Genomic DNA, 133,851 nt, shown 5'->3' on the forward strand with positions numbered 1-133,851 from the left:
GTTACAAGGAGGTAAATACCCATACGGTAATGGTTACTTTTCATACTTGAAAGGGAACTTAAATCCTGTGGTGATCTGGCCTGTGTGGTCAAACAAACTATGCTATACACATATTCCAGCTTTGTATGTGTTGTTCCATCACTCCAGGGAGTATTATGCTATGGCCTGTGGTGCCATGTGCTGGCATGTAATGAGTCTTCGTATTCCTCTGAAGAGCAGGGAGTGCTAGGAACAGTCTGAACATTCGGAATAATCCAATGCTGTCTATAATGATGTATAATACTGGTTTGCAGAACATAATACAATGTTTAGTTTTAAAGAGATCAGCCAGCACAGTTTCAGCTCCACTGAAGTTTTATGGGACATCTAGATACCATGATCATAAGTATGCAAGCGGCTTGAGTCAAGTAAGAGAGACAACAAATGTCTCAAAGTACCTTAGCACCTTAATCCAGCACAGGTTTCAAGTGTTTGACTAGAGTTAGTACACAGTATGTACATACGGTGTGGAGCAGTGTGGAGTAGTGGTTAGGGCTCTGGACTCTTGACCGGAGGGTTGTGGGTTCAATCCCCAGTGGAGGACACTGCTGTTGTACCCTTAAGCAAGGTACTTTACCTAGATTGCTCCAGTAAAAACTCAACTGTATAAATGGGTAATTGTATGTAAAATAATGTGATATCTGTATAATGTGAAATAATGTATAATGTGATATCTTGTAACAATTGTAAGTCGCCCTGGATAAGGGCGTCTGCTAAGAAATAAACAATAATAATAATAATAATACGGACAAAACTGGTGCCTCCTTATACCCCAGATTCTGATGCTTTCACCTCCTTATACCCCAGATTCTGATGCTTTCACCTCCTTATACCCAGATTCTGTTGCTTTCACCTCCTTATACCCAGATTCTGATGCTTTCACCTCCTTATACCCAGATTCTGATGTTTTCACCTCCTTATACCCAGATTCTGATGCTTTCACCTCCTTATACCCAGATTCTGTTGCTTTCACCTCCTTATACCCAGATTCTGATGCTTTCAATAACTTGTGCTAAAGAATGTCCTTCCAATGTTTAATCACAATTGGTTAGTTGGTTCTCTGGATATATGAATGGGGTAGGTAAATATACACAACAACAGATGCATGTTCCAGTAGTAAAATCATCTTTATTGGTATAAATATACACATGAATAAAATTCCCTCAACCCGTAGAATTGTATAATGAAGCATGAAAAGCATACTGTTTTTTTTTTTTTAACAAACTAAACAAAAAGGTTTGTGTAAAATATAATTAAAAGTTTGAAAGAATGTAAACAGAATTGCCTGTTGTGTATCAGTAACAGAATAGTAATTGCCCTGTATCCCCATAAACCACAAATACCTCAATCCTTTAGTATTGCAACCCCAATCCCATTTATAAAATGTTACAGCTGTTATTTATTGTGCTTATGGCAGTGCTCCACAAGAACTGAGTAATTGATTCATCACTTTAATGAATAAAATATACATTTGAAGGAATAAAGGTTCCCTATGGGAGAATTAAAAAAAAACCATCACCAAGCACCTAATTTTACTTGAATACATTATATAAAACCATTTTATTTAGTGTGTTTAGCTAATACCATAGCATTGCTGAATTTACATCCATTACTATAAATACATATATATGTATATAGGTCGCAGACTAAAGTATTAGCACCCTACACTTAATATACGATAATTCAAGAAAACATGTTAAATACAAGCCTTTAGGGAACATTAGCCAGTAGTTATTTTATATATTATATATATATATATATATATATATATATATATATATATATATATATATATATATATATATATATATTGATAGAAAACCATTAGACAACTAAGCTGTGTTATAAAATCAATTTTTCCAACATCTGTTGAAGAAGAATGTTTTGGCAACATCACACATGATGTTCAAGACAAAGGAGTTCTCAAACGTGAATTCACGTTTGAGAAAAGCACCTGTAACAAACTACAACAAAGGAAATAGCTACAGAACAGTATCAAAGAAATATGGAATACCAAAATCAGCAATAATCAAGAAGTACCACAGAACAAATTCAACTGAAATGCTTGAAAGAACTGGACAGCCACCGCGCACCAGCGACCCCTGTAGACTGGCCGGGCACATGCAGGCTTGCCTGTAAGTTGCCCAGAGCTACACTGTCCTCCGACGCTGTAGCTCTGGGTTGACTGCATGACAGGCCTGCAGAGTGAAAAGAAGCGGTCAGCTGATGGCACACACTTCAGAGGACAGCGTGTGTTCATCTTCGCCACTCCCGAGTCAGTGCAGGGGTGGTAGCGATGAGCTGAGCCTAAAATACAATTGGACATGTCAAACTGGGAGAAAACCGGGGTAAAATCAATTGCCGATTACTAAAAAAAAAAAAAAAAAAAAAAAGATTAACAGCCAAGAACTTAAAGAAAGATTTACATGTATTAGGCATAACGGTTAAACATGGTAGTGGTTTGATCATGACATGGGTGTGTTTTAGCAGTTTAGGGACGAGACATTCATGGTCATGGCTCTCATTTGCCCCAGTTATAACACTAGTCGGGAGCTATTAATATTTGTGTTCCGCCTTAAAACGAGACTACAAGAGTTGGCATTATGGAGCAAATGGGAGTTATGACCGTACTGCCTTACAACCTATTCTGCAGTATAAAGGGCTGCCTTATGAAGGGGGAGCACTGTATGTATCAAAACATGATACCATCTGCTCATAGGCTGATTGGCAGACAGTTTATCTTCCAACATGACAACGACCAAAAGCATATGGCTAAGTCAACTGGAATTCTTAAAGAAAATTATTTCAATTAAATAAATTTGTTTGTTTTTTGATAAAGATTATTTGTCAAATTACTATAAATTGTGTATTTTGCATTACATTCAGGGGGCTCCCGAATGGCGCATCCAGTAAAAGCACTCGCGTAGAGTGCAGGATGTGTCCTATAGTCTGGACACCACGACTTTGAGTCCAGGATATTCCTTTGCCGACAAATTGGCCAACTGGTGCGCAATTGGCCGAGCGCCGCCCGGGGGGAGGGAGGGTTAGATCGGCCAAGGGGTCCTCGGCTCACTGCGCACCAGCGACCCCTGTAGTCTGGCCGGGCGCCTGCGGGCTTGCCTGTAAGCTGCCCGAGAGCTGCGTTGTCCTCCGACACTGTAGCTCTTGGGTGGCTGCATGGTGTCCGCAGTGTGAAAAAAATCGGTCGGCTGATGGCACACGCTTCGGAGGACAGCGTGTGTTCATCTTCGCCCCTCCCGAGTCAGCGCAGGGGTGGTAACGGTGAGCTGAGCATAAGAAAATAATTGGCCATTCCAAATTGGGAGAAAATAATAAAAATAATTGGCAACGACTACATTTATAAAAAAAAAAAAAAAAAAAAAAAGTGGCTACATTTGAATAAATACTTGTCCTTAATCTGTTACCTTGAATTACGGTATAATAAGCAGTAACATTTATTTACTGTTACAATATTTGTCAGTGACTGAATATCTCACATGAACATTTGACACTCATACACTCAGCAGTACATACATCACTTGCTGCACAAAAGAAGCGTCACGTTTTATTTCCTTTGTTTTGCCAGAACAGTGAAGAGTAGTCCTTATAGCTTGGGGGTGCGCAAAAGTGGCCATTCCAGTCCAGGTTTAGGTACCAACCATATTGTAAATGGTTTAATGGAAGAAATTAAGCCGCTGAAGTAGTTAATTACACCATTATACCTATTATCCTGGAGTGGAATGACCTTAAGGGACTGCAGTCACCCCCGCCTATTACATTTGCTTTACTGAGATGTGAGGCATTTCAAGGACAACAGGGAGGAAAGCTGGATTTCCCCAGACAAAGAAAACCAAAACCCCAAAACAAGAAAGAAAGGCATATAAATGGACTGTGCACGTCATGCAAGCTGAAAAACAAATTAAGTTTAAATTCAACTACTAATGGGACTGTGAGGATCAGCATTAAACCAACATAATTTGCGAAGCAAATCTGGTGAATAAGAATAATTTCTTGAAAATCTAAAAAAAAGACCCACATGGGTAGATTGCTGCAAAATTTATTTCTCTTATTCAAAAGTAAAGTCCTTGTCTCCTTCCTCTCCAGAGTCACACGACTTGTTCCCCTGCTGGCCTTTGTTAGGGGACTGCTCTTTTGGCTTTGACCCATTGTCCTCGGAGTGTTGCCCAGAGCTCTGTCTCTGAGCTGCTTCTGACATGGATGTTGGATGTACTGTGTAAATTCAGAAACAGAACAGATTGTCAGAACAAGTATATGCATTTAAATAGTAAGTAGCAGGGTTCCGAAAAATATAGCGTTACAAGTACCAGGTGTTGCTACAACTGTTCTTTTTCTTTTCATTGTTAACATCCTGACAACTTTTTACACATAACTTTAAAGTGTGTTTCAAAGCTCTTTTAAAAATGGCCGCTCTAGTGCACTGATAGTGTAAGGATTATTGCCGACATTGTCAAACAGGTAACACAGCAATTACAATCCATGATGTGGTATGGAACAAAAAAAGCCAGAGCACTTATGTTCATTTATTTATTTATTTATTTATTTTAAATTCACTCTTCCTGCAGTGATATAGAGCAGGGGTTCTCAAACCCGGTCCTGAGGACACCCTGTGTTTTCTGGTTTTCATTCCAACTGCGCTCTCAGTTACTTAACTATCCCTTTAATTGAACTGATAATTTGTTTAATTTGACTTTTTTACTAGTTTCAGCTCTTAAATAAACAGTTGTAGATTTCAAGTTAGCTATAACATTTTATAAGTAACTTGAACTATGCAACTGTTTAAGAGATGAAAACAAGTAAAAAGGTCTAATTAAGCAAATTATCAGTTCAATTAAGGGTAAAGTTAAGTAACTGTGAGCTCAGCTGGAATGAAAACCAGCAGACACAGGGGGTCCCCAGGACCGAGTTTGAGAAGCCCTGGTTTAGAGGACAGATCTCAAACCCCAGTGCATTAGAGCGACCATTTTGAAAAGAGCATTGAAACACACTTTAAAGTTATAAGTGTAAAAAGTTGTCAGGATGTTAACAATGGAAAGAGAAATTACAGGTACATTATTTAAACAGTTGTAGCAACACATGGGGGCGTATAATGCTATATTTTTCGGAATCCCACTAATTATTCTTTAAGATTAAGGATTCTTACATTCAGACTCCTAAGCATTTCCAAATGTAGAACATAACATTGAAGTAAGATTAGACACTAAGGGTTACAGAAATTGAGGTCTACTGGGTTCACATGCCTTTATAATTTTACAGTGTTCATTCTGACTTTTGCCTCTGCGCCAGGCGGCGGAACTTATTATAGCCTCCGCAGCAAACAGCCACATGCCAGTTCTGAATACCACCTCTGGCAGCAGGCGCAGCCAACTGTGTCGGTCCATGAGGCTGCTAGCACAGGGATAAAACCCAAGCATTATACAAATAGCAAGCAATGTACAGTAAGAATGTACAGTTGCTGCCTCAGCTGCTAAATACAGCAAAGGGGCTGTCAACAAGGCCTGCATGATACCAGACTAGGGATGTAAAAAATGGCTGGAAGCGACTCGGAACTGGGACGGTACCGGAACGGAGCAAGAACACCAGCTCCTTCATGGATTCCTGTGCGCAGTGAGAGCGCTGCAGCATCTCGTCCACTGTGGGACCAAAAATATGCCCTGGTTTTCCAACAGCGGCGCTTTGTCCCCGGGACAGTACGGGGTTGGTTCGGTGCCTGTAGCAACGTGCCGGTACAGTATGGAACCGGAACGGAACGGGTCGGTACAGGTCAGTGCGTGTAGCACCGGGACGGTACGGTACTGGTATGGTTCATAGCTGTAGAGGTGCGGTAACCTCGGTCCCTGTTCGGTACTGTACGGTGCGGTACCGGGTTGGGAACGGAGCGGGTCGGTGACCTACAGGTCTACTCGGTTTGCGTTACCGCAAGAAGCAGTATACAGGGATGCCCACCTGTAATAGCTTCTGGCAAAACCACACAGTCAGTAGGAGTATGAGATTGAGGTAAGCCTGCTTGTTAGAGCTCTAACAGCTTTCGTAATGGTGTTGCGAGCAATGGGATACTGTGGGAGAGACTGCAAGCAATCTCAGCCTAAGCGGGGTCAACACACAGGGATGTAACAAACAGACTGTGCAAAATTAAGTGTAATTAGTAAAACTAATACAACATCAATAATTATCACATTAATTAGTGTAATACACAATTAGCGAGTGATATATGTAGATAAAAGCAACAAGTACTCATCTGTCTATGGCTCACCTGTCAGGTTCAGTTCTCTGAAAGGAGAAATGATGCTGTGATATTATATGCCCTCGGAGGTGGGCATGACTGCATCACAGGTACTGCTTGCAGCTTTGATATATCTATTCAAGATTCAGGGTCTTTAGAAGGTAAACACCCATTATGTAATGGTGTGGCAAAGTGCCCCGCCCCTGTGTGCATTTGTGTGTTCTGTGTTGTATGTTGCGTGCGTGTGTGTGTTAATGTTGGTGTATAGTCATTGGTACACGGGATATAAACGGGTCTGTGTTTCACGTGTATTTAAAAAGTATAGATTTGTATTTAGGCACGAGGAGAGCACAAATCACTTCACATGCTGGTTAAATGTAATATGTGAGCACGGGGTTGCACAGAATTAATTCACGTGCTGGGATTCAAGTGAATAATTAATTAGTAATTGAATCCCAGCACAATAGTATATATAGACGCACATTTCTTGCACTCAGGGTTAGGTGTTCGGTGAGTGGAGAACGAGTGTGGCGAAGGAGGTAATAAGAAGAATAATAATAATAATAATAATAATAAGGAAAGAACTGTCTCACTCACTGTGTTTCGTTTGTCTGTCTGCCTGTTTACTGTCTAGTCCGTTTTGTTTGTCTTTTTATTTTGGCGTGTAGTGCCGTGTCCTGTGTTTTTGTTGTGTTCCAACCTTTTATTTTCTGTGCTGTTAATTATTAAATGCTGAGCGCGATCACGCGCTCAGCTTAAACAAACCACATCTCTCTGTTTATTTACTTCCTGCTTCTGGTCTGACACCACCCACTCCGGCCGTCTTTGTGACACGTGGTGTCATCGTGGGATAACCGCGCCTCCAAGCGTCAGACCAGGAGGGGTCTGGATTAAAAAAAAAATAAAAAAAAAATTACAAATATTGTTTTGGGGAAAAAAAAAATAAAAAAAAGTCAATGGCAGAAGATGCCATCAAACTACAGGGCTGGTTCCTTGAGAATGCTGGGCTGGAGGCCCAGGCTCTGCCCATAGTCGTTCGGGCCCTGTGGATGATGGACAGTGAGAGATGGGAGGCCTATCAGCAGGAACACACCCCAAACACCTTGGAGGAAGGTGTGGAGTTTCTCCTCAGCTACCTGGAGGCAACGATAAACGGAACAGCAGCCCAGGTAGCAGGACCACCAGCAGAGGAGTACCTGCTGTCCCCATCTCCACCAGCAGAGGGTGAATGCCTGCTGGTTTTGCCTCCACAGCCCAAGCGGGAGACAGATAAAGAGGTCAAGGACAGGGAGGAGGAGTGCCGCCTAAGGGCCAGGCATCCACGGCGATGTAACAAGCCATCGTCGGGGTGCCTCCTCTGCGACCAGGATCACCTGTTCGCCCACTGTCCCTTCCGCAGTTATGGGGAGGAGCCTGAGCGTCCACAGCCCAAGCGGGAGGAGCCTGAGCGTCCACAGCCCAAGCGGGAGGAGCCTGAGCGTCCACAGCCCAAGCGGGAGGAGCCTGAGCGTCCACAGCCCAAATGGGAGGAGCCTGAGCGTCCACAGCCCAAATGGGAGGAGCCTGAGCGTCCACAGCCCGAGCGGGAGGAGCCTGAGCGTCCACAGCCCAAATGGGAGGAGCCTGAGCGTCCACAGCCCAAGCGGGAGGAGCCCGAACGTCCTACGCCTGAGTGGGAGGAGCCCGAACGTCCTACGCCTGAGTGGGAGGAGCCTGAACGTCCTACGCCTGAGTGGGAGGAGCCCGAACGTCCTACGCCTGAGTGGGAGGAGCCCGAACGTCCTACGCCTGAGTGGGGGGAGCCCGAACGTCCACAGCCCAAGAGGGGGGAGTCGGTGCGTCCACAGCCCAAAAGGGAGGAGTCGGTGCGTCCACAGCCCAAAAGGGAGGAGTCGGTGCGTCCACAGCCCAAAAGGGAGGAGTCGGTGCGTCCACAGCCCAAAGGGAGGCAAGTCGGGGCTTCCACAGCCCTGGGACCCAAGCCACCAGCAGAGGGAAAATGCCTGCTGGTTCAGCCCCAAGAGCCGGAAGGGGAGGGGTTACAGGCTCAACCCCCTGAAAATTTTTGGGGGGGAGAAGGGCAGGATGCTGGTGTCCCCCAGCAGCCTCTCGCTATGCTGCTGAAGGCAGCACGGCGCGCACATGCCCAGCCGCCACAGCAGAGGGAGCCAGCACCGCCAGGAGCAGAGGAGCTGGAGCTGCCTCTGCCTCCACCACCTCCAGGAGCAGAGGAGCAGGAGCTGCCTCTGCCTCCACCACCTCCAGGAGCAGAGGAGCAGGAGCTGCCTCTGCCTCCGCCACCACCACCGCCGCAAGGAGCAGAGGAGCAGGAGCTGCCTCTGCCTCCGCCACCACCACCGCAAGGAGCAGAGGAGCAGGAGCTGCCTCTGCCTCCGCCACCACCACCGCAAGGAGCAGAGGAGCTGGAGCTGCCTCTGCCTCCACCACCGCCAGGAGCAGAGGAGCTGGAGCTGCCTCTGCCTCCGCCACCGCCCGGAGCAGAGGAGCAGGAGCTGCCTCTGCTGCCCGTACCTCCGCAGGGAGTACGGTGGCCGGAGCCCCAGAAAGGGGAGCTGCCGGCCACGAAGAAGGGGGAGGAGGTCTGGAGACCACTTTCCCCAGCAGCAGTTTCGCTGCAGGAGTTCTTGTGGCCGGAGCCCCACAGGAGGGAGCTGCCGGCTACGAAGAAGGGGGAGGTCGGGGGACCACCTGCCCCCGCAGCTTTTTCGCTGCAGGACGGGACCAACAGGCTGTCAGCCGTGCCACTACCGGCAGGGGTGCTGACAGCATGGCCAGCCATGGGCCCACTGAAGCCTCCCTTCCCAGCCCGAGACTTTGTCCTGGACTGCTGGGTTTTTAAGGGGGGAGGTGGCCGTTGAGGCCATGTGTGCTGCGCACAAGGGGGGGTATATGTGGCAAAGTGCCCCGCCCCTGTGTGCATTTGTGTGTTCTGTGTTGTATGTTGCGTGCGTGTGTGTGTTAATGTTGGTGTATAGTCATTGGTACACGGGATATAAACGGGTCTGTGTTTCACGTGTATTTAAAAAGTATAGATTTGTATTTAGGCACGAGGAGAGCACAAATCACTTCACGTGCTGGTTAAATGTAATATGTGAGCACGGGGTTGCACAGAATTAATTCACGTGCTGGGATTCAAGTGAATAATTAATTAGTAATTGAATCCCAGCACAATAGTATATATAGACGCACATTTCTTGCACTCAGGGTTAGGTGTTCGGTGAGTGGAGAACGAGTGTGGAGAAGGAGGTAATAAGAAGAATAATAATAATAATAATAATAAGGAAAGAACTGTCTCACTCACTGTGTTTCGTTTGTCTGTCTGCCTGTTTACTGTCTAGTCCGTTTTGTTTGTCTTTTTATTTTGGCGTGTAGTGCCGTGTCCTGTGTTTTTGTTGTGTTCCAACCTTTTATTTTCTGTGCTGTTAATTATTAAATGCTGAGCGCGATCACGCGCTCAGCTTAAACAAACCACATCTCTCTGTTTATTTACTTCCTGCTTCTGGTCTGACACCACCCACTCCGGCCGTCTTTGTGACAAATGGTTACATTTCATACTTGATAGGGAACTACAAGTCTTCTTTAAAAAAAAAACATCTCTTCGACAGAGCAGAGTTTCCCAATAATGAGATGAATTAATTCAAAGGTTATGGAATCTAATATTGCATGCAAACACAAACAAGATGATTATTATCAATGGGTTAAACTTAGGAAGGGTGGGGGTCACAATGAAATAATGGAACATTTTGTGCAGTACAGTTAACAATTGAATAAAATGCAGCCAACATACCAGCAGGAACAAATTACTTTACTGAATAAGATGGGTAAATCGGGCAAAAGAGAGAAAACCTTCTTTAAAAAGTCATTATCATCCCAGTTTGGTGTGTACGGATCAATGGAGTGTTATAAAGTTTACCACTTACAATAATGTAACAACAGTTTGGGTCTGCAATAGTTTGGGACAAATGGAATGGATTTGTTGAATCGTATTTTGTCATATACTTGTACTTGCTAGAACCAAAGTCATTGTATTTTTATCTTGCTCTTAATTGTATTATTACTTGTACTGTGATTCTTGAAATGTATTTTTGTTTATGACTGTAAGTCGCCCTGGATAAGGGCGTCTGCTAAGAAATAAATAATAATAATAATAATAATAATAATAATAATAATAATAATAATAATAATAATAATAATAATAATAATTTGTTGATCAGGATCGCAGCACCCTTGACCCTGCCACGAAAATGTGAATGGAACAGCTGCCCTACCCAGTCCCTGTGAATGCGGAAGTGGTCAGTGGTTCGTAAATGGGTCTCCTGCAGGAAACCAATCCCCACTCCCATCTGCTGGAGGTGGGATAAAACTTTTAACAGTTTCACAGGGTGGTTCAAGCCTTTCACATTCCAACTTATGAAATTTACTGGGCATCCACTAGATTTAGCTCCATTGCCAGACATCATATTTTAAAAGGAGTAAACAGAGAAGAGCCCAGATCCTCCACACAACTACAGAGGCAAAGTGAGACATAGCGAAGATAAAGAGAAGAACGAGGGAAGAAAAAAAATAATAAAAGAGAACATTCAACAAATCCCTGACCCACCCCCCCTCCAACCCCCCTCAATTACACTCCACTGCCTCCTTGCAAATGGCAGTTGTTCACTTTGGCCTGGTTGGCTGCTTTCTACCATAAGCAAACTTCTGTGCTTTCCTTAACATGGCTGTAACTATTTTATAAATCAGAAAAACAATAAACAAAGCATATTAGAACAGTTCACCTGAACATATTTAAACTGTTAGGTATTAGAATTATTCGGACAGAGAATGCTGTCCTAACACAGTAAATATCAAAATCGGCTTAGATATTGCAGAGGCTGTATTTAACAAACAAACAAATAAATAAATAAATAATAAAAATATATAGATTACACTAAAAAATGGAAGAAAGATAATAAGTAAGTAAATAAATAAATAAATACTACACAGATTTAGGTATATGTAGTCAATAAGCACACAGTTGTTTGATTATACTAACAAACAAGTACAGTACTACTATTTAGCTCCAGGTGGTGGCATAACTGAAAAGAAATAAAGAAAGAAAAAAGTGAGAGAGGAGAGGGGTGCAGATGGTACTGTATTTAAGAGCTGAGGGGTTGTTTAATTTATATGAATTAAATTAAAGCCTAGTCAAAGAGCACACTAACCACAGACAAAACTGTAAAATAGTAATCACTATTCTCATCAATAAGTCCACAAGAAATATATTCACACTTGTACCAGACAAACAGATCACATAACCTCATGTCAATAGGATTTCAGACCAAAAGTTTATTGCACTCTGTCCCAATCTGTCAGTCTGGCGATTCTCCCGCAAAAGATTTGAATGTATTAGAAAAATAAATTCAATACCTTCATGCAATGCAAAATGAATCTTCAGGCGGAGGTGTCTTGGTTCAGTTGCGGAAGGTTGATTTTAGTGTAGAATTCCTTAGCTTCATCAGACGAGTTAAACACTTTATCTGTGTCATTGAACGTGATCCTCAGCCGAGCTGGATGCAACAGGCCAAATTTAGCTCCAGCGTTGCAGAGAATGGATTTTACTTCTCCGTATGCAGCCCGTTTCCTGCTTAACTGGGCTAAAACCAAGAAATATGTAAACTCTTGCTCCCTGGAACTGAAGAGTGCTCCTCTCCCCGGACAAATGAAGGATATTTTCTTTCACTTGTTAATGGGGCCAGCAGAGTGATGCGCGTGATCGATGACTGGAGGGGAATCGAATTTATCCCGGCCGAGCCGACATGAACGAATCTGGTCGGGGACCCTCTTGGCCCTCCGGAATCCCCACGACTCCAAGGTTCTGCTGACGTGAGCGATTTTCGAGGTCCTCTACCCTTGCCCAAAGCTTCTTGTTCACATCAGACAGCTCTGCGCATGTGGATTCTAAGGACGTAACTGTTATCCACTTCGGTGAGAGAGGTCTCCACGTCGACCACCCTTTTTTTACCAGGAAATCAACGGTAGTTTGCAATGCGGCGATCGCTCCTCTGATCTCTGCAAAATCCTCCCGCAGCTTTTCTATCGCGTCCAGAATCACCGACTGCTCTACCTGCAGACCCAGGACGATAGGCCATGCCTGCGGGCCCAGCACAGGGACGTCATTCCCGGAACATAGTTCAGCAGATTGGTTACGTTTCGGCTTTGACATTGTCTTGATGTTAAGCACAGCTTAATAATATATATATGTAGTTTACTGCAGTATTAATGATAAATTCAGAAGAACCATGTCTCCATTCGTCTTCACAGCATAGCTGCCAACCGGAAGTTGTGCTGAACAGTTTTAAGTGCAACTTGGTACTGGTTTGCAATATCAAAATCTTAACAAACGTAATGTTCTTGTTTAGATTCACTTGGTAATAATTACATCCACTGGGGGCAGAATGTTGCAGGTTAAACAGGTTAATGGTTACAGTCAGGTGTACCAGCATTACTTGGAGAAAATATGTTTCCTAGAGATCAACCAACACCACAGGAATGTTTTAAACTATCATCATAATGTGGAGACTGAAACAGGAAATGGAAAAAGCGATTCTAAACAAAAGACGAATACATTTGACAAGATTACCCTGATATTCCATACTCATGCCGAGTTGCTCTATAAGCCACATACTCACAAGACTCTGTTAACTTGAGATGATAAGTACTTGCCCTGAAGGTTTTCTTTATTTTGTGATAGTGGGATTCTGAAAGTTAGCATTATGGCATTAGAATATTCATAGAACTGTCACATTCGTCTGTCACTGTCACCTAGTAGGGCAGTTTTTATAATCTTTAACCCAACTAACAGTATAACAGCATCTTTTTTTGTAATTTAGTGATCAATTAGTATTTTTATTTATTTTCCTCCAATTTGGAATGTCCAATTATGTTTTTTCTTCTCACCGCAGCGAATCCTCACACAGCACAGACGTTCTGAGGGCATGTGAACGTCCTCCGATCTCACAAGCCTAAAACCAGAATCGCTTTTACGCCGACCAATCCAGGGCAGAGGTGGGTGGGCTACCAATCCTGGAGCCCTGCTTTTTATCCAATCAATGTGCTCGGTATCTGGTCATTAGGGTTCGCTGTTGCGCGATGAGGAGGAGTCCCTGTCGGTTTCCCATCCCCCACCCCGGGAGCATTAGAGCCACAGTGACACCCCCTTCAGAGTCCCCAGCAAAGTTCGGCCTCTTTGCACAATCGGACGCAAACTGCTGCCGTCCAAGTTGTGTGACTCATCCTGCGCTCCTAACGGCAGCGCTTTAACTGGATGAGCCACTCTGGGACCCCACAGCATCGTATTCTTAACAAAAATTTTATCCAGCTGCAGTGAAGTTCTTTAACTTGACTTGAATTCACGAGAGGTTTCTGGGTAACTCTAGTCATGAGGGATTCATTGAAGGTTATAACAAACTCACAGTGAATGTACATGCTAAAATTAATAAAAAACACAGAACTTTTCAGTGACATCAGGATTTGTGTATTTGTTTGTTAGAATAACTAGGTAATTGCTATAACAGAAGACATTTAGGCTTCTGATGTATATCTGCAGAAGAAAACCATTAATTTTAGTTTTTACTTATTTTATGAATTATTATAAACCGTTAGGGGGAAATTTTACATATGGTGTATGAGAACCATATATTTTAATTGAGTCTACAGCTATGGCCAAAAGTGTTGCATCACCCTATAGAATTAACACATTTTGTTTCATAAAGTCGAATGAAACCTGCTGAATAATGTTACGTTAGCATACTGAATTATATATCGCTTTGTAGTTTTCCATATACGTAACAAAAAATTGACAAAAATCCAACATGAAATACTGTACAACTATTATGGCTTCCGGTAGACTTTTGTGATATAATTTTGTAGTTTCTTTGATTACATGATGTTAAATAAAAGATCTAAATTATGTTCATATTGTTATTTATAGTTTTAATTACGTCTCAATCCTAAAATTCTAATGATGCAAAACTTTTGGCCATAGCTGTATATAATGGAACACATGATGAATGTTTACAGAATACTGTATATAAATCATTAGGAAATGTATGATTCAAATAGAGTTACTCTATTTTAACCAAGCTGAACCTATATCTTCTTCAATTAAGGTTTTCTTAACGTGGAAAGAAAAAATAGAAGTGCGTTTCAGGGCAAATCCTGTCAATATGCACTCGCTAAATTGAGAGAGGGGCCCTTTTCAAAGGACTTGTCCCGGGCCCCAAAATTCCTGGCTGTGGCCCTCGTTGTCACAATCAAGTAGAAAAAAACAACTTATTGTCCAATCAATCCGGAATATCAAGTTATGCTTCTCCCTAGACGCTGGCACAGCATACTGTACTACAAACCCCCCTACCTTCTTGTGCTGGAAAGCAGCTGCCGGATCCACTGAACAGAGGGCTGCTCTGCCCGTCTCTCTCCTTCTCTGAAAGACCTCTCTTCAAAGAGTGTGGCAGCAGAGAGAGGCTTTCTGTTGAAGACTCTGGGCCTTCCTCTGGGATAGGGTTAAAAATAAACACAGTTCAGACTGTGCACATTAAACCTTTAAAAAACTAAAAAAACAAGTACACTTTCCTTAATAAGCACCTTGTATTCTGATATGTCAATACCAACCCAAGATGCCAGCAGGCAACCCTAAAATACTGAATAATAAAAGCAATATGCTGTTAAAATATTCAATACATTGTATAATGGACTGACAGCACACTAAAACAATGTACCTGTGCTCCTGCTACTCCAGGGTTTCTGCCATCCTATTAGACTGGGCTTGGTGGTCTGTGGGGGGGGTTTCGGGCTGGTGGGGGTTATGGAAGAACTGTGCAACCTCACTCCAGCTTCAGGCTTGGCTTCACTCTTCAGGTTGTTCTCTGTTGAATCGCCTTTTGCTCCAGGCAACCGGCTCTCAGACGGGGTATTGTGGCCCGTAGTTGCTATTATAACAAAAAAAGAAAGAAATACACAATTGATATGTGTTTGTACACAAACAAATGTACTCTGCTTTCACTAGATCACCCATACCGGTAATGTAGACAGGGTTCAGAGTGAGTTTACTTTAGATAACAGCAAAGCAGTATGATATCTACGGTATGTGCCATCATCTGTTAACAAATCAAGTTTAAATATGATTCTGCCACTGTCAATGTTTTTAACAGACATGCACTCGGCTCAAGCTAGCTGCTGAACTTCACATGTAGGTTAAGTTAAGTTTAACAGCCTATAGACTACACTGAAGTTAAGCAAACATACCTGAACCACTTCCGTCGTGTCGGGCTGTACTTGAAGTGCTGTCATGTGCCTGTAAAACAAAAAGATCAAAAAGAATGAAAGAATCAATCTTTATATTATACGTCTCTCGATATAGACATGAAGGTGGCTTTGTCTTATTGTAACCCTTTAACTTTGAAACAAAGCCTTTTATAGGATTCAAACTGAAATACTGCGTGTATATTACAGCTATGGTCAAAAGTTGCAGTAATTGAATCAATTAAATATGCGATTAAAACCAAGAATAACAGATTACAATTTTTAATCGCGATTATTTTTTTAAAATTGTGATTTTTCTTTTAAATTACTTGACAGCCCTAATATGCATATAATTTATTTTTTTAGCTAAAGCAGAACTGTCATAAAAGCTGCAAATTAACCATATGGCTACCTGCATATGTTTTCCTTATTAAACACGGACACACAATCTGTTGCAAAGTAGGTTGACCAGTTTAATGGCACTCACCTTATGCACCACAGCTGCTCTCTTCTCTTGCTTGGCTTTCATCTCGGCCAGCAGCCCACAGCCCATAACCTGGACCCCATAACGCCTCCCTCCCTGTGGGCTGCCCTTGCCCTCTGGCTTGCTGTCCCCCTTCAGCGAGTCTTCTGAGTGTTCGTCCATGGAGTCAGGGGTTTTTAGCTCCTCTGAGCGGTCTGAGCTGCTGCTCTGGTCTGTGAACACCGGCTTCACCTCTTTCACTTTGCTGGGCTCCACTGCAGGGCCCTTCACAGAACTCTTGGGGGAGGTGGGCTCCACTGCAGGGCTCTTCACAGAACTCTTGGGGGAGAGGGGCTCCTCACTCACAGCTACTGTCTGGGGACGCTCGGACTTGGAGGATCGGGACTTGATCAGGTTGAAAAAGCTGCTCTTCCTGGAGTCTCGTTTCTTCTTTTCTTCTGTTTCCCCTCCGTCTTGTGAGTTAGAGGACTTTAGAGAAGACCTCCTGGAAACAACAGGACAATACAAAGATAAGCAGTTGACCCACTGCTATAGAGTGGGACACTAATTACAATTTCAGGTATCAATTATTGGATACATATCATGAGGATCTTGAACCATTTTTCAACTACCATTAATAGTGAGTTGGTAGTTCTTTCTCTCTCACATGTGCTCACTCACACAATAAGGTGTGTGGGGGGGGGGGGGTATTCAAAGTAATTTTTCCTTGCCCAATTAAATATATTCTTACTTTTTGGTATTTATTCTAGTAACTTTCTTGGAGAAGAATTCATCCACTCCCTCATCGACTCTTCCCATGAGGCCATTTTGCTCTCCCTCTTGAGATGAAGCAGCACTGACCTGCTGAAGAGAAATTGAACATTCACACTTGCTTTAAAAAAACACTTTTCCAAGGTCACACAGGATCAAAAACACTTCAAAAACTACACAGCTACTTTTGATATTGCTGACTATTACCATCATAAATAATGACTCTAAAACCGTTTTAAAACTTTTTTTTTTGAGTATTTAGGTCAATTGAGACTAGGTAATCATTTTGCAATTATTTTTACCCTTGATTCTCTCCAATTTAGAATGTCCAATTGTGTTCTATGGCTGTGCATTGACAGTCTTCACGATACGATGCATATCACGATACATTGAATTAACCACTGCCATTGGACAAACCTGGTATGTCCTCAAAAATGCTTTTTTTTTTTTTTTAATTCCAGTTGCTGTAGCTTGAAACCTTGTACGAGACTGTGTTGTGTCTGGTTGAGTTGGTGTTAGGGTTAGGGTTGCTGTACTTGAAACCTTGTATCAGACTGTTGTGTCTGGTTGTTGGTGTTGGAGAAAAACTGTAAGCAGCAGTTTAGGTAGTTTTGAAGCATTTTTCATAGATTGATCTAAATAAAATATATTTTTTCCTCTTGTTTTATAATTTTATATAGATCTCATTTAATTTGTCCCCAATTTTTTTAAAAAAAACTATACAATAACTATTTGTATAATTGAGAAACTTTTATTCATAATTATATATTTTACCTGATTGTTCCCATTCTATATTTGAAAACATATTAGTACTTATTGATTTATTTTTCCCCCTCCTCCCACCCCCCTGAAATCTTTTCAGGATATATTTTGTCTCGCTATCTGTCATTTTTTATTGTAATGATTGATTTCACTTTTTTTGTCTCGTCCATTTAAAAGTTTCTATAATTATTTGATCTGATTGTTTACTGTTGTATTTAGTTAAAAAAAAACGCACACAAAATGAGACTGATTTATGCTATATTGATTTGATTTTTTTCTCCTTTCCCCATATCCCCCAAAACAATAGATTTCAGCCATTCTACCACTGGACCCCCCCTAACACCATCCAGCCTCAAAATACCCCTTTTTGTCTGTCACACCTTTAAACACTGTGAACCCAACTTGGTTTACCCCAATTCACTTTTTCCAGTTATTTATCACTAATGAACTTTTTGAACATTTGGTAACCCAAAGCAATTTGTATACTCAGCAATACCTGGCACAGTTGGGAACATGACAGCATTGGTAGCCAACAAACACAGGTGTGGTGAGACCAGTGCTCTGCGCTGTGAGGAACTGTTGGCAGTTAAATACACAGACAAAAAAGATGTGTACCACTGCTGGGGACTGGTACTGGTGCGGCACAGAAACTGTGCTTTGCTAATGCCTCTTTGGCATGCTCTGGCCCTGGGCAGGAAGAGCATCTGCCATGCTTGTCTTCAACAGGCAGACTGGTAATAGACAGTAACGGGGCGGGTCAAGACCCGAACATGGATTGGTTCTGGTATGGCACGGTACTGGTCGTGAACGAAGCGGGTCGGTGCCCATGGTACCAGTACAGTACAGGTCCTATCAGTTCACAGTTACCGCGTGAGGCACTATACAGGGATGCCCACCTGTATAAGCTACTGGCAAAACCACACAGTCAGTACCCACACGATACTGAGGGACTAACAGCCTTTGTAATGGTTATGCAAAGCAGTCACCAAAATGGCAGCGAGATACTGTGGAAAGAGACTGTACCAATCTCAACCGAAGAGTGTATCTCAGTCCAACGCAGCGTGCTGAACCCAGCAGCTGTGTGCATATTTCTGTAAAAGGAAACAGAAAATACACAAGAGAAAAATATCCTCTCACAGAAAACAGTAATAAAACAATTGCAGTTCAGAATATAATAGTGTTGTTACTTAAAGCACATTTTTTTTTATTTAACCAGCCGGAGCTACGCAGCCTGTAAGGAGAGCACAAGTCTGTCGACTGATGTTGCTGGCTTCATGCGGGACACAAGGCCGCTGCGGGAGGTAACAAACAACAGGCTGTGTGGACAATATATGCGTAATTAGTAAAAACTATTACAACGTTAATTCAATATTGCATTAATTAAGTGTAATACACCAACAATTGCAAATCTGTATACAGTAATAAGCAACAAGTATCTGATAGACTCTCTGGTCAAGTTCAGATCATTGAAAGGAAAAATGGCAATGAGATCTATACATGCAGTCCACTTATGTCCTCGGGGGCGGGCCATGACTGCATCACAGACTCGTCCGAGCAGCTTTGGTATAGAATATTCAGGTTTCGAGGTCTTTAGAAGGTAAACACCCATTCAGTAATGGTTACATTTCGTACATGGAAGAGAACCATTAATTCTATAAAAATGTATGTTTTTTAAATTTTGCGACATAGGGCCCTACTGTTGTCTTAAAATCGGGATGCAAACGCTTTACCTGGTTTATATAAATAAAACAATTACATCTCCAATGTCTCTTCTTTAAGTTTAAGAATAGTGCAGTTCATATCAACACACACCTACAGAGCAATTCCAGTATTACCATTTGTGTTTCATGCAATAGAAGATATTTTATAAAGGGGGTGGATTTGTTACAGGGACAAATTTATTTTGAGTTTGTTTCTGAGTTTCTTTCTCTTTTATACCTATAGGAACTCAATACCGCATGCCAGCGAGCTACCATTACTGTATATTTATGAATGAAAAAACACTAGGCATCAAAAGTCAGAGTTTGGCTGTCTACTGTAAGTCTTTAAACTCGCCTGTTAATGTTTTATGGAAAAAATCCATAAGCCACAAAGAACAAGTTACTAAAAACGAAACATCAAGAACTTCCTCACACACACACTGGAATGAGGATACCTGGATATATTCAAAGAAAATGCAGCCCAATCTTTAAGAACAAGATAACAAAACCTACAGACTGACATCAATCTCTGCATAGACGAGACACAGTAAGTGCTCAAGATATCACTAAAACTATTAATTCCACTAATGTTTTTAAATTACTTACTCTGGCAGTTTATTGACATCAACCGAAGCCCTGTGACAGAATTATTTCCTAAAACTATGTAACACTCATCAATTTTCTCCTCCTGCAGGAAAGGCATTCAAATCGCAAAGGCCTTGAAAAGCCAGAATGACCATGTTGCCAAAGGACAATTACGGAACTCTCACTCCATTATGTGCATAAAATAGTGGGTTTTTTTTGGTTTTTTTAAGTTGTACTTTTAAAAAAAAAAAAAATATACTCTTAGGGAGAACCATGAGTGCTGTAAACGCTACTGTACATTCTCCTCCTGCGATTCAGCACTCACAGTCATTTTGCTAGGCTGCTGTTTCTTGTTCCTCTTGGGCCTCAGTTTGGTGAAATGCTCCAGTTTCTTCCCCTCCTCTGAAGGCAGTTCTGGAATGGCACCGGAACACCTCTTCTCCAGCATGCTGTGAGCAACAGGAAGATCCTCAATGTAGATGGGAACTGCTTCCAGGGCTTTATCCAGGTCAAATTCCATTTCTGCAGGGAAGAGGAAATACTAAATGGCACACACAATCTACAAAACCCATCTCTAATACTGAAGGATATAGTTCAAAACACCTATATATTTCTCTAGTGGATTTTAACAAGCCATGACTATTAAACTATAATCATCACCTTCATAATAAAACATGAAAAGTGTGTATGTATGAACAAAACATTATCTCATTTATGAAATTGTGACACCTTTTTACTGAATTGTCATCAAATCACAAAAGTGTTACCATTGTTCCTATTATGTAGGATTACTAAAAGAAAGTAAGTAATACTACATATTCTTATTCTTCAATGTTTTATTAGTGGATGATAAACCAGTAAATGAGAGTTTTGCATTAACATTTTACAGTAAAAGCAGCCTAGCTTCAATAGTTAAAATCTTTAAAATCCTATTTATATGTAAATCATTTCACAGCACAGTAAATTAATTTTAAATAGCGACCATCTAGCAGATAAATATAAAAAGAAAACAAAGTTAGGTTTTGTTATTTTTTGTTTTAATTAAAAACTCTTATTTCTGTCGGCATCTATTTGAGGATATTCTTTAAATATTATGCACAAGTTCCATGCTTACCAAAAGCCCTTGATACAGGACGCAGCATTCTGCTGTGAATGCTTTTTCGCTTTGACTTGGGTGTCATCTGCCAAACGGAGAGGAAAAAACAGTTACTAGCAAGCAAAGATATACAAGTAAACCTTGTGAAGGAACATAATACAACTCAATTCTTCACCTGTATCCAGTAAAAGTGAGGTAAAAAATCAGGGCAATTTTTAATTCCAGTACTGACAGATCCTGATTAAGCAGAATTCAGTAATACACACTTCTTCTAGTCGCACAGTTTTGCCGTTTAGAGGTAGCCATGATACCTGTAATAATTTGATTGTATTGTGCTGCTGGTATTTTGTGGTCGTCAACACGCTTATACAGTGGTACCCCATTAAAATGCGGTTGTCGGGGTCCATAATTAGGGGGCCACGTTATTTGTGTTTCACCTTATAACAAATATTGGCATTTTTGCTTGCAAAATTACTTACAATGCCCACAAGCCAATTTAATATTGTACCATATGATGGAAAATGAAGGAAGGAGACACACGCAATGTGCAGGTACTCAAATCCACGGTTTATTGGGTCGATTATTCCTGGCCCCTGTTAGCCTGGTATCGCACAGCAGCTTGTCTCACTCGGCTCTTATTTAAATTGTATATTTATTATAATAATAAATGTTGTAAACTGTAAATAAATAACACAGAATTCAAGGACGTTTATACACATTTGTTTCTGTTCAGGGTAATCTGGAGGTAAGAAAGGTTTTTTTCAAAGGTAATTTTTTAATTTTAGAGGATTTTCTAAAAAAAAAATTCTGTCTGAAAACATTTTGTTCCCTAAGATTTCTTCATAATGTGCAAGTCCTTCCTTTATGAAGGTGGTGGATGCGCTGTGACATTATGCCAACTGGCAGCTGTGACCACTGATTTTTTATAGAATTTCTCCAGACGTTCGATTTACTTTGACTGCACAGTACAAGAGCAGCAGGTATTAGGGCCGCTAGGCACACATAGAGTCTGTGCTGCATAAAATTTGAGTGAAAGGCACAGGTGGGGGCCTAATGCTTGTTGCAGAGGAAATTAATTTAGTTGTAAGAGCAGTGTTTAAGTGTCGTGCCAGTCAGTGAATATATATATTCTGGAAAATGAAGAAAAAAAACTACATTTACATTTTTTTTTATTTATAATGTAGCCATGGCGTGCCAATATAATATTACTGGAGGTTTAAGAATTATACAAGTACAGTGCATTCCAATGAATTGCATACATGATAATTGCATATTCCTGTTAACTTTAAAAAAAGTGAAGCACATTTCCTATGAAAATGCCCATGCAGTAGATTCCTGTGAAATGCATATCCAGTCTCTCACAGTTTTATGCATTTAACCAGAACGAGGAACATACATTTTCAAAAGAAATGTACTTCACGGTTGTATGCAATTATATGGTACACAATTATATGTATTACACTGTATATGTTACTGATAATTGCAAATGCTGGTTAATTGCATAAAACTGTTAGGCAACTGGGCTATGCAATTAACAATAATCTACTGTAATAAGACTTAATATGATGTGCTTCTCGAATTATTTAAAGTTGGATTTCAGTGTCTCTTAATACATTCAGTATGTATTGAATATTTCACCAGCCTAATTGTTTGTGTTTACAAATAGAAAAAACAGGAACTTGAGCCCTCATACTAAATATTTTTTTTCCTAGAGGTATTAGGGGCAATTCTAAAGGTTTTCTTGCATTCATCTAGAGCAGTGGTTAGCACTTAAATTTGACGGAGGGCGAAATGACCTGCGGGCAGCCACAGAGCCTATCCCACCCACCCCCCACTGATCACGTAGGTTAAAAAGGAAAATTGTGATAGTATGTCCTTGTAACCTCCAAATAAATATTAATACAGTAATATAGCATCTGTGTTGTAGCTATTGAGACAAATTAGCTTAGTTTAACATTCCAGTATGTTGTAAGTGAAACGTAACTCAAAATAACTGATAACAGTTTCAGTGCTCGCTTTGACAACTTCAGTATTCCCAGGTATGTAATCGATTTTGTCTGTGATCCGTTTCAAATCAACCCCGATGGTGATTTCTCGTCCTATGCAAAGCAAGTGCTTCCAGCAATCGACGAAGCAGCAACTGGAACTAGTAGTATATTTACAGGCATCGTCATTGCTGATAACTGAATTCATTAACAAAGGAAACCTGGAATAATTCTGGTCCGCCTATATATGTCCAGACTGCTACCGCTGGCTCTGTTTGTGCTCTCCATGTTTGATCTACTTACACATGTGAAGTGTCTTATTCCGCAATGAATGCAATATTAAAAACAGATGCACGAAAAACAGGCTGACACAAGAATCTTTGGAGGACTGCCTACGTATCGCCGTCACGTCTATCACACCTGGTGTTCTAAAGCTGATCGCATGAACGAAAGTGCCATTTTTTTCATTAAATTTGTCATAACGCAATTAAGCATTAAAAAAAAAGAACGCTACAGTACTATGTCCCAGTTTCAACTTAAATGCGTTTAAATATGGTAATGTAAAATCAGGTAGGTTTTCTTTTCTTTTTGAGTTTCTATTACAATATATCCTAGCATAATCCACGATAACATCACCAGGATCACTTAAAAGTATGTGGAACGTTCACCCAACGTTTGTGAGTCAAATTGCATTATGGGGGATATGGGAGCCACGACCTTACTGTGTTATAACGGACTCTGCATTATAACAGAAATCTGTTTTTACATAAACAATACTATTATGCACGTATGTATACATTTATGTGTCTGTGTGCTCGTCTGTATGTCGGTGGTAAAGAAAGGATGCTTTGTGTATGCTGTTGTATTTCAAATCTGAAGGAATGCATCTTTACTTATTTTTTTCTTGCACTTGTATACTCTGTTGTCAAGTATAATGTATTATCTATGTTGGAAACTGGTTATTGTTAGTAAATGTGTATATTTCGCTAAACTGCTTGATTGATTGTATTATCAATAATTTGTGCAAAGGAATGTCTTAACCTAGATTTATCCAAAATTGATAAAGCAGTTCTCTAAATGTATATACTGTATGTATGTATGTATTATTATTATTATTATTATTATTATTATTATTATTATTATTAGTTTATTTAGCAGACGCCTTTATCCAAGGCGACTTACAGAGACTAGGGTGTGTGAACTATGCATCAGCTGCAGATTCACTTACAATTGCGTCTCACCCGAAAGACGGAGCACAAGGAGGTTAAGTGACTTGCATACAATGAGTCAGTGGCTAAGGTGGGATTTGAACCAGGGACCTCCTGGTTACAAGCTCTTGTCTTTAACCACTGGACCACACAGCCTCCTTAAATGCAAGTGTGACAGATATTACATACATTGGGTATATACACCCAAATTCTGATAAAGTGTAAAGTTTATTCACTGATAAGCAGATTTTCTATATATAAATCCCCTGTATTTGGAATTCACAATGGCTTTTCCAATATGCCTCAGGAGGCTTTGAGTCTGTACAGTAACTCAGCCATCCTCTATGCAATCCTATACCAATATAAATTGAGGCATGTTAGTTCATTAAATACTGATGGTGGACAATGCTGATTCCCAAAGGGGTTAATGGGCAACACAAATGGAAATGGACCACAGAGACATGTAAGCAAGCAGGGAGGCCAGAGAAGTGTGGTACTTACACTGGTGCAGCACAGAGTCTCCATGAAGCAAAGGAAAACAAAACAGAATACAGGAGGGAGAGAAGAGACACAGCAGTACAAATGAACTTCAGAAAAAAAGATCTGAAAATTAAAACTGCAGCAGAGATTATAGCAGAGATGTTGCAGTGAAGAGAGAAACAATTGCCAAAATAGAAATGTTATCCATTACCGAATGGGTATTTAGCTATTAACGACCCTAAACCTGAATATTTTATACCAAAGCTGCTCTTGGGAGCCTCCGTGACGCAGCTGCAGCCCCACTCCCTAGGGAACATAGGAGCTGCGCGCACCGACATCGACACCAATTTTTCTTCAAGCCTGCTGTGAAGGAATGGACGCAGCGACCTTGGAGGTTAATGGATAACATTTATATTTCAGGGAACCAGAATTCCCTTTCAAGTATGAAATGTTATCCATTACCGAAAGGAGATAATATACCCAAGCCATCGGAAGTACATGACTTGCACTTCAGAATGACTTAGAACTGAAGTCCTGATCATCTGACAAGGGGTTTTGGACACTTGTGGAGAAACAGAAGTACCCCCTTTTGAAAGAACTTTGTCTTCACATGTGTGCTTTTTTCAGATCTGCATACTTGTTTGAGACTGCGTTTTCTGCAATGAAGTACCTGAAGTCAAAGTATAGATCACGCTTGACTGATACTCATCTCAATGACTGCATGAAGCTGGCCATAACACAGTGCACACCAGACTTTGGAAAGCTAGCAGAGGATATGCAATGTCAGATATCGCACTAGAGGTGAGTATTCAACATAACTTTAATGTACAACACGTCTGTTTTACTAAAGTAGCGTCTTTTTCTCTTATATGGATTATTTATTTAAAGCGCTATTTTTTTTTTTTTATAAATACTTATTAGGAGATATTGCTTATCATTACCAACTAACAGTTTGAACGTCATGCAAATATTTACACTATTTTTTTTAGTAATACAGTATATTAATTGTAGCTAAAATAAACAATACCGGTGAAAGATGTTTTTATGCTCTGCGGTTTACATTTTTTGTTAGGTACTAGTGCTCACAATCCTTTATTTCTGATAAAAACAAAAAGCTTAATATTTTATATTTTCATTAGGAAACAATATCTACAATACCTGCATTGTTGTCCTATGTTCTACATTGTATGTACATTGTCAAATTAATTAATTGGGTGATTAAAACCTGAAGTTTACCTGGTTTTCAACATTTAATATATATATTTTGTGGTATCTAAATCCAATTGAACAATCCAACTTATATTTCAGTTGCTGTACTGGCTGTATGTATGGCTGCTGTATGTGTGTCAGAATGTTAAATACTTTTGATATAGGAACAGTCACAAATGCAGTCTTGTAGTTGCCAAGCAAGTAGAATAGGCTAGTGTTGTTTTACTGTATATATTCCTGAGACATATGTCCTGTACTTGGACCTCCACATATAATTTGCCTACTTCAGATATTCAACTGCCTACCATTTCTGTGAACCCTATGTCCGCCACTGACATGAAGCAAGTACTGTTGTAACCGGGCCGAGGCTGGGGGCGAACTGGCGACCCTGCACGCCTCAAGCGAGCGTCCAATCGCTCCCATGTAAATGGGGCCTCAGAGCAAATGATCCGATCCGAGATCAGAAAAACAGGTGGTCTCGGCTCGTTTGGGCAATCGACCCTGGTGTGGATCTATTCTGTTTGCCCTGTGTGAATGCTAACCTGTCTGGGGGTGAATTGTTTGTTATCACACCAGCCCAGGGCTCAGGCGGCATGTATGATCATATTTATTTATTTACTTAAACACTTTAGTCTTCATACACTCTGAAGTTTCTGCTAGCTCTGGAAATCAGATCAATTCTATGGAGTCATTTGGTAATAAGTTTGATGCTGACAGTAGTCCCAGTCCTTCATTTGACATATTTTATTATTTTTATCAATTGGGTTTATAGCATACAGATTTAAAGCAGACCAATCAGATTGTTAAATGGAGACATGTATGCAGTTTGTTTAAGTCTGGTTTGGTACACAGCTCTATAAAAAAGTTACAATTTTCAACTATGGTATTTTTGCATAATTGCTACATTGTACTGCTGCATGTTGCAATTATGCAAAAGCATTGCAAAGAAGAAAAATCCTACAATGTAACGTAACAAAACCGGCCAATATCTTTGATAGAGAACTAGCAGAAACACTAGTTTCCTATCTATATTTGATTAAATGTTTTAGTTATGGGAGAATACATCTGAAGAACATTTTGTTAAAGATGTGGTTGCAGGTAGTTTACAAACCTTGATATTTCACTGCGCAGGAGAAACGTTGTTGCAAGGCAAATACATTGGTTGAGCATCTTTTTTTCTCCTGTATTGAATAGCTTGTCGCCTTTTGAACTGTCTCTGTCGTATCACTTTTACTGCCCACTTATGTCGCACATTGATACAATGTTGAAATAAAAACTTAAACATAAAATGACATAGACATAATAAAAAATCCCCAAACTTCACTATTATTCGCCATTATCTACACATCGAAAAATACAGTGCAGCATAAAAATCAATTGGGCATTCGATCCCCCTGTGTGAATGGTGGGTAAACCACAATGCAAGAGAGCCGGGCTCGGTATTAGAGCTTTTAACGTCATCTCATTTCACCGACCCAGGGCAGGATCTGTAACGGCAGCGTGTCACACAACACTGCCCGTTACACTGTAATAAAATTTACTGGAGGGAATGTTTAGGAGCAACGCAGTTCCCCCTTCAGCACGAAAACGAGTAGCTTGTTGTTGGTGCTCATACATCAAGCACCCAGTCCTGAGTTCACGTTGAATGTATGTACTGTATTATCGGTCCCTGATGGGGGGCTAAGGTAAACTTTGGAGTGGCTTCAGCCAACCCATATCTCATCAAGCAGCTTCTTGAAGGATCCCAGGGTTTCAGCTTCAACAACATTACTGGGGAGTTGGTTCCAGACACTCACAATTCTGTGTGTAAAAAATTGCCTCCTATTTTCTGTTCTGAATGCCCCTTTATCTAATCTCTATTTGTGACTCCTGGTCCTTTTTTCTTTTTTCAGGTAAAAAAAGTCCCCTGGGTCGACATTGTCTATACCTTTTAGGATTTTGAATGTTTGAATCAGATCGCCGCGTAGTCTTCTTTGTTCAAGACTGAATAGATTCAATTCTTTTAGCCTGTCTGCATACGACATGCCTTTTAAACCCGGGATAAGCAATATCCTTTTTGTAACGAGGTGACCAGAACTGAACACAATATTCTAGGTGAGGTCTTACTAATACATTGTAAAGTTTTAACATTACTTCCCTTGATTTAAATTCAACACTTCTCACAATATATCCAAGCATCTTGTTGGCCTTTTTTATAGCTTCCCCACATTGTCTAGATGAAGAAATTTCTGAGTCAACATAAACTCCTAGGTCTTTTTCATAGTTCCCTTCTTCAATTTCAGTATCTCCCATATGATATTTATAATGCACATTTTTATTGCCTGCATGCAATACTTTATTTTCTCTATTAAATGTTATTTGCCATGTGTCTGCCCAGTTCTGAATGCTGTCTAGATCATTTTGAATGACCTTTGCTGCTGCAACAGTGTTTGCCACTCCTCCTATTTTTGTGTTGTCTGCCAATTTAACGAGTTTGCTTACTATACCAGAATCTAAATCATTAACGTAGATAAGGAATAGCAGAGGACCTAATCCTGATCCCTGTGGTACACCACTGGTCACCTTGCTCCATTTTGAGGTTTCTCCTCTAATTAGTACTTTCTGTTTTCTACATGTTAACCACTCCCTAATCCATGTGCATGCATTTCCTTGAATCCCTACTGCGTTCAGTTTGAGAATTAATCTTTTATGCAGGACTTTGTCAAAAGCTTTCTGGAAATCTAAATAAACCATGTCGTATTTATTTATTTATTTTTTTATTTATTTATTTATTTATATATATTTATTTATATAGCGCCTTTAACCAAGGCGCTGAACAATTTTTAAACTAAACGGTACATTCAAAAGAAAAGGCTGAAGGAAGAAGGTACGTTTATTGGGCAAGGGTGGGTAAGTAGAGTGGTGCTACAGTGAGAACAGAGGCTAGGGCAGAGTTGGGCAAGCAAGCACAGTCCTGACCGGGGGTTAGGGGCTAGGACATGCAGCGGGATGGGCTAGGGTGAAAAGATGAGTTTTAAGGGAGGAGCAAAAACTGCGTAGTGTAGGGGACTGTTTTATATGGAGTGGGAGTTTATTCCAATGAAGGGGAGCCAGGAGGGAAAAGGAACAGAAAGAGGATTGGGCACAGGGCGAGAGTGGGACCGAGAGGGACAACAGAGATTGAGAACGTAAGGGACGGGAGGGAACATAGTAAGTGATAAGTGCAGCCAGATAGGGTAGGGCGAGACCATGGAGGGATTTGTAGACTAAGGGTAAGGAATTTAAATAAGCAGCGGTAGTAAACAGGGAGCCAGTGTAGCTGGTGGAGAAGAGGGGAGGTATGAGAGGAGCGGGGGAGGTTGAATATGATACGGGCAGAGGCGTTTTGAATTTGCTGTAGTGGTGTGAAGGCGTAGGAGGGAAGGCCAAGGAGGAGGGAGTTGCAGTAATCGAGGCGGGTGAAGACGAGAGCATGAACCAGGAGTTTAGTGGCAGAGAAAGAGATGGAGGGGCGTATTTTGCGGATGTTGAATAGGTGGAATCGGCAGGTGCGTGTAGTGGCCGAGATATGATCAGCAAGGGAAAGGGTCGCGTCAAAGATGACGCCGAGGTTGCGAGCAGAGTTAACCGGAATGCTTTGCAATTATCCATTTTCAATGTTGCATCCTCAAAAAAGTCAAGTAGGTTAGTTAGACATGATCTCCCTTTCCTAAGATCAATTTTGGATCTTATTATAGTTTCCATAAGTTTACATATAATAGAAGTCAAGCTTATTGGTCTGTAGTTACCTGGTTCGGTTTTGTCTCCCTTTTTGTGGATCGGTATTACGTTTGCTATTTTCCAGTCTGTCGGTACAACCCCTGTGTCAAGAGACTGTTGCATTATCTTGGTTAGAGGTTTGTAAATAACTTCTTTCATTTCTTTGAGTACTATTGGGAGGATCTCATCCGGCCCAGGGGATTTGTTTATTTTAAGAGCACCTAGTCCCTTTAACACTTCTGCCTCTGTTATGCTAAAGTTATTTAAAATTGGATAGGAACAGGTCGACATGTGGGGCATGTTGTCTGTGTCCTCCTTTGTAAAAACCTGTGAAAAGTAATCATTTAATATGTTGGTGTGGCCTACCATGCAGGTGTCCAGTTCCTCCAGCCTCTCAATCTCAGTGAGGTCCTCGGCTGTCAGGGTGGAGCGTTTCACCAGTTTCTCCTCCATCACCTCTATTTCAAGTGATTCCTGGTGAACAAGAGGTGTACCTCGTCTTGTCAAGTGCTCTGCCTGGTAAGACCAAATTACAGTTTTTAGTTTGAGGAAAGACACAGCAATTGCTTGCTTTGTTTTCAGAACCTTTTAACTAGAAATATAATTATTAAGAACAACATATAAAACATAAGAACATTTACAAATGAGAAGAGGCCATTCTGTCCATCTAAGTTCATGCATTACACGTCCCTAGGTGTTGCTACAACTATTTAAATAACGTACCTGTAATTTTTCTTTTTATTGTTAACTTCCTGACAACTTTGTGCACTGTGGTGTGGTGACCGATGTTGAATTGCAGATTACTAAATACTGGAGATGGTTTTCCAAACAAACAGTTGTTATTTTATTTGCAGAAAGAGGAGGGCTTTTTAATGAAACAAACAAAATACACAAAAAATGAAAAAGAAAACCTAACTCCCACTGGAGTACTAACTAAACAGTGCATTTTGGTTTTCCCTCACTAGTGGTTGGAACGGATAAGCCACTTATCCAGCAAAACAAACAAACAAACAAATATACAACACAGGTAACGTTAACAAAGTCCACACTAGACTGTCACTCCAAAGACAACCAGAGTGGTTCGCTGTTCTACAGTATTTTCTCTTACACGCTTTTCTCACAGTCGGCTTTAGCAGTGTAAACACGCGCCTGCTTCCTGGACTCCTACACACCTTCCTTGAGTCAAACACACATAGCAAGCAGTTAATTAAATCAGTAATTTCAGCAGTTAACACCTGTTTCAATTACAGAGCCATTTGTAATACCAGGGATTTACAGAGAAATGAGAAACAGCGACATCTACAGAAGAACATCGGTATTGTTTTCACCCAGTTTCCGGGTAATACATCTCCTTTCATTCTTCGACTGATGTATTTATCTTGTAACACTTCACCACAACACTTATAAGTTCAAAGACTGTTTCAAAGGTCTTTTCAACATTTCAGCTCTAGAATTTTTCTTGCTCGCAAGACAAATTGTGGAGAAATGTAAACAAATGCCTAAACACAAAAAAAAAACCCAGAAGAATATGCCCGTGACCATAAGGATTTTTGTTCTGGAAGACAGCAAAGGAACGAAGGTACAATTGAAGTGTGCAAGTACTGCAGAGTTACTATACATATTGTGTTGTGACAGAGAAAAATGCACCAAGAATTGTTTAAAGTAAACAAAAACAATAACTTCATACAGTATATAAAAAGCAAAAGCCCCGAAAAAAAAAAAAAAAATTTTCATAAAACTCTAAAATAGCTAAAAATAAGCAACAAACAATGAAATTAATAAAAACCGAAAAACAGTATAATTTATCAGATACGCAGATTTTAAACACGTTGCTTCAGTAACGGTAACTTAAAACACTGATTACTTGCTAATTTACTATTTTATTAATGGACATACATATTTAAATGACAAATAAATCTGATAGAACTTAAATTAACTTCAATTACAGATCAGTGATTTTTTGACTAAATGTTCACTTGCTCTTAATTATCTGTATTGACTGCTGTTACTTGGGGGATAGTGTGCTATTTTGTCTTTTTCACTTTGTCTTAGTTTTTTTAATTACTGCTACGAATATGTTTGTGGCGTTGTTAAATTCTGTGTTTTGCTAATCCACTTTTCTGCTGTATGGTGGGTCATTAAAAAAATGATTGACACCAGCTCGCAGACTTATAAAGGTTGATATGCTGTACGGAACAGACATAAAATTCCCTGAGGAGACTGTTCAACTCGTCCTTAGAAAATACTACCTTTTTCTTGGAGCCAGCTTTGTAGGATTTTCACAGCCCATTTAGAAGCTTTATTGTGCTTTTTCATTTCAGTAAAGTTCGGGTTGACTTAGTTCTGGTTCTGTTATTTCACTGTGCCGTTTTTCATTTTAATAAATTTGAATTACAGGTACTTTTTCTGGTTCAGGAAATTCATCTTCATACCGTTCTTCAACTGTTTTTTTCTATTAAAATGATAAAAATTTGATTCTGGGTCTGACATTTATTTAAGTTAGTGGTTACTTACAGATATTAAATGTTATAATATTAGGAAAGGTAAGTGGCGGAGGAATTTGAATCAAAGGTGATGTGTCTGTTAACACTAGAACTACCAAGGCTGTCAATTTGACTGTTCGCGTTTTATCAAAAAAAATTGAATTTACTCTTCCTGTCTGGCAGATACAGGGCTGTGAGTTTATGACTTTTCCTAAATATATGTGTAACGGGGTGACCCACGTCACTGTATTTAGGCACTTTTTATTAACATTTCAAATGACAGTAATCACATTTGATTTATCACCTTGATTTAATGTTATTTTGTTTTGATTTTATCACCTTGTTTTAAAGCATGTTTATTTTGTTTTGCACAATGCTTTTGTAGTTTAAGCACAGATCCCACTGGCACATTGATGCTCTCCTGTTCTCAGCCCCCACAGGTGTCAATTGGATAATTAGAAGCAGCTGAGCACCTCATATAAAAGTTCCTGATTTCATCCATGCGAGAGATTGGATTTTGTCGTGGACGTGAACCCGGGTTTGTCTGGAGTGGAGATTGGACGTAAAGCCAGCAGGAGCAGAGAAGGAATTAGACTTGTTTGTGTTGCTGGTGGAGAAAAATGAACGAAACAGCCGCCGAAATTTAGAGCGAGGCTCCTGCTGTGCTTCCTGTCTCCCTCTGTGTGTGAGTATGTTTTTAACAGTTTTAAATTTAGTATTTTTAAAAGGCATTGGGGATTTGGAGGAGTGCTGGAGACGGGGAGGTTTAAAGTATTGGTTTTATTTTTGTTTTTAGTCCATGATCGTATTGAACAGCACTGCACTTTGTTCTTTAATTATAAGTAACTATTTATTGTTTTTGAATAATATTTTGTATTTCTCAGTCAGGAGTGCCGGGTGTTGTTTTGAGCTGTGATTAGATCAGTCTCCCCTCAGGCTCTACTGTCTGTCATGTGAGCCAGGTATCTCCTGTGATCTATTTAGATTCACGTACTTTAAAGTTACCATCGGGACTGGTATAAAAAAAAAAAAAAAACTGGAGTCTTACAATACAACAAAGTATGTAGTTGACATTTTGTGATAATGGTCCACTATGAAAGGCGCTATATAAAATAAAGATTGATTGAGACCAGATGGCACGGAAATACTCAGTGAAAGCTGGGTCTTGCAGGCATCAACTCTTGTATTCTTTACAAGGAATGCACAAGCAAGAAAATAATGAGGAGAAATGATATATTGCAACTAGATGAAGAACTTTGCCAGAAATATTTTGAACAGAAGAAGAGTGCAAAGCAGGTACCTTCAGCTGAAGGTAGGGACTCTGGTACCAGCTTTTATTTACATAGTTGTGTATTTGCGCATTATGTCTATATAAACCCTTTTAGTTTCATTTTTTTGTTACTTACATCGTTTCGGTTGTACAGTTTTGTATATAAATAATACTTGCATATGGTTGTTTATTTAATTTTGTATTTTTTTTTGCAGTTGTGCTTTATATAATATGGTTGTATATAAACCCATTTTTGTTCATTTATTTACAATGTTTCAGTTGTGCAGATGTTTTATATGATGTGCCTGAATAAAACTACAACTTAAATCCGATTTTGTCCTTTCATTATAATATTTATGTTGTTTCTAATACGGCAGTCAAATGGACCGCTCATGGTAGTTCTAGGTATGCGTATAACTCTGGTAGTTCTAGTGTTTAAAGGCTATGTGGTATTAATGCATGGCTGATAGAATGCAGCTAACCTAACAGAAAGCAAGATTTTTCCCAAGCAGGTTCATAATGTTCATTAACCAGGACAGACCTTCAGCGATATTCAATAAAGATTTTCTGTAGTGTTTATTCTATGCATTGTATGCCTGTTTGAAACAAAATCTTCAAGGGACCTCAAGGGAGACTGTATTTCTAATATTTTGTGTAGAAAAAGTTCTCTCAATTTTATAATATTGGGATAGTAGCCGTACAGGATATCAAATACAACTGACAGTTTTAGAAGTGTGGTGGCATTTTGGAAAGCAAAATGTATTGGCCTAGTTTATTTTTTTATTTATTTATTTTTTACAGTATTTTTGTTGCGTTATAATTTATTTATTTGTCTCTTTGAATACTGCTGCTACCAACAGAAAGCAATTGTGAATGTATACATGTCAATATTGTTTCTATAAGACTAGAGTAACGAGTCTAGGATATCCTGCCTGTGTATATTGTTAAATCAGCCATTAAAACCAGCTCATAGTAAGTTCTCTGGTTTTACAGAAGCGACCGAGGAATCATGTGAGAAAGGGAGATATTTTATGCCTTAAACTATTTTAAAATGTGATTACGTGTCTGTTAACTTTGGGAAAACAAATATATACCTAGCAACTGCTAACATGACCTTTTGTGTTCAGTTAAAACAGTGATTCACAATATTTTGCAAGGTTGACAAATCACTTGCAGAGCATATTTAATTCCAATAACAATAGAAGGCTTTTCTGGCACAAGAGTTGTGCTAGAGGGGCATTGCAAATCATGACTTAATAAACACCAACTATAGAGGATCCTTGTTCCTTTATAGAATCAAGATAAATGTTTTCAGCCTGTCATGAACAGTAGTAACTCCATCAAGACAAAGAAAGACATACATGGTTGTTGCAGAAAACTCACCAGTTTGTGCTGAGAGCTGGAAAGTGATTCTAAGATCTCGTCTACAATTCGGTCTGAAAGGAATGAGGCCACACTCAGCTTCACTTCACTGTGTGCAAATGGAGTAAGAGAGAGGAAAAGTTTTTAATTTACAGTATGCTCATCTGGGTCATCACAATGCAAGGACTTACTGCAGTGTGATAAAATGTAGGCAAACACTACTGTATTTCTTTTGTGACATCATGAGATTATCGCAAAACTCCCAATCCAAAAACGGCAATCCAAACTCCCAAGACAGGTGTGAAACCAATATCTTGAAATAAACTAAAAAATACATTTGTTAATCATATTTATCTGCTTTTTATTGCAACTGTGGTACCAATTAGTAGAGCAGAAATTTTAAAGGGGTATTTGAGCTGAAACCTCCAGACAGAAGGGTACAGTTTCAAAAAAAAGGTTGAAAACCCCTCTTGTAGGTGTGGCAATGTGCCCCGCCCCTGTGTGCATTTCTGTGTTATATGTTGCGTATGTTAATGTTGGTGTATAGAGATGGCTGCACGGGATATAAATGGGTGTGTGTAGCACGAGTTATTTAAAATGTATAATTGTATTTAGGCACAGGGATTGCACTTCACTTCACGTGCATTGAAAGTACTTTAATATGTGAACACGGGGTTTTAATAGATTAGTTCATGTGCTGGGATTCAAGTGAATAACTAATTGGTAATTGAATCTCAGCACAATTGTATATATAGATGCACATTTCATTCACTCTGGGTTGTGTGTTCAGGGCGAAGGAACAGGAGAGAGTGAGGAGAGAAAATAAAAAGTAAATAGTAAGCAATTGCTACGTGGTGCTGGAGAAACAGCACGGTACATGTTTGTTTAGTGTTCGTCCCTGTTTGTTAGTGTCTGTTCATTTTGTTTGTCTGTTTATTTTGGCCGCAAGTGCCATGTCCTGTGTTTTGTTCAAACCTTTTATTTACAATAAACCGGCGCAAGCAAGCGCCTTTACCATTTCAACCATCCTGTCTGTCTTGTTCATTTCCTGGTTCTGACGTCACCACTCAGCCAGCCGTGTGACAGTAGGCTACCACTATTGTGCAGCCCCTGTTAACCTGTAGAATTGATGGCTGAGAGACGACTGGCAATGTGGAGTAAATGTTCCCCTATGTAAAGGACTTTGAAACTTTGACAACAATGCTCCTTGGATTTTTTTTTTCATGCACTGCGAGAGTTGAAGCATTTCTATCCTTTTTTTATTATCTTTCTGTTGTTTTTTTAAGCGTAATTCGACTTCATATTGAAGCACAGGTATGTGTTGACAAATTGTTAGTTTGGTTATATACTAGATTTTGTACATGTCGAGTTTCCATGTACAATATAATACTCATAATTGTGTTTGTGAAATTTGAAAGGCATTTGCTATTGATAGTGCAGTTTTGTTGTATTAAAATAAATACATCAAATATTTAAACAATGCCTAGCACTAGACAACTTTTATTCAATACAGAGTTGAATAAATAATAATATAAAACAGTTTTGTGTGTTTATGTACTTGGGATGCATTTGCACCCCTTTCTGTCTTCCATGTGAACCTTATTATTGCTACCGACAAAGGGTTAAATGTTATTATTTTTTTTTCTATTGTTTTAATTTGACTTAATTTCATTAAGTAATCAATTCATTACACATACTAAAGATACAGGCCTTCCTTAAAGCAATTGCAAAAGCACAGCTGCTTGAAAAACAGAAATGGATGACTTGCAGCTCATTTCTGTAGCACTGTACATTGAACTTGGTAAAACAAATGTGCTTGAACGTTTTTTGCTGCCTTTTTGGTGATCAAAATTGGAGAGTAATATGAGATCCATCACCACAAAAAATTGCTATTAGTTTTAGATTGATGACTTGTCAGTGTAACAAACAAACAAACCACTCTCATGAAATGTAAGTAGTCATGGTTGAGTAAAAATAAAAAGTAAAAACAAACAAACCAGTAAATACAATTGAAACTTTTAAACTCCTACCACAAAGCACTCTGATAGGTTGTGTGTATGCATGTGTCTGTGTCTGTGTGTGTGTGTGTGTGTGTGTGTGTGTGTGTGTGTGTGTGTATAAGCACCTGATTTTGTTAAGGATGTCTATTCCAGATTGCTCCAGTAAAACATTCTTGACGAATGTGCGTGGGATGGACATTTTCTCAGTGCTGGCCTCAATCAAATCGTGCCGGATGTTGGTTTTCATCATCACGTGAGGGCAGAGCCTTTCAGCTGCATCCACCATTGATTCCAGTTGAGTCTGCAAGGGCAAAGAAAGGGGCGAACAAAAAACATTAGCTACTGTACAACCACAAAGTCACATGCACAGATTTAAATCTTTCAGTATGATGAACATTGGGTCAGTGGGCATCCTCCGATCCCATAACCAAGCCAATTGCCTTTTAGTCTGAAACAACCCATTTTGAGTGCACAACATATAAAAGAACAAGTAAACAACATGCAACAGAACAAGTGCACAGGAGCCACATACATATTGTAAGACTCCTTTTAGCAATAGGTTAGCTGCAAAGGGGGAGATGGGAAGGTTGTGAGTTGAGAATGAACACAGTGTAGGTAACTGGGTTATATTTAGGGCTCTACATTTTTGTTTTTGTTTTCCAAATCTCTACCTCCCTTGAAATGTTAATTAGTAGTGGTTAAGCTGTCACTGCATCCTAATAAAGGTACTATTCATTACAAACTGGGTTTCAGATTTTAAATGATGGACTTGCCATCAATGTACACTTCGTACTGGGTATTTTAGACTGAAAAGAAAATTGTTCAGGACAACTCTGTTAAACAATGTGGGGAAAAATAACAAAAGCGCAGCGATAATCTAGGCGAGAGCAAGAATTATGCAATTAGGATCAGGGATGAGCAATTAACATAATTTGTTATGTCTGTTTGAAATAAAAATAAGGCGAAACAGAATCAGGCTCAGTCAAGATATGAAGGTAAAAACAAGTGACATTGTTTTGTAAATTAACAGCTTTTTCTGAGTTTAATTAGGAAACAGAATCGGCTCAAAATTAGTTTAAAAGGGGCGTCATGTGATCAAAAATTAAACCCTGAAACTCCAAGGCCTAGTTTTATTTAAGGGATAACGGCATTGTTGTGTTAAAAGGTAATAATGCAACCTACAATCAATAAAGCCTTACTTAAACCAGGGAGTTTCATGATTAACGAGGAACATGCACAACAATGTCATTACTTAAACCAGGGAGTTTCATGATTAACGAGGAACATGCACAACAATGTCATTACTTAAACCAGGGAGTTTCATGATTAACGAGGAACATGCACAACAATGTCATTACTTAAACCAGGGAGTTTCATGATTAAAGAGGAACATGCAAAACAATGTCATTATCACTATATCATAGTAGTCCACAGAAAGAGTTAACTTTTTGAGAGCTGGGCTCGTGCACCCATGTGAAGTGCATCAGTAAGCGTATAATGAATGTAACCTTTTCCGTTATTGAGAAATAATAACCAGCGATCCAGATAAGGTTTTGGGTCTGGGAGTAACTTACCCTCTAATTTTAACACTGAAAGAGTAAAATGTATTTTCAGGGGGTAAAATGCAACATTACCTTCAAGTCCTGAGTAATCTCGATAAATACTGTACAATCCTTAATGGTAATGGGGTAGGCAATAAAAAAGAGCCTTCCATTTTAACTGCACTGTTACTTTGAACTACTGTACAACCATGTGTGTGTTCTACAAGGCTCTTTATTGGCTCAGCACATTTTTTCTGAGGTATCACACTGACTCTGCATAAAAGGAAGGAAGGAATCTGAGGTGAAAATCTCCCTCCCGACCAGAAAGGGCGCTGCGTAAGGTTGGTGGTATGCTTTCCCATAGACGGGGCGACTCGATGGTAGGTGGCAACTGGAAGTCAGCCATTTTGGATGAAGCATGTAGCTGCAAGTTTACTAAATAACTCCATTGTGGTCAGTTGCAGGGCATGCAAGGATTGGATAGACCGTGGAGGAGTTTAATAGTACAAAGGGGACGCAGCTATGTGAGTACAGATACTTACGCAGGAGTTACTAATGTGGAGCCAGCATAAATCCCGGAGCACCACTACTACTGCACAGCACAGCACCACAACAACCTGACCTGTTCTGGAGCACTTTTCCTGTGCACAAAGGTGGAACTGTTGGTTGTGGATTGTGTGTTTTGTTTATTTGGGACATATAACCCACCTTTGAAACCCCTATACCTTTGCTGGTATAGTGTGTGGTTTTATTATTTACGGTGCAATAAAGAAGGACGATTTGGACCACCACTGTACCGTTTGGACATTCACTTCTTCCCCACACCACTCACATCCTCTTTTTTTTATTGTTGTACACATATACATCAAACAGAACATGCAAACATACAGCACTGTACCGTTTCCATACTTATGGTCCCCATAAACCATTTTTACCCAGATTGAAAGATTTTGCCTACTCCAATTTTGCAAATTGGTTATCATTTTATCAATTGTAATCTCTAAATTGGAGTCCATCATTTTTTCCAGCCTAGGGTTTATCAGAATGAAAAGTATTTTCGTTTATCTTTCAATTATTTGAATTTCCATTTACCAAACAGGGAAGTGGGGCAACAATTTGATAATGGTAGGACTTCTGACTTAGACCTATTTATCTTGTCTCCAGATATCACAGAAAATGATTCCACTGAGCTAAGCAACGATGGAACTCATCTCTGTGACCAGCATCAATATGGCATTATTTTGTGTTCCCGGGCCCCCACAGAAATGCCCTTTACGGTTTTGCAAGATCTTATGACTTCCGCTAAGAATTTGAGTTATAAATAGGGCTTCTGATTTTCCAATAAACCAATAAAACTGCCCCCCCCCCCCCCCCCGATAAAAAAATAAAATCTGTGTATAGCCAATAAACACCGGAAAAACAGTGGAAATGGTTACTCAATTCACATTGACCCCTTTCCCCTTAAAAAACAAAAAAACTACTACAAAAAATCCTACCTTTCCCAGTGCAGCTGGGCAATGTCTCTCCTTCTTGACTTGTATCTATCATTGATTCGCTCTGACTATTTTAAAACCCACCCTAACTACTGAGTGACAGCACATTCCTTCTTTTCTATTGCAGACTCCGCTTACAAGATTTAAAATGAGATTACAATTAGGAATGGAGGCTTGTTTGCGGGATTTAAAGCTGTATTTCAGTTAAGATACAGAGAATTGTGGCGAAATGTAAAAAAATGCCTACACAAAGAAACCCCAGAAGAATGTGCCCATCACCATAAGGATTTCATTGTGGAAGACAGCAAAGTTAAGAAAGTACGACTAAGTGTGCAAGTACTGTCGAGTAACTACTATATATATATTTTGACAGAAAACAGCCAAGCATTGTGGAAAGTAACCGAAAACAATAATTTCATACAGTATACAGAATCTTTGAAAGGAGTTTGAAATTTGCATCCTGGAGTCTTAAGGAGCAGTTCTGAGTTCCACCTTTTCCCCATTACCCAATATTTTATTTAACCCAATAGCTAAGACAAAACCACCTTCACATGCTTGTCATGAAAAGATCAGACATGTTTTCATATTTCCTGAAAAAATTTAGACGAGGAAACCTGCAGTTTATGTGCCATCTGATTCAGTATGCTAAAAAATGTATTCTAAGAACAACACATTTCATACTTTAATAGGGGGTGGGGTCACTGCTAGTTCTGTGTAACCAGCAAAATGAATTTCATATAATAGTTAAACTACATAAACAAAATAATACATAACATATACAGTACAATGCAGTATAAAAATGACTAACTCAATGTAAGCTTTGCGCTTTTGGTATCCACAAGCTTCAGCATGTGACACTGCTGAAACACGATTTCATTAGTAATCTGAAACCAGTTTTTAGTCCGATAACGCCTTCTAGTGTGCAGAAGATGCAGGGCAGTTTAACTAAACTGTGCATATCACAGTGACTTTAGTTTTATCGTACCATATTTCTAAATTGTTATAGCTGGTTTTGGCTACCACTGTATACAGCTGTTCCATCTTCATGTATACAGTGGTACACCAAATATTAACAATTTACTGCCATTGCAAAATGACAGGTTTGGACATGTGTTCTTTTTACCCAAACAAACTACAATGGTGACTGCCAAGACTGGTATGCCAAACCCATTTTCTGCCTCCAGCCTTTACACTTTGTACTTTTAGAAAAGTAAAAAAACACAGACTTGCTTTCACCTAGTTGTAAAAACCTCTTATGCAAAGTTATGTAGTTATGTATCAGTGGGTAACATTCCAGTGTACAAGTCATCTGGGTAAGCTAACTGGTATCTTAGCAGTATGTAGTAACTCAAGGGGGGGGAGAGCGAGAGAGAAAGAGAGAGAGAGAATGTGGTATCTACTAAAATAATGAAATATAAAATTGTCATAAAAAAGTACTATGATAGCATGTATGTCTCTCTTTACACCGATGATACAATAGTACATTTCATAGGGCTATAGTTAAATAAGAAGAAAATATAGGTAACACGTACTGATAAGTGTTACAGCCATGTATAGTTATTTATATTTCATTTTTAATGAAGATCTGTTAAAAAAAAAAAACACAAGGAAAATATCTGCATGTGCAATGACTTTTTCTATGGATAAAGATTCTTAGCACATTGAAACTACATTGCTGCTCCCAACTGAAATTCTTTGTTTGTAAACTGTAATTTCCGTTTCTTGCATCTGTACCTTTAATTGTTCATCTACAACCAGTGTGACCTCCCCAGCCATGGACTCCAGTTTCTCATGAATGGGATTGGAGGAAGAGCCATTGGCACCTGTCCAGGAAGCCCCACCCAGGTGATACAGGTTTGGCAACAGCTGCATGGAAAAGGGAATCAATTAGACTTGCAGAACTGACACCTCATAAAACAAATGAGAAACAGCAATGTTATCATTCTTCTTTAAATTATTATGTCACGTCCCCAGTTAGTAAGAGACGTCTTGTGCATTCTGTGAGAAATTGGACCCTAGAATTTTGTCAACAAGTTAGCTTTTAGCTAAAGTAGAGCACACAGAAGACTATACTGTAGTATAATTTACATACTATAAACACCAAAGTATTCTTTTAAAGCAGTCTTGCCTAAAGGCTCAAAGTATATCAACTTTCAAAAGCCCTGTCATGGTTTAAAAGTCCTCTCATGGTTTACTGAAGAAAGTTTATTTTATTTTGACAAGGTAAGAAATCATATTTTAAATCTAAAGATATCTCTCCTTCAAGGAAGAAGCAAAGCTGCACTGGGATAATAATAATAATAATAATAATAATAATAATAATAATAATAATAATAATAATAATAATAAGTAATAGTTTCTTACCGCTTTTGAGTTTCTAGCATCCCTCATGAAGTTTTCTGCCATTTTAACATCCTCCACTACAGAATCAGTTTCTGAGTTTCTCAAAGAGTTAAGGTGGTCTTGGACTTTGACACACATCCTGTTGACCATCTATAGAGCAGCAAAACAGAAAAAAAATGTGTCATATTTTACCTGTATGGTTTTAGTAGCCGCAACACGAACTAGCTTGCTTTTTAAGTTCTGCTCTTAAACAAACACTGGATCCTGGAAAGTTAGCTAGCCATTATTTTATGACCTGCACATGTGAAACACAATTTGTGAATGTAACTGTCTTTATTTTCCTATAATGTACATCTTTTCTCTCACACAAATATTTTGTAATAAATGCTGTGGTGATAAAAGTTATGATAAAGTAAGACAAGCAAACATGTATTTGGATACCTTCTCAAGACAAGCCTTTAGCTATGTATAAACAATACCTTACTATAATGATCTAGGGTTTTACCACAATATCCTTCTATATCACTATCAAAACTACATTTACATCCAAGTGCAATCAAAAGTTAGACTTAAACATATGAATATACAGTATATTTTACAGTTATCGTAGAATTCTGGCTATAAAATGATTTCCATTACATGAGAGTAGGTGTTTAAACCATGCTGATATTGGACTCAGCTTTCACCAAGATAAGCACCAACTAAGGCATAGCTTATTTTACTGCAAACTAATGTGATCCATCTGCGTTTCCTTCCATCTGATGATGTAATATCCTTCTGCCTGATGCTGATGGCTGAAGTGTAATGCTGGCTTCAGAGATCAGCCTATTTTGCCTCCCTGACGCATCAGCACACACAACAGACACAATGCTGGCTCCAGGGATCAACCACCATCTGACAACCGCCTGGACTGAGCTGAGTAGGGTACTTCTCTGGGGTCTTCAACTGGGCACCTTCCATCCTTGGTGTTTCTTCGACTAGCCTACGACACCTTAAGAGCACTTGTCAGTGATTCTGGCATCCCAGCATCACCCCCCTCCGTCCCTGAGGTGGGGTGCCCCTGCCCCAGTGCATATTTTGTGTTATACGTTGTATGTGGCGTGTTACTGTTGGTGCAGGTATTGGTACACAGAGTGTGGGTTATGTAGCACAGGTGATGCAAAGTGTATAATTGTATTTAGATGTGGGGATTGCGCAATCACTCCACGTGCAGATTAAAATGGGTATTTGGATGGAAGCACAGGGAGCACAATTAGTTCACGTGCAGATGTACCGAGATTCCAATTGAACGATTGATTAGCAATCGAGTCTTGGTACAGCTACATAAAAAGAGTCAGTTTTTACACACATGGGGTTGTGTGTTCGAGAGTGGAGAACAGGTGGAGAGAGAAGAGAGTTAAAAACGAATAATAACAAATGCTGCTTGTGCGGGAGGACTCACACGATACTTGTTTTGGGGTTCGTCCACGGTTTGTTTTGTCTATTTGTTTTGGCCACTGCATCGTTTGACACTGACCGATAATCGTATAATCTTTTTCTTTGGGTATAAAGACCCCACTTGCTCAGTGCCATGCTCTTGGTATAACCTGTTTTTCCCATCCTATTTTCATCAATTTCCACAGGATTCATAGAACACCAGAGGCACTCTTGTACACTCTGTACGGAACTACATTAGACCCAGGAGATGATGATGCCCTTGCCTTTTTCACAGCTTGCTCTACTTCTTTTCACGTAGGTGCACAGTCCTCCATTTGGTATTCTGGTGGATTGATAGGTGGGATGTCTGAAGGAATCGACATAGGCTCCTGCCTTTTTGAATCTGTGTGTTTCCTCGAGATATCTCTCCAGCTCAGACCTAGTTTTCAGTGTGCCATTTCTCTCCCTGGTGAATAACTTTGCAAATTTGAATGGTAATTTATAAAATTTCCTCAGCTGCCTCCTTTCTCTAAGCGCTCAATCTCCTGTTGCCATCTAGACTTTACAGGAGCAATTTATACTGTCTCCTTTCTGTATTCAACTCCAAACCTCTTGCTTCCATATGCGTAGATGGTATCCAAAATTAATCCAGCTTCTTTTTGACTGTTCCACTTAACCTTTCCAATGCAAAACAGAGATCTTCCCCAGTTTGAGGCCCGGGTATATAGCGCTGTTATATGAATTATTATCTGTGAAGTGTAGGTACAATAAATAAATAGGCCGTTTTGACCAGTACCAAACCTGACAAGGTTTCCTTACAACCTGTAACACCAACAAATAAATAAAGAAATCTCCTCGTTTTATTCTCTGTAGATACACAGGCATTCATTTTTCACTCTCAGCTGTGTATATACAGATGACCTAATCTGACAAGCACATTTCTTAGGGACTGCTGCCACCTGCCAGTAAAAAATAAAACCGCATACTCTTTAACAATACAGTTTTCTTATTTTTTTCACTGAAGCACGTTAAAAAGACGTTTTAAACTTTGCAGATGCACTTATAAGTGCCTGCACGCTATTCTCATTGGAGCAACAAATTTGGACTTGCATGCGCTCCACGTGGAAATCGCAGGATAAGCAGCTGGGTGGTTAAGACATTTTCATTTTCAGTCAGATTTTCCATTGAGAGAGTCCTTGGAGAGTTTTGATTTGTTTGAGAGAGAGATCGATTTTTATCATTCAATTGGTAAACTCTCAATCAGGTAATTTTATTGGCTGTTTTGAATGTAAGCAGATGACATCATAACTTCATCTAAAAGACACCTCCCCATTTTCATTTGAACAAAAGATCATAAATCACAGAAAAGGCATTCAGTTAAAAATACTCTTTTGTGAAATAACTTTTCCTAAGTTATACATTTTTACTTAATAATCACATTTCTATTTTCTTGCTGTGATTTCACACAAAGCAGTACCAAAATAAATTATACTGTCACGGGTGACCCCGAACCAGTTATTACGTGTAGTAAGAAATTGGATTCCTTTGCATGGAGAATTTCAGTGGCTAGAGTTCACAGCTCCTCGATTGATTCAGATTCAGTTGTATTAAGTCTGCCCACTAATAAAGTAGAGCAAAATAGGTATTGTGGTGTTTGCAGAGCCGACCCGAGCTGAACCCAAGACAGAAGTGGAGTCCTGCTGGGAACGAGCTGAAACATTGGACATGGACTGGATGATTTAAAAATGAAATGTATTAATGAGATGATATGTGCTGTAACCATTTGTAATGTTTGAATAATCTTTAGTCTGTAACAAATACTGTAAAGTGCTCTCTCTGTAAGATCGTATAACAGAATCTGGTACAACTTGATACACTGGCCGGCCTTGAGCAGTCTCTTATCAAGATAGGCATAGCTCCAGAATTGAGGGCTGGAATTTCTGCTAATATTTTTTCAGCTTAAATACAGAATAATGCTATACTAATAAATACATGTTAAAATGTTTGCTTTAAATAGTATAGATTGTTGTGGTAACATATAATCATAGGTAGTGATAATTATTGTTAGTATGAAATACTATGAACAATTTCTATGTATAAGATCATATGATTCACTTTGCTTAATATGATAGCATACCTGAAGCTGTTTTCTATCAAGATGAGCATAGTTAAAAACTGAGTCCTAATTCAATGAAAATAATTACTGTGTGCTTACATTCAAGAATTATAACTTCTGAATATAAAGGGAAAAGGAGTTTGGAGTATTCTTAAGGGAAAGAGAAAAACAGAAAAGGATTAAAAGACCTCGCTTTGAGTAGGTTTCTGCTTGTAATTCAGTTTTAAAATAAGTAGGTGAGTAAGAACAACCTAGAGTAAAAAGCAGACTCTAACTTAAGAAAAATAAGCATTGTCAGAAGATACACCACAAATAGAGAGCAGAAAAATTGAATAAAATCCTATTGTAATATTGCTGCTATGCTGCTGCTAGCAGAAAGTAATAAGGTTAGCAGCCATACGCTATAAGGAGAAGGTACTAGTTTGACTCTGAAGTTAAAAGACGCAGCATAAAAAGAAGTTGTGGTGAACATACAAAATAAAAGGATTGAATAAATAATGAAGAATAAAAACAGGAGATAGGTTTTAGGAGAGTAAACTCTATGTGACCTGTCTTCTTGAACTCTCTATCAGCCGGCCCTTGGAGAAGATTTGTATTAGCCGATGGAAGGCCTCTTTGGTGGGAAGAAGCCGGAACTTTCTTATCAGAAGGCTTATAGTATCAGGGGCCGGACTGCAAAAATAGGGAGTTAGAACGGATGGTCTTAGCACCTAAGATAGTTAGTTGCCGGGCGGAACAAGCACGTAAGATACAGGTGTAAGGAAAGTTCTAGGGAACATTAATCACTATTAAACTTGGCAAGAAAAGAGGTGTCTCCAGCAAGCTGGTTTTAGCCAGTATGTGTATAGCTGAAAAATACAGGGTCATCTGGATGTCAATTAAGTTCAATCTACCAGGGGCCCATAGGAGAAAAATATTACAGCTTAACAGCTCAGTAAAATAGTTAGGTTTTCCATAAGGAGAAAACTCTACACTAAAAAGATATAAGTTGGAAGTTCCCTATAATACCTGCTAAACACACACCTGTAAGGAAAGAAGGAAACTAATTTGAGAATGAGATGACATGAGGGAATATATTTTTGAAAGCCAAGTTCATGTAATCAATTATAATCATTATAACTATAACTGCTATATTATGATATAACTATTGGTGTTGCATATATTCAAACACCACTCTTTTTATAATACACACAATTATTGGTGCTTCATATATTTAAAACACCACTCCTTTTTATAATGCACCCATATTAAGTAGTGAATCAAGGTAGCAAGGATTTTGTGAACTCTGCTTCACCTAACTTTTCAGATGAAGGAGGGGGGCCAAGAATGAGTGGATGAGAACATGGGCTAGTGTTGATTTGTTGGCATATGACTCCATTTGAGTCTGAAAAGTTGGTTGAATTCTTTAGAGATTACTGTTTGCTAAGAGATAAGGACTGTCCATATAGATTGATGACTGGATCTAATTGGGGCTTCCCATTGCTTTCAATGGGATGAAAATTGTATAAAAACCCTGGGCCGATCACACTGAGACCACCACAACCAAGACTCAGCTTTGCAGAGCCACGTGGTCCATCCTTTGCAGATCTCCACAGGACAGTCCTTCTCTTTTGTTCACGCTACTTTTCCTTATAATAGGAGGTAAGCATATTAATGGTAATATTGTATCTTGCATGTATTGGTTATATTGCTATGAGATTTTGAAACTATGTTTTAGTATTGAGAGTGTTATATTGAATGTGCTAAAACACAGCAGTGGGTGCTTGTAGGCTTTGTGCTTAGCTGGCCCAAGGGCTGCACTAAATACATATAATTGTATTATGTTATTGAAGTATTAATGCTGAGCTTGTAATAAACTTAGGATTGCTAATTATTATTACATGTTTCTGGGTTTTGGTGGTATGCGCAAACTACTAAGCCAATATTAAAGGCATTTTAATAAAACGAAGGAGCGCTGATGTTGCTTTGATTCGTAAAACTTCAAATAAATGAGTCTGAGTGATTTTCTTGGTTAAATAAAGGTTTCATGGACACACCGCTCGTCCAGTGCTCGAACATAAACCACTAGGAGTTTTAAACATCTCTGTCCTCCTCAACGTCTCCCCTGAGTTAAGAGTGTGCGCAGAGCGAATAATATAATAAAAGAGAACGTGAAAAGTGAAAATGTGACAATACAAGTCCCATAATTATCATTCTAATGAATTAATTTGATTTTAATCAATTTCCTGAATGATACATTACTTAATGTTTAGTGATTTAATTAAGGCTTTTAACCCTTTGCAGTCAGTTTATTAAGTGCGTGTCAGACGCATCACGTCCAATTTATTTTCACACGCGCAGTTAATTTTAGACGCGCTGTTTAAAAGTATTTTTTTTTCCACAGTCAAACGGGTTTAAAAGGCCCTGCATATCAACAAAGCACTCACTAGGCATCTCTAGCCCCGCCCCACCCTTTCGTTCGCTATAGCTTTCACATATTCTAAGAAATAAATAATAATAATAATAATAATAATAATAATAATAATAATAATAATAATAATAATAGTCATATATACCGATCAATCATCTCCTGATCACTCGTTTTATCACCAAACTCCTCAATAATGCGATCCAAGTCATTATTTTATTACTATAACATCTGAAAAAAGCTCTGCAAATGTCCGTGATATTCTCTGAGCGCTGATGCAGTCACAGCCAGCTTGTTGCCTTATGGCCTCCATTGTCAGATGCCAGGGGCAAGTATGACTAATCATGAGATACAGGCTTTTTTTTTTTTCGGCTTGTCTCGGCTCCTGTCGCTCCCACTCGGCCATTGAATGGTTTTCTCGGCTTTTTCCGGAGAAAAAACGACTAGAAACCCGTTTTTTACGTCTTTTTGATGATGTCGGACAGGGTCCGACATTGGACCGGATAGGAATAATTGCAATGTCGGAGCAGGTTCGACATAGGACAGCAATATCATTTTTATAACAGTTAACATATTTTCCCACTTAAAACAATGTTAATTTAATTGCAAACTGAACCATCTCTATTGTCCACCAGATGGCAGTATGACACCATTTTGACCAGATTTTGTATTGAAAACACATTCCTTCAGACTTGATGTCTTGTAGCTAGGAATTTATTGTCACAAGTGAGAAACGCTTTGCTTGAAGTTCGATACTTAGTCTGATAACAATCTGAATGTTCTTAACAGTCAAGCTTAGCAGATCTTCACATCAGGGATTTAGCTTAAAAAATGGCATTCTTTGTCCTAAGGTGCTTTCACACAGAGGAGTTATGATGGTTCAGAACCGCCACTGTAGCGGCTTATAGGTCTGTGTGAATTGCTTATACCGCCACAGAACCGTCGTATTTTATGCCGTCTCTGAACCACCTCGCGAGGTAGTTCAGAGACGGCACTGAACCGTCATAACTGCCTGTGTGAAAGGCTATACCGCCATTGAAACGCTATAGTGGGTGTGGTTTCAAAGTCAACATGCCACGTCACTATAGCGTAGTGCTTAATTTGTGCCTGAGCTTGAGTCATAGTGCCAGTACCTATAGTTAAAAATCTCATAAAATGCTTTCTTTTTAAAATCTCAACACAGTTGCATTAAGTCTGCAAGTTCTTGCGTGCGCGTTAAAGAGAGACAGTCCGCTGCCACGTTTGTAGCCTACTTGAAATTACTTTACAATGTCAGCGTGAGTGCCTTTAAGTAAGATGACACTGGCTGCAACTCTATTCTTGTTTTTTATACAGAAATAAGCTTACTTGATTTGAAAAATGTCATGAACGATACAAGCAACTTCTTACACTACTTGGTTTGATGAAATGAGTAATATACAACAAAATATGAAAGCTCAACATTAATTTCAACAAAGAACAACGGCAACTTTTTAATGAAAAAAAATATATTGTAGCCAACTTCAATAGGAACATTAGCCTGCTATATTATATTAAACCAAAACAATAAAAATAATAACTATCTGGTTCTCTTGCCTTTTTCAATGAATATAATTTAATTAATAGAGAATAAAACATACTAAGTTAACAACTACCTAGCCTAAGTTTAATTAATAGTTTTTGTAATCTACCAGCAGCTTCTGTTGCTTGCACATCGCTGATAATAGTGCAAACCGTGGTTCAAACCAATGTTCGTGTTGGGGTGTGTTTTTTCATCAATATCGTCCTTCTGGACTTTTTTTATTTTTAATGTAGAATACGTGATTGTAAACATCTAACACAAGTACGTACAATACTCTTTCAAATAAACGTGTTATGATTTTGAATATGCTCTTCTTAGGGTCGGTATTATTGTCATTGCTTGTGTACCGCCACCTCTTTCTTTACAAATTAAACACTGCGTGCATGTGTTAGATCTTGTCAGTGAACAGTCTGTTGTTGCCATGAGAACAATCTGTTGATTGACAGGTTTGAAAGTTGTACTTGCTCGATCTCTTTGGCTGTGTTAAAGGGTTATGACGGTATTACACCGGCATAGATTGCACAATTTCATGCTGTGTGAAAGGGTATTTTACACACTTGTTAAAACGTTTCAGAGACGGCACAGTAGCTGCATTTCTGTGCGAAACTGGTGTTAGATGAGTTTATCCAGATACCTTGTCTGAGTTGTCTTAGAAATAAAGATTCAATAGGTATATCTTCATTTAAGCAAAGGCACATTTTTTGGTCCCCACAATTACGGAGACAATCTTAAACTTGTGGCAGCAGGTATTTTAGTATTGTCAGTTTTTTTTTATTATTATATTCAGTAGTACTAAAGTTAAACTAAGTAATAACAATACTGATATGAATTGCACTTTTTATACATTTTTATGGCACAAACTCACCGTGTGTATGTATGTGTGAATCGAGTGTAAGAGGAGACTCTGCATTACAGTAAAGACAGATAATGTTGAGATATTTCAGGGGTTGATGACACTTGATGTACCAGCTGTGCACCACCATTTTCAAATTTATAGTAGATATTAACATAATTTTAGCATTAAATTGGTGGACCCATTTCTGTATTTACTTTTTAATTAATTGAATACAATTAATTAAATTTTCAAACTGCACTTAAAGTGACCTATCTTAAAAAAAAAAAAAAAAAAAATCCAAGAAATTTGTAGCTACTAAAGACAAAGTATAGAAACTATTTTGCACTGGTGGAAGGATACATAAAATGTTATTGTTTTTTGTTATCTTTTTATATAACAATCATAAAGCCATTTTAATCGCAGTATTATCTTACTGCGCTTCTGGGTCGTTGAACGCATCACACCCTGTCGTGGGTTATTGCTTACCTGAGCAAAAACTAAAATAAAACTAATCAGTATTGGAGCAATAGACCTCCAAATAACTTTTAAACATCATAAAAAGGTAAGGGGAAAAAATGTAGTTACTTACCCTTCTCTGGGACAAATAGTGCCCACTGTAACCAGTTTATGCAATTCAGTTACAAGGCACCCATTCTGGTGGTCCTAGAATCTTGATGCCTAAATTTTTACCTTCTGAGTTTAATCTCATTGCTGGACTGTTAAACCCAAAGTAGTGCCCAGTGTATTAATGTATGAACTATAAAGATGTGTGAATTCATGATGTCTCACATTTTGCAAGGACACCTTTAAACCTCTTTATTATGTTAATAAAGTTGTTTGGTAAACGCTTACTTGCTGTGTGGTTGTGGTGACGATGCCCTGCTGTAACCTGTAAGCTTGCTCCTGCAAGTACTTTCTAGTCTCATGATTGCGAGTAAGATAATTCTCAATCTGAAAAAAAGAGAGTTCCAAATAACAATAACCAGCAGCAATATACGCCTTCAAAGATCCTTAAATAAATCTGACAGAAGACAAAACAATTACTTCCACGGTGGAAAAGCATAAAGTAATTTCAAAAAGGCAAGTGTCAGTATTATGAATAGAATAACAAAACCAGATGTGGTTCTAAAGTAATAGACTCTAAAATGCAATCAATTAGCTGTACTATGAAAATGTAACTCACAATGACCTACACTCAAAGTAGTGTATATGGAACAGCAGTACACAAGACACACTGCAGACAGAAATTTAAATGTGACCAAGAAACTTAACTTGCACTGGTCCTGCCACAGATCTCCTCAGTTAGCTATAAAGGGCCTCACCTTCTGTAGCGCATCTTCAGTTTTTTCCTGATTGGCTTTCAGTGCCTGGGAAGCGTCATTGATGGGAATAGGCATACATCTTAAGGTAAAATTCCTAGAAGGAAATTTGATGGGAAATGTAAAAAAAAAAAATCCAACATACAAACTATTATACAATGTAAATGCCTACCTGACATATTTGGGTTGCATTGAGATAATTACGCATTAGAAAAGAAAGAAAAAGCATAGGCTCAGCCAAATTATCATTTTAAGATATCTTGAAATATTTAAAGATATCTCTAAATCATTTTGAGATATCTCAAATTGAATTTTAGATATCTTAAAAACTGCACAATTAAAGATATCTAAAATTCATTTTAAGATATTTGTAAATCAATTAGAGATATCTAAAAATGAAATAAATATATCTCAAAATATACAAATATATCTCAAATTGATTTACAGTCATCTTTAAATGCTATGGAAACCATGCAGATTTTGCTAGCATGGTACGCCAAACTGTCATTTAGAGATATCTTAAAATGAGGGTTTTAAATCTCTAAATCATTTGAAGATGTCTCTAAATGACTTCCTGTTCATGTAAATATACATCTAAATCACCCCTGGCCACATGGAGTGTTTGTTTGCGGAGTGTGTAGGAGAGGAGTCAAATCCTGTGTGGCATAAATTAAGCCATCGAGCCATTCTTTTGTTTAAGTTTTTGACTAAAACCAGACTTTCTTTTGTTCCTGAAACCAAACTGTGTACATGTTTTTGTGTACAGAACCCCTGAATACTGCACCAGCCAGACTATGGCAAGCCGAATGATCATTTAGAGATATCTCAAATTAATTTAGAGACATCTCTAAATATTTAAAGATATCGCTAAATCATTGTAAGATATCTAAAATACATTTAGAGATATCTTAAATTGATTTACAGATATCTCTAAATGGAGCTTTAAATGAGATATCTAAAATACATGCATTAAATGCATTTTGAGATATTTTTAAGTAATTTAAATATATCTGAAATTCAATTTAAGATATCTTAAAATGCCTTCCTGTTCATTTAGAGAGATCTCTAAATAATTTAAGATATCTAAAAATAACTTCCTGTTCATTAGAGATATCTCTAAATCATTTAAGATATCTCAAAATACCTTCCTGTTCATTTAGCGATATCTCTAAATGAACAGGAAGCCAATTCAAAACATTTTCACAAGAAGTCATTTAGAGATATCTTGAAATGGCTTCAGGCAGCTCTGCAGGATCCATGACATTCAGTCTGTAGAACCTAGTAAAAGGTATGGGTTGTAGCACACACCGCTCCATTGCACATGTCTTTGACAGATGCACCCTGGAATAAAGCCTACGAAGTTGCCATGCCCCTGTTGGAATGGGCATTGAGCTTTTCTGGAGGGGGCAAGTTGGCCAGCTCATAGGCAGTCCTGACTGTGTCTGCTATCCATTTGGACAGCCGCTGCTCAAACAGGGCTTGACCATGGGACTTAGCCCCATAGCAGACAAAAAAATTGTTTGGACTGTCTCCAACTTTTCTTCCTGTCAACGCTCCCTGTCAAACTGGAAAGGAGGTGGATGGAAAGCCTTCAACTCCACAGACTGGTTGACATGAAATGCCGAGATTGTCTTCGGCAAAAAGGCAGAATTGGTACGAAAAATGCCTCGTTCACAGTCGTCTTAAAATAACACTAGAATATGTTTTGTTGGAAAATAATAATAATAATAATAATAATAATAATAAAACATTTTTTGACTGTTTCAAATTTCGCTGCAGATGGATTTGTTTTCATAAGTTTTCTTTTGTTTAAGTCGCGCAGCTGCGCTCTAATTTGTTTTTTTTTTGGGGGGGGGGGGGGATGTTGCAAGCCAACTGAATGAATTTTTGCAAGTTGTACAGGGAAAATATATATTCTCCCGATTGTGGAGCTGCCATATAAAAATATGAGAAATGTCAACCTTGTGTCCATCTGTCTGCAGTTATTAAATAGCCTTATTGTTCTTATATAGTTCTACCGTTATGCCCCAATACACTGCTGTGAACACGGTTTATATATTTCTGCACTTTTAAGGACACTACAGTGTGGTCCGTTAGCCCCATTGAGACTCACTCATCTGTGTTTGTGGGTTGCTTTGAGCTCCCTGTGAGATATTCTGATACAAACAAGCCCAGTATAAAGCTAATTTGATACGAATCATATGCAAAGTCTGAAATATGTGAATGCACCGTACACGACATCGTAGGAACCTGTTAAATTGCAAGAATATATTTCCTAACTTTTACTTTATTTTCAATTTACGGTCTTTTTCAGTACCAATCAACAATAATGAGAAGCATCTTCGAATTGAATTAGATAACTTATCTGAGCACTTTATGTAGGCTTTTGTCTTTGCTGATCATAGGTGGGCATGAGGCTTGTTAAACTGTGTATGCCTTTATTGACTTGTAGCATATGATAGAAATAACATACAAGTGATAATTAAATCTCACTGTTGTTAATGATCATTTTAATTAACATTCAAACATCCGTGAGAACATTGAACACAAAATGATGTAATATGGATCACTGACAAAACACCTCCAGTCCCAGGCAGTACAAAAGCATTAGGAAGTGCATAATATAACATCCACTGAGGTTAATGGGTCAGTGGTTTTGTTATTTTAACAAAAAATCCAGCAGCTAATATACAATAGCAGCAGAATTATATATATAGTGAAACAAAACCTTTTTTTTTTTTCCAAACCTGTTTGTAGATTCCTTCTACGGACCAGTAGTCGCATTGCATGCAATAAAACAAAACAATATTGTTTAACAAAAAAAGGAAATTACTTTTCTGTCCTTTCCTCTTTTTTTGTAGCGAGAGAAACAAACACTATAGACTTAACCATTCTTGTCGGCTGCACACATTTGAATTTCCTTCAGCCTCCCATCTTTTTTTCTAAAATTCCAACCCACAAATGGAAAGTTTCTAAAATTTAAAGAGGCATACTGTGCACATTTGAGACAGGAGAGGTTTTTAAATTGGCTCTAAAACTGAAATAAATGAATACGTAAATTGAGCCTGATTCATATATTTTATCTTGCAGACTGATGCCTCTGATGTAGTAGGACGAGGGACCAACTAGAGGGGAGGCAAGCCTTGATTTAGTCTTTTCAAATAACGAAGACAGAATAACTAAAACAGAGGTCAGAGAACCATTGGCAAACTCAGACCACAACATGGTCTCATTTGATGTGATTTTTAAAACCCAAAAAGTAATGACTAAAGCTAAGGTTCACAATTTTAGAAAAGCAAACTATGAAGGTATGAAAAAGAGTTTAAATTAAAGAAACCCATTCACCCTCATGTAACAATCCCTACATAATGACCAGGCACCCATTTTATAAACAGGTCAAGGGCATGAGGGCTACCTTCTCACCCAAGAGAGTTGGTCCCCTTGGGCAGATAGAGGCTCAATAGAAAGGTGCTGCTTGAACATTGCTTGACCTGTGGCAAAAGGCAAAAGGTTGCCTACTTACTTTTCTAAAGCAACGGCGATGTCCTGCAAGCCTTGTGGACTGATATTGTTCTTGTCCCAGATGACAGTCCTGTAAAATAATACATTATAACAAAATGACAAAACAAATACAATGTATACAAGTCATCTTCTATACTAGCACAGAGTCCCTAATAGTTAAAATGCACAGGCCCATCCAAAATTAAAGATGGAGGGCCCTACATTGAAAAAAATATTCATAATAGTATAAAATTAGCACAAAACAAATTGTATTGAGAAGCAATTAAATTAAACCCCTCATAGTATGATGCACCTTTAAAACAGTGTGGTAGGCACATTATACCACTTTTCAATATATTCTGGATTAAGAAATGATATGAGCAATGCGTAATGTAAGCAGCCATATACATGTACAAACAAACACTCTTTTTCTGGCACTGTGAAAGCTAATAAATGTGTCTCTTTGATCAGTCAAGTCTTCTTACCTGAGCTTTGTGTTGATCTGCAGTGCCTTGGCCAGCATCTTAGCCCCCATGTCTCCCATGCCATTACCACTGATGTCCACTTTCGTGAGTGAGGTATTGCTGCCGAGGGCATTCAAAATGATTGTTAAGTCACTCTTTAGTTTGGAGTCTGCGAGGGATAGGGATGTTAGAGGCTGTTGAGAAATTAAACACAGCAAAGCCTAACCATCAAATATCAAGCTGTGTACACAGGAGGACAGTTGTGTTTATGCAGAGAAAAAAATGCCAAATACACACGAGCCAAAACACAGACACAGAGACAGAAAAAAGAGAAATATACTCTTCAAACACATATGCCTCGAACCCTGAATCTGGCATCTCCAAGCTACAATACAGCTGCTACAGAAACCATTATTGGAGGGAGTGGGGGTGTCTACATGGAACTATTCATTTTTAGTGATTTTTTAAAAAGACAGAATGGTCATCCATAGAGTAACTTGAAATAATTAATCGCATGATGAATTACTACATTTCAAATAGTCCTTTTTCAGGGTCTTTACTGAAAGGCAGTTTTCAAGTTTATTTTAACAGCACTTTTACAATGTCCCCCAAGAGGTCTTAATAAGTGGGTTTGACTGTATCTATGCTCTGAATGGCTAGCTCCACAGAGAACAAAGACCTTTCTTTATGTAACGTGAAACATTGATTCATAACGGTCCTGCGATTGCAATGATGTTGCGAAAACGCAGACTGCGTGCCTTTCATAAAGCAACGGCACTTGCGATCACTGTTGGGGAAGCCTGTTGTTATTGTAAATATATTTATTATTATTTAGGCTTCCAAGCCAGAATGGCCGGGGAAGCCTATTGTTATTGTAAAGATTCTTATTGTTATTATTATTATTTTTTTTTATTAGTCCCAAGACTTCAAACTGCTTCTGCCCGAACGCTGTGTAACCAATCAACATCAAACTTGGCAGGTATTATCCTGGGCTGAATACAATTAAGATGCTAAAAAATTGCACTCCTGCATCAACCAAGATGGCGGCCTGACGCATTCTCTTGAAAAAACCTTTCAAAATCTTCTTCTTGGGAACCGGTTAAGCGATTGATCTGGAACGTGGCATATGTCATCAACAAACAAACCTGCTTCAAGTTTGGCAAGCATAAGTTGCTGCGATAAATTTTAATATTAAAATGTAGTGTGCAGGATTTTTCTACTACTTTGTGATCTACTTTGTGATCTCCGACGCACCTACGGCTACACTTATCGGGAGTGCAGGTGTTTGATTTATTTTGATATCAAAATGGCTGCCACCAAATTCACTGAAACGCGCCCCAAACATCAAACTGCTTCTGTTTGAAAACCGTTTAACCAACTAACTCTGAACTTTGTAGGCATCATCCTGGGGACAATGCAATTCAAACAGGGCAAAATGGTGTTCTTTTGTAAAACAAGATGGCCGCCAGACCTACATTTTCTTTTTAAATTTAAAACCGATTCAGTTGAAAAATGGTTTATTTGATTAACTCCTTAAGTTTACGAAGCATCATCCCTGTGTCAATACAATTGATTTTTTTCAAAAATGGTGTTTGTGCATAAACCAATATGGCTGCCTGTGACAAAGAATGAATGAATCTTGGTTACAAATCTCCCTCCAGACCTGTGAGGGTGCTGTGTAAAGCACAGGATGGCCTGACAATTCATTCCCAGGGAAAGGTGGAAGTCGGCCCTCTAGAAGGGGGGCGGAGCTACGGTACACCAAGTCATCGCTCCAGAAGGGAAGCAATGTGGCAACCGCAGACTGGAGGAGAAACGGTTGCACTCGCTAAACAAGGGAGATTGACTGATGGTACAAATGGGGACGTGGTGTTTGTTTTGTTTGTTTGTCAAGTTTAATTGTACTGTTTGTTATTATTAGACAGCTAACACGATCCGGACTATACCCGGACAACAGTTCACAACTGTGCACGAAATTGTATTTCACCACGAGCACTATAGCACTCACTCTGGACTTGTGATCATGTGTATGTGTTTTGGTGCGTGTTCTACTGTGTTTATTCTAGTGTGTATTATTATTTCGGGGCTGCAACCCGTTGTTTTGAATCAGTTCAATACACATCACTGTATATTGACTGGGATTATTCTTTGCAGTCGCCAGACCGGGATTATAAATAAACGTATTGTTTTGACCGTGAACTTTGTTGTCTGTCTTCTGTTTCATAATCACATCACCACTAAACCTGCGCACTGCAAGCTATTTTCCAGTTTCTGGTAAGTTTATTTCAAGGAATGAATCCCAGCTGCGCACAGACATATATGGTACTGCATAACTACGGGTAGCAGAGTGGCCAATTTAGGTTTAATAACAAAAAAGGTACTGGAAAAAAAGTGCTAAACGTTTAAGTGACAAGCAGAACTACACAGCTGTATTAATTGACAGTGCAACTGTTTTACCCAATGTAATTTACAGTATAAAACGTATATCAATAAACCTTTGCAATGAAACGATAAAATATTTTTCATAAAATTGCCAAAATATAAAATAAAATAAAATGTCTTCTGTATTTTAACTGAAATTTCAAAGTCATTTTAAACTTTAACTATGTACAAGTCCGTTCACTTTTTAAAGTGTTCCATTAGCTGTTATACATGCTGCTGTCAAATTTGGCAAGCAGCTGTCTAGGAGGTGCAAATGAGGCAGAGGTCAGGCTGTTTCTCTGTAGTCCAAATCGAATGTGTTTTTGACAGCAGCTGCAGTCCCACTCTGTTTCGACTCACATCTTTAAGAAACGACATGAGAGAACACCCTCTCTACGTGCTCATTTTGAAATTGGAAGTGTCAACATCCTGATCGCACCAAATGCCATCTCTTCAAAACAGCGATTGGCAGCTGCATCAGTGTATTCATACACCTCAATCCAGAAACGTCCCGTGTTTTCCTTTTCAGTGAATTTGCAGGAAGACACGTTTCTCCACTGCGATTCCAACACCTCTGTTGGACAGACAAAAAAATACCAGGCAGCTCAGTCACAGCTGGCTTTGTGTCTGCAAAAATTGCCTTTGGGTTTAAAAGCTCCAGTTTAAAAGCTCCCAAGTTTCACATCTCTACCATAAGCGGTTTCAGAGAAGATTCTTAAATGTGTATTTTTGACTCTAAATTAATATTTTGATTACACTTTTACCAGTTTCAAAACGCTTGAGATCATTATATTTCTGAAATGGCCATTGTTAAAAAGAGAAATAACAAAAAACGTCAAAGTATGACTATTGTGATTTTTATTTATGTTTACCGGAGCATTTATACTTCTAAATTGTGCTTCACTGAATAGTATTCAATTATACGACAAGTTAAAAACTGCAGTTCATGAGCAGCACTCTCCATACAGGCAGAATTGCCAGACGCCTACCTCGCCTACCCTGTACTAGTACAGTCAGCACTCGCATATCCAACCCTATAAAATGTTGACTTCAGTGACGGTTAAATGGGTGGGTATCTGATTATTTCATTTCGGCCTGTTCCAACCCTTGTCCGTTTTTCAGAGAACACAAAAAAGATACAATATCAAAAATACATAGCTGAAAGGACTGTGTTTTAAAACAAGTCCGCTTCCATTTAGACGCTCTGTATTGGTTTTGTTGGTATAGTGCTATATTTTTAACAGAAATAGTATTTTAATTCATAACGATATGATTCTGAAAATATCACTTGCCAAAAGAGACAACACCTGGACTGTAATACAGTACATACTTTTAAATCTGGTTTGTATTGTAGCAGTATGTAAAATTCCCTGTTAACGACCCAACAGCAAAATAAAATCAAAATGTTACCCATGCACAGAACTGCGTACAACGTAAAAGGTAATGCAGTTTAGCAAAAGATTTAAAAAAAACAAACAAAAAAAAACAACAGTTTCAAGAATTAAAACAGTATCCAAAGTCAGTATTCAAAATTGCAGAATATAGTGCTCGATAAGACCCTAAAGTCACAGTTCACTTGCAAATGAAAATGCACAAAAACAACTAAAAATCATAGATTAAAAAAAAAAAAATACAGCACAGTATCTAAAACTGTTTACTGATTAACTGTTACTTTAAAGTAGCTTGTCTTTTCGCTTTGTTTTGGCTGCATTTGCGTCAGGTAAAATTGGAGGAAGTGCTGTGTAACTGCACAGACTGGCTTGGCATGCAAAGATGAAAAAAAAAATCGCTGGCTGTGACAGATACTGAAATAAATTGAAGAGATGGGCTTTGTATCAGAAAACTGGTGACGGAGTCGGAAATCCTGTGTGACGGGTAAGTGCATTCATTTGTTATATTTGAATACTCTCAAAATGACGAGATGTTGGGAGTCTCGATTGAGGTTGATATTTATGATAATAAGTTGCGAAAGTTAGTAAATTGAGTGCGAAGGTTGTTGCCAGTTATTGCGAAAAATGTGCGCATTTTAGCCTAGAGGGAATGCTGTGTATGACTCACCCTGCAAACCTTGCAGCTGTGCTTTTACCAGGTGAGCCACTCAGGGACCTCCTACAGGGTTTAAATTCATCCACGGGCAGAATAAAACAATCACAGCTGATCTTTTAATCAGACACAATCTCCCTTGCACTGTGTGATGTAGGTTGACTAAAGCAGACTAACATTACAGTTAGAGCCTTAATTAAGTTTTATCTTATAATTTATGATTGTGTGTTTAATTTATACTGTACATTACTTGAAGATGACACATAAAAAATGTGAAATGTCCATACAAGCTATTTTTCTTGTAATGCATGAACTCACCGACTCCTCATCCTGAATCATGTGTACTAAATTGTCCAGAACACGGGCCAGATTTCTGAAAAATACAAGTAGTGACAACATTAAGTACTGCACTGAACAACTTATTTTTAAGATTGTTGTTGAGTGTAACAAAATAACTGAAAATAAAAGGAAAAAAATAAAGACTTACTTGGATTTGATGTTGTTGAAGTTTTTTCCCAGTGCTAAATGTTGAATGGATCTGTTCTTGCTTAGCCATACCACTAGAGTTGTAAGATCAGAATCCAACCCTTCTCAAGAAAATACATACAGTTACATTATTTAAATGTAGGCACTTCTAACTTATTGGAACAGGTTTACATGTGCTGTGATTTCTTACAGATTTAGAAGTGTATAACATTTCCTGCAACAGATTATTACTGTGCTATGAATGTGCTTTGAATGTACTCTGTACTGTTTACACAGTGCCCCTTTGTCATTTCTCACATGAAACATGAAAGCATTCAAACAAAGAACCATAATTATCGTTCAAATAAACTCAGATTAGAATTTTCTACAAGGTCCCGGTCAAATTTAGCAGTCTTGTAAATTACTTCTTATAATACGAATTCACTTAACACAAATTTCCTGTTAGTGCAATTATTTTGGAATTCGTATTAGCGAGAATTGACTGTATGTGCATTCAAAGTATTTTTAAGTTATTCATCTCTATTCAAATGTTAAGTGCTGTTATTTGAATGTACCCCTCTGGATGATCACAGTGGATGATACTGAGCAGATTGCATACTGTACAGACAAAAATGAGCTCCCTGATAAAGGTTCATAGTTTTAACAAAATCTCTGCCAAAATTGCACATATACGGTTAGACCATGATCATTGGTATGTGACTGTGTAAGAGGCCTTCATTACTTATGCCTATGTTATAAAGTGTCACTCACAGGGTTAAGAATACTACATTTCTGAATTAAATTGCATGGCACTTTTTCCGTATTGCAATACTACCAGCACTTGATTAAACTGCATCAAACTCTTGAACAAGTTTGAACAAATGACAGTGTAATGAACACTGAACAAGTTTCCTTCAAGTGCAGAGCACTGCAGCTGATGGTAACTGTAAGGTAATGCATAGAGGGTAGTTGTTGAGGTCGCTAGGCAAAGAGTGGAGTGGAAACAATACGTTGGTAAAGTGAACAAAAAGTTTATTTTGGCAGCCAAAAATAGAAGTAAGATGAAACTATATATGTACACACACATATATATATAAACTCTAGGAAACACTAAGCAAAAATAATAAACATCTCTGGAGTACACGGCTACTCAACCAAACTAACATTGCAGCTATAATGGACTCCCTCACAAGGACCCCATCCCTCACACTAGCCAGCCTACAATGATCTCCCGAGAGGTTTTATACACCCACCTGGTTATGGCTCCTCCCCCTTGGAGTAAACGAAAACTAAAACGAATCTATTCAACTGATGAAGCATATTAAACTGATTCAGTGATGCATATAGCTCCATCACTGCTAAATACCCCATCAACATATATAAAATTAACATCATACCTTTTAAAATATGATTGTTACCCCAACCCTCTCTATGAAGTGATTCCCCCTCCATACACTAACACACTTTCAGCCCTGGTTAAGTGCGGCCACCAAACATGCCTCAGCTCTCCAGCTTTACTCTTTAGCTATATGGTAAGTAACACTTTTTAATAATAAAACCCTTTCTCTCTTTTACAGATATATTTGCTTAACGTTGATTGCTCCTGTTATTACTCTCGAAATAATGTTCACCTTATTCCAAAAATAACTCGTTTTTTTAACATAAACAAGTAACCTCTTTTTTCTCCTTTTACTGGCCTCTTCACCACTCCAGCCCCAGGACAAAACCCAACGCTGCCAACAGTAAATTCATTACATTCTTTTTTCCCTTTGACAATCAATTATTTTTGTTCTTTTAAAAGCAACTGTGCCATATAGATAATATTTTTAACAGGACCATGTTAACGGTAATGGAGGAAATGAAAGTCTGTGGTCATTTTTATTGATGAAGTTCGGGAGCAGCTTCCTCACAGTAACAGAATACAAGTACGTCTTTACCAGTACCTAATGTCAGCTCAGGTTTCCTTTACAGCTTAAATCACTGTGCAGTCATTGAAAAAAAAAAAAAATTATATATATATATATATATATATATATATATATATATATATATATATATATATCTTACCGTTATCTGAAATATCCAGGCTTGAAATGTTTGGAATTTCTGCAATGCAGCCTTCTAAAATCTGAGAACCTCCAGATCTTAACTGAAGTAATGGAACAAACAAAATACTCAATTAGAATTTTTACTTTTTTGTTGTTTCTTTTAGAAATAACCACCATCTACTACTGACCCACCTACTCCCGACATTGTCAAATGTAACTGTTTAGTGAAAGCATTAATTTCTACCACAGAAGATAGTTCCACATTTCTGGGTACAGCGATACCTTGTAGTTTCACAATTTGACACTTCATTCACATATGCTATGTTGACAGCAAATTTGGCAGATACTTACATATACAATGGGGTGTATTCAACTCAACTTAATGGTTTCAAATCTAAATGCCGCCATCCTTTTAATCACTAATTCATTTTCACTGACTCGCATTCACTTACAGATGTTTGAATTTCAACACATTGATACACATTTCAGTGGTGGTATTTTCACTGTTTAGATCAATTGAATATACCCATTGTTCTCTATTGTTTAAGGTTTGGTTGGTAATTTCCTGCATTATTTCACAGAGCAATTAAAAAAGCATTAAACAATGTTCAAAAAAAAAAAATGTACAATTTCTTCATGTTGCAAAACTCTAGGGTTTGTTTGCTGAACACTGTAACAAATAAATGTATTAATCGGGCAGAATGTAAGCAAGCTATTGTGTAAAGGAACAACAGTTAATAATTTGGTTAGTAAGCTGGGTACTTACACAGTGACCAAGCTACGGAAGGCAGTCAGAGAATAGAATGGTACATATCAGTGCAAATAAGGACATGCTACATATATCAAGTTAGTAGAACTTAGTCAAGCCAAGTAACCAAGGATAAAAGGTCAAAACAATTATTTAAAATGGAAACAAAATGACAGCACTTTGAATGTTTTTCTTCAATATATTGTATTTTGCAGGTGTTAGTCTCTTCTATACCCTCTGTTTCAGTAAAACAGAACAGCATGTTTTTAATTGAGTTCTAATTTGAAAGGAATGGTCTCTATAAAGCAAAGAAAGCTCAACAACAAAAAGAAAATAAATATGTAAAGCAAACACCAGATACAATGCGATTTTTCATCGGGCGACAAGACACTTTTGTAGCGACATGACCATGCACACCTCAAGCAACGCAACAGATTAGAAAACTACCAAATCTATAAAACTATTAAAAATTGCAAAACTATGATCAAGACTGGTACATATTCATCAACATGATGTGGAAATGTTGAGGTTCTTCACTGATGGTATTTCAACATATATGGCAATAAATCATACATACCAGGTTTATCCAGTTTCTTTGAAATGGACTCCCATATATTATATTTAAACTCTGTATCTTTATAATTGCGATGATCTTTGTCATAAAGCTACATGATATAAATCCTGCACTATCTTTTGTTTCACCTCGTCCACAAACATTTTTAATATCACCAAGCAGACATGATAAAAAGGCTCTTAAGACGTATCAAACAAGCGGCAATACAAACCGAGAACACTGCTTAGTCAGCGGACTTCTCCCTAATCGCCTCCTGCTTTAGTGCAGGGAATACCAGTACATTTACCTTCTAATACGCTATTTGAGAAAGGGTTACAGACTAGTACGCTGAAGGACAGAAAACGTTTTTGATGATTCAAATTCAGACCTGAGCCTGACCCGAAAATTACATTTTTTTGACCCGCACCCTAACCGCAAACCGTGAAAAAGTTCACATTCTGACCCGACGGGTATCTGACTCAATGCAGGACTCCAGTCTGGGGTGTGAAAGTATAGGTTCTATTAAATTTTGTCGCATCGCTGCACATTTTCGCGTGTCGCATCGTGTCTGGTACATAGGGGCCTTAACCTTACTGGGGGGTGCAATTTTTGAAAAAAACTTGTTGTCCAAGGGACAAAATGTGAGAAAAATCTACTTGTCCTTCTTAAAAATCTACTTGCCCCCTCCCTGTCACACAAAACACACACAAAAAAGAAGAATATAACTTGTAGGATTTTGGTTTTATTTAACAGTGAACACAATCAATCAATCAGTGATTAACAGGGGCGGATCTAGCCTTGTAGCTTGATGGGTTCACTAAATTCTTCAAGATACACAAAAGGTTCCCTGTGACCTCACCTCACCTCAACAAATGTATAACATACTTTAAGGAAATCTTCCTTTCAGTGCAGTTTGGAACACATTTGTTAGTAAATTTCAGTAATATACTAAGAGTACAACTATAATAAGCAATATTTGGAAGTTATTCAAATATAAAAAAAGCTTCTGCCTGTTTTTTCCACTCTTTCTCTATATGCTGAATCCAACTCCTCATGGTACAGGTGTTGCATCACAGATACGAAATCATTGCCAACTATTACTGCTGCTTTGTGGAATTCTGGTTTTTCTTGACGTGCTTTCAGTTTTGTAACTGCTGAACCCTAGATCTGTAAAGGACTTGTGTATAACCTGTCAAGTTTCTTTGTATTTTTTACTGTTTTTCTACTACAATGCATGCAATATTTACAGTAGGCTCCATCAAATTCTGCAAAAACAAAATATGTTTTTTCCTTTATTTCTATTATATACTTATTTATTTTAAACAGTGTGCAACATTTTACAGCTATTCATCTAACATCTTGTCCCATGATGGCTAACTGGAACACTGCTGCAGCAGAGGGATCCTCGTTTCATACCCTGATGGCTTTTTTTTTTCTCTGTACTACTCTCACTGAAAAATAAATACATAAATGAATGAATATATAAACAAACTGCCATGAGATTTACAGTCAATATTTTAAAATAATAATACAATATTGTACAAATCTCATATATAAGCATTTGTTTCTATCATTATAAACATATTTGACAATCTTCATGTTTTAATAGTTTCAGAAATCGATGGATTTAGCATGTCCAATAAATAACTAATATCGCTTTCGTTCAAATCTAGTATTTAATAGCCTAGGTTAGCAACACTGACATCGAAAGAAAAACAAAAATCATTACATTTTTTGCCAGGGTAAGTTTGTCTTGAAATGCTTCTAAACAGTAAAGTTCAAGTTTTACTGTACACGCTTAACCACAAAGTTGACTCAGAAATAATTGTATAAATTACACAACATGATTTTTTAAATCCGCTAATACCTCAGCATCTATGGTGTTTTTTTTTTTTGTTTGTTTTTGTAACTTTACTAGATTGCTGAATTTAAATGTCAGGTTCATGAATTAAGAAAGCAGCATCACTCATTTGCGAATTTACAAAAAATGGAAATAACACCTTAAATTGAAAAGATTAGTCTGTGCACTGCCAGAGGTTCTCTTGGCAGCCATTTGTGGATTTCTTTGTAACCAATAGAAGATCCGCTTTTCCCACAGCTAGCCAATCAGAAGTGATAGGGGTGGGATGTAAACGCTTTTTGAAATGTTTGTGCTTTGGTGCTAGACTTCCGCAATTCAGTTTTCAAAAACTTGCGTGGCTCTAGAAATATACCCGGAGTGTCTTTCTAGCAACAGAATGAACATAGGAAAAATAAATAAATAAAAACGACATGTCCGACGGGCAAAGTATAACGGCAAAACTTGTCCCGGGCGTCGGGCGATACGAATCGCACACCCCTGCCTTAGTTTATTTGTCAGTATCCTGCAAGTTTCAGCAAGCAGCTTCTAAGTTTTTTTTTTATATCAGTAAACAAGGTAGTTTAAACTCTTGTTGTTCTACATGCTCTTACCTCACAGCAACTAAGATCTAGAGATACATCCTTCAGGTGAGGGTTGCAAGCAAGGCCTAGTAAAAGTGATCTGGGGAAAAGAGAGGCGATGTTAAACAAGGTTAGCTATTTCTCAAACAAAACACTAGTATAAGCTGAAAATAATTGAATTCAAATGAATTCAAATGCCCAATACTTGCACTTCAGAAAAATGTACCTGCTGGAGTGTACAGTACGGGGACAGCATCATTATGAACACATCAAAACAAATATGTATTGTTAAAGAAAATTAATTTTGGTAGTTATGTTTTTTATTTCAGTCACTGGTTTATTACATGCTACTTGTTATAACGGCATGGCAAATCAACTTTTTTATTGATCAAGCTCAGTAGGAAGCCATATCATCCATCTAAGAGATTCTGAAGTTATGCTTCACTTACAAAAGTTAAGCTAAAATGTTTTCAAAAGTGCAATGAATAACATAACAAGGCTTACTTCAGTGCTTCAGGAGGGAGTTTGGTGCCTGACATAGTAATGCTTGATAAAGCCAGAGAACTACTAAAGAACTGTTTGAAGGATGGTGGGACATCTTTGCCTTTCCTGTTTGAAAAACAAATAGATAAATGCACCCATTTCAATAATTCCGTACATGTTTCAGCTCTAACCCTAGAACACCTTATCCTTTGATTGGACCAAATTATAAACACTATGATAACTTTGTGCAATTCTTTTAACGATAATGCTGCATAAAATGGCTAGCTAAATTCCAGTTGTTGTTTTTTTTTTTATTTGGAACTTTTTAAATTTCTGCTACAAGTATAGCGGTGCCATAATTAAAATGCAACCTTTGGGCTGTACTTTGAAGTATTCCCTATTATAACTAAACCTGTCAAAATTGGACATCGTTTGCCTGAAAACCACCATCACATTGTTGTTTTACATCAGATCCTTCATATTTTGGGATGCTAAAAGATCCACGAACATGAGTTTATATAAATTTCTGTTCTCATGACAAAACATAGAAACCATTATCAGATCATCCGAATTGAAGGGTTAAACATGAATGTAAAAATCACTTGGACAATCCTGCTTAGTGTTTGGATGTATAGAATGGTCTGTTCCATTCAACCATCCCTTAAATATTTTAGTTGCTTCTACATTAGACAGTATTTAATCTGTAAACCTTGGTGTGATTGCTAAATTGCCCATGTGACAGGCAGTGACAAGAACATGACTGAATTGTTTTCAGCAGTAAAGAGTTTGTGAGATGCCAAGTCAGTGAAAGACCTTCAAATGCTGTCAGACATGCAATCTCCAACATCATACTTTTCAGCACCATAAGCGGATGTACTGTACCAGGTCTATTTTGGCAGACTGGCACCTTCAGATTTTGAAGAGATTAGGCCCTTCCTTATGGAAACAAAGGCTTGGTGTCAAGTTATCAGTGGCATTCATTAGTCTGCATGTATTAATGATAACAAAAAAAAGATATTTAAAAAAACAGGATCAACGTTCCATCACAGATTGAATAATGACTGTTTTCCATGACATCCAAAATACAACTTTAAATTGTTGTAATAACTTAGCAGACACTAAGGGGTAGATGTACTAAGGGCCAGTCGCAGCGCAAACATACCACAAATTACATTTTCGTTGCAACAATTCGCAAAGTGCACATTTTGTCGTATGTACTAAGAGAAAATATGTTCATGAAAAGAGCCGCAATATACTCATTTAAATATTTGTTGCGAGATCTCTAGCATACATTGCGAGAGTCGTGCGACATTGTTCAAATAAATAGCAGGAGTTGAGTTGTGATTTGCTGCAGCAGAGGGTGCCCGAAGGATAACGTCTATACATGCAAGGGTGCAAGAATCAAAATAACATAGTTTTTGTTAAATGTCATACAGTAGCCCCTCGCTAAACCGGACATGTTTGTCTGACATAAGGAGGTGTCAAGTTTAAAAACAATACAATAAAATCACACATACATTTACATTTACAGTTCTTGATGTATTTTAAATTTAAAGCATTGTGCTGAAATAACACTAATGTGTTTTGGGTAGGCTACACATTACATTATGTACAAATATAAATGTGTACAGTAGGCCTATACAGTATACAGTACAGTAGTACTACTGGTAACACAAAATAAATAATGCTGCTGCATTGTACAAATTGGTGTACAATGCAAAAAATATATATACAATTTTAAATATTTCATCATACAGCAGTGTGTACGACCTGTACAAGGTGACTCAACCACATGTGAGTGGCACATCTCAAATTTGTGTTCCAGTACCAGTACACCTGTTGCGCACATGGAGCCCTCAGTTGTTCTTATGGCATAAAACAAGACAGGCTACACCAGAAGAATGAACTTGGTTTTACTGTATATGCTGTAGTCACTCTATAGGAGACTTTATGGTCAAATCTTACTATAACATCACCTAGCACATAAACCTTGAATAAGACAGAGATTTCACAAAGGACATTCCCTTACTAATCAAGTTGGGATAACATGAAGATGTACCTGTGAGAGAAAACAGTCTTGGAGAAGTTTAAAACTGCCAGGTGTTGTAGACAGCCTCGTGTAAGTGCTCCACACATCTGAAAAACATAAAAGGAAGGTAACATATTTATACACAAGTTCTTTTTTCTGGTACAAACTATTAACCATAAGATCAACTGTTCAGGATGTTAAACTTACCATATCAAGTGCACAGTCGGAGTTGGATACATCCAGGACAGTAAGGCTGTTGGGTAGAGCCAGGAAACTGTACAGATTCTTAATAAAGAAAAAAAGAAACATTAATGAATATGAGGTTTGAGCAGTAACCGGCGCTCCAGATAAGGTTTTGGGTCTGGGAGTAACTTGCCCTCTAAGGCCCTGTCCACACTACATAACCGATCTCGAGAACCGTAGTTGAAACCGTTCTCATTAATTCAGCTCAAAGCGTCCACACTGAAGTACCGTTTCATGCTTAGTCAGGCTTACTGCGTCCACACACTATTAGAATAGTTTGGTTACAGTTCGTAGCAGCGCAATGAACAGTGGAAATTAATACGATAGTATCCCACCATGCACCGTATTTTATTTTAAAATAATGTGTTATGCCCCATATTAACATAGGGCCATATGCTAAACTTAGTTTTTACCTTCATATCTTGCCTGAGCCTAATTCTGGTCCCCTTAATTTTATTTCAAACAGAGCTGACAAATTACGTGAATTGTTCATCCCCGATCCTACTTTTAACTTGTATTTCATTTTTTGCAGTCGCCTTATTTAACGTTGTGCTTTTGTTATTTTCCCCACTAGTTTACTAGAGATGTCCTGACAGATTTATTTTTTTTAAGCACAAAAGTCATTCAGGCGCCTGTATTTTGCCAAACATACCACAAAGCATTTTGGGATATTGGAGGATACACAAAAAATGTAGTACAGTATTACAGCATCCACCCTTCTGATACACCGCACTACCTGATGCAATCTAATATTAAACGCTGTGTAGTGTGGACGCAAACTGTATTTAGCACTTTTAAGGCGGTTTAAAGGCAACTAATACGGTTTAAAGGTATAGTGTGATAATTTTAAAAATGTATTTTCAGGGGGTAAAATGCAACATTACCTTGAAGTCATGACTAATTTCGATAAATACTGTACAATCTTTCATGGTAATGGGGTAGGCATTAAAAAAGAGCCTTCCATTTTAACTGCAATGTTACATTGAACTACTGTACAACCACACGTGTGTGTTCAGGTTCTTTATCGGGTCAGCGCATTTTTTTCAAGGTATCACGCTGACTCTGCAAATTAATTACATTACTTATATTTTAACATTAAATTCTTAAACTCAGTGAACATGTTAAAACTTCAATATTAAGCCATACAGATAAATAAATTAAGGAAATGCATTAATAAGTTATAAAACAGTTCGTTCAATATTATAGGCACCTTTTTTTAGAGGTTGCCTCTGACGATTGTTCCAGATGGATTTGTAGCTGGAATGGGGTGTTTACGCTTCAACCTGTGTAGCTTCGAATTTTTCATATTCTTACTGTGAATGGCTGCAAAGTCAACAGAGCTAGCCAGAGACTGGATAATGTTGTTGGGTTGGTTTTTCTTGTCTACAGTTTCCTAGTAACTGAAGGCATTGTATTCTGGGAGATTTAGTTGTTAGTGGAAGTTTTAGGGGAGGCAGACAAGCTGTGCAGCAAAACTGCTATGCATACTTTTACGCATTCAATTTAAATGTAGTGCGTATTTCAGATTTTTTAATACATAAAAATGGCAGGTACACAGCTTATCAGGACCGCTGCCTGCAACCATGTACACTTTTACATTACAATCTTCTTCCAGAGTCTTTTTTTATCGAGAACTCCATATTATTTTTTTTATTTTTTTGAAAGCAGAGAATTCTTTTCTTTCCCCAAAGCTAATTTAAGATGTAAGGACACATGCCCCCTTGCAAGTACTTCCAGCAGTTGGAAGTTTAAAAAAATCTTCAAATGTTCTGTTCGCTTAGAAACTACTAACAGTTTCTGTCTAACAGTTTACATATTTTATATCCTTGTCATTTTATATTGCCACATAACTTCTGTTTATAAAAATAACTATAGATTACTATAATAATCCAAAGGCATTTGCTATTGTTCTACAACAATATGAAAATCACAATCCATCCAATATGTTTAACCTAATCCAAAAAACTAATTAAAATACAGCACCAGTATCCTTATACATAATGTTGTTTGTATTCTAAAAGTCTTACATTTTGATTTATCCAACTATGGCTGTACCTTTCACCCTGTTGGCCAACCACATCATACAAGAAAATGAAAAAGTAACAGTATTGTTTGGAAGTCACAGGGTAAGAGAATACTAGTGGTTGTCAATAATACAATATATTTCAATAGACAACTGCCAGAGCAGCTGTGGCATAGCAGCATGAACGCAATGCTAAATAAGTATGTAAACTGGACATGATACATTGAAAGGTTAAAGGCCGTATTGTACTTACAGAGGTCTAAACATGCCCACCTGATTTACAAACCTTAAACAAATTATTACACTGTCATTCAGTCCTAGTGCACAAACTGCACCTATACTATTAACTGTGTTTGTGTGAATCACTGTTTTGTGTTACTGTTGATGTCAACTTCCTAAGGAAGGCTGAATTAATCCCGTGACTGAGACGAGCTCACAGTTCAATTGTTGTGAACAAAAGATCTGACCTCAGGAGTAGGATTAATTCTCGATTTCTGAGGAAGTTGTTTTAATTGTACTTCTTTTTTGAAGGGTTGGAATGAGCTAAGCAACAGACTGGCGTGACTAATTTGAACATCAGAATTAATGGCTCATGAGTCAAAGGTACTTGTCAACTGTAGCACACTTTTGAGTAAATGGGCTGTCTGAAACATTTATATTGTAAATGGCATTCTTGCTATGTATTCTGTAATACATAAAACCTGAATTTTATCACAATGGGCAAGACAACAGATCTGACTTCATTCCCTAGTCTGATAAACCTAACATCTTACCCTGGTGTTTATAAAACATGTTAAAACTTCTTTAGGGTCCGCACTTACTTATGTAATGTGCCTCATTATTGCTAAAATGTCAGGACCACCACAAGGTTGCCACCTCAGCGCTTACTGTTCTAGCAGTATATGTTGTGCTTGCTGATCCTGCACATTGGTCTCAGCTGCTATTACTATAGTGATGAATCCTATTTATATGATCCCAAAAGTAAGAATGCAAGTGCTACAAATGGACTGTCAGGTTGCCTACTTAGGAAGATGGCTGGAAACCTTAAAGAGTTAGTAGCTGGGTTCCAAAAAAATATAGCGTTATACGTCCCAGCATGTTGCTACAACTGTTTAAATGATTTACCTGTACTTTTTCTTTTCATTGTAAACATCCTGTAAACTTTTTACACATAACTTTAAAGTCTGTTTCAAAGCTCTTTTCAAAATGACCGTTCCAGTGCAATAAAAGAAAACAAAACATAATAATAAGTGCTCTGGCTTTCCTGTTCCATACCACATGGATTGTTATTACCTGTTACCTGTGTTACCTGTTTGACAATGTGAAAATAATCCTTACACTATTAGTACACCAGAGCAGATACTTTGAAAAGAGCTTTGGAATTTTACAGTTATAAGTGTAAAAAGGGACAAAAATCTACTTGTGCTTCTTAATCTGCTTGTTGTTCTTAAAAATCTACTTGTCCCATCCCCATCTCACAAAATATATATTTTTCTTTTTTCTTGAACACATAGTTGAAAAGACTACAGTTAAGACTACTTTCCTAATTTAAACAGCATCTGTTATTATATAGTATTTTTACCTCATGCAGAGAAAAAGGAATCACGCAGCTGCCTTAGTTTCAGGAATAAGTTATGATCATGTATCACTTCAAATAATAAAGCACGCAGCCTTATAAAGACACATTGGAATAAACACCATTGGCATTACTGGCAGTCTGTAGTTTTTACAGGGCACGATATAAAATGCTTTGCTGGAGAGAAGGACACATCTTGTGTCAATTGGAGCCCCCCCTGAGTTAACCAGTTTTGCGTAGAAATACATTGTCAGATAAAATGCCAGAAATACCTAAAAGAATACACAAAATATTTTTCTTCACTAGGCTTCCGAATGATAGATAGGCCATCAATTAAATTAAAATGACACATTTTTTGGGGGTATATTGATGTCAGTACCCGTCTTTTGTCTTTCTACAAGTTAAACCCTAGGCTAGCTTTTCAGCACCTGTGCCTAAAAAAAAAAAAGAGAGAAAGCAACGACACAATTGTTTGCATAATTTATATAAATTTAAATCTATGCTTATTTAAAAAAGTGTCTGATTCATAAGATGTGAAACACTGAAACTATAATAAGCAATACCTGGGAGGTACTAAAATATAAAACTTGTTTTAAAATGTTTTAAAGCTCCTGCCTGTTTTTATCTACTTTTTCTCTATCAATTGAATTCAACTGCTGGTGTAGCGGTGTTGTAGTTTGTCCCCTCGGGTATGCATTACATTTTCATATCACACACTACCCTGTAGGAACTGTACTGTTAATTAAAACAACGGTTTAAAGTAAAAGACATTTATCACCATTGCAGTTACTTAAAAAGACAAGAACAGTGCCAATAACACAAATTGGGTAAAAACACTTCTCATCTGAGACTCATCAGAGACATCTGCAGGGCCTAGAATAAAAGGTGTCAACCACAACCTGTAAAGGGGGTCAGTCAAAGGTTGTCAGTTTCCACGAAGAGATCCAGTTAAAATGAAATCAAGAATTCTAACGAAACAGTTCACGTGATGCTTAACAAAGAGGCACAACCTGACCATACAGCAAATGCCTATATAACCAAACAAAAAAAACTATTTGTTGCTCTTGTCGTATCAAGCTTTTATGCTGTTTTGCTTTGATTATCCTGCTTTGACTTTCAGCTTCCAACAACAGGACGAAGTGATAGAGGCAGACTGGTTAAACCTGTCATAAATCAACCAATCTTGTTCAGCCGAACAAGTTAGAATCTACGGGAGCACGAACTATGTTAGACCTTATAGGGATTGAAGATTCTATGGACCAAGCACATAGACTGTGTGTGACAGAGATAGAATGATTCTTGGTGTTAGATCTCCCTCCTGACCTGTGAGGGCGCTGTGTAAAGGGAACAGAGTGCCCTGGACTGCATGGCCCGACAATTCATTCCCAGGTTTAAAAGGAAGTCGTCATCTAGAAAGGGGGCGGAGCTCCAGAGCACTAACTCATCGACCCGGAAGGGAAACGATGTGGCAGCCGCAGATTGGAGGAGCGGCTGTGATCGTTTACCAAGGGGTCATGAGTGATGGTACAAATAGGGGACAGAGCGACGTGATCTGTTCCTTAGTTTATGGTTAAGGAAATGACCCGGAAGGACCTGTGTTAAATACTGTTTTGTTTGTTTTGTCTCGTCTCTAATTGTTACTTCTTGTTATTAGTAGATGGCTAACATGTTCCGGAGCTGTCGCTTGAGGCCAGCACGAACCCAGAGATCGCTACACCTGTGTCACGATAAATAATTGTATTAGCACCACGAGCACTGCAGCACGCACCCAAGACTGGTGACCTTGTTTGTATAGTGTGTGTGTAACTGGACTGTGTTTATTATTTGGGACTGCAAACCCTTTATTTTGAACAGTGCAATACACATTGCTGTGTATTGCCTGGGATTATTGTTTGAGGTCACCAGACCTGGATTACACCATTAAAGACTTTCTAATTGGATTATCTCCTGATTAAGCACTGCATCACTTCTGCACCTGTACACTGTTAACCACTTTGCCACAATGGCGTATGCTTTTTTTTTTCTTATTCATTGTCAGAGTAGAAAATTGTGGGTGTTGTCGAGTGTTTGAAAACGAGACATTTGGAACGTGGTCTCAGGGTGCACAGGAGTCAAATATGGGTCAAAGGTCAAGTATAATCTTCTAGACGAATATGCCATCTTGACGTCACTACTGTGGTATTATGCCTTTTTTCTGATGCAAATATAGCCTTCATCCATGTATATATAAAGGTGCACTCCACTTATAACAGACTCCAAGGGGCAATAGAAGTCAGTACTTTATAAATAAAGTACGTAGTAAACACAATTCGATATGCTATATGTAACTGCGAACATAAATGCCTTAAATATAAACAATACAAGAAAACTTAACTGCCAAGTTAAGGGGTTTATTATTTGTACAAAACACACCCCTGTGGGCCGTACAGTGTAATAAGTAGTACCATTTTACAAATTTGTACTTTCGGTAAATGTAATTAAAATTATATACGTTATACCTTATACGTAGTGTTCTGCATTTCCGGTTTATTCCGAATTTTACCAATTTTTTTTTTTTTTTTTTAACTGAATGTTGGTTTTTACTGATTTATACCTGATTTTTTGTCTACCATTCAATATCTTCCTGGTACTATTTTCTAGGAAATACACAATATTTTGATTAAAATGCTGTTTTATTTTGAATCCGATATTGTAATAAGCCCTGCATTGCATCCTAGGATAAAGCAGGTACGTTTAGTACTGTGCTTTGCTGGACAGACATTGTTTATTGCAGAGAGGTGTGTATTGGTGACTTCATGCGACAGTACTGTCCATCAGCTAAAACACTGCCTAACGCCAACAATCTTAATCGTAAATATTTGACAGAAAATGATGATGCTTTAGTTGGTAAACTTATGGAACGCATTGATGGGAATATCCAGTGTGATTTTTGACGCGTCTCCCAGTAGCTTGCACTGTCCAGTTCTGTCAATTTTCTTTTTAGGATTTCAAGGCGAATAAACCTGGTTTGTTTTGTGCTGATGTCATGTTCATTTCTTCTGCAGATACTATTTCCGATTGCCCAAATGTTCGCAAAGTACCAGCTAACTTGGAAAAATGTGGCCTCGACTTGCACAGATTCTGCTTCATTATACATGCCAGGGACATTAAACTTTATCAGAAACCAGAACTGCTACGCATCATATTCCACATGTAAAGTGTGAATACTGAGATTTTTTTCCCTGATTTTTTTTACCGATATTTCAATTAAAAACATTTTTTTTTGTTTTACCGATTTTATCCCTATTTTAAACTCCCAAAGAATCCCAGGAATTATTTTTAAAGATACAAATTGAAAATGTGGAACATTAGTTGTACATTTAAACTGTACAATGGCTGTGCCAAAAAAAACATAGAAGAATAAAAGAAAACAGCAACTGTTTTTCCTGACGTCACAAATGCCACCGTGGCTGTCATTTACTGTACCGGATTTACCTTATTTGCGCAAAATAATGTATCTACCTATGGAACAAGGTAGATATTAAAGGGTACTGTATGTATTAAATTGTACGTATTAAATGCAAAAGACCTGCCTGTGGAACGGGAAAACTGTATGTATTAAACCGTATATTCGTTATAAACGAGTCTGTTTTAACCAAAGTAATTCCCCATTAAAACCCATGTTGTTTGGCAGGGACATGCCTCCTCAATGCGCTGTAAACAGAACTCCGTTCTAACAGGATCCATTATATTCCAGGGCTGGCAATGGAACATCAAATAATGTCTTTTTAGCGGTTTGTAAACACTACAGAAAAACTTGGCAGTAGGCATGGTGTTCTTTTCTTTGTACACCTCACCAGATTTTCTTCAAACGTAATGACTATCAGCGTGACCAAATAGCTTGATTTTTGTTTCATCACTCCATAAAACCTTTGACCAGAACTCGTATCCATCATTCAAATGCCGTTTTGCAAACTTTAAGCGATTGTCCTTGTGATGTTTTCCTAAGAGTGGCTTCTTCCTTGGTCTGTGACCATTGAGACATTGCCATGCAATACTCGACCTACGGTTGAAATGGAAACACCAGTCCCACTTGCAGCCAATTCACTTTGAATATCTTTGGCCGTCAATCTCATATTTTTATTAACCTTCCTCACTATTCTTCTACTTCTTCTTGGTGAAAGAACCTTCTTTCTTCCAGACTGAAGGAGCGTTGTGACAGTACCATGAGTCTTGTACTTCTTGATAACAGAAACTATAATTGAAATTGGGATACTCTGATGCTTGGAAATTTTCTTGTATCCTTCTCCAGCTTTATGACATTAAATCATTTTCTGCCTAAGGTCTTCAGATAGCTCTTTACTTTTTCCCGTATTGACTTATTGGTAATGACATCAATCATCCTATGCCTAATCCTTTCATCCTCTCTAAAGATGTTCACCTACAACCCAGCATTTTCTAGACTTAGAATTAGGTTATGCATTATCATATTGAAATTTCAAGTACCTTGTAGACAAAACTATCACAGCATCAAAGGGTATGAATACTTTTGAATTAGCATTTTTGAAAAGTTTTGAAAAAAAATGTTGAAATAAATAATTGTAGACATCTATTTCTTGTAACTTTTACCTCACCCACAAAAACAAAACTTTTGCTACAAAAGATTTTTCCTAAAATTCTTTGTTTTCGAGAAATTTCTAGAAATTATAGATTTCCAATGGGGTATGAAAACTATATATATATATATATATATATATATATATATATATATATATATATATATATATATATATATATATATTTAATTATAATTGTATATAATTTGGCCAACGGGCAAAGTATATATAACAGGCAAAGTATAACGGCAAAGCTTGTTGCCCCTCAACCAAATCTGGATATGGATTCCACTTCCTTGTGATGAACACACAAATAAAACATTTTTGGGGTAAATAACAAAGTGTGTCAAATATTGTGAAAATGTACAATATTAGAAAGGTTTACTTTTCAGTGCAAATAAATTACACTATGTTCCTTGCTTGAAAAAGTGTGGGTACCATTCAGCCCAGGTTTTTATTTTTTTTGTTTGCCATTAAATTGAAGTTATTTCCCTATTCAGAATCTCAGTCCAGACACATATGTAGAAATTGAGACCCAAGGCGTTCAAGTGTGTTGAACAAATAAAAAAAAAAATATTCCCCTTGCCCTGTCTCCCCAAGATCACAACGTGATGTAATACATACTGAGAGGTCATCTCCTCGAAGAAGGTTCCCTGAGAGGTCAAGATAACTGAGGGTGCTGGGAACCAACTGGTTGGCACTCAATGACTGGGCAAGGCTGTTCACACCTGAAACACCAAAGGCAATGGTTTTACTCAGGTTATATTTTTTCATGCCTGTAGAATAAATAGTAATTTGCAGTTCTAATCAAGAAAACAATTTATAATAATTGCAGTTGATGTAACTTAAAATGTGAGTATCGATGTTTCTTAAGAAACTGCACAGACGCCATTTCTTAATCAGTGTTAAGTTTATTTCATACATGCAGGGAAACCAGTCCAAGTATAGAACCGATTACCAGTTGTTACATCTTTTACATGACATTAAATACCCTTCTGCATAGGTGTCTCTCTCCTCCTCTTCCTATGACACTCAACCAATGGCAAAGGGACAACACATTATTATTTAATTAATGTGTGTGTGTGTGTGTGTGTGTGTGTGTGTCTAGTCTAGTGTGGCGACCTCTGAACTCAGTGCATTCTTCAGACCCCTGGTGCCCAAAAAGGTCCATACATCTGGTTTTTGTCATCTTCCTTGTTCCTATCTCTCCGTTTTGCCTGAGACCCTTTGAGTCCAGTGGCATTATCTCTTATTCTCCCTGTGAACCTTTGGGTCCAACGGCAGTCCCTGGGAGCCTTTTAGCTCCTTTATGCTTTGTATTCCCAAAAGTCTTAGAGCCTGGCCCCTTCTGGTCCACAGCATTGTTATCTTGTTAGCTTGCAGTCAATGTTGAACAAGAAGCTTGTAGACGCAAGGTCTCTTATCAATTGTTAGCAGTACATGCAATTTGAACCAAACAGTCTGCTATCTGCAATATTAGTCTCTTTTATGAAAAGAACACCAGTATAGCTCTGCCAGTCCACATGCGTAGCAAACTGCTAATCAATTCTCGATCCATGTTTTCCAACAGCAGTTATAACTGAATTCCCCTTACGTATTGTAAAGCATCAACTAATATATACAATAAAAAATATCCTAAATGCGTGTAAATCAACATACGCTTATGTTTACAAGCAATGCTAAGCATAAATACACTAGTCAGCCACCAATCGTATTTGCTTACGATTGTAAGTCGCCCTGGATAAGGGCGTCTGCTAAGAAATAAATAATAATAATAATAACAGTGTCATCCAGCAATCAGGTAAGGGTCACTGCTGTTGATTGGGCTCATTCAGCATTCCAGTTGAAACCAGTGAAGAGACAGCTGCTTGGATTTGTGATGACTGTTGCTTTTCTTAAGCCCATCATGCACTTGTAAACATGGTCAATTGTCCAATAAAATGTAATTTCTTGGTGACTACTGATTTTTGATGAACTATAAATAGTACTGAAAAAAGACAAAGGCTAGACAAATAATGTTTCAATACTTTCAAATATTTGATTTGTTCACCATGTATTCATAAGGTACATGTACTCTCGAGGTGGTTCAGAGACGACACTGAACCAACTTAACCCTTTCAGGACCAAGCATTTTTCAGTGAGATGCTCCCCCAGGACCAGCCATTTTTTGGCTGTAGTTGACTCTCTTCCTATAACAATTAAAAAATTTACAGTAGCATATTGGAAATGATGTCCTTATTTAAGTGAAGTGTTTTTTTATGATCTATTCTGCCTACAGATACATGTATAAAAACACGTTACTCTATGACCTGAGAGACCTTACAATACTTCCTGAAAGTCTTGTTGAAAAGTATTAATATTTGGGCAGATTACAAGACATTGTTTCACCTGAGTGATTGCAATGACATAATACACGTTTATTCTCAGGGTCTTTATAAGCAATAATTGACACTACTCTCAATTCTTTTTTCAAAATAAATATTTATAAATAAAATAGTAGTTCATTCATTCAGTGGAGTGGACAGTTCTGCCATGTGGTCGGCGGCAGACCCAGACGTGGATACGGTGCTACAATCAGCCACCCTGGAAGCCGCGGTCAAACTGGCGAAGGACTTCGAGGACTCCCTGATCTCCTCCCAGGCCAGCCTACTGACCTCTCCCTCACCACCGAGCAGCAGGGGACTGGCTCCACCTCCACCACCACCCCTCATCTTGCTGGGATCCAGACCTCCCAGACCCCCGATCCCAATGGGCAGCCTAACCTCCCTACCATGGAGGCGACGGATGGCCCCCAGCGGAGGTAGATTCAATGCCCCTGACCCGCTGCCTTATCAGCAGTGGGACAGATATGTAACCCCAGCGCCTTCTGCCCCTTCTATCTGTTCCAGGTGCCATCACACAGGACAAATCACTAAGCACTGCATCACCTCTACACCTGCGCACTGCAAACCACTTTTCCACAGTCTGTCATCAACTGATAAAATTAGAGGTAGTTATAAAGAATGCTATATTCAGAACAACTCCAGCAACTTTTGAACACATTGAACCAGTGCTGGCCTACAACCTACAACCTATTGACAGCATCCTGGTAGGTCATTCTTGTCCAAAAGACATTAGGCCATAGTCTGATAGCAGATATATAAAACAAACAAAAAGAAATGTTGCAAATTCATAGTACAAGATTTTACCTTTAGGTGATAATGAGGTTTTTGAGATATTTAAGTGTTTCAGTCCCTTTGGGAGTTTGGCAAACTGGATACTCAGAGAGAACAAACCTGTAACAAAACACAAGAAACAACTCTGTACTGTCACTGCAAAGAATAAATCCTCAAAAGAAACAGCTGCCTGTCACCCCACCCTCCTTCCCATACCTTTCCCATAACATGTTTTGTTTTAATCAAAAGGTGCCAAAAACGAAATTCATTCAAGCTCAAGGGAGGGAAACCAAAAGGCATTGTCTACGGCTGAGCTCTCCAGCTCCTTGCCATATAGTTGAAAGATTCTACATCAGTCCACTTGGCCCTTTCATTTGTACTGCCCATTCATCATAAAACTGCATGTCAGGGCTCCTTGAGAGAAAACTCCATACTCTTCCAACACCAACAGATATAATATATTTCTCAAAATAGTCTGTGACCTTGGTCAGTTATGTGGGTTTTTTTTTTTTTCTAGTACAGTGGCACCAACAAATATTCATACAATAACTAAGTTTCAATATCCATTGTTCAATGTATGATTGTAGGGTTCCATTGTGAAAAATAAAGATGTTGCCAGTGAAGCCAAGTATGACCTAACCTTTATTCCTAAACAGACAATAACCTCAGCTAAAGCTGAAGACCTCCAACCCATGTATATTTAGGTTTCTGTGCAACAAAAGATAATAATAACAAAAGATAATAATAATAATAATAATAATAATAATAATAATAATAATAATAATAATAATAATAATAATAATAATAATAATAATAATAATAATAATAATAACCACCACCACAGGACCAGTACCCAAAAGCCTGTTCTGGTTATAATCTCAGCATGGCATAGCAGAAAACAAATTTATCTTTGGTAATTGTCAACAGATAATGCTGTCATAAAATTATAGGTCCCCAAACAAAAGGGAGTACATAATTACATTATAAAAATAACTGAATGAAGAGCATGATGTCTAGAGGGATTATTCCAAACAGACATTGTCGTGTACACAGCTCTAGCTCTTGGTAGCGAAGTCGAAAATAAAAAAACGAAAGTTACTTTCATAACAAAGAGGAATAAAGCTCCCCAGTCCGTAACTAGGGACAACTGAAGGTAATTCTTCTATGGGCATCTAAATGTTTAAGAAACAAATCACAGGCAAGTGGTCCCAACGTGCATTAACATAAAAAACAGCCTACTGTGCGGGTGTGATAATACTGTCATAAATTCAATCTAAGCACAAGGTAGTTTGAATATTCCTTACCTCGGTCCTCAAGTGCATTATTGGTAAGGTTTATTGTGTGAAGTCCTGAACAAGGATTAAGTGCGAGGGCGTTGGCCAATTTCTGTGCAAAATCTCTAGAAGTTTAAAAACAAAGAGGTTAGAAATATCCCACAGACCCGTTATAACTATAATGTCTGCATTAACACCCAGCAAGTGATTTAACTGCAGAACAAAGCTATTTGAGAATGTCATTTAAAGTTATTTATATAAAAGTGAACTAAGCCTACTTCTTGGTAGCTTAAAGCAAAGTCAAGGATGAAGTGGAAACCAAGGAGCTCTGCAAACTATCTATCTATATTTCATAGAGTTGAGATCAATATGTTAAAATAAAAATGGCAAAACAGCAAATACGTGTCGCGCTAAGCTTAAGCAAGCCCACAGTAGGCATAAAGGGAACAGATATTTGACTAATATATCAATTAATCTATAACTTTAAACACTTAAATCACAAGACCCCTCTCAGTCAGTTCTGTAAATCAAATGTGGATAAGAAATGGGCTGATTAAATACTGAATTAGGTCACTTTCTATAAAACTGTGTATAATAACTAAAAACATATACATGGTTACAGTCAACCAGAGATTCAACAGTGTCATTATTTTTGTGTCATTTAAAACAAAAATGTGTTTAGGATGAGACAACTAGAATCCCAGGTCAGTAAAATCACAATCTTGTGACACTGTGGTCAATCTGTGTGGTGTAGATGCTGACGGTTCAACTCTGCAAGAAAGCTCTTTCATTTATTTATCCATTAGATTTTTAGAGGGGATAAATCTTTCCCACTCAAACAATAAGGTACTTACGTTTTGAGTCCTGCATTTTCAAGCACCAACTCCTCCAACCGACTCGATCGGCTCACAACACGCAAGATCTGTTCACAGACATCTGCAGACTACAAATAAAAAGTCATGTACACAAAGACTGATAAGAAAAGCGAATGTATTCATATTACATATTTATAGTATAGAGTATAATGACTATTAAACATAGTGTTAGATTTTCATACAGAGTCAGACACAATAGTGGAGAATATCTTTGAAAATGAGGTTAGGTTATTTAGGATTCAAACATGAATGTCTGATATTAGGGGTCAATTCAATTGATGTCAGTATCACATACATTTTTTATTTTTGTATTCAGACACATTTACATATTTCTACAGCCATAACTACAGTAAAAAAAAAGAATCATGATTATTGTTAGTTGTTCGCTTTGGTACACAAAAGGTCCGAATCTGAATTATCTAAAGAGGAATATAAAGCTTTTTTTCTACCCACTTAAGAGAATTTGGAAAAGGTGAAATATTTATGTCAACTCAGAGTTAACAATAGAGAGCCCATTACTCACTCATAATCATACTCTGAAACCAGCATTAGAGGGGATTGGTAAACCCAGAAGTGCTGTTAAAATGCAGCCCTGATCTTCATCCACAAAGTGATCAGTAACAAGGATTTTGATAGTTTCAGTCCTAACGTGTCAATTTAATTCTTCATTCTTTCATTTTAGTAATTTTATTATTATTATTTTGTATTTTATTATTACTATTTATTATCAAATATATGGGATGTTTTTGATGGGGCGTCGATTAATATGCACAGCTGAAGCAGAGACCGCTTTGACCAGACTGCAAATCTGCAAGATGTATGTACATTAGACACCACATCTCACAACAAAACAACTACAAACACAGAGATACACGATTTCTTTTTAAACTAAATGCATTTAAAGCACAAAGTAGTAGTACATTAGCTTCTGTTTATTTTTTTAGCCCTTGCCTAGACAAATACAGAGAACGTGTGCACAGAGACATAATGAATAATAGTCCATGGGCCAAGACCAGAAATGTTCAAGTTGGCTGCACCAACTGTCAGATTAAGGTTTTTTGCTATCATGTTGTTTGTATCTGTTTGGCTTGGCAACAGTGTACTATGAATTTACCTCTCATATCTGAAAATATGTTTCTTTTTTTAAATACATATTCTGTGATGGATTCAGTTTCACCAAGCTACTGTACTAAATTATAACTTCTACAATATCAGCTTACTTAGACAAGAGTTATTTATCATTTTTATAAACATAATAAAAGTACTTATCCTGATTTCAGTTTGTTTTATGCTGTATAAATTACATTTATGGTCAAATGCTGTAGTCGGTTGGTAAGTAAAGAAAGAAAAAACAGGATGCTGGAGTCAAGCTCTGGCTTTAAACAAATAATGTGTACTTTTATTAATAAAGTTGTTAATAATGATACATTAATGGAAACAATCTGGCTTTTTAAAACAGGACCAAGGTCAAAATAAATAGAGGAGTCACAATCGATGAAATGACGGTTCCAAATCAACACTGAAGTGAACTGAACTGTGAATCTTCTTTTTATACAAATGTGTGTGTGTGTGTGTGTGTGTGAGAAAGAGAGAGAGAGAGAGAGAGAGAGAGAGAGTGTGAGAGAGAGAGAGAGAGAGAGAGAGAGAGAGAGAGAGAGAGAGGGAGGGAGGGAGAGAGAGAGAGAGAGAGAGAGAGGGAGGGAGGGAGGGACAGAGAGAGAGAGAGAGCGTGAATATGTATGTATGTGAGGGAGTGGGTGGGGGTGGAGTAGACTATCCACTCTCCCCGTTTCTCAGCTGGGGATTATTCTGCCCCATAACCGTCATACAAGAATGAAGCACTAATGTCTTCTGATCACATATTTAAAAGTATCATATTCTTTGTCACTTTGGCAATGTGTAGAGTTTTCACAGCTCTGTACACTTGCAGAGTTCACAGATCACGTTTCAGATCAGAGTTCACAGATCACGTTTTTGCACATAGCTTCCTATCTAAAAATCTAAAAATCATCTGCATATTCTTGTTCCTGTGTGTATCAGAATTTGTACTGAAATGTATTTCTGCAAAAAGCAAGCCAGGACTAGCACATCTGTGTCTGGAGTCTTGTGTGGTGTTTCCATCACCAGCTGCATGTTTGGCATGCAGAAACATAAGCCTTATGGCAGTGTTTGTTAAATCCATAACAGATAATACGGCTACCAAACATTTCTGCATATTTGTCTTTGGACCACTCATGAAGGGAACTGGGTAAGAACTGTCTTCCATTGCTACACGTGGAAGCTCCAACCTGCTACTCCCAATCTTTTTACTCTTTCTTTTTTTTCCCAGTATCTGGCTTTGACAGAGAAATATTTGTGAATTCACTCACCCAATATATATTGTCCAAAACAAATCATTTCTTCCTTCAGATCAGCTAATTTATTCTCGTCCAGCTACTGTTTTACTTGTGCTTTCCTTTTTGTTTTTGTCTGGAAGAACTGCCTTTTGATCCCTGAAATCTCACTGTTGCTTTCCTTTTGTTTTACTTTTGTAACACAGCAGGGAGGGGGTTAATACCCTCCCTGCATAAAAAAAAAAAACATGTGCAAATTGGTTTGGTTTAATTGTTCTGTTTTATTGTTTAATTATATTTGTTAATTGTATTATCAATTATCCCCTGCACCTGGTGATCATTGTAAATTAGAGCTAGGTGCAGGGTATTTAAAGTTCAGGGCTGCTGTGTGGAGAGCCCGCTTGACAGTGTGTACAAACGTACAAGTGTTTTGTTTTAATGTTTTGTTTAATTGGCAGGTAAACGGCTTAGCTGTCCTGTTTTATAGTTTAGGTTCCTGTTTTGTGTTTTAGTTATTGCTTGGATAGAGCTAGGTGTTTGTTTTTGTTTATTTTGTTTATTAAAAATAGCGTGTCGGCACTTTAAACTTCATTTCTGTGTCCTGGGTCTATTTTTAAAGGGGCAACGAACCCGAAGGGTGCAAGTTTTGTTACACTTTCTACTACTTGTTGGGTTTTTTTTATCTTAATTATTATTATTTTCTGTAATATAACTAAAAATCACAGTCACTGAACCGCTAAACACCTCATTCAGTTCCCGCCTCTGAGCCTCTCGCCATGACGCACACAAAGAACGTCAATACGAACGAGGCGGACATTTTGTTTATAGAACAGAGTAGTTACAGAACAAGTGTAATATATGCTTACAGGCGGGCTGGTTTTAATACATCATTTAAAAATGATTACGAGCCGGGTTAAAGGAGGCACCGGGCCGAATGTGCATCCCCACTTTAGAGACTAGGTAGCTTTAGCTTACCAGTTTGAGGTCCTTGCTGGAGAGCTTTGTAAACCACTGGTTATATTCCAGAACAGCAATAATAGGTATTAAATCTCTACAACACAAGAAACAAATACATTAAAAATACATAGCATATTTAAACAAAGTGTTACAGAACACCATGCAGTGTTTACAAGAAACATTACTTTACTGTTGTGTGTCCATATGCAGCAATTTCTTTCAACATATTCATGATAACGCTGATATTTTTTTATTCACACAGTGGTAAATAAACTAGACAAAAACTTTTTTCAACTTTCGCCAGGAGAAAGATTCTTCTTCTAAACACTGCAACAATGCTTATTGAAATGAGTTGCACATTGTGGAGATAGAAAACCAGCATTGTTGCAGGAGGAAGCGTGATCACACATTGCGATCCTTACAGGACTTTTTTTTTTTTAATTTCTCTTGGCGAAATGAGAGAGAAATATATTGTGTGTGATTTTTAAAGTCCATTCTGTAGGATAACCTCCAAAACAAGGATGTCATCTCAAACAGTGCAACAAGGAGGGATACACCAATGTAATGGAATCTTTAGAACATTCTAAGAACGCCTTCAACATTCTGAGATTTAAATCCCAAAAGACGGGCCTGGTGTCTAAGTGTAAGGATGCACTCTCAGGTTTTGCAGTTCAGAAAAAGCTATGAAATTGAGCATCTCTCTCTAAGGAGACCATGCATCCTAAAAGTGTTTCACATACAGATTAATGAATTGTACTGTACGCAGAAGCGCATGGCTATAACTTCCTTCAATTTAAATTTTTGTTAGCCACAAACTAATATCCAACAGTGCTTATAAGCAAAAGAATAGCGTGTGAACTGCACAGTGGTTATAGAGTAAACACAGTGTAACAGGCAAGTGCTTTGACTTGAAAGATTACAATCCTATCTAATAGACAGTCATATTATATCTACATATCTGATTATTTAGGAAGTCTAAAGTGTAATGCAGACTTACCTGTGATATAAATGACTAAAATCCTGAACGTTCAATTCTCTGGTGTCTTGTGTTAGATAAATTGTGTCCACATCCTATTTTTTTTTAAGAAATAGTAAAATAAAATTAAACAAAGAAAAATATAGGGTACTATACAGACAGTTTTATGAAGGATATCACTATCCTCAGTAAAGGATGAAGTGATTTTTTGTCTTTAAGCAACATTAGAAAATAAGATTTTTCAGTAAAACCCTAATTTTAAAAACAATAAAGAGGATGAAAGAAAATATATGGCTGTGTTTTATTTCCTAATCCATACATAAATTAAAAAGAAAATGAGAGAATACTTACCCACTGCACCTCTTCCCTATATGGAAATCCCAACCAGTCACAGACACATTTGTACATGTGAGAGAACCCACCTATGAGAAATCAGACAAACAGTGAACTCCATGTCCAGTTGTCCAACTAAAAATAACATTTTTAAGTTTATCTTAATGAGAGATCGTCTCAGATTTCCATTCACTCTGCTTCCCATGGTTACAGTGAGCAGAGGCTGGACATGAGGATATACAGTAATGAATAGGGCCCTACCTAAATCGCGGTAAAAAAATATATATAATTATACACCATTTTTTACGGTAAACAAAGCAAGCTTCATAAATCCAATGCTTACCGGCCGTTTGTTTAAAACAGCTGAAGCGATATTAAATAAAGTACTGTGACAGAGATATTAAGAAAGAAGAACCAGGGAGGCAGGGACTTCTAGAGTTAAGAAAGAAGCCATCAGTTGCAGGTTACTGTACATTTACAGTTTGTTATGTATTTTTTTGTATTTTTTTTTTTAAAAGCTTTGCGTGGAGATGGCTTATAGCAAACCGCATAGCAACACTGTGTATTTATAGCCTAATTAATCTCATTTACGTTTGATTACTTTTAAAGCAAAAAATGTCCCCATGTTTAAAACAGTTTGCGTGTTGTTTTTGTTCACTAACCTATTTATGGATGTGTAAATGCTTTTTCTATAGATGTTCACAAATCCGACTTTTTCACATATATACGCCTATACCCCAGTCCACAGGGGGTTTGAATAGGCGATGTTGTATTGTATTTGCAAAACCAGAAATGTGTTTTTACTGTAACTATGCATTTATACAAAACAAAACAAACAAACAAACAAAAAAAGAAAAACAACATTGAAAGTCAGTGCTGAACACCCACTGGCAGTCTTCTCGTGCATGCCCTGTCGTTTCATTGTGAAGATCTGTCCATACCCAGACGCTGCACGCTCGGCATCTACACAATTAGGCAAGATCGATAGGGATCGCGTTGCTGTCTGTTAACTCTGGAAACATCTGTAGAACTACAAGTGATCTACGCTTCATGGATAAAAGCAGAACTAAAGGTCTCCACACACCAGGCGCGATGCGATTTTTTAATTGTCGACGAGGCACTTTCACAACGACATGACAACACACACCAGAAGCGACACAGAGGCGATGCGACAAGTTTGAGAATAGCCAGATCTATACAACTGTTCAAAATTGCTCTTGACAAAACTATGATCAAGACTGGTACATATTCGTCAACATCATGTAGTAATTAGGAGTGTCTTCTCCGATGGTATTTCAACACATATGACAATAAATCATACATACCAGGCTTATCCAGTTCCTTCGAAATGGACTCCCATATATTGTCTTTCAAATCTGCATCTTTATAATTGTGATGACCTTTGTCATAAAGCTCTGGGTATTTTTTCAACAGTATTATTGTTTCCTCCATCATTTTGGATACTGCTTCACCTTGCTGGACCACGTGCATTGAAGCTGTTCTCTGATTGCTCAATGCACTAGATGACGCAAAAAAATTGGATTCAATCCTATTTATTTCGCGTCGCTCCAGTGCCACGCCCGCGTCGCCGGTGACGTGAAAGACACTTGTCAAAAGTATAGGTTCTATTCATTTTGCCGCATTGTGTCTAGTGTGTAGCAGCCTTAACTCGATCGTTTTCATCACTGGTTTGGCATTCTGAGCAATGAACTCAATGTCAAATGGCAAGTACCTGTTGCATAAACGCGAGATTAAAGTGCCCAGTACTTGTGTATCACTTCACTTTCAATGAACTCGCTGTATACATTAACATGCTCAGCATGGTATAGAACTGCTTGAACTGCTTTTTCATTGCAGCAACGAACGTGTCAACTTTAGAAAAATGTTACGCCACTGATTGCTAGCCAGACTTACAATGTGTGCATTGCCCGTTCTATACACTGAATTAGGAAGTCGACCATGTAGTAGGCCTATTTCATTATATGCGGGAGTACAGTATGTGGCATTATCTGTCACAATCCCAGACACCTTGTTAACTCAACATCAAAATCTGTCAGGCATTTGATAACAGCTTGTGACATGGGTGAGTAATTTACCAGTTCAGCAGTACAGCAGTGTCTAAAAGAAATGTGGTAAGCTTTATAGTTATCCTTGTCATCTGCTGACTCGTCAAACACAATGCAAACTGAATCAGCTTTTTTCACATGTTCTTTCAGCTCGTTCCTATGTACTTCAAGCACTCTGGGTAAGTAATCTTGGGGAAGTCTGTTAGCAGAAGGAAAAGCACATGTGTTTGGGATTTTTTTCTAAATATACTCCCACAACACTGGGTTATCCAGTTTCTCCAACGGTATGTTTGCACTTGAGAATGCCTCGACAAGTTCAAAATATGCCACATTGAGTGTCAGTGCTGCGATTAAAAAAAATACAACAGCTGACTAGCACTTTGCTTTTAATATCAGGTCAGTGCCTGCTTTCCGTTTGGCATTTTTATGTTGATCTATATTTAAATGACCATCAACACTCCACTTACATGTGTGGTCTAACGTGACACTGCAGGTTGTGCAGAACAATTTTATACTGTCAGCACGTAATTCTTTGGGATACTGCTTAGCACGATCTAAAGCACTGACATGTTTAGCAGTTTTTGAGTCTTTAGCGTTCACCATTATGCTTGAAATCATGCTGTACAGTACTGTAATTGCACAAGTGGCTAAGCTAGCATTCCTTAGCAACATGCAAAGGATACCAGCGCTAGATCTGACGTTTACCTTACTACTCTCGTTAAGGAGGGAAGTCGGGGAGAATAATCAGGCTACGTTGCAAATTCCAGCAGCTGATTGTGCGTGCCATGAAGTAAAAACCAAGTCCTGAGATTTTGTAACATTATTATTATTATTATTATTTGTTTATTTAGCAGACGTCTTTATCCAAGGCGACTTACAGAGACTAGGGTGTGTGAACTATGCATCAGCTGCAGAGTCACTTACAACTACGTCTCACCCGAAAGACGGAGCACAAGGAGGTTAAGTGACTTGCTCAGGGTCATACAATGAGTCAGTGGCTGAGGTTCTGTGTTTTGCAGCGCTGCCCCGGTACACTGATAGACATTGCTGTAGAAGCCTAATATTGCGGGATCCACAATTTCCGCAATACTGCGAATTAAGTAGGACCCTAGTAATAAACAAAGAAAGCTCATGGCAAGAAAGTGGCCATGAAGTGTAAATACAGAGCTCATACCCTCCAATCAAAGCCTATCATGTGTCAAAGTATTTCTATCTTTGAGGAAAGGTCAGAATGCAATACTAGCAGCTTGGATCATCAAAATTTAGCTATAGTTTTCCCTTCAGCTTATACATGGGCTGCCAATCATAATGTATGCTAGGATCACATTGTAACATACCGATCAAAAACAATTCAGTACTTGGAAATCCTGTAATGTTGTCTTTGTTACCAACCATTTTGCATGGTGTCGTCTCATATTTCTATATAAGATCTTTACATATGGCAATAATGTTAGGTAAGGTGTTAAATTAACCAAGTCAAACAGACAAATGTTTAGGTAGTGTTTTTATCAGTATATTCATTTCAAAGTTTCCTAATTTAAGAAGGCCTATGGTTTCTTTTTCAGGAGCAAGATCAATTCATGTGATTATGTTGGAAATAGTTTAAAATACATTCCTGCTTACCACAAGGCCCTGGTTCAACCACGTTCTGAGTATTCCACAGTGCCTGAAGGTTCACAAGACGCTCTGGAGGTTCCATTGCAACTTTTTTTAGTATTTTTCTGAAAAACAAAGAAACAGAATTCAGAAAAAGGACATGGGGGGGGGGATACAGAAGAATGGGCAAGTGTGTAAAATGTAGATTGTGACACTCTCAGAGCAGCCAAATATGATCCAGGACAAAAACAAAAACAGTTAAAAATAGATGAACATACAACAACAAAAATGCTTTATAATATCAGCATCCTCTATGGAGTTTGTCAGATACTAATACTTAGGTATAAAATAGATCTAAAGACAACTGAGGCTTGTGGAGGTCATTCCATGACAAATCAACACATAGGTTACACACTACAACCTACAACTTACACCAAATGTGCAACATAGGTTTGTCCTGGACATGTGAGAGTACTACTGTATAATAAATAACGGGAAACACTATACTTCCTGTGGTGGGACAAGGTAATCAGACTCATTGTATATCTTTACTTTGAAGCATTTGGAGCACTCTGATTCCCCGACACATAGTTGTAGATCAAAATGTATTGCGCTTGCAATATTATGCCATAATGATAGTAGGCTCTTTGTAGATTTGTACATCAAACAATCAAATCTAAAAAACATAGATCTGGAAAAGGTTTATTAAAAACCACCTTATTATTTTGTACCTACAGCTATGGCCAAAAGTTTTGCATCACCAAGAATTTTAGGACTGAGACATAATAAAAATTTTAGATATTTTTTTTTAATATATATAAACATAATTTAGATCTTTTATTTAACGTCATGTAATCAAAGAAACTACAAAATGATACGGCAAAAGTCTACAGGAAGCCATAATAGTAGTACACATTTTTTGTCAATTTCATTAAGTGCCATGGAAAACTACAAAGTGGTATGTAATTAAATATGTTAACGTAACACTATTCAGCCGGTTTCATTCGACTTTATTAAGCAAAATGAGTTAATTCTATAGGGTGATACAAAACTTTTGGATGTAGCTCAGTTAGTATTTTGTAATTATATAATTATATCTCTCTCCCAAAACTCGGAGTACCTACAATGGAGACAAACCAGGACAAATCCTTTGAAGACAGTTCCCAATGTGTGCTACCACTTCATTCACATCTTCAGACGAAGCCAATTTCATTGAGGCCAGCCCCCTCTCATATTCCACTGCCAACTGAAACACACATTGAAAATCACAAGTTACAAATCATACGGGGCAAAGAGGCTAGCCCCTCATGTCACGGCAACAAATAAAATAAGTTGGTCCCCTGTTGACATTAAAATCCACAACATAATTTGGCACAGTTGTCAGTCTCTGTACTGAATGAAAGAGGGTGTTCATGTCAAGATTTAGGTGTGCTTGTCAGAACTGTGAAGGGCCGCTCTCATGACACCCGTTTACGCTATTGCTTACCTAGTACCATTGATAAGTTGGTTTGCTGTAACCCAACTGAGGTTTCTTTCTAAAGTTGGGAAGACATGTATGAGATTAAGTTTTATTTATTATTTATTATAGACACTGCTCTCCCGTTGTTTTCTATGGAGGTCAGCCGTTCTGTTAAAACTCAAAAGGAAAATCTGACACTAATTAACACCACCTCCAAAACGTTCCCTGAAAGAAAAGACGACCAATTTATGGGATATGCCTGCCTATTGGTAGGTATGATTCATGTGGAATGCTGTGATCACCTTAGGGAAGAAAGTAGGGTTTGTACCTAGTGACCCCCTGCTGCCATCTTCCCAAATGCGCGTGCAGGAGCTGTGTACCGACAGTGCCTGTAGCTCACTGACCTGCTTTGCGGAGGTGATTGCCAAGAGGAAGGCTGTCTTCATAGACAGATACTTCAATGTGTCGTCTCTGCTGTGGCAAAGAGATCGACTTGGGCTTCCCCTGAAACGTTCACAAATGTGCTGCACCACCTGAGGGTACAGTCGCCATTCTGATGGTTGAGGACCCTCCCTGAAGAGGAGGTCCGCTCCCCAGTTCACTATTCCCAGAAGATGGACAGCCCGGTGGGAAAGTGCGTGCCTCTGTGCCCAGATCAACAGCCGAAAGGCTATGCAGTGTAACCCCGGGGACCAAAGCCCTCCCTGGTGGTTCACGTATGCCACTACTGACATGCTGTCTGTGCGGACAAGGACATGTCTGTTCTGGAGCACAGGAAGGAAATGTTAAAGCGTGAGGTGAATCGCTCTCAGCTCCTGTGCATTTATGTGCAAGGGATGTCCAGCGACCCGACCAGGGAAGTGGCAAGCCGGCTTCCAGCAAATGGAATTGCAGGGGAACGCCATAAAACAAGAGAGAGAGAGCTGTTTTACACAGTCTCAATCACAGCAACTGGACAGAGGTGTCTAGCCTGGACTACGTGCAGTTACACAACTGGGGCAGCGCGTAGCCTACAGCGGTGTGGAGCACCATCTACAGGCAGAGGGCATCAAGGCACCGCGTGCACCAAGCACCTGAGGGTGCTATGTGCAAGAGGTACTAGACACCTGCGTACCAAGCACCACGCACACCGCACTTGCACCAAGCACTACATGCACCAAGCTATTCGCACCGAGGTACTAAACACCGATTGCACAGAGCACCGTGTGCACCTCGTGCACCAAGTACTGCGTGCACTGCCTTCACCACGTGCACCGAGGCACTGAAGTACCATGCGCACCGAGCAACTATGGGCACCAGGCACCATATGCACCGTGTGCACCGAGCGACCGAAGTACCAATGGCTGAGGTAACCGAAGCACTGAGGTGGGTGGACCGAGGCAGCCGCCGAGGTCTACTCTACAGCGGGGCAGGTTGGAACGAAGCCCCGGTGGAGGGAGGCTGCTGAAGAAAGGAGAATAAGAGGCTTTATTTTAGAGCCACTGATTCCACAAAAGCGGCAAGCCAGCTTTCAGCACGAATGCAGGGGAACTGCAGTCGACTCAGAAAAACTCTTAATTTATGCTCAGTTGCTAAACACAGAGGTCTTACCTTACCATCTTGAGAGGCAAAGAAATGGCTTCCGTGGGCTGACTATTTTGATCCCTCGGTAGGCGGGACTGAGCATGTCACCCCAGGAAGGGGCCTATCAGCAGCTCTGATATAAAGAGCTCAGTAAATACCTACCAATAGGCAGGCATATCCCATAAGTATGTTGTTGGTCGTCTTCGAATTGAAAGGGAACCACTGTTTACTGGTTATGTGCTTCACAGGGATGCTTGAGCCTTTTTCTCAAGAATAATCTAAATTTGTGTTTACTGTAAAAAGCTGGGTGTACATTCACTGTATACTGATGGGTAGGTTGGATTACAGCACAATAACTTATTATTTATTCTTTTTTTCAAAACCCAAACACAATTTAATGAAAACAAGAAGCTAATAAATACACTCCTTTTGTGGGGTGCATAACAATTATATTTCCGAAATACGTGACTAGTGCTATTTCTCTGGAAAAAAGAAAACTCTTCACACCAGTAATGACTCCAAAGAATATTTATTTATGATACTTGGCCGTCTGCTGTAGAGCTGTAGTGTCCTTGATAGCCAGTCATTAACTTCATTTGATAAGTTTTTATCTGGCAATTTTCCAATACAGAAATAGCCACAGGGGACAGCTTTTAAGATGCAAACAGCATTCACTTTAGCTGTTTAAACCGTTACATACCATTAATTGGTGAAAGCGATATTGACCGGGCAATGGGAGATTATAGATGGTTCGGGTTAATGTATTTCCGTCAGTGACCTTATGCAGCACAGTAAAAATCACTAGACGGATCTGGCAGACCATTATTTCCATTAAACAAATGCAATTCAATTACATTAAGATACTCAGTTTTTGTTTAGTAGGAGCAAGCAAGAGTACCACTTAGGTTCAATCAATTGTATTTATTTAGCAGAGGTTAACGGTTATTTTTCAAAAGTGGCACCACTCCATTGCATGAATTGGAGGGTGAATTTATTAAACCACATGATGTCATGGTAGAGAAAAACTGTATGTATCAACATGTTACATTTTCTTTCTTACATTGTCAAACATGCTTATTACTACTGGTGTTAGGCACAAAAACAGTGCAGTCAAATCCTGATCACTTACACAATTGTAAATTGTAAGAAAGATGATTTATAATGTGTGGTTTATACAGTTAAGGGTTATGCTTAGTGTATATAAATATACAGTATTTTATTAACAAGGCCTCTCGTCATTGGCATAATGGTAGAATACACATTTGTTTACCAAGATTACGAAAATCAAACTAACAATGCAAGTGATTTTCTTCAGTACGTTTCGGTTTGCAAAAATATGTAAAAATCCAGATAATGATTGAGAGGACGGCAGTATTGAATACACCCCAACATTTCTTGAAAACCAAAGATCTCCATGACATTAGTACAGATTCCCAAAATGTCTCTCTCATTGAAGGATGTAATAATGTACCATAATTACTGCACACATAAAAGCTAGCTTGCTTAATGCATTAACAATACAATTTACTTACATGTCCAGGTTTGCTGCAATTGATTCCTTGTATTTCGAAATAATTGAAAGTTTGTTCCAGCTAAACAGGCAATCAAACACAAAAGATCAGTTAATATTGTATTTCAATGAAAGAGAAATGTTTATCATAAAATATTCTACAGCAGACTGCTACAAAACATCCTGTTATGAAAAGACTCTTAGCCTGATGATTTTAATAAAATAGATAAGAATGAATAATGAGAAAGATGCATAAGAAACAATCAGAGCTACTGTGGAGTCCATTGTTGTCCAATATGTAATGGTTATTGATATTTATTTATTTATTTTACAAGCATGTCAGTGATTTTCATGTTAACAGATACACGTCAAAGCCCCAAATTCACCTTAGTAAATTCAGGCACACTTACATTACTTTTTAAACACTGACTCCTCAAATTTGAACAAAATCCAATTTATGACCCAGAGAATGGATCTGGTTATAAATTGTAGATATTATCAGATGCAACTTTTGGGGATTTTGACTGATAATACACTCCAGCTTTACTATCAGTATAGTTTAGAAGAAATAACAGAACATGCTGGTTTAGAAGACACAATACCGGTCATGTAATAATTAATCACACTCTGCATGAAGTCATGAGTGAATGACTGGATTTAAAATAAAGGAAGAACTAATTCATAAAGCAGACCTGAACAGAACAAGCATTTGGAAATACTTGGGTAGTCAATGGTTTCCTACATTGTCCTTAAATCGTTGTAAACAGAGGCAGAGGGGTTGATTTATATAAAATTATTTATATAAGATTATGAAGGTTCAACACTTCAGTGCTAATATTTTAATATAATGCACCAACTGTGAATTTACATACAAGAACACTACTGTTAATAGTCATTGAACTTTTATATAAATCAGAAGGATTTGTAAATGCAAATGTTATCAAATAAATCTTTTAGCAGGTAGGTTTGAGTAAAGCATTTTTTGGTGATGCTCCAAATAACTGTAAGAATAGATTTGTCACAAACAGTTCTAACTTAAAAGGTGTTCCTTTTTTGACAATATCTAAATCAGTATCACAATTCAGGACAACTTCTTTTATAAAACACTTGGTTTGTATTTCAGTACAAATGTGTAGTAGGTTCTAGTCTCTGCAGTTTCTTGCCTTTAATATTCTGTTTTTACAATGTAATTTTATAAGCATAACACCTAATGCATCTGTATATTACAGTAAGAACATACACTCTGTGGTATTAAATATTTCATTTTTGTTTAGCTGTTCAAAGGTTACAGTCTGACTATAGTTTCAAAATTATCATCCGGTGATTCTACTTATAGAGAGACCTTGTTTTCAACTCGTATAACATCGTACAACTGAATACTAAATCAGTGAAACACAATCTTTGTGCATTTTTTAAAAGTATAAATGCTCCAGTAAACATAAATAATAATCACAACTCTCATACTTTGACAGGTTTTTTTTTATTTATAAAGTGCGGCTGCATTTTAGTAAGTGTTTGCGCATCCAGATTTCTCGCATCAAAAATTGTTACATTTCTTGCAAATGAAGGAAGAAAACACAAAAGAGTCTGCAGAAAGTGCAAAGTCACAGAAAATTACTATATACCAAGTCCCTTTGGATAATTTTTGGTTTTAATAAAAAGTTTATGAAGTTAGTATTAGGTATTGCAGTTTTTTCTTGATGTTAATGTTTTTGATGTTCTAAACATTTTAAATGGCAAACGTAAGTAAGCTGATATGGGATGTACATGGTAACGAAATAAACATTGACAGTGCAGACTATTTTAGATTGTTTCTAATAACTATGAATACGTGCATTTACGAACAGATTTCAAAATACTGTCTTTTGATTCTGTGCATCCAAAGACTTGTAATTAAAAGTTTTAAGAATGACTGTTTGGTATTCTGTCCTAAACCAGCAGTTTGTCAGTCCCAAACTGTTGGCATAAAATATACATATTAAATAATCAGCAATGAATCAGGAATGCATGTAAATGTATTGTTTGAAAAACGTTAGTGTGCAAGACAAGCGAATCATTTCCATCCCTATTGCTGTGTTAATATACTTTGCTGTAAACCTTTATTGTTTAGAACAGGTGACACATAATCAAATGTAATTACACACTGTGCATGTATAAATATCACCCAATAGCCTCACAGGATGTCAAAGACACAAGCCAGTGGGGCAATCTGAAGACAGGAGTTAAAAATATTCACAAACTATATCATTTTAAAAGAAACAGAAAGAAAGCTTATCTTTAAATTCACCAAGTCAAAAGATTATTGTTGTGGCAATGTAGCAACGCTGCAGCGCTATCACAATGTTTTTGCTTTGGGGGACTGGCTTTCAATGCATTGGTGAGAACGCCAGAGAAATTATCCTTCTGTGCTAGGCTTCATTTTAGAAATTCATTTTTTGTCACTGGTACGATTTAAAATGTGAAATCTGCATTACAGTTGCTGTGAATAATAACAGAAAATAGAATTCCTTAGAGAATGCCACTCCATAAACAAAAGAAACAGAACAGATTAATAAATTAAAAAATAATTAAAAAGTGTATCCATGCTTATCCAAGTACAGCTGGCTGCATTTTAATCTTTTTTTAGACCAAATATAGAGGATGCATATGTGCTGTCATTTCTGCAGCTGGTACAGTATTATGACTTAATGGCTCACATTGCAAAAGCTCCCAAAGGTGGCAAGCTCTGTAAGAAACATAGGTTAATTTATAACCTATTCTCATGCCCAGGCAAGGAAATAGTGTCAACCTTCCTTTATTTTTGTACAACCACACAGTACAACATGCAAGCTTGCTCACCATAATAAAAGTCCAATTATGAAAGCTGACTAGACATTGCTCAAATACCACCATATCAATTACACAAACATTTAAGTTGCTAGAACCTGTCCTTGGGGCAAAACAGCACATCAGCCAAATTCCTAAATAGCTCAAACAAGTTATTGCATGTTTTTCTGACAGAAACAAGAAAGCAGAATGAGCTTAGAATGCTTTAATGGTGTTACTATATCAAGTACAGTAGGTGTCTGCAATTCAACTTGTAGCACTACATGAATATCGTTAGTCTCTGCTGCAAGTCTTTCTCTTGCTTTCTTTTGTCTGCAATGTGGAATTAACAAGGCATGTGTTTAAGGAGTGCAATAATAATCAAATATTGAGATATTCGATAATTGCATGTCTTAGCGCTGCAGATAAACTGTGTACTGGGTGTTTTAGGTATTTAAAAAATGTGAATTACGCATGATATTTAAATTTGATGTGTAAAGATAACGTAGCAATTTAGCTGCACAGCCAGGGTTTTCAAAATGGTGCATTCTGATGTATTTGTGCATGGTTTAAGCATGTGCTAGACTAGTAGTGGTCTGGTTGTAGTGTCTGACAAAGTACTCCATTAGTGCAATGAAGGAGCTTTATTTCAGTACTGCTTACAGCAAGGCAAGATCAACAAGACAAATTGACTTTTGGAGCATCAAGGCTGCTGCAATACAAAACTGGCTGAAAAAAGAACCGATATTTGCTAAGAACTTTGTTGAAATAGTCTGAATCAGATCCTGTGTCTGACCCATCATCTGAAACAAGGCCAGAAATTATTATACTATTAATGACAAGTTTTATTGGCTGGGTTTCCATGGAGAAAGAGTGTAGGTAGAACAGTAGTGTAGGTTTCATGTAGTTTTCTTTTAGCTAGAGAAATTCTCCTTCCAAATGGATATTACCTAATTCATATTAAAATACAGGAGGGTTTATTTAAATGTTCCTGTCTGTATTTCAATTGGGCCTTGCATGACTGCAGATATCGTACAGCTTTCTTAAACTGGGTTTCAACTAGGTTTTTAAGCTGTGTTAAAGCACTGCAAGTGCAGCACGCCTCATTTGGCCATCATAAAAATGTAATAAAAAAAAGTACGGGAAAGAAAACAAAAACCCAAACAGAGCGTTTCACAAATACAAAAAAAAAACATATATACAAAAGAGCCATGTACTATCCTTGTATTATTTGCTAAACATTTTTTTTACTTCATATATTTATTACAAACCTATTATGCATGTGCATGTATAATATATACAAGTTTTCCTACAGAACTGTAGCTGCAGCAATTCTGCTCCTTATCTACAAACTGAACCTAGAAGAATTGATGCTGTTTTAAACGGCAAAGGGTGGTCACACCAAATATTGATTTGATGTAGATTTTTCTTCTGTTCACTCACTTTGCATTTTGTTAACTGATAAATATAAACTATTAACATGTCTATTTTTGAAAGCATTCTTACTTTACAGCATTTTTTCACACCTGCCTAAAACTTTTGCACAGTACTGTACATAAATATTTTAGGATAGACATGTGTGTGTATATATATATATATATATATATATATATATATATATATATATATATATATATATATATATAGGTAACACCTGGGTAAATGAGGGACACCAAGTATATTGAAAGCAAGGGCTTCCACACAGGTGTGGCTCATGCGTTAATTAAGCAAATAACATCCCAGCATACTTAGGGTCATGTATAAAAAGCTGGACAGGCCTGGTTGCCTATAATTATGGTTAGCATGGCTGCACGAGGAGACCTCAGTGACTTTGAAAGAGGGGTGATTGTTGGGGTGCGTTTGGCAGGAGCTTCAGTGACCAAGACAGCTCAACTTGTTGATGTTTCACGAGCAACGGTGTCTAGGGTGATGTCGGCATGGAACTCTGAGGGAAAGACATCATCAGCAAAGGGCAACAGTGGGCAGAAGCGCATACTCCAGGATCGTGATATCTGTGCATTAAAGTGCAGTGCAAGGCAAAACAGGCGAGCAACTGCAGATCAATTGACTGCAAATTTCAACCTGGGGCGTGAGCAGCCAGTTTCATCAAAAACGGTCTGCCGAGAACTCCACAGAGCGGGATAACATAGTGGCCCAACACCCTATTAAGTGACTTTACATTGGTGTTTCCATTTTTTTTGACCACTACCTGTATATATGCCAGTAATCATCAATTGCAATAATCTTACATCGATTTCAAGACTGCTGCACTGTCATTCTCATAGGGGATGAACCCGATCAAGTTCTGTTCGCCCACCCTACTCAAAGTTAGTTCAGTAATGTCAAACACAATTAACAGGACATAATATTATCTCTCACTAAATGTGTCCAATTGTGCATGAAAAAATATGATTATGAGCGACCTTTTGCCATATAACCTTGAAACAACATATATAAATTGTATTTAATTAATATCTTTGTCATCATTTTGTCATTTTTTAAATAATTTCCAATTTAAGTTTGTGTTGTGGCCGGAAAGACAAGAAGCGCGCAAAACTAGTTGCACAGTAGCATAGACAGCGGCCATGACACGCTTTCATACAATAATATGTACATGTTTTACTAAAAATATCTTGGAAATAGGTAAAGATAATACCCGAAAGTAATCTAATATTTTTTTATAAAAGTAGACGCTACAAATATCGTTTGACGGTGTATCACGCCGCTCACCGGCTTATTTTGAAAACCCTGCACAGCTTGAGTTTGTATGTTATTAAGCTTGTTTTACTTCATTGTTTACCGGCGTATCGATGGTCAATTGTTTACTGCATACGATAGCTGGAGAACCAATAAATCAGTACTGTTGAATCTGTGAGTTGCAATCCGTGTTTATGACTGGTGAATAAGCATCTGAATCCTTGCTCTTGAGGATTTCTCGGCGCTGTCTTGGCCCCACTCAACCTAACCTACCTGTGACAGGATGGCAAAGGGTTATAGAGACTCAAAGACAGCAGCTGCGGGTTTAAGCGCTGGGGCACGCATTTATAATTTAAACACTGTTCACAGAGCAAAACAAAAATGTTAAACAAAACATGTCACGAACGCTAAAAAGTACTTTCTCTAAATGCAGCTCCAAAAACCTCTTCCAGACTGTGGCAAAAAACTCTCTTTTCCAAAAACTCTACCTTAATGGAGCTTCTAGCTCCCTTTTTATATCATGTGGCTATTCCCAACTGACACCAATTACCTAATTTGGGAACAGCCACATTCTCACATGTATTTGGCAGGGATAGGAATTAACCCCATCCCTGCCAACCACTACCACCACCAATACACAAACCATACACTATTTACAAACAGGGCTCTGCCCTGCCACATATTTACATCCAAGGCATGCCGTGCCACACTACCAAGGGGCAGCAGTGTGGAGTAGTGGTTTGGGTTCTGGACTCTTGACCTGAGGGTTGTGGGTTCAATCCCAGGTGGGGGACATTGCTGCTGTACCCTTGAGTAAGGTACTTTACCTAGATTGCTCCAATAAAAACCCAACTGTTTAAATGGGTAATTATATATAAAAATAATGTGATATCTTGTAATAATTGTAAGTCACCCTGGATAAGGGTGTCTGCTAAGAAATAAATAATAATAATAATAATAATAATAATAATAATAATAATAATAATGAACCTATCTGTCAACCGAATTCTTGGAAGGTAAATCTATATTATAGTCAGGATGCTATATATTGCTATAGCAAGGCAATCAATAAGGAATACAATATTATCATTTGTTTATTGCAGTATTGGTACAATTTTGTAAAAATATTTCTTATATTGTTTTTGTTTTGAAGGTTTTAGGGTAGGAGACTCTGAATGCAGTACTGTAGCTAACTACAACTTCTCAGACTATAATATTATTGGGCAGTATTTAATAAACGATTTATAAAACTACTGCCTGGTTATTTTACCCCCCCCCCCCCCCCAATGTTTTTAGATGTGATTTGCCGTCACGGATTGTTACCGGGAGATTTTATATAACCAATTGTCAGAGGTATGTAAATGAGCTGTGTCCCCTACCTAAGACGGTAATGGCATACACCATTTGTTTACAGTCACATTTTGCCTATGGGACATGTCTGGAGGCAGACAGGATGTCAGAAATATCAATATGTGTCAGGTTTAAAAAATTTGCACACTGGTGCTGGATGTGAGCAAGAGGTTAAGGGGCAGTGTAAGTTTTTTGATTAAAAAAATGATGGAATTTTGATATAGCTTATACCTGTGGTCCAAGGACCGTGAGTAAACTCCAGGTACTCCCAAAATTCAGTTACGCAGTTCTTGCAAAACCCTATTTCTACACAATCACATGTTGTGCTACTAATAAGCAACACAACAAACAGCTTTAACCATGTGATGCCTTTATAAATTAATATATATATTACAGCTCCCTTTGATGCAATACCAAGCATCGCCTTCAAAGCCTCCATTAACTGAAACAGCTTTCTAATTTGAAACAAATACTAATTAAGTAAGTTACACATTATGAAGGCACATTTGTCTTGTCAAAATTACAGACTTCTTTTTTTTTTCAGCCAGCATTACTTAAAATAAATCTACATCTAGCTTTCACATAACTCTAATCTGTGCTCATTATTCTGCTTGTGTTCACTGCTCAGGGGACGTAATCTGGCTCCTCCAGCCTTTTCACTCTGCATAAAAGTAGCGCACTGTACTTTTTATTTTTTCTATTGGTTTAAATACATGTTCCTAAATGCAGAAATTATGCTAGGAAATTATACCATTAAGACACATCTCATTCGATGCCTGTCTGAGGCACGTGTTAATTATGATGCCGGTAAAGGTCAATTGACAGCACAATACAGATACAATACGAATAATATGTTAAATGATAAAATTGGTCTCTAATGGCACATTATTCTAAAGTCGCGAGAGGGCATTGGTATGGCCTTGTTTTAAAAAGCCAACATGCAAAAACCCGACCTACCAATACTGCATCCACATGATTTAAGATAATTCGTTTTAAATGATAAGTGATAACTAAAAATTTCATCATGTGCGTCAGTTAACCTGCCCAGTCTGTTGGTGATTTGACTTAAGAAATCATGACATTTGAATCTATTTTAGGCAACAGGGACAAGATGGGCAAAGCTAACAAATCCATGCTCTACAAGGTTTCATGAAGCTTAAGTGTCCTTATTTTGTAAGACTTAAAGATGATGACAAAATGATGTCCTGACGTTTCCAGCTTTTTGATATAGAGTAAGCATACTGAGTGAATAGCACTACATTTCTTTTCTTATTGCTTAGTTCTTTAAATCTCATGACTGACTGGAAAGCAGAGGAAAGCTAAGCCATTGCTGTACCTTGGTGGGGATTCGGGCTGTCAGCAGATAGGCTCGGTGTGATGCAAGTGCCTGCAGGAAGAAAAAGAAAGGTGAGAAAAGGTCAAATAAACACGTAATCACTCTGACCTAGCTATCAGGACTTTTTACAGGACAGTGGTGATTTGATGTAGCTATAAACCCCCAAATCAGGATCCATTTTTCACATTAAGATTCATTAAGAATATTCATTAGCATTTCGAAAATTTGCTGTAGTGTAGTTTCTGTTATTGCATGATGTGTCAATATTGCATGAGCAATGAACTATCCATCAAGCCTTTCCCAAAAATGAGGTGATCTGTTACCATCATGCGACGTTCCCACTAGCCGCTTGCCACGTCGCCACAAGCGAAATGTTTTCCCTTGTGGCTCATCTATTTTTACCAAGTTTGCCATAGTGGCGAAGGCTTTGAAAAATGTACTTGTGTAAGACTGTCAGCATGATTACTTTCAATGTGTGCTGGTAGAATGAATCAATACAGACGGTTTAGTTTGATTTCATTTCACCGTATGAAAGCCCTTTAGCTTGTTCACGTAAAATGTATGCCACAATGTTGTGTTTGGCTGGAGGACAGAGGTTCTAATTAGAAGCAGTCAGGGGACAGCGTTGCTTGTAAAAAAATAAATAAATAAATAAAAAACATGGCATCCAAAACTGAAAAATTCTTGACATGTTTTTAAAAGAAAAATTGTACAGACAAATTATCAGAATCATGTTCCGAAAGATGTAGCCCAAGGAATACCAACCATGTACACACAACTAAAATATGACCATAATAGTCACAGGGAGGTGAAGCAGTCATGGTTTCAAACATACCCTCTGGTCCCGAAAGAACATTTTCACAGACGGCAAGCCAGAAACACGCAGCTTCAAAAGTTTTTTTGGTTTTTTTTTCTGTTGTTTGCTATCTCTTTAAAATGTGTTGAAATATATTTTGGAAATAGTAACAGTGGATTTGAAAGAGGAACAATTTAATAAAAAATGTACACATTTATTATTTTAAAAAGAAGGATTTGTCTCACTATGATTTATATTATAATGTCAGAATCGGTGCAATATTACTGTCAGTAGTCCCAGGTGAAAGAACACGGTAAAAAAAAAAAAAAAAGTAGTTTTTTAAAACACAGTAGTGGCTGTACAATCCTACTAACTAAGTAAATGAAGATGATGACATATATATTAGAGGTCAGCACGGGTACCCGAAAACCCAGGTACCTGTCAGGTTTTAAATTACCCGACCCTACCTGGGTCTCTTTTTACTACCCAGGTATTGATTTATTAATTTGAGAATTTAACGAAAATGTAGAACATATGACAATGCAGTTGTAAGCGCGGCTCTCTGGTTGGCAAATAAACAACGTTAAAACTAGGGATGCCCCGATAATCGGTAGCCTATCAGCACGGCACCAATACAAGGGAAAAAAAACACAAATTGGTTATCAGCAGTTTTTGTTATTTTAGCCGATAATGTACACCGATACTCATGCTTGAATTTCTTCCAGCACAGAATTTAATGTTTGGTCAGGCGCACTTATGACACAAGAACACGGAAAGTAGAACAGACTTGATGCTACATTAAATCCAACGATGAACTGCGAGTAGAATATTATTCTGATGCTTTAAAAAAAAAAAAAATTGGTTGAATCCTAAACAACATTGATAGTTTAAATTGTTGTTATTATTAGGCTTCCAAACTGGCTTGGGAAGCCTATTGTTATTGTTAATCTTAATCCAACATTCCAAATCAACCAGACATGAAAGGTTTCACATGAAAAGTTCATTAGATCAAGTTTTTTTTTTTCCAATATAGTTTCCAGCTTTGTTGCAACATAAAATGATTGTCGTTTCGGAAGCAGTTACACAGCAGACACTTTGAGTTGACTTCACTGCGGCGATGGCATCCCGTCTGTACAGACTGGGATGTTGACAGTGTGTTTATTACCTTTTTTTAATTTTTTTATTTGGGATCCAGGGGCCAGGTTCGTTATAGCCGAAGGTTCGTTATAATGAAGGGCGTTATTGCGAGGGTGTACTGTATATAAATAAATATAAATGAGCTTATATATAAAAAATTAAAAAAAACACGTTACCCCCTACTTCCTAATTATTCAGCAAACACATTTAAAAAGTCATAATACTGCATATCTTGATTATTACATTATATGTCCTTCCACAATACAGATTTAGAAGTACAAAGCAAAATATTTGTGTACAGTGTGTAATAATGCCATTTCAGAAAAGAGTCCTGAAACAAAAGTAGAAAGTTTTGCGTAATGTGCAAAAAAAAAATAAAAATAGCTAAACTTGATAATTTTTTCAGGTCAATAGTTTAGAAAATGTTCTACGATACTTTCAAGTGGTTTTCTTTTAGGTTTTAAAAGCATTACTTACTGTAACTAACTTGAACATGTTTCAATTGCCATGAGCCCCTTACTTTAATGTCCTTATTTGTACCATAATGAAACCAAAACAGTAGGAAATACTATTCTCGTTGTATTACAGTGTTTATTATCATTATTTGTTCATCTTATAATACAGATACGTTTTCGTTTTTTCAGTTAATCTATAAATGCATCACAGTGACTCAGCATTTTGTATGTTCCACATGGGAACCGGTGGCAGAGGAATAGCCGGTGCAACTGCATAGGGGCCCACGCACTCAGAGGGCCTCGGAGGAGTCTGAATGTTTGGAAAAAAAAAAAAGTCTATTATCAGATTAGGATTTGCAGATGTTACAACCTTCATGTTTCAATCATTGTAGCTGCCGGTGCCAGCAATTCACTTTTTATCCTCCCTCATTCCAACAACGCTATTCTCTTTTTAAAAAAATTTGAAAAGGGATTGGAGATTTCCTTTAACCTGATTGGACAATACAAGGGTTTAAATCTCTGATAAATGACCTAGAATGTCATCTTTCAAACTATGTTTAATCACTGCTCCAAATCAATCTGCCCAAAAATACGTAAATACAGTATTCTTGTATTTTACCTTTTGCCTGCTTATTGAAAGAAAATCTCCATCTTGTAGACTCCTTCTGAGCATTGTCTGTCAATGGGGTCTCCAACCCTGGTCCTGGAGAGCCCCTATCCACCACATTTTCTAGGTGTCTTTACATCATCAATGGCTAAAGATCTGGAACACCTGCTAATCTTGACTAATTAAGCCAATAATTGACGCAATTAAGTAACTGAGAACTCGGTTGAAACCTCCAGGACAGGGGTTGGAGACCCCCGAAGACTATTCTGCTTCCTCGCTGTACTATCTAGCTATTTAAATTTAGCTGACAAAAAATATATATAATTTTCTGAATAAATAAATAGTTATTAATACGTTAAACTGTGTTGTTTCTTTCTGTAGCCTATGATTTGCTTTATATATGAAAACTTAGCAAAATTACACAACATCCTACACTTTGGCCTTGACTTGAGTTTAGTGGACTCTACAGATGTATTCAACTGAAGCCCATTTTGGCCTTGCCCTTTTTGTTGCCAGTTTAGAGCCCTGTATAATTATTTAAAAAACTGCAACCAAACCAAGGACAAAATTTAAATCACTGACTACAAGGCATTTTGAGGGCAGCAAAGGCAACTGAATATGAAAATGCACTGCTTACAGAAAATGGAAGTTAGTTAGATCCCTTCAGCTATAGCCAAGATCAATAGCAGGAATGCATGGACTTCTACAGAAGAAAGCTGATACTTTCAAAAGAGAAAAGACGTTCCTCTTGCAGCAGAAAACAGTTCACTATCTTCAAACAGCATTTATATTTGACAGCAGATCTCTGAAACACTACGCCTTCTTTAGATAGAGGTGTGCTCTGTATTGACAAGCCTGTAAACACTGCACCTTCTTTAGATACAGATGTGCTCTGTATTGACAACAGCGTTCCCTCTAAGCTTTTTAGATACTGAGAAACTTGCTGTTTTGACTGAGAAATGGTAAATACATATTTTGGCCACTTATTATTTTTGTTGTATTATACAATTTTGAAACAATAGAAGTATCTCAACAATGTTACAAATTGCTTCAATATTAAACAAATATATAAAATATATATATAATAGCAATTTTTATGAAGAGTATATTTACCTATTTGAAGCCTGAGATCCTATCATAACTGTAGCCCTGTTCATTTGTATCATAGCTATAGACTGCATGCTTAACTGATGGTCTGCATAGAATTGCTTTATACTATTGTAAAAACAGTGGTGTCTGCACTGCCTTCAGTTGTAACCAGTCTTTTCATTTTCATTTAAAGTAGGAGGCTAGAAATCCTAAGTAGAAGGCAGGGGGGGTATGGGGGACCTCCCCCAGCGCAGGTGCAGGTGGCAACGTCCCCCACTGAAAACAAATTTCATAGTTTTGAAGGGGTCTAAAACTGCACATCCTGGGCCTAAATATGTGCCTTAATAGGGACCCAAAATGCAAAATCCATGTATAAGTTTGTTTATTTTTTATTTATGATTTTAGGTGTCCAGATTTAAAGAGCAAGTAAAAGTTATTTATATGTGTCTATGAAAAGTAATTACAAAATAATATATTTACAAACTTGTCTTGGCACACAGTAAGTTTCAAAGTAAAGTCCACACATTTAAGCAAACTGGTCTTGCAATAATTTATTACACAGAAAAAAGTGATGAAAGACAGTGAAACAGAGAAATTATATTTCAGGCACAAAAATAATCCATATAAATGTCACATTATAGATCCCATAATACCAAATGAGCCAGAAGAGAAAACTGTGAAGACATTTCTAAATTAAAGACATAAGACTCAGACATAAGAGACATAAGACATAAGACAGCAGTATTAATTGGTAGTAAATTTGAATACAGAAAAGGTAAGCCATAAGCTATGTTATGTTTTCTATTTTTTCATGTATTCCTTTTTCTTTTGCATTTTATACAAAAAAACACAAACAAAACAAGAACAAGACCAATTTTTGTGTTTCTAAAAATATTCATGGAACCAACCAGTCCTTAAATTTATTTTGTCTTCCAAGATTCTGAGTATACATACTTTCCCATGGCGCCGTTTCTCATTAACTACTGAGTCAGAGAATGCGCAAGTGCATTCATAAATAAAAAATACATTTTTAAAAATGTGCTTGTGAGAACTGCGATTTTGAACACTGTTGATTTTACCGTTTTCATAACTTTGTTTCTGTTGCATTTTCTGTAAACGTTAATGTGATTTCTACAGTAAGTTGTACTTTTTTTTCTTTAGTTTTTAATATTTGTTTTAAATTCTGTTAACTGTTGCTTGATTAAAATAAATACAAATAACAATAAATAATGTACTGGCATTTACTTAAACAACGTAGCTTGTGAAGAGGAAAATTATTGAATTCTGACGATATATATTTAACTGAATAGGAAATGCTTTTCAGTCTATAGCAGACAGTGATTACATCAGCTAAGGGTAACAGTTAACCCTCAAGCTCCTGAACAACATTACACGCCACACCTAGGCCATCACCTCTGATAACAATGGCTCTGTTTTTATCTTATCTTGGGCTATACCCTATCGGTCCTACTGAACTTTCTGGTAACACAGCTGTAAAATGCACCAGACACACCCTATCTTCAAGCTTGTATAAATATCTACTGTAACTCCATTTGTGTTAACAGTCTTTGCTGACACTTCCCTTGTATACAATGATTAAAATATCTGGAGCTGATAATCAACCTGAATCCTGAGTCTCTTTGGATAGCAGATATTTAAAATTGGTATCTATGTCAGCTCTGTCATACAGCTTATGCTGATCACCTTATACCAAAACTGTTTTACACTTTGTATTATCAATTTCAGATTGGTTTCTCCAAATGTTGTCCATCATTTCATGCAGACCTGGCTTGCATTCTGAAACCCCCACTTTAATGTTGTTCAGAAGCTTGAGGGTTAACTGTTACCCTGATGTAATCACTGTCTGCTATAGACTGAAAAGCATTTCCTATTCAGTTAAATATATAATCATCAGAATTCAGTAATTTTCCTCTTCACCTGAAAGTAAAAGTCCAGTACATAAATATCAAGTAATAGGTATATGAAATGGAAAAACATGGAAATGACTTATCAAATGGAAAAGAGTAATGTTGAAACAGAACATCACTTTGGTCTACAAATTATATTTAAATACACAAATGGTTTTTGATATTTCTTATTCATTTTATTAATACAGATTAGCACAAATAAACAAACCACTGCTTTAGGAGATCTTTAGAAATTTCCCTTTTTGGCTGGTGGTTGCAGTCTGCCACAAAACACTGCAATACACAGCTTACTAGCTTTAATTTGTAATAAATTAGATTGTATACACTCTATTTAAGACTTACAATGTAACACTGTTGTAGTTCAATTTCGCCAGAACGTGTCGCCACGAGAGGCACTGTGATCGATGAGCCAACTATACAGCTGGGGAGTGCGTAGGAGAAAAGTTTCAAAGTGAAAGCAAACGCAGTGTTAACCCATTCATTTGTTATACTGTGCATCTATGTTTGCACCAAGCCTTTTAGCACCCTAAAGGCCTGGACACAACATCACTTCGCTTCCTGTCACCTAGATAGACTTAATATCATTTTTTTTTCAAAATTGTTTACTTATACTGCAGTGTACTGAGTTTCTATAATGCTTAAAGAAAGCGGCCGAGAATCACGTACAAGAGAATAAAGTCTCGCGGCTATGGAAGTCCATTTCCAGTTGTATACTGGCTGTGTGGTCCAGTAGTTAAAGAAAAGGGCTTGTAATCAGGAGGTCCTGGGTTCAAATCCCACTTCAGTCACTGACTCATTGTGTGACCCTGAGCAAGTCACTTAACCTCCTTGTGCTCCGTCTTTCGGGTGAGACGTAGTTGTAAGTGACTCTGCAGCTGATGCATAGTTCACACACCCTAGTCTCTGTAAGTCGCCTTGGATAAAGGCGTCTGCTAAATAAACAAATAATAATAATACTGATAGTTGCATTCTATCTCATTATTTTGACTTAGGATCTTGTTATTTCGACTTACTATCTTGTTATTTTCACTTAGGATCTTGTTATTTTGACTTTGGTAAGTCAAAATAATAAGATAGTTGTAGTCTGATATAGCTGTAATTTAACATTAACAACTTCGAAAGTCCATATTATAATGAAGACCACTGAGTAAAGCACGAGGAGGAGAGTTACTTAGTAATTTGTAATTTGTTGAAAATCCCTACTACTTAAAACACAAGGTCTGAAAGATTGAAGGGAAGGGAAGAAATGCTAAAAAAAAAAGGGGGGGGGGGGGGGGATAGCCCCTATGAAGATATAAAATTAAAAATTGTCACATGTTGCATCTTGGGACCTAATTGACCTAGAGACCTATTTCAGATTCCCTGGTTTCTTATTAATTTCATTTATCATATCATTAATTATTTCAGATTATTTTATTGTTATGCAACATGACAACAACAAGCATCTGGAATATTAAAATGTAATCCTATTATGTGTATCAATGGTGGGGGATGTGTACATTTATACATCTATGAATCATCAGAAAGCATGACCTGTGTGCCTACTGTACATGAGGGCTGTCAAGTCATTACACCACTAACAGTTTAATGGGTAAGGAGGAAAGAAGTTAAAAGCAGTGCTTAATTTGTGCCAGGGTGCACAACAGGATGTAATTAATACAGAATAAAAACAAAGCTAACAACTATCTATCCTAAATTTAAATAATATTTTTTGTAATCTCCACAAACTGCCAAGTGGCTTCTGTTGCAGTCACATCACTGATATATATTAACACAGTGCGGACCATGGGTCAAACCATTGTTCGTGTAGGGTGTGGTTTAGTGTTTTTTTTTTACTATTAATGTCAGCCTTCTGGAGTCCTCTGAATGCCTTTCCATTTTTTATTTCATTTTAAACCGTTTAAATGTAAAACCATAACAAAACATAGAATAAAAATACACAGAGCAAAAAATGTATATAGTTTGCCCCCCTGTAATCAAAGTGGGGGTGGTACATGCCCCCTCTGCCCTGTTGGTTAGGCGCCTATGTATAAAGGCTTTTTTGTTTTGCCCTGCGGTTGCTTTTAATTTATTTTTCTGCACATACTTTGTATATGGTCTAGAATATGTGGTTGTAAACATCTAACACTAGTACGTACAATACTCTTTCAAATACACTTGTCATGATTTTGAATGTGCGCTTCTTAAGAACGGTATTATTGTCATTGCTTGTGCCCCGGCACCTCTCTCTGTACAAATTAAGCACTGGTCAAAAGTATCACCTGCCAGTCAGAGCGCAACACAGTATGGCAATCCAGCAGAAGAGAAAAATAGATGCCTTGAAGCTTCAATTCCTTTGAGAGGAATGTAAAGCCTTGTCTTTCTTTGCAAGAGTGAAAGAGCCACTATTGCAGATGTGCTGCATTGGTACTGAAAGCCTATTCCGCAAGGCTGGGATATTCTATCTAGCTGTATCCCTTGAAGCCAGAGTTGACAGGTAAGATGAAACTCGAGTTTTCTATTAGCAATGCCCCAGCTCTGCACAGAAACACAGCCAGTAAAATCTTTTATCATGAACAGCAACACTCCTTTATAGCCCAGCTGCTAAATGGAAAGCCTTGCCAAGATTTACTTTGAACAGCATTAGCTAAAAATGCTTAACAAAAAAAAAAAAACTTGGCTAGGATAGCCAAGTTTGGGTGCTGTAGGTTTAGGTTTGCATTTAATTTACCCAAGGGCATTTTCTTTTCAAGTAAAACCAGTTTAAGGCACAGATATATTCCAGACAGAATGATGTTCACACTGCCAAATTGTGTAGCCTAAGACATTTGGCAGATTTTGCCATCATGAATAACCGGCACAGATAGCACTTTAACAAATCTCAAATATCTACATGTTTACACCATTTATAGGCCTCTGGAATGCATGTTGTATTGTACAATATACTGTATTGTATGGGGGTTCTAAAGAGATAGAGATAATAACTTTAAGATCATCAACACCTAATCAAAGAGTGAACTGGCAGAAAACAATTTTTTTCTGTATAATTTATACCGAAGATCTCTATTGAAGCCAATCCTACACTCAAAACAAATAGCATAACGGTACGATGCTACATCACAGAGGAGCAAAAAATAAAATGCCTGTTCTACTGAGCAGACTTGAGTGGTTTTTTGCAATAAATACTCTTGGTATTTCAATTAGTTCAAGAGCTGGAGGGGGGGGAAGAGAATTGCCAGACTTATTATTAAAAAACAAAATTACATTCCTTGCTTTATTAGTTTTGTTTTTGAATGCAACCCTAATTGCTTTTAGAGCACTATATAGCACTGAATGCAGAGATAAAAATTACTAACAGGAAATGATAAAAGACATTGAAAAAGACTAGTCAAAATGTTTCTTTATATTATAACAATATATATTGTAATTGAGTCTGTAAACTCATGGATAAGAGATGGTAAACAAACTACATTCAACTTTAATATATTATTTGGTTTCTTCAAATATTGACTGAAATGACACACTATAGGCATGACATGTAACAAAGTCCACTTTTTACATCCTGACTGATTGAAAGCCAAATACTACAACACAGCTGCATGGGTGTAAACGGTGTTCATGTGTGACAATTATAGTGAAAGTGCATGAAGGACAGCAATTGTATTCCATGAAAAATACCTCTAGTTCTCATTACCTTGCCTATGGGCGAGTCATTTTTCAGAACAACTCAATGGTATAAACTAATACTACACCTTGGAGCCAGGCTGTTGCACCACTGTATAGACACATAAAATGTGGAAGCCTGGCTATGGAGATCATAAAAACGGAACAGTCTGTGAGCAATTCTAAATCTGCCGTAATTAACTCTTAAATCATGAATGGAATACTCCAAATGAAAAAGAAAAACAGTGTGGGACATTTAAAAAAAAGGATTAAAATTGTGCTTTCTGGTGCATTTTTACATGATTTAAGCATGTGCTAGACAAGTAGTGGTCTGCTTGTAGTGTCTACAAGATTGGTGACCGCACCTTTAATTGTGTACAGTTGTAATATGGGAAACAGCATGCTGCAGCTCCCATGCTCAGCGTTAGTCAAGTCCTGATCCGACAGCAAACCAGACAGCTCTTATAATTACATGTTACAGTTTATTTTTCAGCAAAAATAAGTTAAAAATGGCAGTGTGTTTGTTCTGCTATTTTCGATATTAAATACACCACAGCAAGCACAGTCACATATTTCATTAGCACAATCTGTGAGCTAATTTAGTGAATGCAGTACATTTCATTTTTTAATTCCCTAAATATCAAAACTTTATTTAGGCACTGTAAGAGGGGGATGTTACCTGCGTGAGTCATCACTGAATCATAATGAGTCAGACACAGCGCAGCGGGTGTTGATGCCGCACAAACTCGCAGATTTAATAACATCACAGGTGCTACCACTAGGGCAATGTTAGCAATGGTAGCCCTAGTGTCAGATTTAAAAAAGAAAACAAAACAAAGCTAATAAATAAAAGTTTGCCCACAGATGGCAAGTGCTAGTCCCACCATAAGGGACGTCCCGCTCCAGCTCTGGCTGGGCAGCGCCTTCACTGGCACGTCGGGGAGTTGAGGGTTTTGAGCAGTAATCCTTTCCTGGAATGGACGCTCTCACCCTTGGTGTAAACAAACACTGGAGCTCAGCACAGCTCACGTCTGTGGGTCCATGACATCGCAATCCAATCAGGACTTCCCGGTCACCTCTGCACTGGGCGAGCCTTCCTGCTCAATTGGTTGCCTAACAACACGTCTCCTGTTTTGCATCCCAGCTGCTTTCACAAAGGCACACAGCCACGCAAGAATCAGCGATAAAATCCTCCCTGTCACAAGCACCATACGATTTGACTGCCAAAAGATAACGCTGGTTTATAGGAGTTCACAAAGAACACTTTTTTCAGCTTGATACGGTAACCATTTCTCACTTCCTTTGTTTAATTACTGAGCTTTTTGCTGCGTTACAGCCTTTTCTTAATTATTGTCTTTATTTTAAGCCTCCAGGGCATTTTGTTAATGGCACGTGTGCAACCTAGTGTATTTTTTTTTTTTTTTTTAATGTTCTTGCACCCAGCTACCTCCAGACCCTCATCTCTCCCTACACACCCACTTGACCTCTCCACTCCTCCTGCACTAGAAGACTGGCTGAACCTCCTCTACGCTCCCTTGCCTCCACAGCCCGCTCCTTCTCCACCATTGCCCCGCAGTGGTGGAATGACCTTCCTACAGATGTCAGGACTGCCCAGTCCCTGACCACCTTCCGGCGCCTCCTCAAGACTCACCTCTTCAGACAGCACCTGTAGAACTCCTCGTTTCCCTCTGGACACTTATCACTCTTCCTTAATGCGCTTTACTTGCACTTATCTGCTCCCTATTTTACTGCATTTAATCCTGTACTTTACAGAGTACTGTACTGTAATCTGCCACAAGTGTTATTCAATCTGTAGTATTTTGCATTTAAACGTATCCTGATGTAACTATCTCTGACACTTATCTGCTCCGATATTGAATCGTATTTTGTCATATATACTTGTACTTACTAGAACTGAAGTGTATTTTATCTTGCTCTTAATTGTATTAATATTTGTACTGTGATTCTTGAAATGTATTTTTTGTTTACGACTGTAAGTCGCCCTGGTTAAGGGCATCTGCTAAGAAATAAATAATAATAAAAATAATACACATTTCTTGAATGCAACTGTTCATTTTAAGCATTTTTTTACACCACAGTTTACACACACATTTGGTCACCATCACAACTGTTGCATGAAACTGGGGTTACCGTATTCTGCTGGTGTTAATAACAGCTCCAGTCTCATCACTTAACCATTTAAGGACCGTGATTGTGTAAACACGATCATACTGAAGTGTCATTCTGGGCCCATATTCGGGTAAACACAATTGAAAACACACTTCATTTCTTTGACTTTCTGGGCCACCATACTTTGCAGTACAGGTTGTAAATGCATATCATTGGATAGGGGAGGTATTAAAGTTCACTCCCTGATTTTTTTCACTTAGTCATTGAGATGATAAGTGGGGGTGACAGAGTGTAGGGAGTCCGCCATCTGCTTTTTTGTTAATCCTATACGCAGTTTAGAGCTATAATATTTGCTGGTGCTGTTCAATTGTTTACCTGATTGCTGAACCTTTGTAAGGAGTTTGCTGTTAAATAAATCCTATCATCCTGCCTGATTTATCCTCCACGCTACCGACACAGAGAACAGAAGTTAACCCGCGGCCTTACACATGTATCTCTAAGCTGAATACATAATAAAACATTTTTTTAAAAAAGGAATATCACGGTGAAAAAAAACCCGTAAAAGTTGTTAGTTTCTGAAGTACTTCATAATGTTCCCCAGAGTGTTCTTAAAAAAGGACTCCAATTCCAAGATGCTACTTTAAAAAATAGATTTTTAGTGATTTTTTTTATGAAAGGTCAAATACAGCCAAAAAAAACTGGTCCTGGGTGAAAAAAACTCTTGGTCCTAAAAGAAACAAGCATTTGTATATCAGCTGACAAGGGCTCAGCGGATATCCCATCATGCCTTTCTTCTTAAAGGCATACAGCCTCTATACATGAACCCCCAATATCTCTGACAAGCATATTTTTATGATATCACAACAAAAGTTTGGTACATATATATCGCCTTTCAGTATGATAATACGACAAAAAAAGGAATGAATGATAATACCCCCAAATAATCTTAATATTTAATAAACATAGTCAGCGCAAATATAGTATTAGACGGTTTTATTAGCGGGTTACCAACTTATTTTGAAAACCCTGTCATACACCCTTACACAGCAATATCAAACATTGGAATATTTGATTTCAATCCAGACAGAGGTAAATATCGGTTTGTGTTCCAGTACCCCAATTGTAAATGAGTATTTTACTTGAGCATAATTCCAATGGCTTTTCACGCAAGCTACCATTCAATCTATAAAGTTAAAGGTTACCTTTATGTACACATAAATATGAATGATAGATACTTCCTCCATCAAAGCAATTTTGAGTGACACCTTCCTGAAAAATGTGATACGTTTGCTGCCAATGGGAACAAACGGCTGACTTCATACTGCTTTCCACTGACAGATGGAAATAATGCTCCAGTTGGCCCACATTGTTACACAATTACCCTCCTGCTACTCCTACATTTTAGGTCGAAGTATTTTAGGTCGAAGTGTTCCCATCAATTCTAATCAACCAGCAGCTAAACAGCTAGACAGGTCCTCTATAAAACTGTATAAAAAAGTTGCCAATCTCACCACTAAATCAAAAATGCTTTCCGAGTGAAACAGCAGTGTGGAGTAGTGGTTAGGGCTCTGGACTCCTAACCAGAGGGTTGTGGGTTCAATCCCAGGTGGTGGGGGGCAGTGCTGCTGTACCCTTGAGCAAGGTACTTTACCTAGATTGCTCCAATAAAAACCCAACTGTAGAAATGGGTAATTGTATGTAAAAATAATGGGGAAAATTTTTTAATTTTATGTAAAAATAATGTGATATCTTGTAACAATTGTAAGTCGCCCTGGATAAGGGCGTCTGCTAAAAAATAAATAATAATAATAATAATAATCATAATAATAATCATAATAATAATAATAATAATAATAATAATAATAATAATAATAATAATAATAATAACAGAAAACACAGACCAACTGCCAGCCATTGCATGACAAGTGTAAGATGAAGGCATTTAAAAATAAACAACATTCACATAACCACAAGTGTCAGGATTCAAGAAAGTGTAATTACTTACCAGAACTTTATTTTCCACCTTGTCGCCTTTGATTTCTAGCTTCACTTTCTTTTTCACTGCAATTTTAATTTTCCTGCCAAGAACATCCTTAATACTTTCTGTAAAGCAAATTAAGAGGTTGGTGAGTAAAACGGTCCTGCAGTCAGGGAAAGCAACTCCCCACAGATTCAATAGAGTACTATGCAAGGGGTAAACCTCAAAATGGGATGACACATTAAAAACAGTTTATTCAATACAGCAGCAAGTCAATTTAGCAGTATAGTAGTTGAACAATATTGTACTGAATGTTCATTTCTTGAAGAAATCACAAAAAATAAGAAATTAAAAACTGCAATGTATCTATGTAGTAGCACTTTATGAAAACAACAAAATATTGATTTTGTGTATTTCTGAATACACACGTTTCTTGTTGTCAACCTTTTCTTGTTTTTGGCTGCTTTGAAAGAATTAAACTATTACATGTTGGGTGTTACTGCAGGATGCACTTCAAAAAAGAGAGTGTTGATTCAATAAATCAGTGGGATTGTATTTGGTAATACATACACTTATAAATAAGTACATTTGGGGATGCAATTTTTGATAATATAAATATAAAACATAGTAATATATCATTGCTTTAGTTTGCAGATTTGTGGCAATCTAATGTTGCACAAGACCCAAGTGATCATCAAAATAGCCTTTCATCTGAGTTGACTTGCTCAGGCTTGTTTGTAATGTTTGTGTCTTGAAGGAATCACTGATTAGTCTCTGCTTACTTATACCACTGAAGGGAAAGGACAGCCACTTTTAAGCCAAATACTCTAGCCTTTGTTAACATGCTGGTTATGTGGATTCACTTGTTCAACAATATTAAAGTCAACTTCTTATGCTGTGCAGATCATCAATAACCCCAGCCACCCCTTCAGCTGGAAACAGGGACGAATGGGCCAAAACAGTGTCTTGAGAAAATGATTATGTTAGAAAGCAATTGGCTTACTTATTATCCTGAAGGTAAGTATTTAAAGTAGAACGACACTCAAATTATACAATGTGCAAAATGAATTTGCCACAATGATCGATTTACCATTCTGATTTATTATTTAACTATCTGTTTTCAATCCGCAGTTTGTAATTTTGATCAATAATGCAAAGATGGGGATGAATAATTTATCCTGACACTGAACCACTATTTGTTCACATATTGCTTCTCCATTTAAAATAAATAAATAAATAAAATCAATTAGGGACATGTAGCGTTGTATGGCCAGAACATGGTACGCGTACCAAATCTTGACCAGTGTAACATCAGAAAATGGTACCCACATTGATTCCTAAGTGCTGTGATTGACTACTGCACAAATCACTACGAACAAGACAAACTGTAGTTCAGCCACAAAATCGTATATATATTACAATTTTAGATAACCCAATTTGTTGCTCATCAGTTAAAGTCACATAAATTTGCTTAACTGTACATTGTGTACCACCTTTTAACGCATACCACAAAATAACAGGACATCAGAATACTTTGTAGAATATACACTTAAATACCTAAACACTATTTTATACCAACATTGCGGGAATACTGTTGCAAGCACCAAGTTTAGAAAAAAAAAAAAGTAACAGACTGTCCCATTTTGGTACAAATATCCTTACATTAAGAGAATTTTACATCCATCAATTCTCTGTTGAATTTACTTTACAACCATCCCTGAAAGCAGCAGTGGAATAAAACACAAACCTTACTCTTTCACATGCTCCACATATTATAAATAACCACATGATTTAATTCAGAGTCATTTCAGCTTTTCTACACACATACCAGTGTGAGAATGTTTCTGATGATCAATGCACTTACCTAGCAGTTCTTTCGGAACATCAGAGATTGCTTCAGTCATGTTGTAATTTGCAGCTGCTGTTTAATAAAAATAATTGAAATGGAAAAAAAGTTTAATAAAAAAAAAATACCGGTTCGTGTACTGCAGGTGCGGTTGTATTTGTTTAGTTACATGTCTCAGTCTCTACGGTCTACCTCAGGGTTGCTATAACAAAACTGTAATTGAATCAGCGCATCACCCTTGATTTCGGTTCTCTTCGGATATACAAGAGATTTGATAGATTGAGCAATACGAACGGAAGGGAAAAGCCATTAAAAAAAACAAGGCTCACCTCGCGAGAATGAGCAGCCGGAAGAATCACACACCCTCAGCCAAACCATATGCTCCACGCTGCTGATAAAACATTGAGCCCCTCCTGGCATAACAAACAGACCAAACCACAAATCGCCGCTGCTGGGTGAGATGGAGCAGGATGATAGAAAAAGGGAAATGGAGCCATCTGCTGGTGTTTTACAAAATTGTTCCCTGCACTACATTTCCATTGAAAAATAAAACATACGCTGTAACGATCACTTCTTTAATGAAAGGGTGGCTGCTCGAATCACTGGTCATAAAACAGAACAGAAATATTTATTTTACTTCTAAATGGAGTTGTATCTCCCTGTATTCTTTATGTACTTAATTAATGTGTTTTCTGACGTATGCTCTGTGGTAATAAAAAGTCTAAATATACAGGACTTGTCAAGCCTTCCTGTCTCCATTCCCTCATCATCTTGCTTCTCTGTGGAATATATTGTGCACAATTACAAAAAGAATGTTCCATGGATTCTGTTGTCTTGCACTGGTCACAATCTCCACTGTCATGCTTGCCTGTGATATTAAGGAATTTATTAATGGCGCAATGTCCTATTCTAATTCTACTCCAGGTTATTTCCTTCCTTCTTTTTTTACACCTGCTGTGTACCTTCTTATCAACCACTGGACAAATGATAAAACAATGCCTCCCTTTTTCATCACTATTCCACTGTTCTTGCAATTTTATCAAAACCTTCCTATTGACAATACTGTGTACCTCTGTTCTACCCAATGAAATATTCATGTCTATTGTATCCTGCTGTGTTGCATTTTTTGCCATTAAACTGCTCTTTAATTTCCCCTTATTCTGATATGTGCAGGAATCCAAATAAAACACACTAATTCCATTTTAAAACAACTCGTTGTACAGATATCTGATTTCCCATACTATATCCTGCCTAGCTTTAGATACCCTTGATTCAATTGCCATAGAGTCTGAGAATAGTATTACTCTGTCAGACCCAACATAATTGATCCATTCCATAGCTAATAGTATACCAATCATTTCTGCAGTAAACACCAATAATTGATCAGACAGCCTTACTGATTTTCCCACATCACGTCCCACGTCACATAGAAAGCTGATGTACTGTATGTGATCACTGTACCCCGGCTGCAGTTACCAGGGTCTGAACATGGGAGGGGAGGGAGTTTATTTCATTTAAATTTTCAGCCACTTTACCGCCTAGCATTTTGCTTTGCATTTCCATTCTACTTATAATTTTAATAAAATGGTGTATTAAATTAATTGTTAAACAGTTCATTAATCTTGTTTTGTTTTTAATCCCCCTTTTCTTGTTACTTTGTCTTTGTCAATGTCAATGGAAACATAACAAAAACAAAGTTAAGTGTGACCAAACAATATTAAATAACGTTTAAAAAAAATTAGTTAAATGTAATTATGGAGCAGTGATCAGCTTGACCTACAGCGGGTCTGCATGTTGTGGTAAATAAATCAATTTATTTTAATTTATTATTATAATTATTATTATTATTATTATTATTATTATTATTATTATTATTATTATTATTATTATTATTATGTTTACGCAGACATTTCCGCATTGTGTGTTTCACAGATAGTGAAGGTTAGGTGGTATTAAGATGCAATGCGTGATGCTGCAGCTGTCACTACATAAGAAAAGGTTTTCATAAAATCGTGTCTAGTTTATGTAGATTACATTCCAAAGTACTAAAGACTGTTTGGAATAAATATTTTATGAACACTCCTGTAGTATGTTAAACTTGTTTAGGTGTGTTGCAAATGTTTTTGTCTACCAAAGGTGGCAGCTGGCTAGTAGACCCCTGCTCTAGACTGACACCAGGCCACTTTGACTTTTCCACTTCGATTATGCAACCCATGGTCTATCGCACCCCCCAATTTCATGTGCCCAGTACTCCACCAAAGAATGAGATACCCTAGCATAAGTATCATATTTTTTTAAATTGCACTAAATAAGGATTTTAGGAACGGGTAACATAACATCTCCCTTCAATGGTTTGTTACTCAACAAGCCTGGCTGATGGACAGAGTGGACAGTACTTCTTGTGTATCAAACACAAGGCTGGAGATCACAGAGGTCTGAAATTCTAGAAATGTGATCTGAGGCTCTGGTGCTGTACTTGTACACTATGTAGGCATTGCACAATGAGATCTGGACCATGCACGTTGCAAGCTTCTTATACCATGCCATGGGCTTCCTTGCATCATTGTACGGCTCCAGCATCTGGTCTGACATATCCACGCCTCCCATGTATTTATGGTAGTCCAGGACACACTTTGGCTTGTTTGTGTGTGTGTGTGTGTCCTGACCTTGCACAGGAACTGCTACAGTAGCCTCATCGTGGATGATGCTGAGGAAGTACACATCTTTTTTGTCAGTGTATTTATAACTGCCAGCATTTCCTCCCAGCTCTGTTTGTTGGCTACCAATCTACTGCTTAAAGAGAATCCTCCCCTTGAACAGCTGGAGGGACTCATCCACAGATATATTTATGCTTCAGATCGTCTAGAAGTGGCTGTAATTTGAAGAGCCTGTCAAACTGAGGATGGTCCCTTGGGAGAGCCTTAGCATTGTCATTGAAATGTAAAAGCCTTAACATTAACTGGCTCTTTGAGGAGGGGAAAAGTGGGGCAGCATGGATTAGGTTGGTGGACCAAAATATATCAATTCTAGGTTTATCTCTTATTCCCATTAGAAGAGATAAGCCCCATAACTTTTTCATTGCAATAACATTTATGGGGACCCGCTTGCACACCCTAGACTGTGGCCCCAGGTTGTTCCCATGCTGGGCCAGATATTATTAAGCATACAAATTGGTTCGTGTTGGTTTGGTTTGGGTCACCAAATATTCACAAATGTCATTATTGATGAACAGCTGGAAGAAGTTAATTGGGGTAAACCCAGTTGTGTCCACACTGGTACCTGGTGTGCCAGAAAAAGGGGGTATTTACAGCTGCATGATGTTGGGGGGGGGGGGGGGGTCCAGTGGTAGAATGGCTGAAATCTACCACCCCTCGGTTCAGGCTCATCTACTGTACTGGGTTCAGGCAGGCCTCAGGTTCAGTTTCCATGTGATTGTGTTTGTGTTTGTGTTACGTGTGGGTGTTTAAATATCAGGTCTATTATTTCGGACCCAACCTGTGGATTAAACGGAGCAATACACAGTGCTGTATTGCCTGTTATCAATATTATTTTCTGGTTTTGTCATCAGACTTTGGATTGTAAACATAAAACACCATTGCACCTGGATTATTGTTGTCTGTCTGTTTATTGATCACCACAGCACTCCTGCACCTGCACACTGTTTTCGGGGCATTTAGGAACAGTAAAGACTCTGGAACGAATACTGCCCGGTTTTATTGGCCCGGGATTCATAGTCATGTGCGGAGATATGTACAAGAATGTCCCAATGGTCAGTTAGTTTTTCCTAGATCTTGTTCTCCCTGCTCCCTTGATTCCACTTCCTATTGTGGATGTCCCGTTTGATAGAATTGGTGTAGACATTGTGGGTCATCTGGAGGGGGCTACTTGTGGATATTGGTACATTCTCCTAATAGTGGATTACGCTACTCGATACCCAGAATCGGTCCCCTTCAAGTCAATGAAAGCCAGTGTTGTAGCTTTCAATGACAGCAGCAATGCTACAACAAAAATGCAAAAATCGGAACCTTTAGACTCAGAGATTAAGTGTCGAAGAAGCCTCAGTAAACAGCCATCCACACCATCGTTCCATGAGAGTCACTTGCCAGAGGTTGCTGTAATCAAGAGGAACTGTTTCCTTTGATACAATAACTGAACTGTGTTCATTCATTTCATTACTACCTTTCACAGCTATATTTTAAATAATTTAGCACAGAAAACTATACATAAACTATATTTATTACATTTAAATTGTAACAGCTCAGTTTAAAATAATGAATTAATGTGTGCCGCTACAGATACAAATGAAGAAATAATAATACTACTGTATAGTGTTTCCCACTGGGTGAGGCTTGTGTGTGCGGTAAGGAAGGAGACGAGACCATGTGTCTTTTTAATGGCACAAATGGGTACCTGTGGCAGTGTGCCCTGCCCATGTGTGTACTTTTGTGTTTTATGTTGTATGTTGCGTGTGTTAACTGTTGGTGTATTGTAGTTGGTACACGGTATATAATGCGGGTAATGAGCACGAGTGTTTAAAATGTATAATTGTATTTAGGCACAGGGATTGCACTTCACTTCACGTGCATTTACAGTATGTAATATGTGAGCACGGGGTTGCACAGAATTAGTTCACGTGCTGGGATTCAAGTCAATAATTCATTAGTAATTGAATCCCGGCACAACAGTATAAATATAGATGCACGTTTTACTCACTCTGGGTTGTGTGTTCGGTGAGTGGAGAACGGGAGAGAGACGAAGAGTAAAAGTAAAAAGTAACTATTTCATACTTTTATTATTATTATTTGTTTATTTAGCAGACGCCTTTATCCAAGGCGACTTACCGAGACTAGGGTGTGTGAACTATGCATCAACTGCAGAGTCACTTACAATTACGTCTCACCCGAAAGACGGAGCACAAGGAGGTTAAATGACTTGCTCAGGGTCACACAATGAGTCAGAGGTGGGATTCGAACCGGGGACCTCCTGGTTACAAGGCAGTTTCTTTAACCACTGGACCACACTGCCTCCTTGCTTGTTTTTGTACTCACCGTGTTTGTTTGTCTGTTTATTTTGGCCGGAAGTGCCGTGTCCTGTATTCTGTTCAGCATTTTATTTTCTGTGTTATTAAAACACTGAGCGCAACAGCATCTCAGATTCACTCACCACTGGGCAGCAGTGTGGAGTAGTGGTTAGGGCTCTGGATTCTTGACCGGAGGGTTGTGGGTTCAATCCCAGGTGGGTGACACTGCTGTTGTACCCTTGAGCAAGGTACTTTACCTAGATTGCTCCAGTAAAAACCCAACTGTATAAATGGGTAATTGTATGTAAAAATAATGTGATATCTTGTAACAATTGTAAGTCGCCCTGGATAAGGGCGTCTGCTAAGAAATAAATAAACAACACTACTGTCTGTCTGTGTACTCCTTTCTGGTCTGATGTCATCACTAGAGCTAACCTGTCACACGTGGTGTTAGAGTGGGATAACAGCAACTCCAGGACTCAGGCCAGAAAGAGTACTGCGGGAAAAATAAATAAATAAATAAATTAAAAAGGCAATGGCAGAAGACGCCATCAGGCTGCGGGACTGGATCCTGAACAATGCTGGGCTGGAGGCCCAGTCTATGCCCATAGCCATCCGGGTCCTGTGCCTGATGGACAGGGAGCGATGGGAGGCATATGAGAGGGAACACACCCCAAACACCTTGGAGGAAGGTGTGGAGTTTGTTCTCAGCTACCTGGAGGAAGCTATAAACAGAACAGCAGCCCAGGTAGCAGGGTCTCCAGCAGAGGAAGAATGCCTGCTGTCCCCATCTCCACCAGCAGAGGAAGAATGCCTGCTGTCCCCATCTCCACCAGCAGAGGAAGAATGCCTGCTGGTTTCCCCTTCCGAGGGAGAACTGCACCCGTCCCCTGCAAGTGAGGGAGAGCCGCACCAGTCCCCTGCAAGTGAGGGAGAGCCGCACCAGTCCCCTGCAACAAGGGGAGACTACACGCTGCTCCCACCTCTGTCACCAGGAGACTACACGCTGCTCCCACCTCCACCGCTTCCGCCACTAGGAGCAGAGCAGCAGGAGCTACACAGGCAGCATAGGTAATGTTTGAAATGCTGGATGGCTGCGACCACTGCCAACAGTTCACGCCGCATTACACAATGCCTTCCCTACTCCTTGTTCAGGGACCAGCTGAAGTACGCAATCACCTTCTCTCCATCAGGTCCTGGCTGGGAGAACACTGCTCCAATCCTTTCGTTGCTGGCATTGGTGTCTAAGAGAAAGGGTAGGCTGGAGTCAGGGGGGTTGAGTACCAGAGGCAGCTGAAGGCCCAGATGAACGGCTCCTTCTTCCGCAGCAGCTGATGCAAGGGAGCACCAATACTGGACACAAGACCCAGGAACCCTCAGAGTTGATGCTGGTCGTGGGAGTGGGCCACTCCCGTACATCGGTTACTTTAATCATCTCAGTGTTGATTCTGTCTCTGCCAATGCGATGGCCCAGGAACGTCACCTCCCTCCACTTGTCGGGCTGCAGCTTGAGCCCAGCTGCGGTCCCTTGCTGTAGCACTCTCTGCAGTGCATCGAGGGCCGTCTGGAATGTCGCCCTGTGTACTAGCAGGTCGTCTAAGTACACCAGGCACTCTTGGGGGAATATACCAACCAGGGTCTTTTCCATGAGCTGCTCAACTGTGGCGGGGACATTGCAGAGCCTGAACGGCATCACTCAAAACTGCCAGAGGCCCCGGCTAGTAGAGAAGGCAATCTTAGGTCTTGCTTTATGTGCCAGAGCTACTTGCCAGTAGCCACTCTTCAAGTCCAGCGGAGAGAACCACTTTGAGCCAGCCACCAAGCCCAGCGACTCATCGATGCAGGGAAGGGGGTATAAGTCCTTCTTGGTGAGGTAATCAACGCAGAACCGCCACACTCAGTCTTTTTTGGGAACCACCACCACGTGCTGTCCAACAGCTCAATCAAGCCCGCTTCTCTTATCTCTCTCAACACAATCTCGGCGGCTTCTTGGCAGGCCTGTGGTTAAAGATATGAGCACTATTGTATGTTCTAATAGGATCTGCGATGAAAATTGCTACTTGCGGCTGCAGTCTGGCTGTCGCAGGTTTCTGATGAAAATCAGCAATGTTGCAGCCCTGCGAAAGTTTTATGAAACCCAATTTTTTTTATTTGCGAGTTGCTTTCGATTGCGAATTGTCACAAATCGGTTTGTGAAATGGACCCCTGGAACCTTATTGAATTCACTTACACAGTAACACATATGCCCGGTAAGAATTGGGGCAGGGCCAGGAGGGATAATTCTTTAAAGCAACAGTACCCTAATGTACATTTTCAAAACTTTGACAGTGGTGCGGTGCGAGCGAGCATCCAAATTCAAGATTAAGGGAAGCAATATACGCGGCCCTATGCAGTCGCATAGGCTGCGTAGACCTAAGACCTGTGTATCATTACTAAGGCCCTCTGAAAACCACTGACACTTTCTTTAAAATTCACAGCAGTGTCATGGGTAAAGTATCATATTTTGCGAAATGTGCACAGAATTATTTTATAAATTAAGTGCACAGATTATTGTTATTTTTTTAAACAGCAAATGTAGAGATGAATGACAGCACTGACATCATCAAAATCAACGTCAAAGTTATTCAAGCACTTTACAATAGCTTGTGAAACAGTGTTGTAATTATCAGCCTGTAGGTAAAGTGTATCTGCAAGGACAGCTTTCATTTCTAGTATGTCAGGTGTATGTTCACCATTTAGGTCTTGCAAAACAAATACAATGTGTAAACCTATGAACAGGCTGTCTCGTGTGGTGACATCAGGCAAAGAAATGCAGGACACAGAATGGTGAGTGAATGCGCTGTTGCAACGGTTTATATAAATAAAACAAAGATTTAAACAAAACAAAAAACACTAGCACAAAACAAAAAATGGGCACGTTGGCCAAATAAATAGACAGACAAGACAGTGGACAAACAAGTATCATGCTGAGCTGTTTCAGCACAACTAGCAATAGTTATTTGTTATTTGTTATTTATTCGTTCATTCATTCATTTATTCTCTCTCTCTCTCTCAAATTCAAATTCAAAAAATGCTTTATTGGCATGACAAAATGGAATTGAGTTTTGCCAAAACAATGCAACAATGAACATTATCACAAAACAAGCCAGACAATACAATACAACAACCACCCTCCAATTTCCCTCCCTCTCTGTATTTACAGTGGACATGGGTGCGCATGAGTGCCTGTTCCCCGTGCTCCAGGGTGTCTACAGCAGGGTCTGTCTCTCTGTCTCTGGCAGGCAGCTACATACTGGGCAGCTAGCTCTGGTGTCTGCTGCTCCTCTCCTAACAGAAGTGGCCTCTCTCTCTCTCTCTCTCTCTCTCTCTCTCTCTCTCTCTCTCTCTCTCTCTCTCTCTCTCTCTCTCTCTCTCTCTCTCTCTCTCTCTCTCTCTCTCTCCACTGCAAATGGAAGTCACCGTTTTTTGTTTCTTTGCAAGTAAGGCAGTCGCAGTACTGCTCTGGATTTCCGCCTTTCAGTTTTAGTGAATACCTGAATCTAAATGCCTGTCAACAGACAATTTTTGGTAGTTATCTACAGTAGCGTTGCAGGATGTACAGAAGAGCTTACCTCTATCACTGAGTAAAACTCCTGCTGGATACTGCTTTACGCGATCAGCTGCAGACACATTTTTTAGCCTTTTTAGAGAAATCCATTTTCTTGTTTACAATGTGTACTATTTTAATTTCCCACCTAGATTGCATATAGTCACATAACATAATCACTGCACGCACTACGCAGGCACACAGCAGAGCTGTACAGTTTTTGTTAATGTGATTTTTTTTTGTATGAAATACAAATAATAATTATGAAATCATTTATTTTTATTTCTTAAGAATATTGTAAAAATTACGGTATTGGGCTAATTTCACAATTTCTGCGCAGCCATTTAAATCGTGATTTACACAGAGCCTAAATCATTACATATTGTATTGTGTTTGAGTTTGATTTTCAAGAGATGTGCTGTGTCAGTATTCCATTTATCTGTCATGCACTTCCATGTCGATCTCACAATCCAAGTTTCAAAGAAATACATGCTATAGCAACGTTTTTTTTAAAAACCTGGTCTAGACAATCCTCGTTATACTGCCCCTGTTCTAATGCCACCCTTGCATTCCGCCATGCATGACACACTGTTGCCAACTTCCAGTTTTTGTAGTTTCTTGTATTTTTTATGACCCTCGCTATTCAGCCATCCTTGCTATATCACCAAGCACCAGTTTGGTACCAGAATAGGTTTAATGGCAATACATGTTGGATTTAAAATTAAAATTGCACATGTGAGACCAGGCTCTGATTTGTGGAATTAGAATTCACAGCATAACAGGTACATGTTGCAAATATGTGCATGTACTAGTTACATTTCAAAACATAGGCCGGAATTAAATTGAAGTTCATGTTGTCACCATCAATATACTTTATAATGACAGCACCTTCAAGAGTCATTTATTGACCTGCTTAAACATTACTATATACAGCACCACTGTTTTGACCATTAAAATAATGGAAATACATGAGATTAAGTCATTTACTGGAGGATATTTCTCTATGATTTTAGTCATAGAATGCAGTCTTCTGGAAGACATTGAAAAACACTGTCTATATTCCTTAACCTCACCATGTAACATCTGTTGCTAAATTCTTAATCCTTTCCCCAGACAATGCAGTACATTTTTTAAGTTTAGCCATAAGTCTGCATTTCTAGTAATGAGATGTTTTATAAATAACTCATAGCAGGAGGCATTCTAACCAGGGAACTTTTAATTGCTTCTTTGCTCATAAGAAACTCTAATCCAAGTTCATGGAATAAGGACTGTAACCTTTAACTGAATCACAAATTACCCTGACCATAAACGTTCTTCCTCTTAGGAAATTGACAATCATCACTGTGTAAGCAAACTCACACGTTTTTGCAACTATGGTACTTCCAAATTATAAAATATATCTTAAAACTGTAGAATTAATCTATATAAGAGAAGTATAAAAAAAAAGTTGCCTTTTGCTAGGATCTGCTGAATCGTATTTTATACACAGTATATATTTAGCTGATCCTTTTTGTTGTACATGTACTTGTCTTAAGCTACACTATACTTTTTACATGCCATTTTCATTATAATGGTAACATTTTATGAAAAACTGAAATGGGACAAGTCAGCTGATGATCAAACTGGTAAACATAGGGAACAGTGGAAACACTGTAACCAAGAAGTAGATTTCAAAATACGTTTACTTATAACAAAGAAATGATAAAGCAAAATACGAAAATCAAAGGTTGTTAACACAGGGAGCAATACCATGTAGCTCAGGCACCAAGCAACGCTCGTCATGTGTGTCACTTCTTCCCCTCCTCCGGCTGACTGCAACCTTTTATAAAAACCTGCCTTACAGGTAAATCAATGAGTTAATTTGATTAATAAAAACAAGTGTTTATTGGCCAACCAATCAAGGGGCTGGTTTCCTCCATTTCGGTCACATTATCTCAAGGCTGGAATGGAGGGAACCAAAAAGAATTTCAATCCTATCCCTGCCAAACCACCAACCAAATTGCAACATTAATTCCAATAATGTGACAGGGGCCACCTCACCCTGCCACAAAGCTATTCAAAAAACATTTCATTTTGATGGTAGAAATGCAGTTTGCATTCATGAACATGTTGTAGACTGTTGTTCGTTTCTTTAAAATAGTCTGTTTGTAAATGGGGCACGTGTGTCAAATGAAACGATTTCACAGAAGAGTAACATCTGTTTCAATGAAAGTTGATGTACTGAGTTGGTACATGGATAAAACAAAGCACAGAGAATTAGGGTTCTCAAGTATCGCTACTTTCAAAGATGAAAGGTTAAAGTTTCAGTCTCTGGCTGTTATCAAACAGATTTTCTTTAAAGGGGAACCCAAGTGCATTTTTTTGTTCTATAAAAAACACTAAAAAATGTTCTTCCTATTCTGATTTGACATAAAAATATAAATATTGGATTTTGTATTGGATCTTTCTGGGTTACAAATAGCATTACATTACATTACAGTAGGTTTCTTTTAAATTTAACATTGCCTCTGTAACAGGGGAGATCTGTGCTGACTATCTTGTGCTTGCGTGGTACTGCAGGAAGGGGGCAGCAGCCTCGTAGATCCACCTGTCAGTCATGGCAGTGACACTGAGAGGTGGGGAAGAGGGTGTGTGGGCTTTCCCTCTCTCTGAGTGGCTGACCCTATAAGATAACGCTCTATTGTTCCCTCAGCCTGCCCCTCTAAAACGAAACTAGCCAGATGGCGGAAGGTCTGCTGACTAAGCATGGCCAGAGAAGAATAAGCACAACAAAAAATTAATTAAAAAGAAAAAGAAAAATAATTTTTAGGCGCGGGGAAAAACTTGGGCAGAACCCTGAACAGTACGAGCAAGTTGAGGGAACCGATAAGCATAGGACGGAGACCCGGGCCGTGCCGATGGCGACAGTTGGGGTAAAGCTGCCGAGTGCAACACCTTTATTTTGTAGTGTTATTACTGTGTTTTATTTTCCTTTTTTCTTTCGCCTTTTGTTTTCATTGTTATTTTTGAGCACTTGTATGTGCACTGGACTGTGTTCCAGCATTGGTAACCCTGTGGTCCTGTTTACTGTTGCCAGTATTCAGGCCATGGACAACAGCGCCCTCTGCGGGTAAAAATAAATCAGTTTGCCTGAGCAGTATTACAAATAAAGTTCTGTCTCTGTGTCAGTGAATTGCCCACCACCCTGAATGAATAATGATAGTTTATTCAATTATCTAAAAACACTGAAAAAGTACACAAAATATACAGGAGTCATTAACGCTTTAATCCTCCTTGCCTATGCCTTCAAGGTTGTCAGTCAGTGAAGGCAGTGAAGTCAAGGTTGTTAGTCAGTGAAGGCAGTGAAGTGTCCTGGATGTTAAATATGTCTTGCAATGGAGGTGACAAGATTGCACAAGCTTTCAACCAACCACACATATACTCCAGAAATCCACAAGCCACATTTACAGCATTTCTAGCAGCGAGGACTAGAAAACTCTTAGTGATGCCTTATATATTTTTTTACTGTAAAAGGTTATGTATTTAATTGCACGCAGATCAATGTAATGTAAAGCAGGGGTTCCCAAACTTTCCACACCCACGACCCACCTATTAAGCCAGACAATTGTCTGCGACCCACCATCAATGAAACCGTGTGTGATATACCCAAAAAGCAAAGCACTATAAACTAATCATGACGTTTTAAATTACTTTGCCAAAAAACCTGCATAGTATTACATTTAAAAGTATCTCTAGAAAAGTGACCATTTTAAATGTAAAACATAAAGTAACAAAATATTAAAAACCTGCCCCTCAAGAAACATGCATAGTAACACCAACCTTTAACCATACACAACCAATTTTTGGCTTTTTAGTTTGCTTTTTTGAAAACATAAATATTTAATAAAATAGTACATTTCAAGCACTTTCACTTTAGTTTTGAGACACACACGCTTTTTCACAATTATGCTTTTCGATTGTTATCGAACTATTTGCATTACAATTACGTTGCAGTTATGTACTTAAGAACAAACATCAGAAAAGCATACCCGTTTTAACCTTGCTGCTCAGAGTGAAGGGTGCTGCTCAGTGTGAAGGGTGTTGCTGCTCAGTGTGAAGGGTGTTGCTGCTCAGTGTGAAGGGTGTTGCTGCTCAGTGTGAAGGGTGCTGCTCAATGTGAAGGGTGCTGCTCAGTGTGAAGGGTGCTGCTGCTCAATGTGAAGGGTGCTGCTCAATGTGAAGGGTGCTGCCTAATGTGAAGGGTGCTGCTCATTGTGAAGGGTGCTGCTGATCAATATGAAGGGTGCTGCTCAATGTGAAGGGGGCTGCTCAGTGTGAAGGGTGCTGCTGCTCAATGTGAAGGGTGCTGCTCAATGTGAAGGGTGCTGCTCAGTGTGAAGGGTGCTGCTGCTCAATGTGAAGGGTTGATGTAACTTTAAAAAGAGGATGGTGAGTAAGTAGATTCAAGAAACTGCACAGAGTCCTTTTCTTCAGTCAGTTGTTATGTTTATTGAAATATGCAGGGAGTCTGGTCCCAGGTACAGGACACAGAATACTCGTTCTTACAATTGTTGCATGACATTAAATACCCTTCTGCATAGGTGTCTCTCTCCTCCTCTTTCTCTGACACTTAACCAATAGAAAAGGTACAACTCATTATCCTGTTAACATATATTTCATTTTGTGTGAGTGTGTGTATGTGTGTGTGTGTGTGATCTAGTGTGACGACCTCTGAACTCAGTGCTTTCTTCAGACCCTGGTGTCACAAAGGTCCATACATCTGGTTTTTGTCATCTTCTTGAGACCTTTTCTCTTTGGATCTCTCTGAAGTCTTAGAGCCTGGCTCTTTGGTCTCCTTGAAAATTAGCTTTATGACCCCGTCATAAACCAGCTGTATTTTCTAAGCAAAAACCTGTTAACTAGTTTTATAACCCAGTGGACTCCCGAAGGGCAAGCTTCTTTCATGTCAGGGCTGGAGATCAAAGGACTTGTTTGTACAGCCGTGTGCTGCTGGCCAGCCATTTGCTTTGACACAAATGAATCTTAACTTCTCTACCATATTGCAGCTTTCATCTATCACAGCAGTGCTTGCATTTTTGGAACTAACAGTTTTTTCTATCCAATGTTAAATCACTTTTCAGAAAAATAACATGAATACAGCCGTCATTCCTCATGCGTAGCAAACTGCTATTCAATACTTGTTCCATGTTTTCCAACAAGGGTGCTGCTCAGTGTGAAGGGTGCTGCTCATTGTGAAGGGTGCTGCTCAATGTGAAGGGTGCTGCTCAGTGTGAAGGCTACTGCTCAGTGTGAAGGGTGTTGCTGCTCAGTGTGAATGGTTCGTCTCATTGTGAAGGGTGCTGCTCAGTGTGAAGGGTGCTGCTCAGTGTGAAGGGTGCTGCTCAGAGTGAATGGTGCTGCTGCTCAGAGTGAAGAGTGCTGCTGCTCAGTGTGAAGGGTGCTGCTCAGTGTGAAGGGTGCTGCTGCTCATTGTGAAGGGTGCTGCTCAGTGTGAAGGGTGATGCTCATTGTGAAGGGTGCTGCTCAGTGTGAAGGGTGCTGCTGCTCAATGTGAAGGGTGCTGCTCAGTGTGAAGGGTGATGCTCATTGTGAAGGGTGCTGCTCAGTGTGAAGGGTGCTGCTGCTCAATGTGAAGGGTGCTGCTGCTCATTGTGAAGGGTGCTGCTCATTGTGAAGGGTGCTGCTCAGTGTGAAGGGTGCTGCTGCTCATTGTGAAGGGTGCTGCTCAGTGTGAAGGGTGCTGCTGCTCAGTGTGAAGGGTGCTGTTGCTCATTGTGAAGGGTGCTGCTCACTGTGAAGTGTGCTGCTCAGTGTGAAGGGTGCTGCTCACTGTGAAAGGTGCTGCTGCTCATTGTAAAGGGTGCTGCAAAGATCAACAACACCTGAACAAATGTACTTATGTCTTCCATTTTTACAGTCAATCCATGGATGGGCCTCCTGTTTCCTCTGTCCACACATCAGGCCACGGGCATGACAGAGTTGAATCAGGCCCTGTGGATATCGAAGCCGCTGGATT

At 38.2% G+C, this 133,851-nt stretch overlaps 1 protein-coding gene across 4 annotated transcripts; it reads right to left on the bottom strand.

Moving 5' to 3' along the window:
• Window positions 1-1,147: 1,147 nt before the first annotated feature.
• LOC117399664 (F-actin-uncapping protein LRRC16A-like) lies at window positions 1,148-119,733 on the bottom strand. 4 transcript variants are annotated; one of them, XM_059022710.1, is made up of 39 exons: window positions 119,559-119,733; window positions 119,248-119,304; window positions 117,411-117,508; window positions 103,622-103,672; window positions 95,456-95,515; window positions 92,026-92,147; window positions 90,929-91,026; window positions 87,258-87,328; window positions 86,928-87,001; window positions 85,949-86,024; window positions 82,620-82,708; window positions 81,796-81,890; window positions 80,525-80,611; window positions 77,961-78,064; window positions 69,107-69,184; window positions 68,930-69,006; window positions 66,892-66,996; window positions 66,418-66,487; window positions 62,685-62,766; window positions 60,640-60,739; window positions 60,471-60,525; window positions 55,710-55,882; window positions 55,247-55,315; window positions 51,727-51,820; window positions 51,257-51,355; window positions 42,091-42,219; window positions 41,461-41,592; window positions 36,818-36,993; window positions 34,714-34,801; window positions 29,944-30,093; window positions 24,652-24,669; window positions 20,976-21,042; window positions 20,187-20,383; window positions 16,795-16,904; window positions 16,068-16,548; window positions 15,584-15,632; window positions 15,058-15,267; window positions 14,694-14,831; window positions 1,148-4,269 (listed from the first exon to the last, which is right to left on the bottom strand). In XM_059022710.1, exons 1-39 carry the CDS (start codon window positions 119,647-119,649, stop codon window positions 4,106-4,108), a joined length of 4,284 nt encoding a protein of 1,427 aa, XP_058878693.1. In that variant the 5' UTR covers window positions 119,650-119,733; the 3' UTR covers window positions 1,148-4,105. The 4 variants fall into 4 exon arrangements, with proteins under 4 accessions (XP_058878693.1, XP_058878692.1, XP_034773320.2 ...); XM_059022709.1 differs by having other exon boundaries at window positions 16,795-16,907; XM_034917429.2 differs by lacking the exon at window positions 24,652-24,669.
• Between the last annotated feature and the right edge of the window lie 14,118 nt (window positions 119,734-133,851).

Source organism: Acipenser ruthenus, chromosome 4 (genome assembly GCF_902713425.1).
Source record: "Acipenser ruthenus chromosome 4, fAciRut3.2 maternal haplotype, whole genome shotgun sequence".
Taxonomy (NCBI): Eukaryota; Metazoa; Chordata; class Actinopteri; order Acipenseriformes; family Acipenseridae; genus Acipenser; species Acipenser ruthenus.

Bases quoted from the DNA above. Each gene is read 5' to 3' on its own strand.
- LOC117399664 (XM_059022709.1), bottom strand. From the start codon at position 119,649: ATGCCAGGAGGGGCTCAATGTTTTATCAGCAGCGTGGAGCATATGGTT. The intron at 95,516-103,621 runs GTACAGCAATGG...TTGCCTGTTTAG, and splicing joins CAGCCCGAATCCCCACCAAG to CTGGAACAAACTTTCAATTA. The intron at 80,612-81,795 runs GTAAGGAATATT...GTTTTGTTACAG, and splicing joins TAATGCACTTGAGGACCGAG to GTTTGTTCTCTCTGAGTATC.